Below are 144,179 nucleotides of genomic sequence, written 5' to 3' on the forward strand. Positions count from 1 at the left end.
CCCAATGTTCCTAAAAGAGAGGTATCAAATCTTCCAAAGGATGGTATCATTACGCCTTTGTCCTTTCTCTTAATAAAGAAGTTGTTCATCCATAAATTCTTATCCTTACTTAGTACTCCAACTTCTAAATGCCTATCAAAGAAGTACTTGTACAACAGACGTAATTCAAAATTAATCTATGATCGTTTTTGTTTCAACAAAGACAGTAAATGTGATATTGTGTCACTGGAATTTCATGTCCATTAGTTTGTTGTCTGACGCCGCACAGTACACCTGCCTTGCGACGGCAACAGACAACAAACACGTGTTATATGACAGTGTAATTTATTGTTAAATTATTATTGTAACTGTATTACATTGTTTCTGTTAAGATTCAGTAGAAGTTCATTGCATTGTATTTGGACAATGATTAGTTGTTAGGAATGTAGTACTATTTAATGTAGGCAGTGGTGAGGAAGCTATTATCTTTAGATGCTTGAATTGTCTGTAAACTTCCGGAATGGCATTGATGATGTCAAGCGTTAAAGAAACATGTGGAATATTCTGTGATGTTCAAGTGACACTGGACTGGTCTGGCACTGTGTAGAACGTGTAGCTAGTTAGACTGTATATGTGGAGTGGGCGCCTCCCTGTGTCATCTCACATTTCATCTCACATTACATCAAGATCAGCGTTCGTGCGGAGATCATTTTCACCCTGATGTTCAGCCTAGGCATGAAGTTCTCAGAAGTTTGACTACTGTCCACTGTTGCAGAGAGGTGATTAGTTTTTTTGTCGTTGTCATTTCCAATGCTTTCACATTTTATACTGCCATTGAATAGTGGACAATAAAAATAAACGACAAAACCCTTTCCATATCCAGTATAAATCTCTGCATAAAGCAGAGTCGATTGTACAATTCCGACTATATCAAGAGCCTGTGTTTATGTGCTTATAATAAGTCCCTAGCAACCCATGCTTGTCTCCCCACGTGAAGTTCTGGGTTAGAATATGTCCCAGCAACACATGCTTGTCTCCCCACGTGACGTTCTGGGTTAGAATAGGTCCCCAGCAACCCATGCTTGTCTCCCCACGTGACGTTCTGGGTTAGAATAGGTCCCCAGCAACACATGCTTGATTTTCTGCTTATACTCCAATTACGTAGATATGTGCTCATGATGTCAATCACTGTTTGTCTGATCCAGACTTGAGTATTTAGAGGGCGCCATCGTGTAACTGGAATACTGCTGTGTGAGGGTTAATCAACAAAGCTTGGACTCAACCAAGTCATTTCTTGGAAATCAACATGACATTTTCCATCGTCGGGGTGACAGCCGGGTTATATAGAAACAGCGACGTAATTAAGACATTTCATAAATAAGTTATTTAACCACAGCGTTTATTTATTCTGTAGTTATTATGTAGCAGTTGGTTTCAAATAACTCCCCACTAACAGCTATACGTAGTCAGAATGACAATCTCTTCTCCCCTCTTGTCACTCTCCAATGTCCATGGCAGCCAAGTAGTTGTTCACGATGACAGTGTTATTTCCGAATTGCCTTACCCAGACGACAACCCCGATCTGTAATTATGTTCACCATTGCCGTGATGATTTACTGTGGAAATGAGAATGCCTGCATAAGTGAGTGAGTATGGTTTCACGCCGCTTTTAGCAATATTCCAGCAATATCACGGCGGGGGACACCAGAAATGGGCTTCACACATTGTACCCATGTCGGGAATCGAACCCGGGTCTTCAGCGTGACGAGCGAACGCTTTAACCACTAGGCTACCCGACCGCCCCGCATGCAGGCATAACCTCATTGTCAACGGATGTGATGAGTGATGTGTGGCTGAATACCGCCGTTTTTACCTGCAGGCGGATGTACGACAAGGAAGAGCCTGGGACACTGCTAATTTTTGTGACCGATGCTTGTGTAGCCCTGACACATCGGATTGTGTGTGTTGTACTTAAATATATGAATATGTGTGTTGTACTTAAATATATGAATACGTGTGTTGTACTTAAATATATGAATATGTGTGCTGTACTTAAATATATGAATATGTGTGCTGTACTTAAATATATGAATATGTGTGTTGTACTTAACTATATGAATATGTGTGTTGTACTTAAATATATGAATATGTGTGTTGTACTTAAATATATGAATATGAGTGTTGTACTTAAATATGTGTGTTGTACTTAAATATATGAATATGTGTGTTGTACTTAAATATATGAATATGTGTGTTGTACTAAAATATATGAATATGTGTGTTGTACTTAAATATATGAATATGAGTGTTGTACTTAAATATGTGTGTTGTACTTAAATATATGAATATGTGTGTTGTACTTAAATATATGAATATGAGTGTTGTACTTAAATATATGAATATGTGTGTTGTACTTAAATATATGAATATGTGTGTTGTACTTAAATATATGAATATGTGTGCTGTACTTAAATATATGAATACGTGTGTTGTACTTAAATATATGAATATGTGTGCTGTACTTAAATATATGAATATGTGTGTTGTACTTAAATATATGAATACGTGTGTTGTACTTAAATATATGAATATGTGTGTTGTACTTAAATATATGAATATGTGTGCTGTACTTAAATATATGAATATGTGTGTTGTACTTAAATATATGAATACGTGTGTTGTACTTAAATATATGAATATGAGTGTTGTACTTAAATATATGAATATGTGTGTTGTACTTAAATATATGAATATGTGTGTTGTACTTAAATATATGAATATGTGTGTTGTACTTAAATATATGAATATGTGTGCTGTACTTAAATATATGAATACGTGTGTTGTACTTAAATATATGAATATGTGTGCTGTACTTAAATATATGAATATGTGTGTTGTACTTAAATATATGAATACGTGTGTTGTACTTAAATATATGAATATGTGTGTTGTACTTAAATATATGAATATGTGTGCTGTACTTAAATATATGAATATGTGTGTTGTACTTAAATATATGAATATGTGTGTTGTACTTAAATATATGAATACGTGTGTTGTACTTAAATATATGAATATGTGTGTTGTACTTAAATATATGAATATGTGTGTTGTACTTAAATATATGAATACGTGTGTTGTACTTAAATATATGAATATGTGTGTTGTACTTAAATATATGAATATGTGTGCTGTACTTAAATATATGAATATGTGTGTTGTACTTAAATATATGAATACGTGTGTTGTACTTAAATATATGAATATGTGTGTTGTACTAAGATATATGAATATGTGTGTTGTACTTAAATATATGAATATGTGTGTTGTACTTAAATATATGAATATGTGTGTTGTACTTAAATATGTGTGTTTTACTTAAATATATGAATATGTGTGTTTTACTTAAATATATGAATATGTGTGTTGTACTTAAATATATGAATATGTGTGTTGTACTAAGATATATGAATATGTGTGTTGTACTTAAATATATGAATATGTGTGTTTTACTTAAATATATGAATATGTGTGTTGTACTTAAATATATGAATATGTGTGTTGTACTTAAATATATGAATACGTGTGCTGTACTTAAATATATGAATATGTGTGCTGTACTTAAATATATGAATATGTGTGTTGTACTTAAATATATGAATATGTGTGTTGTACTTAAATATATGAATATGTGTGTTGTACTTAAATATATGAATATGTGTGTTGTACTTAAATATATGAATATGTGTGTTGTACTTAAATATATGAATATGTGTGTTGTACTTAAATATATGAATACGTGTGCTGTACTTAAATATATGAATATGTGTGCTGTACTTAAATATATGAATATGTGTGTTGTACTTAAATATATGAATATGTGTGTTGTACTTAAATATATGAATATGTGTGTTGTACTTAAATATATGAATATGTGTGTTGTACTTAAATATATGAATATGTGTGCTGTACTTAAATATATGAATATGTGTGTTGTACTTAAATATATGAATATGTGTGTTGTACTTAAATATATGAATATGTGTGTTGTACTTAAATATATGAATACGTGTGCTGTACTTAAATATATGAATATGTGTGCTGTACTTAAATATATGAATATGTGTGCTGTACTTAAATATATGAATATGTGTGTTGTACTTAAATATATGAATATGTGTGTTGTACTTAAATATATGAATATGTGTGTTGTACTTAAATATATGAATATGTGTGTTGTACTTAAATATATGAATATGTGTGCTGTACTTAAATATATGAATATGTGTGTTGTACTTAAATATATGAATATGTGTGTTGTACTTAAATATATGAATACGTGTGTTGTACTTAAATATATGAATATGTGTGTTGTACTTATATATATGAATACGTGTGTTGTACTTAAATATATGAATATGTGTGTTGTACTTAAATATATGAATATGTGTGTTGTACTTGGGTAATCTTGTAATGGGTCCTCTACCGGTAGGCATTGTTACATGCATCGATGCGTAGGCTATAACTAGGTCAATGCTATCATGCGCATGCTGTTTGTATGTGAAGAGGCGCGTGGAGGTATCGAATGGAAATAGATACTTGATTTTAATCTAATTTTAAATCAAGCATTCGTCAGTGCCATTGCAGAATATCTATCCCCAAAACATGCAATGCACATATAACGTTTTGTCAAAACGCGCATAATGTTACATGTTACATGTGTTTACACGATGACAAACGTATGTCACACTCCAAACCTGATGTTAATTTTAAACCAGGTGGAACACTCATATATTATAGATGATGAATTGAATAATATAACGAATGAAGCCGGTATGCGGTACACGTATATGTATATGCACATTCTAACATTTCTATAGCATTACCACATACGAATGTTCCACTGTTGTTGTTTTTAAATACCACTCCTAGATACAATCAATTGCAAGTGTGGACAGTACCGAAACACACCGATTGTCCCCGAGGGACTTTCGGAGTTGAATTGGTCTCAATTAACTTGTAGTGAGTGAGTATGGTTTTACGCCGCTTTAAGCAACATTCCAGCAATATCAACACGCGGGAGACCAGAAATGGGCTTCACACATTTGACCCATGTGGGGAATCGAACTCGGGTCTTCAGCGCGACGAGCGAACGCTTTAACCACTAGGCTATCCCACCGACCCTCCAGTAACTTATAACTGCTACTTGCCGTAATAGGAGACTACGCAGTTTGGATAGTCAGACTCGAGTACTTGCTTCATTGCGTTACGGGTAGCCATTATACAGCTGGAATATTGCTGGGTGTGGCGTGTGCCAATAAGAATCATGCTGAAAGTAGGTTAATTGCATCCATGTCCTCATGACGTCCGACCTCGTTAAACCCCCGCTTGGATAATTATCGTTAAAAATTTTGAACTGCAAGATGACAATGCTAGATCACATCGTGATCAGGTCGTCACCGATAATCTCCGACGAGAAGGCATACAGACATTGGTTAACCCGCTAAGTCCCCTGACATGTGCCCAACAGAGCACCTGTGGAATGTTCTCGGGTGGAGAGTGTACGCCGGAGACCCTGCACCCGCCAACGTGGCCCAGCTGGGGTAGCTCTTCAGGCGGAATGGCGGGCAATACCAAGGGCAACCACACAAGTGAGTGAGTATGGTTTTACGCCGCTTTTACGCCGCTTTTAGCAATATTCCAGCAATATCACGGCGGGGGACATCAGAAATGGGCTTCAATCATTGTATCCATGTCGGGAATCGAACCCGGATCTTCGGCGTGACGAGCGAACGCTTTAACCACTAGGCTACCCCACCGCCCCAGGCAACCATACACAGTTAATTTAAAGTATGCCGAGCATCTATGTTGGACACACCAGATATTGATCTGCATGCCTGAAATTGATTTCACAGACATTTATCGTCGTTACACCTTCACTATCATTTCATCAGGTCCCCTATTTCTGTCGGTAGTATATATATTTAGGCAACTACAATGAACATGTAGCTCGAAAATTCAGTTCGTTTGTTTGTGTCTTTTATGTTTAACGCCGCACTCACCAATATTCCAGCTATATGACGGCGGTCTGTAAAAAATCGAGTCTGGACCAGACAATCCAGTGATCATGAGCATCGATCCACGCAATTGGAATACAATGACATGCATCAACCAAGTCAGCAAGCCTGACCACCCGATCCCGTTAGTCGCCTCTTACGGCAAGCATGGGTTGCTGAAGACCTATTCTACCCCGGATCTTCACGGGTCTCTCGCCGATTCAGCAAGTGATCAAGTCATGTCCTGCTTGTTCCGTCCATGTTGCAGCCCTTCACTTTCTCTTCAGGGCGACGAGTGGACGCTTTAACCACTAGGCGAACTTCGTTTGAGCAACATGTAGACATTGTATTTATGCTAATAAAATAAAGAAATATCGGTTCAGGTCCTCGCTGTCTCAACAAATATACAAACACAAACGTGAAAACATAAACCGATAACACCAAGGATACCGGGCCCTACCAAACATGTGAGGTGAGGTGAGGTGAAATTGGGTTTAACGTCGCGTCCAAGATTATTGCACTTATATAGCGACGTGCATGTACGTGTGTGTTTGTGTGGCTGCTTGTACTAGTCCGGACTGATGCCGATTTATAGTGCTAGCTCACTGAGATACCATGCCGCAGTTTAACATGAATATCCCACTCAGACACAGTATACTGACTCCGAGCCGACCAGTCCTTGTTTTAGCCCCTTAATGCCGAGCGCCAGACAGGGTAACAACAAGTACCATCTTTTAACTTCTTTTGGTATAACGCGGCCGGGGATCGAACCCCGGACCTTCCGCTCTCCGGGCGGACGCTCTACCACTAGACCACGGAGGCGGTCCCCAAACATGTAGAGAGTCAATGAATAGTGTTGTGTGTTACGTGTATCCTAGCAGAATTCATTTGAACACTGATAAGTAATTAGTTAAAGTACTTATATACAGGGCACCAAAGACATCGGACACATATTTCACCTGTGCGTCCACGCCCGGGTATGTGAAAGGACACAATGTACGCGGAAATGTTATAGGGATTTGCACTCTGTTAGATTAAGCAATGTTCCAGCAATATCACGGCGGAGAAAAACAGAACATATATACTACCTATATTGAATTATAGGTTCGATTCGGGGTGCGGGTGGCCCAGTCGTCTATTGCGCCGTGATTCGCTGTGCGTCCCTTGGGCACGCCAGAAACCTATGATTGTGGGTTCGAATCCCGGTTCGCCCCAATTATTTTTCTAGGTTTGTCAGCACCATACCCGTGGTCGTGGGTTTCATCGAAGTGGTAAACGTCTGTGACTTCGGGCGTCACGCCGTGATATAACTGGAATACTGTTAAAAGCGTCGTTATATGACCGCTCTCCCGTGACATTACTTGAATATAATAGGTACAGTGTGTGGAGCTTATGACCGCTCTCCCGTGACATTACTTGAATATAATAGGTACAGTGTGTGGAGCTTATGACTGCTCTCCCGTGACATTACTTGAATATAATAGGTACAGTGTGGGGAGCTTATGACTGCTCTCCCGAGACATTACTTGAATATAATAGGTGCAGTGTGGGGAGCTTATGACTGCTATCCCTTGACCTTACTTGAATATAATAGGTACAGTGTGTGGAGCTTATGACTGCTCTCCCGTGACATTACTTGAATGTAATGGGTACAGTGTGGGGAGCTTATGACTTCTCTCCCGTGACATTACTGGAATATAATAGGTACAGTGTGTGGAGCTTATGACTGCTCTCCCGTGACATTACTTGAATGTAATGGGTACAGTGTGGGGAGCTTATGACTTCTCTCCCGTGACATTACTGGAATATAATAGGTACAGTGTGGGGAGCTTATGACTGCTTTCCCGTGACATTACTGGAATGTAATAGGTACAGTGCTGGGAGCTTATGACTGCTCTCCCGTGACATTATTTGGATATGTAATAGGTACAGTTAGGGGAGCTTAAAACTGCTCTCCCGTGACATTACTGGAATATAATAGGTGCAGTGTGTGGAGCTTATGACTGCTTTCCCCGTGATATTACTTAAATATAATAGGTGCAGTGTGTGGAGCTTATGACTGCTCTCCCGTGACGTTACTTGAATATAATAGGTACTGTTTGGGGAGCTTATGACTGCTCTCCCGTGACATTACTTGAATATAATAGATGCAGTGTGTGGAGCTTATGACTGCTCTTCCGTGACATTACTTAAATATAATAGGTACAGTGTGGGGAGCTTATGACTGCTCTCCCGTGACGTTACTTGAATGTTGCTAAAATCTCTTTCTCATGTTCCGTTGTAAAATTGTTGTTCTACACCGGTCTTTAACAACAGGACAACACGTACAATGAGCAATGGTTTACTGGGAAACATGATATACATACACATTTTCAGTGCCACAACCGGTATCACTTACCATGCATACACAACCACAGCGTTCACAACACAAAGGCATTTAAACTGTTTTATATCGATATGTAGAAACAGATAAAAATTAATAGTCGACGCTAATGTTGGCGTGTCTTGAAAAAAATACCGCCTTTTCTGAACGATATATTTCATTTTCGAAGTCAAAGAAAACAGTACAAGAGAAAATCGAAACAGCTTGCCGCGAATAAGTACATACGATTCTATAAATAATATCTAACAAATTGACCTTTTAGCAAAAAACACATATAATAGAACAACCCCTGTATTCATTTCGTCTTGTGAACAACCGTATTCTCTTGTAACGTTGTATTGGGTTTATGCATCCATCGACACGAGGCCGTAGTGTACAGTATAAGTGAGTATGGTTTTACGCCGCTATTAACACGACGGGTGACCCCACAAATGGGTTCCACACATTGTACCCATGTGGGGAATCGAACCCGGGTTTTCGGCGTGACGAGCGAACGCTTTAACCACAAGGATACCCGACTGCCCCTGTGTACAGTATGACATACAAGGGGTTTTTTTGTTTTGTTTTTTTGTTGTTTAACGCCGCACTCAGAAATATTCCAGCTATATGACGGAGGTCTGTAAATAATCGAGTCTGAACCAGACAATCCAGTGATTGAGATCAAGAGCATCGATCCACGCAAATGGAATACCATGACATGCATCAACCTAGTCAGCGAGCTTGACCACCCGATCCCGCTAGTCACCTTTTACGACAAGTATAGTCGCCTTTTACGGCAAGCATGGACATACAGGGACAAAAGCAAATGGACTGATCATTAGATACTCATGTTTGAGGCAGGATACAAAACGTTAAGTTATTTTCTCTAACAGGAGCCGAATTATTTATATTTTGTACAACACATTCGGCAGGTCGGACAAAGCAAATATATATTTGTCAGTATTAACTGGAACATAACTGTCGCTAACGCTACCGTATACACTGAGCTTACCCGACAACGCCTAACGCTTCATTAACAACCAACATTCCTATGACTATGAATGTTGCTTTGGCTCTACCGACTATATTCCAATGAAAATGTTTGATATCTAATAATATATACACGTATAAACATTGCACAATAACATATTTGAGACAACTTCAGATATGAATGAATATTTGGTCAGTACTACTGAAATACAAAAATAGCAATACGGAAAGCACGAGTCACAGCTCTTGTGTGCGATGTATTGACAGCAAATAGCTTCGACATGTAACAGTTATAAGCAAAACATTTCTACGTTATCTTTTTCTTGATCAGGAGCTCAGATTTGTAGAGCCATCTCCTTTCAAACAGAACACCCAGAATAAATGAGAGAAGACGGGTGTATCTGTGGGCGAGCTGTCAAACAGCCAAAACGTCATCCTGACATGTGTTGTCTCACTCTCTGTTTCTTGTTAAAAGCCGCACCTGCCAACGTGGCCCAGCTTGTGGTAGATCTTCAGGCGGAATGGCGGGCAATGCCAAGGGCAACCATACAAAGTTAATCTGTATTACAGCTTTAATGGACAGAATTATCATTAAACCGCCCGCATGTTATCAGAAATGAGCGGGCCACTGAACTTGATAATGCCCTCATATTGTTTGACGACAGGCCCGTTGTCAGTTGACGTCATATTGATGTTCAATAGTGACGTCATCTAGTTTGTTCTATGACGTTTCCATTTTTGTAAAAGTGGGTCTGTGACATTCGTTGTGTGTTGATTGCAGTAAATGTTTCAAAAACCGATATTGTTGTTTCTTTTATTTGATAACAAATTCTATCCACTATAGATATATTAACGGTAACGCTATTTTTCAGGGCATTATAATTTGCCGAAGCCCTCGGTCTTTTCAACTGCCCTCGGGCTTCTGCAAATGATAAATGCCCTGAAAAATAGCGTTACCCCTATAGTGTGCCATCAAGGTGTCGTGCATTTATGGTGGACACACCAGATATTGATCTGCATGCCCGACATTGATTTCAGAGACATTTATCGTCATTACACTGTCATTTCATCAGGTCCCCTATTTCTGTCGGTAGTATATATATTTAGGCAACTAGTAGGAACATGTAGCGTGAAGATTCAGTTCGTTTGTTTCTTTGATGTTTAACGCCGCACTCAGCAATAATCCAGCTATGTGATTGCGGTCTGTAAATCATCGAGTCTGGACCAGGCAATCCAGTGATTGACACCAAGAGCATCTATCCACGCAAATCAAATGCAAGGATACTGTTATATGTGTCACGTGGTTTAGAACAACAAGACTCACAATCTCACTTTGTCCCTTGATCTAAAGCCTACAAGATACATGAGGCAAAAGTTGGCTTCGTAAATGTGTTAAATCTTCATGATTATTATACACTACCGAGCAAAAGAAAGCATGCACCCATGTTTGATGGTGGCTAAAAAATGAAACAAATAAGAAATGGTTATTTGTGGTGATGTATTTGATGCGGGTATCACAGTTGTTTTGGACCTTTAGTTGTGTTAGCTTAGTAACGTTTTGATAACGTTTGTAGTGTTTTGGTCAAATCAACGGTTCAAGTGCATGCTTTCATGCCGTCAGTTTAGTATTGCGTCCGACAAAATGTGTTTGATCACAGTTACTTTTGCCCTTGAGTATATACACAATGTTCAGACAATATTAACTTGTGTATTATTGGTTGGACCATACACATCTCAAAGGTAGCAAATCTTCAGGTCCAGTGGAGGCCTTCCATTCATCATGGAACAGTCCGTGTAAGGAAGCAGTGCAAGAGGCATTACTCCGCTACTCACGAACACCATCAATAATACTCGTCAATAAATGCACATTGTTGACAAACAACCTGTCAATAAATGCACATTGTTGACAAGCAACCCGTCAATAAATGCACATTGTTGACGAACAACCTGTCAATAAATGCACATTGTTGACAAGCAGCCAGTCAATAAATACACATTGTTGACAAGCAACCTGTCAATAAATGCACATTGTTGACAAGCAACCCGTCAATAAATGCACATTGTTGACAAACAACCTGTCAATAAATGCACATCGTTGACAAGCAGCCAGTCAATAAATAGACATTGTTGACAAGCAACCCGACTGTTAATACACATTGTTGACAAGCAACCCCTCTGAAAAAGCACATTGTTGACAAGCAACCCGTTTGTAAATACACAGTGTTGACAAGCAGCCTGTCAATAAATACACATTGTTGACAAGCAACCCGACTGTTAATACACATTGTTGACAAGCAACCCCTCTGAAAAAGCACATTGTTGACAAGCAACCCGTTTTTTAAATACACAGTGTTGACAAGCAGCCTGTCAATAAATACACATTGTTGACAAGCAACCCGACTGTTAATACACATTGTTGACAAGCAACCCCTCTGAAAAAGCACATTGTTGACAAGCAACCCGTCAATAAATGCACATTGTTGACAAACAACCCGTCTGTAAATGCACATTGTTGACGAACAAGTATCAGAAGATGCTGAGAGGCAGCAGGTAGAGGGTTCACTCTGACAAGCAATTCTTTTCTTGATCGGCAGGCTCTTAATGTATGTGTGTCCCGCCACATCAACAAGTCCAGGTTATCGCGATGTTAATATAGCCTTAAACTCTGAAATGGAAAACAACACTTCTGTGAATGATTGTGCTGTGGTAACTAGTATAGACTAGTATAGTCTGCCCGCCGGACCCTGACTGACGTAACCTAAGGCGAGGTCAAATCGGGTTTGACGACACGTACAACATTTTTGCACTTATATGGTGACATCCATGCACGTGTGTTTGTGTGTGTGTGTGTGTGTACGTGCGTGCGTGCGTGTGTGTGTGTTGGTGTGTGTGTGCGTGTGTGTGTGTGTGTGCGTGCGTGCGTGTGCGTGTGTGTGTGCGTGCGTGCGTGTGTGTGTGAGAGAGAGAGAGAGAGAGAGAGAGTTAGGGGTGTGTGTGTGAACGCTGAGGTGAAGTCAAATATTACAAGATTATTGCACAAGATAATTGTCCTAATATGGCGACATGAATCCACCTGGTGTATGCATGTGTGTTTGTGTGTGCGTGCATGCGTGCGTGTGTGCGTATGTGCGCGTGTGTGGTGAGACACCAAGCCGCAGTTTAACAACGACACGCCACTCAGGCACAGTCTACAGACCCCCAGCCCCTCCATGATCCTTGCCTTGCCCATGATATGACGCGGCCAGGGATCGACCCACCGACCTTCTCCTCTCCGGACACACCCTCTACCCATCAGATCACGGAGGCGGTCACAGGGAGAAGGAAATGGGAGCAAAAACTAATCTGCCTGTATTACCAGTCTATTAGCGGTGTTCTAGTGCGAACGATAATTTGAAACGGATATGGCATTGTAACACGAAGCAGACAGTGAGAAAGTCGAGACTGATTGCGCCGCGGAAATATTCAGGCTGCGCAGCGGTCTGGCTAGAGTCGGGGTGACATCATGAGTGACGACCCATGTTGTCATGACACGGTGATTCATATTCAACAAGGTCACACCTGGTGACAACCCGACCCTCATAAACAGACCCGGGAAGTCGTGCGACGGATATTGGATACTGGGAGAGCATTCATCCCCGGAATGGAAGGAGAGTCATCACCTGGTATATACGCGCTCTCTCTAGGCATGGCAGAACACATTTTAGCCATATTTACCAAACTTCTACTGGGCTGAGCATAAGCGGATCCAGAGGGGTGTGTGTGGGGGTGGGGTGGGGGGTGGGGATGGGGGGTGGGGGTGTCCAGGGGGTCAGGACCCCCACCTCCTTTTGAAAACCAAATATAGTATGAACACACAATGCCACTTAGAAAGTTGGTTGGTTGGTTTGTTGTTTAACGCCGCACTTAGCAATATTCCAGCTATATGAGGGCAGTCTGTACCCGACAATCCAGTGATTAATATCATTAGCATCGATCCACGCAATTGGGATCGATGACCTGCATCAACCAAGTCAGCGAGCCTGACCACCCGATCACGTTAGTCGATTTTTACGACAAGCATGGACGCCTTTTACGGCAAGCATGGGTTGCTGAAGACCAATTCTACCCCGGAATCTTCACGGGTCCACTTAGAAAGTGGTCAAATGTAATGTTATATTTGGGATAACACTTTCTTAGTACAGAAGGGTACACAAAGTACGTGATCTAGACTACCAGTTGTCGGACATTAATTTTTGTGGTAGCCTCGGTGGCTGAGTGGGTTTAGATCGCTGACAATAAGGTGCCTCACTCTGGCAATTATGGGTTCGAATCCCGGTCGGGACTCAACACTAAAAACTACGAGAATCTGAACTTTACTGAGAAAGTGTTATCCAAATGTAATATGTTGTACATAGTAAATTGACTGAGAGAAGGTTTCGATATTTCTGACCCCTTCCTTTAAAAGTCCTGGATCCACCCTTGCTGAAGTGGCCCAGTTGTCTGAGGCGCAGCAAGTGGCTGCGCAGAGGAGGGTGTACCGGGATCCTACGATCGTGTGTTCGAATCTTACCATGACCATTGGCGCGTCGGCTGTATACTCAAAGTGGTAAATGTCTAAGACCTGCATCACTTAGGGCTTCCCTAACATCAAGCTGACACGCCGTGACATAACTGGAATACTGGTTAAACACCCATACTCAGCGTGTCACCTAACACTGTGATGATAAACTCACCAGAGTAGTCTACCTTTCCGTCCTTGTTGAGGTCAGCCTCCCTCACCATCTCCTCCGCTTCTCTCTGGAAGTAATTCAAACTTAAGAGATTAGGAAACTCTTCGCGAGCATCGCTGTTTTGTTGGCTTTTTTTTTAACGCCACACTAGCAATATTCCAGCTGTATGATGGCAATCTGTATAGATATAATAATAATAATAGAGTCTGGACCAGACAATTCAGTGGTTGACATCATGAGCATCGATCTACGCAATAAGGGTACGATAACATGCATCAACCAAGTCAGCGAGCCTGACCACCCGATCCCGTTAGTCGCCTCTTACGACAAGCAAGGGAGCCTGACCAGCCGATCCCGTTAGTCGCCTCTTACGACAAGCAAGGGAGCCTGACCAGCCGATCCCGTTAGTCGCCTCTTACGACAAGCATTGGTTGCTGAAGACCAATTCTAAGTCGGATCTTCACGGGAATTGCAAGCATCGGCGCTTTACTTCAAATCCTGGGCGTCAGTCAGTTTAATTGTCAACAAAAATAGATTTCATGTGAGGCAGACTCTGTTATTCATGTTTGACAAGAGACATTGTATTAAGGGGCTGAGTTCAATGTGTGCCCAGGGGGGGTGTTGGTATAAAGCGTGTCCCTACCTCCTCAGTTATGTTTTCAATAACAAAACAAAAAAGAAAAAAGAAACATTTTTGGTGCAGCCTTATATGTGTTGAATACGTGCTGTCACCACTCGTCCCTTTCCGTTACGTGCAATAATATTCTTCCCCCTATCGACCAACGTTTGCTGATGCGGCGTTAAGTAAAGGTATACTCACTCGCTCACTCACTCACTCACTCACTCGATAGCTCGCACGCTCGCACCCACTCACCTACTCACTCGACAAAGCAATCTGAATACGCGTATGTCTCTATAATTGGTCACAATTATAGCTTTTGTTTAGGGTGATATTCTGTATCTTAAAACATTCCAACATGCATGACAGTCACAATTAAGGTCTTTTACTGAATATGATCAAAAGGTATGACAACTGTGATATTTAGAAAATATGTATGAACGCACACAACGATGCATGTGGTACACTATGTATAATTTTAATTTTCTTTCATGTGTTTAAGTTAAGACGGAACCCAGTTGTTAAATCGCAATTCCATAAGGCGCTACTCGGTTTATCCCGGAAACACACGAATTGTCACGGTCAATTTGTGACAACATTAATTGAATCGTCCATAAAATCAAAGACACGTTTACTGTTATGGGACAGAGAGGTAGCAAAGCCTCTAGAGTTATTTCCCTTGCATTGAAAATCGAAACGTGATTTTATGGCTCGGCAAGCACATGCCAATTAAGTGAGTGAGTGAGTGAGTGAGTATGGTTTTACGCCGCTTTTAGCAATATCCCGGCAATATCACGATGGGGGGAACCACAAATGGGCTTCACACATTGTACCCATGTCGGGAATCGAACCGGGTCTTCGACGTGGCGAGCGAACGCTTTAACCACTAGGCAACCCGACCGCCCCTACATGCCAATTAAAACTATAAACTGGTTATTATAACCATACTGCTTGTAACTACCAAGAACTACACGAAGTACTTTTAATTTAAAAATAAACCCAACACGTTTATGTTCAATATTTGTTCAACAATTTAAGCTCAGTGCCAGGACATCGTACAAGTCCCGCCTCATTGGAATGTAACAGTCAGTGCATCAGACAGAGGGACGATGAAGACGTATCAGTGTTTATGCTAACGTTGAAATACGGGGTTTAGTTTAGACATCATCATTCAATACTTATGGACATGTCTTATGTTTAATTTTCTTTCAATAGAAAATATACAAATATGACAAGAATGATATTGCAAACTATCTATACAAAAGTCATTTGAAATACATCTTATTTGTTGCGACTTCTTCTGTGGTAATTACAGTTAAATCACTTGCGAATTTCTATAAATCGTTATTTTACTTATTCTTTCTTTATTCGCATCCACATTTCACTATCTAAATTCATCAATCCATCTTCCCGAGGCAAGTTTCCACCCTTGCCGAACTAGACTGAATTTCTGGGCTCGATCGTAGCGCGATCAGTGGCTATTGTCCCTTCTATGCCCTTCTTTTTGACCAATCAGATTCCATCTCTTATATCATTTGCATTTGCTTTAGACAAAATGGCGGCGCCAAGTCAAGACGATCTGAACGATGATCAAGATATACATTGTTATAAAACGGGTCTTACCACGCAAAGTGCATCAAATCACGTGAGCACCTTGATTAAAAACGTGAAAAGATTTGGAAAATATATATCATCGCACAGTTGACGGTACACATCAACTGCAAACCCTGCAGTCGACCGAAATCCTCACGTTGAAATCGATGTTGTTCACGAACCGGATGTTGATTTCGTTACTCGATTTTGATTGGACTATGCATAGACTCGTTAGTCCGGCCAAAATGTAACTCCATAATTGCAGCCTAATTGGGCTGGGGTGGAAACTGGAATTTTACAATCAGTTAACTCACATGCCTCGGGAATATGCATCAAATCCAAATCCAAACACAAAAGGGGGCACGGGTGGCCCAGTCGTCTAAAGCGCCGCGATTCGCTGTGCAGAGTTGAGTCCCCTGGACACGCCAGAAACCTATGAATGTGGGTTCGAATCCCGGTTCACCCTGATTATGTTTCTAGGTTTGTCAGCACCATACCCGTGCTCGTAGGTTTCACCGAAGTGGTAAATGTCTGAGACCTGCATCACTTCGGGCTTTCCTCCCACATTAAGCTGACACGCCGTGATATAACTGGAATACTGTTAAAAGCGGCGTTAAACCCAACTCACTCACTCACTCACCCAAACACAAAAAAGGGCAAGCTGTGATGTAGGTTGTTGGGTGAGAGGGATAATGTTATGGCTATCAACAAACGGGTAGTCAGGCTCAGGTACACGTTGTTCACAATATCAACCACTGGTCTGCCCGGTCTAGGCGCTATTAGTGAGTGAGTATGGTTTTACACCGCTTTTAGCAATATTTCAGCTTCACACATTGTACCCAAGTGGGGAATCCAACCTGGGTATTCGGCGTGACGAGCGAACTCTTTAACCACTAGGCTACCCCACAGCCCCTAGGCGCATTCGTGACCAACTCGTGTTATTCCGGGACAAGCCGAATAGCGACTTGTGCCCCTCTCGTGGCCATTTTTGAAACCGGGTTCCGTCTTAGCGCAAACGGGCATACCTAAAACAATTGTCAAGTCGTTGCGTAATGGTTCACACATTTTCCAAAGATTTCCCACATTATTTCAGATGCAGTTTAAAGCACATCGGGACGTGCGGCATTATATAGTATGATTGAACACATTTAACTGTGTCTTTGGTATATTTTTAGATGCAAGACATATGTAAATTCAAAAATTATTTCTGAGGGATTCTTTGACGAAGAACTTGAAATCATACGCGCATTCTGATTGGTTTGTCGTATTTTCGCATATAACATTCATCGATAGGGGGACGAGTCTTCTTGCAGGTTACGGAAAGGGGCGAGTGGTGCCGAATGCCCCTAGGCGGTATCATCTATAGGCCCCCGTGATGCAGCTGGAATACCGGCGAGTGCCGAGCGCTGAACACCAACAGTATTCCCTTCAATGAACAATAGAGATATAACGTTGGACATGCACCACTTGATGGTTGTCACGGGGATCCAACCTGCTACCGTCCATTTCTACCTGCTTTTGCCTCAGCGGTTGCAATGTCAAGGTCACTTACCCGACTGATCTTCTCTCCTAATTTAGAGAGTATCTCGAACAGGTCGGTAGGGGAGATAAATCCATCTTTATCCTTGTCAAAAACGCGGAATACTTCACGGAGTTCTTTCTCGGGGTCCATCGTCACTTTCCGGGCAAAGATGTCGAGAAACTCATCAAAATCTATAGACCCGCTTTCTGCAAAACGTTATAGAAATATAATTATTCATGAAACACGTTCAGCCATCAAAGAAGTTATTTTTAACGCATTTGATTGAATGTGTAATACGATCTGCTTGATGTGGGAGAGCAATCTGACATCAATGTAATTTTCTAAGGAAATCTGAGAAAAAAGTCCTGGTAATAATCTCGAAAATTTTAAAATCCTGAACGAAAATTAAGTATTGAGCACTAAGTGTCCTCGTCATTGACTTGATGCATGTTCAAGTGTTAAATTGATGTCAACACAGATGGGCCATTACGTGTTTCTGTATCTAATGGACCAAATCTTCAGTTTCATGATATCCTATACCTACGTCTGGAGCTGCAGATCGTGTAGTAACGAACATAGCCGTAATAGCGAACTGCACCGTGCTCATTTTTTCAAAAGTAAAATTCAAATTCGATTGGCTCATCTGACCTTCAGTTTGGAGTTACGTGTCTTCAGATGGTTTCTCCCTCTGGACATGTAGGTTTATGCGAGAAGGGAGTCATGTTTCACAGATACTATTTTAACGTCTTATAACTAAGAGGATGGAAACAGTCTTCTTAATGACAGAGATATCCATTTGTCTTATCAATACACGTTTTGATATTCATTCATACATGTGAACAAAGGTTTAATCGGCATTACACCAGATAGGAGGAAGTTGTCACACGGGCTGGTGTTGACGTACATGCATTGTGTCATTCACTGCGAGAAGGCAAAGACACATTAGGTGTGTGTGGTTTCTGGACAACCAATCCCAAAAATATGTTTTCATATGTTGTTTCAAGCCGAGTCCTACTCATTTCAATAATAAGATAAAACCTTCACAATAGCTCCAAATGGGAATAAATGTAATCAAGTATATCAAGTTTCAAACTTATATCTTTTACTGAAATTATTTCATCAGAAAACTTTGATGTTGTATATAACACATGTTTATATATATATAAAGTCCAACGGCTAAGGGAAACTTAAATCGACTACTTCCTTGGCATGCGTAGTTCATGCAATCAACCATTGTCTGAATTATGGGCCTATGGCCTTCTTACTGAACAAACTGTCTGTCTGTCTGTAATATAGTTTAGTTTCCTTGATTCCACATATATCAAAACTACAGAAGAGGAAAGGTTCTATTGAATAAAAAAAATATTATTATTTTACAGAAATGTTTTCATTGACTTAGTGTTAGTCTAATAATCATATTAGGTTAATGGAAACATTCATCTTAGTTTAAATGGACAGTCCTCATGTCTGAAGGTACTAATATTTAATTTAAAGTTCATTTCGACCACCACTCTATGTTTTATTTAAACATTAAACACGGCATTGGTTCTCTTCAACCAGTGCAAGTCCATTAATCAAGTTATTGTTGCCCGGCATGTGTTGGTCGTAAGAGGCTGCTAAATGGCCCCTGGAATGTACTAGAGTTCTGTGTTAAACATCCAACAGACAAAGGAAGGAGAAGAGATGTGTGTCCTTACTGTCGGTGTCCACGGCCCTGATGAAGCCACGGATCTCCTGTATAGTGGGTCTCTGCCCCAGGGAGATCATCACGCTGCCGAGCTCGTCTGTCGTGATCATGCCGTCTCCATTCTTGTCGAACATCTTGAATGTGTCATTCAACTCTGAAAACAGAAGTCGCGTACAGGTACACCAGGGTACGTATTCGTGTTTTATTCTCCCCAAAGTTTATCTGACAAAATAAAAATCCGTAAAAACAAAAGAAAATTCATATCACGCATGATATTCACATTTACTAACACTTTCATGATTACCCATTTTGACCTGAAATTGCACGTGTATAAAATCCCATGATTAAGAAATAGCTACACATTCCCAGTGCACGAGGGACCGAGTCAATTCAAACAGTTAATGAAGTGTTTTAAACTGTGTAAAGCAACATTGTTGACGCCAAACCTCTCAAATGTTTTGCCACACGCGGTTGCATGCTGTTGGAATGCTCCAACCAGGAATTGCACCAAACATTGTTGCTAGGCACCATACAGTCACGCTGTGGTGGGTACCGACAGAATGGCAACACCGGGAACCGACCACGTCCTGGACGTCAGCGAATAAGATAATCATACCCGCCTGGTTCCTCTGCGAGAGCGGTTTCAGATTGCAACTTTGACATGCGCAGTGTAACTGGCTTGACAATAATAATGTCCGATGCAATTCCCTATTTTGACTTGTACCATTTTTTTCAGGTACACAATTGACTTGCCTTTGTCTGTGTTTGTGGCGAGAGCCACCCATGTGGCAGGATAACTCACCTTTTCGCGAACATCTGGTATCATTACTAATTGATAGTGAGTCATAAACACATGCTCATGATATAGTCGGAATCGTACAATCGACTCTGCTTTTGGCAGAGATTTGTATTGAATATGGAAAGGATTTTGTCGCTTTCATTTACGTCCGATAAGTGCAAGGAAGAGATTACGACAGCATAACATCCGACCACGACGTCAAGCTGTACGTCCACGTGTTCTGCCATGTCATCGAACTGATTAAGAGGCGCCTGAGGTTCAGATGCTGGAGGTTAATCCTCTTAGCAGATGAGCCCAGGTTTCATCTTGAGAGTAGAGATGGACGTCAGCGTGTTTGTTGACGTCGGGTGGAACGTTACACTGACGCGTGTGTTGTTCAACGTTCTGTAATCGGTGGTGGCAGCGTAATGATGTGGGGTGTCATCACTGTTCATCACAGGACCCCTCTAGTGGTCATCGGTGGCATTGTGACAGGTGTACGGTACCGTGACCAAGTTATCCGTCCTCACATCACTTTACAGCAGGACAATGTCACCTGACGTTACACGTGAGGGTCACAAACTTCATTGAACAACAGAACATTCCAACACATTGGCCTGCTGTATCGCCAGATCTGGCGCTCATCGAACGTATGTGGGATGGCATAAGACGTCGCTTTTGCCGACTTCCAAACCAACAGTTGACTTTGGACCAGCTCCCACAGGCCTTCCTCAACCATCTTGTGTCGTCAATACACACATACAAACATACATAGAAACATACACACACACACGCACACACACGCACGCACGCACGCACACACACACACATACACACGCATACACGCAAACATACACACATACAAACACACACGCACACGCACACGCACACGCAAACGCACACACAAACACATAACGTTGCACTCTGCTGTCGTTTGTTTTGAAACAATCTTGTTATATAGCTTCCTAGTGTTTAAACTGACGCCAGGATGAATACCATGACAATCTAGCGCGTGCTGTTGCGTGTGCATGTGCGTGTTTATGCTACCGATTGTCTCTCTAATCAATCAGTCTCCTTCGGTGTACTTTATATGCTGGGCAAGTAATCAACATTCACAACGTGTACCGCACGCTATACTACTTCACAGGGAAGAATACCGTCTCGACCTGAGAAAACTTTAGATAAAACTGCAATTCCGTAGGCACTTTAACCAACTGCACTTGGCGAAGAGCGTGTCAGCAATTATTTATACACAGCCCGAGAGATATTTTGGTTCGTTTATCCGACTTCACCAAACACAGAATAGAAAATAGATATGTTTACATTTGAGTTAATTTAATTCTGTCAGGCCTCTCACTATTTCGGACAGCTGTAAGTGGTTCGTGACGCTGCTGCTCGTCTGGCTTGTTTACAAGGTTTATAAGGGAACATGTATCTAAACACCAAGTTAGTGAGGAGGGTGTGCTGCTGCGTTCAAGAGCATTTCAGTTACATCAGCGACTGACAACCTTGTATTGGAGGAAAGCCACAAAAAAGTAAAGTGCGAAATCGGGTCCCCCGGAAGCGCTCGTCAAATCATCATCATCATCATCATCATCATCATCATCATCAACATCATCATCATCATCATCATCATCATCATCATCATCGTTCGCTCGTCACGCCGAAGACCCGGGTTCGAATCCCGACATGGGTGCAATGTGTGAAGCCCATTTCTGATGTCCCCCGCCGTGATATTGCTGGAATATTGCTAAAAGCGGCGTAAAACCAAACTCACTCACTCACTCACTCATCATCATCATCATCTTGACGGAAGTTATAGAATCTGCCACTTTCGGTAAACTCACGAGCGCCGGTATGATTCTGACAAACAAAGGATCACAACCTGCGCGAACCTGGGCTTGAACCTACGGTCATTGGATCCTGCGTAGTCTAAGGGGCGCAACTTCTCACAACGAATTGCCGCGTTTAAGACAACTAGCTGATTGCGTGACCAGTGCCGCGATCACATATGTGTTGTGTGCCCTAGGCTGATTATTGACAGTGCTCTTTTTATTATATATATAAACATAATTTAACAACTGTATTTTATGTAAAATATGCTCATTTCAGAGACTAGATGTTAGTCTTGGGAAAACCTACTGACAATGGTTACTAGGACATAACAACTTCTCATAAACAATTGAAGATCTTATGAATGTGACATGTAGAGAATACCCAGGGCTAATTTCCATATTTCCTAATGTCCAAATGTTGATATGTACCTCCCCGAGAGTCCATGATCTGTCCGAAATCGCCACACAGATAATGGCCTGAGGAACGTAACTTGCAAGATATGGTAATTGTTTGGTATAGTCTATTTATCCCTGATTTCAATGCTGACTTGCAAAACAACTATTGATTATATATTTCGAACTTAAACCGTCTACATCAAGCGATGGACATACAACTGTGTACATCACGGGCAGATATGGCGATATAATTGAATGTCTTGAAGCTCTGGAGCGGCATTCAGCGCAGATGTCCAATGCTGCATCCCACTCCTTCAAAGCAGCATGGAAATAGTTCTCATATCAGAGGTGAGGTGAGGTGAGGTGAGGTGAGGTGAGGTGAGGTGAGGTGAGGTGAAATTGGGTTCAACGTCGCGTCCAAGATTATTGCACTTATATAGCGACGTGCATGCACGTGTATGCGTGTGTGTGTGTGTGTGTGTGTGTGTGGCTGCTTGTACTAGTCCGGACTGATGCCGATTTATAGTGCTAGCTCACTGAGATACCATGCCGCAGTTTAACATGAATATCCCACTCAGACACAGTATACTGGCTCCGAGCCGACCAGTCCTTGTTTTAGCCCCTTAATGCCGAGCGCCGGACAGGGTAACAACAAGTACAATATTTTAACGTCTTTTTGTATGACGCGGCCTCTCATATCAGAAGGAATGTGGGTCAAACATTATAACCAGAAGGCGAGAACAAGGAAGAAGGAGATTAAAACAACCAAATTATGTGGGATGAAAGCATCCACATGCCATCACGTACAATTTGGCTATTCAAGTTAAAATCCTACAGATTCTCTATCCGCTTCTCACGCTTTGGAGTGAGTTAGTGAGTATTGTTTTACGCCGCTTTTTGCAATATTCCAGCAATATCACGGCGGGGGACACCATAAATTGGCTTCACACATTGTACCCATGTCGGGAATCGAACCCGGGTCTTCGGCGTGACGAGCGATCGCTTTAAGCACTAGGCTACCCGACCGCCCCTCACGCTTTGGAAGCACTGACCCTTGGCCCATGTCAAACTGGGTCCAGCCTGAACTGCCTATCTACAGTGCGTGTTAGACAGGCCAAGTATTACACATCCGCTAATGTAATTATCTAAGTCACTCAAACACTGCACTGCATCAATGAACCAACCCAGCAACGTGGAATGCGAGTCTTCATGCATTACATGTGCGGAATTAGCGGAAGGCCTGCGATTAGCGTATGATAACACACTGTCGATAAGTGCTCCTGTGAAGAAGGATGAGATGCGGGGAGGTGAAATGGGGTTTAACGTCGCGGTCAAGATTATTGCACGAGCGTGTGCGTGCGTGCGCGCGCGCGCGCGTGTGTGTATTAGCCGGGACAAATGTCGGTATCATAGCGCAAGCCCATTGAGATATATGGCGCAGTTTAACATGGAGACCCCATTCAGACACATCTTAACTCTAAGCCTTGTTTTAGCCCCTTAATGCGGAGTGGCAGGCAGGGTAACAACAACTCCCAGCTTTAACGGCTTTCGGTAAAGCGCGGCCTGAGATCGAACCACCGACCTTCCACTCTGCAAACAGACGATCTTGAAATCTTTCACAGAGTTGACGCAATACTGCGACTGGTCACAGAGAAGATCCGGGTTCGATTCCTCACATGGGTCAAATTATGTTCATTTTCTCTTTGAAATGCTTCATTTCATGGGAAATCATTTCCTATGGAACAATCGGTAACGTTTCAAATGCACTGATTGGTTCCGAAGTACATACTTCACGTGTCATATAACGAATACATGACGTCATCGCCCTACCTTGAATCTTCTCATCGGAAAAGATGTGCTTCTTTGTGTACCGCTGCCTCCTCTGAATCTGCCGCTGCGCCTGTGAGAACAAAACGACCATTAGTCCATGTGTCCATTTGCTATTTTGTCCATTAGTGCATTAGCCATGTGTCCATTAATACATTAGTCCATGGGTCCATTTGCCTTTTGGACATTAAACTACACTAGTTTTAGTTCGTTATAACCGTAGTTCGCTATACATAAGTACATGTGTCCATTTGCTCTTTTGTCCATTAGTGCGTTAGTCATGTGTCCATTAATACATTAGTCCATGTGTCCATTTGCTCTTTTGTCCATTAGTGCTTTAGCCATGTGTCCATTAATACATTAGTCCATGCGTCCATTTGTCCATTAGTGCATTAGTCATGTGTCCATTAATACATTAGTCCATGCGTCCATTTGTCCATTAGTGCATTAGCCATGTGTCCATTAATACATAAGTCCATGTGTCCATTAATACATTAGTCCATGCGTCCATTTGTCCATTAGTGCATTAGCCATGTGTCCATTAATACATAAGTCCATGTGTCCATTAATACATTAGTCCATGCGTCCATTTGTCCATTAGTGCATTAGTCATGTGTCCATTAATACATTAGTCCATGCGTCCATTTGTCCATTAGTGCATTAGCCATGTGTCCATTAATACATAAGTCCATGTGTCCATTAATACATTAGTCCATGTGTCCATTTGTCCATTAGTGCATTAGCCATGTGTCCATTAATACATTAGTCCATGCGTCCAATTGTCCATTAGTGCATTAGCCATGTGTCCATTAATACATTAGTCCATGCGTCCATTTGTCCATTAGTGCATTAGTCATGTGTCCATTAATACATTAGTCCATGCGTCCATTTGTCCATTAGTGCATTAGCCATGTGTCCATTAATACATAAGTCCATGTGTCCATTAATACATAAGTCCATGCGTCCATTTGTCCATTAGTGCATTAGTCATGTGTCCATTAATACATTAGTCCATGCGTCCATTTGTCCATTAGTGCATTAGTCATGTGTCAATTAATACATTAGTCCATGCGTTCATTTGTCCATTAGTGCATTAGCCATGTGTCCATTAATACATTAGTCCATGCGTCCATTTGTCCATTAGTGCATTAGCCATGTGTCCATTAATACATTAGTCCATGCGTCCATTTGTCCATTAGTGCATTAGTCATGTGTCCATTAATACATTAGTCCATACGTCCATTTGTCCATTAGTGCATTAGCCATGTGTCCATTAATACATAAGTCCATGTGTCCATTAATACATTAGTCCATGCGTCCATTTGTCCATTAGTGCATTAGCCATGTGTCCATTAATACATAAGTCCATGTGTCCATTAATACATTAGTCCATGCGTCCATTTGTCCATTAGTGCATTAGCCATGTGTCCATTAATACATTAGTCCATGCGTCCATTTGTCCATTAGTGCATTAGCCATGTGTCCATTAATACATAAGTCCATGTGTCCATTAATACATTAGTCCATGCGTCCATTTGTCCATTAGTGCATTAGTCATGTGTCCATTAATACATAAGTCCATGTGTCCATTAATACATTAGTCCATGCGTCCATTTGTCCATTAGTGCATTAGCCATGTGTCCATTAATACATAAGTCCATGTGTCCATTAATACATTAGTACATGCGTCCATTTGTCCATTAGTGCATTAGCCATGTGTCCATTAATACATAAGTCCATGTGTCCATTAATACATTAGTCCATGCGTCCATTTGTCCATTAGTGCATTAGTCATGTGTCCATTAATACATTAGTCCATGCGTCCATTTGTCCATTAGTGCATTAGCCATGTGTCCATTAATACATAAGTCCATGTGTCCATTAATACATAAGTCCATGCGTCCATTTGTCCATTAGTGCATTAGCCATGTGTCCATTAATACATTAGTCCATGCGTCCATTTGTCCATTAGTGCATTAGTCATGTGTCCATTAATACATTAGTCCATGTGTCCATTTGTCCATTAGTGCATTAGCCATGTGTCCATTAATACATTAGTCCATGTGTCCATTAATACATTAGTCCATGTGTCCATTTGTCCATTAGTGCATTAGTCATGTGTCCATTAATACATTAGTCCATGCGTCCATTTGTCCATTAGTGCATTAGCCATGTGTCCATTAATACATAAGTCCATGTGTCCATTAATACATAAGTCCATGCGTCCATTTGTCCATTAGTGCATTAGCCATGTGTCCATTAATACATAAGTCCATGTGTCCATTAATACATAAGTCCATGCGTCCATTTGTCCATTAGTGCATTAGTCATGTGTCCATTAATACATTAGTCCATGCGTCCATTTGTCCATTAGTGCATTAGCCATGTGTCCATTAATACATAAGTCCATGTGTCCATTAGTACATAAGTCCATGCGTCCATTTGTCCATTAGTGCATTAGCCATGTGTCCATTAATACATTAGTCCATGCGTCCATTTGTCCATTAGTGCATTAGCCATGTGTCCATTAATACATAAGTCCATGTGTCCATTAATACATAAGTCCATGTGTCCATTTGTCCATTAGTGCATTAGTCATGTGTCCATTAATACATAAGTCCATGTGTCCATTTGTACTTTTGTCCATTAGTTCATTTCAGAAGTGGTGCGTTATTGGGTATTTAGATTGAACAACTTGTGAACGCACAATATTCAGGCCCCTGTCACAAATTATTCACAACACATAATTATGTAAAGCTGTGTCTCAGGCAAAACCTAAAATTTGCATCTCTGCCAAATGAAAACTGTCAATAAAAGGATCAGATGAAGCGCCACCCCACATGTAGGTCACATGCTCTGTCTGTGTGTCTGTCTGTTTGTGTGTATGTTTGTATGTGTGAGTGTGTGTTTGTGTGTGTATGTTTGTATGCATGTGTATGTGTGTATGTATATATGTGTATGTGTAAATGTATGTGCAGTGTTTATTTTGCTTCCAGAAAAGATTCCACCAAAGGCTGATCATTTCTTACAAGATTGGATCTGCATGTCTATCAAACACAAGTATTGCTTTACCAAGAAGAGAGCGTGCTCACCTACATACATTTACATCCGTACTTTCGCGCATATATATAGGATAACAAAACAAAACATACATTCCTCATATCTATTTCAAATTTATGGCTAATGGGCTACAAGTCAAGTAATAAACTGGGAAGGTAGTCTACAATTTTCGAACCTATGAATGTGACGGCACATTAGGTTGAGATTAAAAGGTACAAAGAACGCGGGCTGGTGTTTTGGCCTGTTCTAAAAAAACGGGTAATAAAAACTTCATTTACATTTGAATGTAAGGGCTTATCAAGTTCAGCACAATGGTATCATGGGGGAGGGGTGTGTGTGCCATACATTAACCGTGGCTGCCTGACAGCGGACGATGAATCAGCCAATCAGAGCAGTGCAAGAGATATATCCATGTTCCTCACCCCTGACGCCCGTGGGGGAAGCTACGTCTCAGATTGGCCACTTTGACGTGAAACACACTGTGTTGGCTCCCTCGTACCTGTGATAGTTGAACACTTAACGGGCGGACACATTGGGATGGCGATGGTCATAGTGATAAACTGCGGTGTTAGTAAGCAAAGAGATTTTTTATATCGATTGTTTAATTTTTTTAAATGTACAATTATGGAAATGAAGGTATCATTTGTAAGAAACAATATTATGTTTCATGAATGAGTTAGTGAGCATGGTTTTACGCCGCTTTTGGCAATTTTCCAGCAATATCACGTTGGGGGACACCAGAAATAGGCTTCACACATTGGAGAATGGGGAATCGAATCCGGGCCTTCGGCGCTACGAGCGAACGCTTTACCACTAGGCTACCCGTCTCCGCGTTCCATGAATGACTAACAGGTCTTCAGCAACCCATGCTTGTCGTAGGAGGCGACTAACGGGATCGGGTGGTCAGGCTCGCTGACTTGGTTGATGCATGTCATTGTATCCCAAATGAGTGGATCGATACTCATGATGTCAATCACTAGATTGTCTGGTCCAGACTCGATTAATTACGGACGTCCGTCATACAGCTGGAATATTGCTGAGTGCGGCGTCAAACAACAAAGGAAACGAAACGAAAACGGCTATCATGACATATCATTATATATCAATATGAACATAAGATATATAAGTATGTTATCGATGTAGTGGGTTCGGCCAATTGGAGGTGAGATAAAATATACAAAACATAATTCTCTACATAGATTGGTTCTATTAAATAGGACAGTACGCCTTTGCAAGCTGGTTTGACTCGTACAGTAACAACTATAGCAATGTTTTCTGATACGCGCTGGACCTATCATTATACATAATTTTGATAGAATCATGCAACTACATTTAAACTGAAAAGGAGCCCTAGGGAGTTTCAGACCTGTGGAAAATCTAGACTTGATTCACCTGAGAAATAGCATCAGAGTAATGGTTGGGTGGAATGGAAAATAATGATTCAGGAACTGTGAGACAGTCTAAGTCGTCCGCTCCTCCTCAGGATATTAGCGTTGTAAAATTCCAGAAAGATAAGAAATCGGTTTTAAAGAAGATGCTTCTTCTGGATCCACGTAACAACCAGACACAAAGCAGACGTGACCGTAACACTCTCCTGTCACGGAATACGCCATTAATAGACGCAGAGATAACGGAATGTTCCGAATGATTTCCGCTGAAGGCCAGGATGTCATGCAGGGCGATTATCTACGACTCCAGCTGGTAGAAGGTTATTTTAAGCTTTACCGTAAATAGATTTCAAGGATGACAGAACGGTTCAGCAAAAACATTGCTACATGTAACTTAGTTTCCAGGAGGAATCTCTCAGTAATCTCGTTACATCATCGGGTGCCTTTGAAAAGGTGCGAGGATGCACAGATGTCGAGAATGTTCGTGTTATGAACCTTGATAAGATTGATATCAAGTATCATATAGAAAGACGATATCGTTATGCTGAACTATAATTCATAATGAGACTAACATATTATCTCCTAATACATCACAGAAAGGAGCCAAGAAAATCTCCACATTTCCTGAAACTGACGGTGTCTGATCTTGCCAAAATAGTTTACACTTGCTCGGGAGTTTCAGGATAGTTTTGTTTCAAGGTCTGTATGAGACAATAATTCAAAATTAGTATCACTCAATTAGGTTTAGTTTATCTCCCAAACCCTCAAAAATATGTTAAGAAGTGATTCCAACTCAAGGAATGATTTGGCGTCATTTCCTGAGCTCTTAAATGAAGAATTGTTCATGGCTCCATTTAGAATTTATTTAAATTTTATAGATATATATTTTTTTTAAAAACTATATTTCTAGGACGAAATGTTAGTCAAAGTTGGATCTCTGTTCTGATGGAGTACAATGGAACGTTGCTGTATTGGTATTATATACACGAGTATGCTGACCCTGTTTATGCATATGTGACCAATTTACCGCGCGCTGCAATGATATCTCGATGTCTGCGGTTGATTATATAGTTTATGTTACACACAGCGAACAGTACAACTCAATTCCAGGGGTACACCGAGGTCCAGAATCGAAAACGCTTGTTACACGAGCTGAGCCTTGTATTGATCGTCTCAGCAACGTGTTACGTCAGCATGATAACGCATGCATATATCAACGTTGTCCAGTGGTAGAGAGTCTGCCTGGAGAAGAACTGTTGGGTGTTTGATCAAGGGACGAGTCATACCAAAATATTAAATTGTGGTACATCTTGTTATCCTGCCTGTCGTTCGGCATTAAGGGAATAAGACAAGGACTGGTCGGCTTGGAGTCAGTATACTGTGTCTGAGTGGGGTATCCATGTTAATCTGCCACATGGTATCTAGTACTATATAAACTGTTTACAAGCCCGTACTAGTTCAAAGTTCAAGCACACACACACACACACACACACACACACACACACACACACACACACACACACACACACACACCAGTGGTAAGACGGTAAAACAAGGACTTGTGTGTATACAGTGTCTGAGTGGGGTATTCATGTAAAACTGCGGCATGGAATTTCAGTGGACTAAAACAATAATAAAACATTAGTCCTGACCAGTACAAGGAGGCACGCACGCACGCACGCACGCACGCACGCACGCACGCACGCATGCACACACACACACACACACACACACACACACACACGACGCGACTTTAAACTCCATTCCACCTCACCTAACTCACGCAGTGAGATTCCGCCTTACTTGTGTCATATCAATACTAGGAGAAACACGACTTATACAAAGATTATAACACGACCAGCTTGATAATATCATTAACATTCATCAAGATCACCAGAAATATATCTTACATAAATTCTTATCGCATATAGTCACTGATTATAGTATTATATATTTATATACTAAATTATATATTTATATACTAAAATAAAGTGTGCTGTTGGTTGTGTTTGTTAATTAGCGCCGTAATATTCCGGCTGTATAACGGCGGTCTGTACATAATCGAGTCAGGGCCAGACATGCCTGTGATTGACACCATGAGCATCGATCTACACCATAAGGATACGATGACATATCAACCAAGCCAGCGAGCCTGACCACCCTATCCCGTTAATCGCCTCTTACGACAAGCATGGTCGCCTTTTACGACAAGCATGGTCGCCTTTTACGACAAGGATGGTCGCCTCTTACGCCAAGCAAAGTCGCCTTTTACGACAAGGATGGTCGCCTCTTACGCCAAGCATGGTCGCCTTTTACGCCAAGCATGGTCGCCTTTTACGCCAAGCATGGTCGCCTCTTACGACAAGGATGGTCGCCTCTTACGCCAAGCATGGTCGCCTTTTACGACAAGGATTGTGGCCACTTACGACAAGGATGGTCGCCTTTTACGCCAAGCATGGTCGCCTTTTACGACAAGGATGGTGGCCTCTTACGACAAGGATGGTCGCCTTTTACGACAAGGATGGTCGCCTTTTACGACAAGGATGGTCGCCTCTTACGACAAGCATGGTCGCCTCTTACGACAAGCATGGTCGCCTTTTACGACAAGCATGGTCGCCTTTTACGACTTTCTAACCCGGATCTCCACGTTGCACTAACATATAGTACACTGTCCACGTTCTAACACATAGAACACATGCGTATTCATACACACTGAATAATGGATATCCCACCTAAATATTATCATGACATACATAATAAACCAACACTGGCAGGGAAATGCTATTCTCTGGCTCCACTCACACAGTTGTCGGCGGAAGCTACACAGTTGGTCAGCACGGATTTTGTATATCGAACTAAGCGTATGCGAGGTTTCCCTGGGGTTATGAAAACAGTGACCAGTCAGGATGACCAGTGAGGCGGTGTAGCTGATGTAAGCCTGGCGTCGGCATGCCCAGACCCTCAGTTATGAGGGCTTGTTTGGAACATGTTTGGAGAACTGATAACGTGGAGGTCAGATTCAGCATTTCGACCCTCCACCCTCCAGTACGACCCAAGCCTGACTGGCATCAACACGTGCCCACATACTAAAAAATGCATAAAAACGTCCACGAAGGAACTTCAAGGAACTGCTGGCGGGGAGGACTGGCGTATATATCATTACCACCGTGAAACAGACAGAACAAATCTGAAAACTAAATCATAAACGATAACACTCTTTATGTTGGGTGTGATCTGATATGAGTGTTGAGGGGTTAATTCAGGTTAACGGTAAAACTGACATGTGTAGCCCCGCCCATAGGTTGACATTAACTACCAGATATAAAGTTATCTTATTTAAAAAGATACATCTACAAAAAATAATAAATCCTAATGGCGACCAAAACAATGCTCAATTTCAGGCTGAGGCAAGCTAGGCTTGCCAAATCATTCTAAACTTGAGTTGGACTCCTTTTTTAATTTATTCTCGTCCAGGGATGACCTATTTAACTACACACCCGTGGGCCCACTTGCACAAAGCGATCTTAGCGCTAAGACTATCGTAAGCTTGTGTTAAAGTATGGGAGTTACGATCATCTTAGCGCTAAGACAGCTTTGTGCAAGTGGACCCTGAACTGAGCTCGGTGCTTGTACATTATTTCTAACCTGCTTCGGAAAACAAAGTGGCAGCACAATGAAGATAAGGTTTGAAGGCTGTGTTTAGTTACTTGTTGGCTGCCGGGTCTATAAACACAGCCATAGATACTGGGGGCGCTCACCACGACTGCTTCTCTGACCCTTATTTCATATACTGGTATTAGTGCCACAGCAGACAGAGCCGTCCTGTTGTAAGATCCCACCACAGTGGGTGGTGGTGATGTCGTGTGTCGTGTCTTGAGTTTAAACGCCGTCTTCAACAATATTTCATTTTTTTCCATGGCGAGTCAGCTTAACGTAAGCCGCTGTCATAGACGTTCATCACTTTGACGAAACAAGTGAACGCCAATACATTCCTGACTGACGAAAGTACATGTTCATGACGAACCTATAGGACTAGCCTCTACAGACCCGTCCTTCTGTTCGTCAGATTTTCGCCGGTCTGGAAGAGGTGCTGTCGTTAACAGCCGCTCAATCAACTAATGTACGATTTCCCCTCCACGGCTTGTGACTAGATTATGGCGGCACTCTATAATATGACAGATGGTCCTGTTGTGAAACTTGCAAACAACAGACGAGACGAGATGGTGGACAGGGATATTACCAGATATGCTGCCAAATGTCATTAAGATATAGGAGAATGTCAATGGAAGTGTTCAGAACACACGTAGATGTCCCTATCCAGCCCACATCGAACACACGTGAGAGGGTGAGTGTAAGTTAACGCCGCGTTCAGCAATATTCCCCCAATATCATAGCAGGGAACACCAGAACGCTCTAACCACCAGACTACCCCACGCCCCTAAAAGTTTAGAAACAAGATGGCCGAACCTGGTGAAGCAGGTTAGTGAGTGAATATATATTTCCGCCGCCTCGGTTCATAAGACCTTGCTTTCACGCATAGAACCCGTGTTGGGATAGTTCGTTCGTTCGTTCGTTCGTTGTTTAACACCGCACTCGGCAATATTCCAGCTTTTCGGCGGTCTGTACATAATCGAGTCTGGACTAGACAATCCAATGATGGACATCATCCACGCAATTGGGATACGATGACATGCATCAACCAAGTCAGCGAGCCTGACCACCCGATCCCGTTAGTCGCCTCTTGGGAGTCAGTCCAAGGGTTCCATCCTGAGTGTCAGTCCAAGGCTTCCGTCCTGAGCGTCAGTCAAAGGGTTCCGTCCTGAGTGTCAGTCCAAGGGTTCCGTCCTGAGAGTCAGTCCAAGGGTTCCGTCCTGAGAGTCAGTCCAAGGGTTGCGTCCTGGGAGTCAGTCCAAGGGTTCCGTCCTGAGTGTCAGTCCAAGGGTTCCGTCTTGAGAGTCAGTCCAAGGGTTCCGTCCTGAGAGTCTGTCAAAGGGTTCCGTCCTGAGTGTCAGTCAAAGGGTTCCGCCCTGACAGTCAGTCAACGGGCTCCATCCTGGGAGTCAGTCAAAGGGTCCGCCCTGAGAGTCATTCCAAGGGTTCCGTCCTGAGTGTCAGTCAAAGGGTTCCGTCCTGAGCGTTAGTCAAAGGGTTCCGTCCTGAGAGTCAGTCCAAGGGTTCCGTCCTGAGAGTCAGTCCAAGGGTTCCGCCCTGAGAGTCAGTCCAAGGGTTCCGTCCTGAGTGTCAGTCCAAGGGTTCCGTCCCGAGAGTCAGTCAAAGGGTTCCGCCCTGAGAGTCAGTCCAAGGGTTCCGTCCTGAGAGTCAGTCCAAGGGTTCCGTCCTGAGAGTCAGTCCAAGGGTTCCGTCCTGAGAGTCAGTCCAAGGTTTCCGCGATGAGAGTCAGTCCAAGGGTTCCGTCCTGAGTGTCAGTCAAAGGGTTCCGCCCTGAGAGTCAGTCCAAGGGTTCCGCCCTGAGAGTCAGTCCAAGGGTTCCATCCTGGGAGTCAGTCAAAGGGTCTGCCCTGGGAGTCATTCCAAGGGTTCCGGCCTGAGTGTCAGTCAAAGGGTTCCGTCCTGAGCGTCAGTCAAAGGGTTCCGTCCTGAGAGTCAGCCCAAGGGTTCCGCCCTGAGAGTCAGTCCAAGGGTTCCGTCCTGAGTGTCAGTCCAAGGGTTCCGTCCCGAGAGTCAGTCAAAGGGTTCCGCCCTGAGAGTCAGTCCAAGGGTTCCGCCCTGAGAGTCAGTCCAAGGGTTCCATCCTGGGAGTCAGTCAAAGGGTCCGCCCTGGGAGTCATTCCAAGGGTTCCGGCCTGAGTGTCAGTCAAAGGGTTCCGTCCTGAGCGTCAGTCAAAGGGTTCCGTCCTGAGAGTCAGTCCAAGGGTTCCGCCCTGAGAGTCAGTCCAAGGGTTCCGCCCTGAGAGTCAGTCCAAGGGTTCCGCGATGAGAGTCAGTCTAAGGGTTCCGTCCTGAGAGTCAGTCCAAGGGTTCCGCCCTGAGTGTCAGTCCAAGGGTTCCGTCCTGAGTGTCAGTCCAAGGGTTCCGTCCTGAGTGTCAGTCCAAGGGTTCCGTCCTGAGAGTCAGTCCAAGGGTTCCGCGATGAGAGTCAGTCTAAGGGTTCCGTCCTGAGAGTCAGTCCAAGGGTTCCGCCCTGAGTGTCAATCCAAGGGTTCCGTCCTGAGTGTCAGTCCAAGGGTTCCGTCCTGAGAGTCAGTCAAAGGGTTCCGTCCTGAGAGTCAGACCAAGAGTTCCGTCCTGAGAGTCAGTCCAAGGGAACCGTCCTGGGAGTCAGTCCAAGAGTTCCGCCCTGAGAGTCAGTCCAAGGGAACCGTCCTGGGAGTCAGTCCAAGGGTTCCGTCCTGAGAGTCAGACCAAGGGTTCCGTCCTGAGAGTCAGTCCAAGGGTTCCGCCCTGAGAGTCAGTCCAATGGACCGTCCTGGGAGTCATTCCAAGGGTTCCTACCTGAGCGTCAGTCAAAGGGTTCCGTCCTGAGAGTCAGACCAAGGGTTCCGTCCTGAGAGTCAGACCAAGGGTTCCGTCCTGAGAGTCAGACCAAGGGTTCCGTCCTGAGAGTCAGTCCAAGGGTTCCGCCCTGAAAATCAGTCAAAGGGTTGCGTTCTGAGAGTCAGACCAAGGGTTCCGTCCTGAGAGTCAGTCCAAGGGTTCCGCCCTGAGAGTCAGTCCAAGGGTCCGTCCTGGGAGTCATTCCAAGGGTTCCGTCCTGAGCGTCAGTCAAATGGTTCCGTCCTGAGAGTCAGACCAAGGGTTCCGTCCTGAGTGTCAGTCAAAGGGTTCCGTCCTGGGAGTCAGTCAAAGGCTTCACAAAGCCAGTTGATTGATATCATGAGCAAAGATGCTAGCCACTGGTATGTAGACAAGATACCCGAGAAGATAAGAATAAGGTGTTCAGCAACCCACGCTTGCTGTAAGAGGCGGTTTTGCTTGTCGTAAGAGGTGGTCAGGATTCCTGAGCAGTTTGACGCACGTCATCATCATATCCCAATTGGATCGATGCTCATGATGTTAATCTCTGGATTGTCTGGTCCAAATTCGATTATTTACATACCTCCGTCATATAGCTGGACCACTGCTGAGTGCGGTGTTAACCAGGCTCCCATACTACCATGTTTTAACGTTGTCACTATGGTCGGGGCGGTCGGGTAGCCTAGTGGTTAAAGCGTTCGCTCGTCACGCCGAAGACCCGGGTTCGATTCCCGACATGGGTAAAATGTGTGAAGCCAATTTCTGGTGTCCCCCGCCGTGATATTGCTGGAATATTGCTAAAAGCGGCGTAAAACCGTACTCACTCACTCACTCACTCACTATTGGCGTGCTATATATATTGACTGTTAGACAATTCATATATATTCTACTACAACCATGACATGTAACAGCAGGAGACACGATCCATTAATCGCCGTGGCCTTCATACCAGTCAACTGACGCCATACAAGCAATATTCTGACAAATTTGTGAGACATAATTTTAAATCAAGGAAGAAGGTTCAGGTAAGAAGAATAATGTGAGGGAGACGCGGGGATGGCATGACATATTAACTAGTAGTACAGTACTACGGTTATAACGAACTCAAAGGGATCAAAGTTCGTTACAAGCATATCTGCAGCATATATACGCGTACATCAAATGGCTGGGGCCAAAAAAAAACAGTTCGTTATATTCGTCTAATACGTTATAAGCGTATTCGTTATAAACGTAGTTTACTGTCTACTAATATGAAAGAATCGGGTGTTCAACAACTTCTTTTGAGGTGTATATCAATTCGTATAGCCTAACCGTCTAGTAGTAGAGCGTCCGCCCGGAACGGAAGGTCCGGGGTTCGATCCCGGCCGCGTCATACCAAAAGACGTTAAAAGATGGTACTTGTTGTTACCCTGTCTGGCGCTCGGCATTAAGAGGCTAAAACAAGGACTGGTCGGCTCGGAGTATACTGTGTCTGAGTGGGGAATTCATGTTGAACTGCAGCATGGTATCTTAGTTAGCTAGCACTATAAATCGGCATATATGCATGCACGTCGTTATATTAGTGCAATAATCTTGTACACGACGTTACACCCCATTTCATCTCACCAACCTTATAGACTATGTCTAATAGTAGGTGAGTGAGTTAACGTTAACGCCGCTGTCACCACACGAACAATCGGCTACAAATATTTAACCCTTGCGAGAATCAAACACGGACGTGAAAGGCAAACACATGATCCACTGGGCTATCCCAATGCTTAATAATGCTGACAGAAACACCACACCCACGACAACCTAGACTGTCTCACAGTCCCCGAACCAGATTATATTCCCTTCACGCATCCCTTACAGTAATGCTATGGCCCTTGAAGCAAGTCTAGATTTTCTTAGGTTCTGAATATCCCATCTCATTGGGCTCCTTTTTAATTTTAATGGAGTTATTTGTTTCAATCAAAATTCTATAGTTTCAGAGGCTAAGCGTAAGTCTAACGGCTAAACACGCTAAAATGAACGCACAAGAGATTTAAGTTCAGAGCACGCACAGCATGAAATGACTCTTGCAACAGATACTGAACTGTCAAGTATCGATGTCAATCATAGGCTGGATACGTATTAAGTGCAATCTAGACTTGCTTTAATTTGACAGATAAGACTATCGAAGCTCGAGGCTTGTTTGGTGTATTTGTATGAGGCTGTGGGGCCTATGATATGCATGTACTTGATCGTTGATAAGGAGGGCTGCCACATGAAATGTTCATTTCAGATCTATTACGGGACATCAGCATTTAACACAGTGACCCCGCGGAGGGTATCACGTTAATAGCCAGTAAATATACCCTGGACGTCAGTGTCTTGGCGTCAGTGGCCCAGCTGATAATCGGAAGCCTGTAAGTCAATTAGGGCGGCCTTTGATGTTCTATGTAGGTGGAGGCTAAACGTGGGGTTGCAGGGATGATAATGACGTTATACCACGGGGGACAATTTCACATGTGCCGTGCCCTCCATCAAGTATAAGAAAGCTTTTTACCATTCCTTAATTTTCAGAAAAATACACGTCACTGTGTCAGCGAGTATGTATTTGAAGAGCACTTATTTTGTATGTACACAGCAGGAAAACAGTTGGTAGCCAGAAACGCCATTACTATTCCGTAATTTTCGCATGACACATTTCAATCTCACTTCCTGCAGTAAATGGGGGCGATAGGGTAGCCTAGTGGGTAAAGCGTTCGCTCGTCACTCCAGAGACCCGGTTCGATTCCCACAAGTCAACAATGTGTGAAGACCATTTATGGTGTCCCCCGTCGTGATATTACTGGAATATTGCTAAACGCGGCGTAAAACCATACTCACTCCAACAGTAACTGACCCAAACCGCTCTGGTGTGAGTCGCGTCATGGACATATTACTGTCACAAGATGGTCGTCACCTTCCCCACGACTTCTTGAGGGCTCAGTGATATAATGTTGACAAACCGCCTGATGACGCCATGAAGTTGAATTCATAGAGTTCTCATTTGGACCAGTAAGTCTTGCAACGCAGGCATTAAGTACCTACAAGATATATGGTCACAATCATTGTCACCTCTGTATCCTTTTATATATACATGCTTTGCAAACCCTGCAGTCGACGGAAATCTGCACGTTGGAATCCATGTTGTTTATGAACCGGATGTCTTGTTCGTTAGGCGACTTTGATTGGACAATGCATAGACTCGTTAATCCAACCAAAAAGTAACTCCGGAATTCCAGCCTAGTTCGGCAAGGGTGGAAACTGGACCTAAATAGTCAGTTAGCATCCTTGCCTTGGGAAGATGACCAGAGATCTGTTTATGGTCTTTGATGGAACCATATGTATCACACTCGACTTTAATTTGCTATCGTTCACTCACTCGACCCCCCACCCACACCCAAACCCACACACACACACACCACACACCCACCCACACACACACACACACACACCCTCCCATGCCGACGACGCTATGCAGCTTATTGACGTTCTCACTGTGCTGCACACTAGGACCATCATGTGGTGCTTTGGCCAATCATTTGACCTGAACCCCCGTGACCTTTTCATCCCGTGATCACCAATGCCGGTAAGGTTAGTCGCGTGACAACCAGCGCCACTCTCCAGCAACCCTGCTACTCATATCACTCCGCTATTTCTGTCCGGGTGATGAGGAAACGAGTATCGGTGTTAGACTAATTTAACATGCGATTGCTTTCACAGCTGTGTTGTGAAATTAGAAACTTTACAAAATTGAAGTAGCTTCGAAATCATGTTAGGTTTACCCTTTACACAGTTGCAATTAGTGAAGTTAATCATTCATGTGATGTCAGGAGATAGAGAGAGAGAGAGAGAGAGAGAGAGAGAGAGAGAGAGAGAGAGAGAGAGAGAGAGAGAGAGAGAGAGAGAGGAGTACTTAACGCTCAGATCAGGATCAGAACTAGAAGCACGGACATAACTAGAAGCACAGACAGACATAACTAGAAGTACAGACAGACATAACTAGGAGCACAGACAAACATAACTAGAAGCACGGACATAACTAGAAGCACGGACATAACTAGAAGCACGGACATAACTAGAAGCACGGACATAACTAGAAGCACGGACATAACTAGAAGCACGGATGTAACTAGAAGCACGGACATAACTAGAAGCACGGACATAACTAGAAGCACGGACATAACTAGGAGCACAGACAAACATAACTAGAAGCACGGACATAACTAGAAGCACGGACATAACTAGAAGCGCGGACATAACTAGAAGCACGGATGTAACTAGAATCATCATTGGGGCATAGGCAAACCACAGTAAAGGATCCTATCGATGGGTCAGTGGAAACAACCCTCCATGTACATCTACTCATATGTCCAATGTCTGTGCCCGGTGGGTTCTCTCTCGCAACCAAGAACATCTTTATCTTAGGCTAGTGACATTTGACGAGTCCCACGCCCATCACTGGGATCCCGAGAGCATCAAGAATCCACGGAGTAGAAACACTTCCGGTCTCCCCAAACCAAGAAGTTCAGATCAAAGAGACCCACTCGGAAAGATCTGACCACCGGGAGAGCCAAGACACAACACAGATGGATGTTTACCGCGGGCAACAACTATGAATGGTGGATATTATACCAACTTATTGAAAAGACTCGCGAGTCTATCAAAGACAAGCGTCGCGGCAAACTTGGCCGTGGTGGTCTCCATCATCAGGATGGTGCTGCTGTTGAAACCAGTCACGTTGCAGTGGCTGCTGCAGGGGAATGTGGTAGACGCGACATTCTACCCCATCCTCTGTATTCACCACGTCTAACCCCTAGTGACTTGACCTGCTTTAAAATTACAAAATAACACTTGCATGCCCATACATCTGACGATGGCCAAGAATTGGTTCCTGCTGTGGTGGGCTGGTTGACAGACCAGGATGTGTTTGTGCAGGGATGACTGACATGGAGTGAGTGAGAGAGTATGGTTTTCGCCACTTTTAGCAATATTCCAGCAATATCACGGCAGGAGACACCAGAAATGGGCTTCACACATTGTACCCGATGATGTCGGGAATCGAACCCGGGTCTTGGCGTGACGAGCGAACGCTTTAACCACTAGGCAACCGGACCGCCCCGACTGACATGGAGAAACCAGTGTATTGCACTGCAAGAGACTACGTTGAACATAATTAAACCTCACCACAATATTTCAGAGCCAGGAAAACCACTGACTGATAGCATTAACCACGCCCCACAGCCCCCCACGACATCGCAATCACAGAGACTGTCCACACGATCCATTAAGTCTCTTTCGACAAGCACAGGCTGTTGGGGCCATCTCTATTCGACCTGTGAAGATCCGGGGTAGAATAGGTCTTTAGTAACCCATGCTTGCCGTAAAAGGCGACTATGCTTGTCGTAAGAGGCGACTAACGGGATCGGGTGGTCAGGCTCGCTGACTTGGTTGATGCATGTCATCGTATCCTAATTGCGTGGGTCGATGCTCATGGTATCAATCACTGGATTATAGACCGCCGTCATATAGCTGTAATAATACTGATTGCGGCGTTAAACAACAACCCAACCAACCAACCATCCCTATTCCTCAATTCCTACGGGATGTTTACACAAACAATCTTCGTGACGACATACATCAATATAGACATTAAAAAGAGTAGACCTGGTTTGGGGTTTTCATTTTCTTCTATTTACATTTTAGTTGAGTTAAACTTTATATCGATGCCATAAAATATAAACAACCGGTATCCTTGTATGTTAAAATATGTTGCATGTAAACAAAATGTTTGCGCAAACCTAAAGCATGAATAAGCAAGGACGTTAGATGTGTGAAGGGACAACGGTCGATGAGGAGGTGAGGTGAGGTGAAATTGGGTTTAACGTCGCGTCCAAGATTATTGCACTTATATAGCGACGTGCATGCACGTGTATGCGTGTGTGTGTGTGGCTGCTTGTACTAGTCCGGACTGATGCCGATTTATAGTGCTAGCTCACTGAGATACCATGCCGCAGTTTAACATGAATACCCCACTCAGACACAGTATACTGATTCCGAGCCGACCAGTCCTTGTTTTAGCCCCTTAATGCCGAGCGCCAGACAGGGTAACAACAAGTACAATCTTTTAACGTCTTTTTGTATGACGCGGCCCGGGATCGAACCCTGGACCTTCCGCTCTCCGGGCGGACGCTCTACCACAAGACCACGGAGGCGGTCTCGGTCGATGAGGAAGTCAAGCTTTGATTTACTGACCCGATAGGACATGACACATCAGACACCACACATCACACACATGTTCACGTACACCAACAAGGAAATAACCCTACTATTGTATTCTGTGCACGTATTAATAACGGAAATGAAGGCAAAGAGAACTTCGGTGACCTATTGTATCTATGTCGATGTTTACGGCTGTGTTTTATATCAATACATCGACACGCAATGTGACACGATGGTCTATGTCGTGCCGTTATCGTCCGTTATCACCTGGCAAATGCCTTCCTTTGCGACCGTCGTTACACAGCAAGACAATCTCAAGTAACCTCCGGATAAACGCGGATGTCAAACACATATTCCTCACTTCGTGTATTCTTATCCTTTGCTTATGTTAACATTTGTTTGTTTGTTTGTTGTTTAACGCCGCACGCACCAGTATTCAAGCTATATGACGGCGGTCTGAAATAATCGAGTCTGGACCAGACAACCCAGTGGTCGATATCATGAGCATCGATATACGCAATTGGGATACGATGGCATGCATCATCGACAACCCAATCCCGTTAGTCGCCATGGTCTAACCCGGATCTTCTCGGGTCTATCATATTAACAGCACGACATGCATATTTTAAAGCATACACAGAAACTATCTCTCAACACGCACTAACCTCGTCTCTCATACAGACCCCTACAGCATTCACCACTGAGTGAGTGAGTGAGTTGGGTTTTAACAGTATTCCAGTTATATCACGGCGGGTCAGCTCAATGTGGGAGGAAAGCCCCAAGTGATGCATGTCTCAGACGTTTACCACTTCGGTGAAACCCACGAGCACGGGTATGGTGCTGACAAACCTAGAAACATAATCGGGGCGAACCGGGATTCGAACCCATAATCATAGGTTTCTGGCGTGCCCAAGGGACGCAATTCTTTACAGCGAATCGCGGCGCCTTAGACGGCTGAGCCACCCGTGCACCCCTTCACCACTTCCCAACTCTCATATTCCGATATTCGAAATACAATTACTGATATCTTAAATGTCAATGTGATATAAATTATATAACTATGTAACTATATATTTCGTAAGATATACAGTAAACTACGGTTATAACGAACTCAAAGGGACCACTAATTTTAGTTCGTTATAACCGTAGCTCGTTATAAGCACATATACAGCATAATTACAGCAAATAGTGGGGACAAAAAAGTAAGTTCGTTATATCCGTCAGTTCGTTATAAGCGTGTTCGTTATAAACGTAGTTTTCTGTATATGCATTTAAGATATCGCAAAAAAGATTATCATCATAATGTATATAATCATATTAGAAATTACTTCTTCAATGCAATTCAAGCTATCTCTAGTTGATTTCAAGATTTCTTCAAAACGATTGGATATATCAGCAATTCAGTAAAAGTGAAAATGCTGTGCCATACTCATCCCATGTTTTACTCCAGCAGCCTGTTCCCATCACCTGTTTAATGGACCTGTTCACTTTCTGATATAATGGACACGAGGGTTCTTTTATAGAATTATTTGTATTTAACCTCAAACGTCAGTATATATCGGGGACTATATGTTGGTCTAACTATAGCCCCCAAAGCGACATAAGAGTTCGAAGGTTACTCGGCTGTATTTTAATGTAAATCTATACACAAGAAACGGATTTGGGTCTCTTAGTAGAGCGTTAATGTCACACAAACCTGGACAAGCTACATCAACTCTACCTCATATAACTTGCAGGTGATGTTACATAAATGTAACCCGTCGCGCTGCGCTTGTAACCACTAACGGCCGACACAGAGAGGCACTCCATTACGGAATATACACGAATCGGTTTTTTAACAAAAGAAGAAGTAATTCAGATTTTTCAGGAACCAATGTTTATGCGTGCAATGTGAATAATCTCCACAAACACATATAACAGAACCCAGCGTACTCTGTCATACAGCCCATGCACGTATATAATGTTGGCAAGTCTAGATTACTGCAGTATAGAAAGTCTCCTGGCTCCTTTTTAATATATGTTATAACTATAATTGAACAACTGTTTTTTCTGTAAAATATGTTCATTTCAGAGACAAGATGTTGGTTTTAACCCAGCGTTGAAACCAAGAACCCATGGCCGCCAAGCACCAAACGACCCCGTATTCCAACGCGGGAACTCTACAACGTTTCCATATCAGTGTTTACACTTGCTCGTGAACCTTGAATCCCAAAGCTGCGTTCTAGTAACATAAAGTACTACAACAGAGATTTATACCAAAACAATCACTTCAGGAACACTTACCATTTTCCCAATGTGTGTTGTCCTCTTTCGCTCAAACTATATGTATCCGGCCACTGCAACTATCAACACCTCCCCCTCGTCGTTGGCACCATGCTTCCTCCTGACGGCTCCAAGACAACTGTTCCACGAGCAGGTACCGACAGGGGGATGCGAGACGAGGTCTGTGGTGGAATCGGAGCGCTGCTACCTAAACCCATGGCGGCCAAGCGGTGACGCCCCTGTAAGCTTTGAATTTGCGATAAACGGTTCCATCTCGGCGATAACGGCTCATAACCGCCTGGTTGGTTGCTAACGTTAGCTTAGGTGTATGACGTATTAGCTGCTCGGAATGGAGAGTGTTCTTCGACTTACCAATATTAAAAGACCAGGAATAAGGTAAACTATCAGAATCGTAGAGTCAGTGAGTGTTTTAGCTGCTCGGAATGGGAAGTGTTCTTCGACAAGAAAATTAAAAGACCAGGAAAAAGGTGAAATAACGGAAATGTACAGTGAGTGAGTTTGGTTAAACGCCGCTTTCAATAGTATTAGTTATATCATGTGGCCCGTGAAGATCCGGAGTAGAATAGGTCTTCAGCAACCCATGATTGCCGTAAAAGGCGACTATGCTTGTCGTGAGAGGCGACTAACAGGATCGGGTGGTCAGGCTCACTGACGTGGTTGATGATGCATGTCATCGATCCCAATTGCGTGGATCGATGCTCATGCTATCACTCACTGGATTGTCTGGTCCAGACTCGATTACTAACAGACCGCCGTCATGCGGCATTAAACAACAAACAAACAAACAAACAAAAGTTATATCATGGCTTGTCAGGTGGAGGCAAGCCGGTTATGTCTACAACATTCAACTAAACCTTTTTCGACAACGTGTGGGCTAGGCATTAATTGTTTGGGCTCGGTTGCCAAAGGCGGGAATAAAAAAAAATTCATGAATACATCCGCCATTTAATCCTACTAGAAGGTTTAGTTCTTGCATCTAGGGATAACCGAATATTCCTAAAAGTGACGTATTATTGACAAATACTCATTCCGGTTGTGTTCATACTGTAACCTTTTCCAAATAGGACTGTAAATATATTTTATGGAGGACAACTTCTTTATTCTATTATGATGCGACGCACCAGCATAGATCCATATACCGTTGACAAGCAAGCGTCTAAGGCTCCCCGTAAACAAACGTAGGAACAAATGTACAAACCGTATGTTCACAAGGAAACGGTTTCTTAAATATAAGTTTTAAATTGATTGCGGTTACAAGTAAAAATACAACGTAATAGTTCATTACCTACAACCTATACTTAAAGAAATATTTCATCTACATTACTGATACCAAAACACACGTCTAATTTTAACTACAAGTTTGGTGTATTACTGTCAGTTATTCAGAAAATTGGTTTCAGCAGTTCAGTCTCTCCAACACAAGTACTTTTTAAAACTGAAACTTGAATTATTGATAGAAATATGTATATTAATTGTTCATAAACGCTTTCGAAAAAATCGAAAAAACATCAGGCAGGCACTTTCTTTAGAAAAAAGATATGTCCGTGTGTTGGTATGATGCTGGGATGCAGGGGATGGGTTACTGACAACAAATGCTTTGTTATATACAGTCAAGCCTCGTTAATCCGACAATCGGCTTTATCCGACACTAATGATGGGAACCGATTAAATCAGTGCTATTTAGTCCCGTTAATCCGACAATCTCGCACTCCGACTCCGACACACCTAATTTGCAACAAATTACAGAAATCACTCATTAATCAGTCTCGTTAATCCGACACAGTGATCAGCGTACTCCTTGGTCATCTGCCCGCGAGTATACAGCCCGTGTTTTGATGCGAGACGAATCGGCTGGTATCTGCATGTTACAACGGCTGCAGAGATAAACTTGCTTAACAATCAACAATTACTGCTTTAAATAAAGAAAACAGGATAATTCGCATGCTTAGATTACCTCAATCTTATTCAAATCAGATACAAGTTCTCGCTCTCGGCGAGGACATCCCATTACAGGTCACGTCAGAACAACCTTTCGTGTACCAGTAGTTAGTGAGGGAGTTTGGTTTAACGCTACCTTGAACGGTATTGAGCCAAACCATATTGAGTCAGCTTGATGTGGGAGGCATGTATGAAGTGATGCATGTGCACTTTGGAAAAAGAATTCTGGGGTATTCTGCTGACAGATCCAGAAACACAATCAGGGCGATCAGGGATTTGAACCCACGATCACAGGATGCTGGCACGACTAAGGGGCGCAGCTCTGCACAAAGATTTATTCTCTTTAGGTTGAGAGAAGTGTGAGGTGATGTGGTCAGTTACTTTCCTTTCTGATTGAATCCAAATACAACTTGTTTGAAGATACAGGGCGGGTGGTTAAATATTCAGAACACGCTCATAGATTTACAGTGAATGTAAGTAACAACCTTGAAGAAAGTCATCGACCACTCATTCCATGCACTGCTCACAATCCCAAACTACTGTTACATCAGCTGCAATTTCTGGCCGGGGATTTTGCTACTCATACGTGCTAACAGGTAGTTATAAAACTTGTGTTTTGTACACAAAGTAATAAAATTGTGACTATCTAGGTCACCTGTTTGTTTGGGTCTTCCAGCCTCTGGGTGTGTCTCGATGTCTTCCTCTTATCTGTTGAAACTAGGAATTGACGCACCTGTGAGGCTGTATTGGTTCGTGGGAAAGTAAAGTTATCCAGTATGCTATGGCAATAATATTGCAAAAGTTGGATATGTTTTGAAATAGAATTACAATGATGTAATTCCCCATTTTCACTTTTACAGAATGTTCCAGTGTTTATCCGATTTACAATTGACTTGCCATTGCATGTGTTTGTAATGGCCATCATGGACAGAGCAGGATACACACCTTTTCAAGAACACCTGGCTTCATCACTATGTCTTATAGTGATTCTGAAACACATGCTGATGACATATTCGGAACAGTCCATTGAACTCTTCGTTTTGAAGAGATTTCTTATGATTACGGAAATGAATTTGTTTCATTTGTTTCAAACAGAAACCTGACCCACCCTCTCCAAACACGTTACCATCATTACACTGACACCTTCCGCGGACAGAAAATACAGAATATTAATAAGTTAGAACATTTTATTCACAAAGCATGAGTACGTCTGACACAAGGCAACTGGACCGTGACAAGCGTTCCCACCTTGACACCTTCAAACAACACAATCCCAGGAATGGACATTGGTGAAAGACTGAAACAGCTGAAACAGCGTCGCTTTGGTCTTTAATTTCTTCAGAGGTCTCCAGGATAATGATGTCAGGCAGAGTGTGAGGTAAAACAGGGCTCGCCCAACCAAATTGAAAGACGGTTGGACATAATTGGCAACTTTAGTACAGTGTCACACACAGGAACTTAAAACCACAACCTCCAACGTATGTTTTGGAGCGTTGTATGTTATATATATATATATATATATTTACCACAGGCAATTTGCAAATATGCACTATCAGCATACAAGATTCAAGCACAATGTGCCTTGGATACAGGCATACACTAGGAACCTGGTTGTCTGATGGCCTTAGAACTACAGTTGCATAGGGACCAGGTGCACAAACAAATCTTAGGTCCAGACAAAGCTGTGCATTATACATGTGGGTCCTGGTCACATAAAAATACATTATCTAAAACAGATTGATATGGAAGCCTTTTAGGACCACTTGGTTTTTTTCTTGAAATTTCAAGATACTTAAAATCTTAATATTTCAACTTAGTACATATCTTGAAATTTCAACTTAGTATCATGAAATTTCAACATAGCATTTTGAAATTTCATTTTAGCATCTTGAAATTTCATTTTAGCATCTTGAAATTTTAACATAATAAGTTGAAATTTCAAGATCATTATCTTGAAATTTCAACTTAGTATGTATCTTGAAATTTCAACAAAAAACTAAAACAACAAATAGCCCTCAAAGGCATCCATAGATTTACCCTAACGCATGGATTTGAAATTGTATGTTTTTGCAGTTTAACCTCAACTGGTTCTGACAATGCTGTTACCTGGTAGAAATAATTTAAACAGACATCGTGGCAACTTTTTTGATGGTACTCTTTACATATTACTGCAAGCTAATTACCTCGGCTTGGTCGAAATACTAAACAGAAACATTCGTTAAGTGGCTCGATATTTTAATATCTTGTTTGGCACAAAACTGTTTGGGTCAGTCAGTGTAGTAGATAAATAAATAAAAGTCAATACTGTCGACAGAGCTGATGTTTAGTATTTGTAATAAATATTTACTTCTTTCAAGCTTTTGTTCTGTTAATAAGACATTTGCATTGGCCGGAGCCTACCGGGTACATGACCTATCAGTATCTGAAGGGTGAAGTAAGTTCTTTGTAGGAGTTGTGAAGAAGGAACTGATTCTCATCCTCCATCAGGTCAAGGTCAAGGTAATAATAACATTTAACTGTCTGTTATGTTATGATTGTGACTTTCATCTCTGGTCACATGCCAACTGGAGCTTATTGGTTTGCTCAGAAGGGTTTAGTTGAGACAGAAAAATATGTCTGTTATGTGCCACCACTTACTTTACCATGACGTGGCCTATACCGCTGTCCAGGTCACGAACACCTGCCTGGCGAATACCATAGGTGATGAACGTCGATTACTCCCACTTAAACCTCCTTTCAACACAAAACCATACAAACCCTTCTGAATAAGATATGGAAAATGGTGGTGAGATTACGAGCAACACCGTAAATATGCCACAACAATCAATACATCACATTTAAACATGCAAACTGAACCGGCAGAAATGTTTTTCATAACGTTATCAAACACTTTTCTTTCATAAAGTTCAAAACTTTTTCCCCTAAAAAAAATTGCAAACATATGATCATCAGACTGGAAATGTCAGCTGGAAAACACAAACCACTACCAATATCACACTACAAGCCCTGCTTCATTAAAAAACATAACAAAATACATTTGATGCTGGTTATGCCAAACTACAGGAAGTCAGTCAGTATGGTTGATCATATGAAATCTCCACAGGAAGAATAGCATTACCACAGCTTTGGCTTCAGCAGGATCACAACTGGTATTAACTTTATGCAAGATCGCAAAATGTCTTATACTGGAAGCTGTATGTTGAAATTGTTCAACTGACAAAGCTCTTCTGACTAGAAAGGCAAGCTTTGTCGCTTAAGGCAAGATATAGTGAAGATGCAAGAATAAGAAATAATACACTTCCATCCCAGGGTCTTATCTAGGATTCCAGACTACGAGCCTGTGGCAAGGAAACTGGGGGATGTCCTACATTTGGGTGTTGTCTCGGTTCCTATTTTGTGAAATTCAGAAGTCTTTTAACATTGAATATTAACATCACATTCAAAGCATCACAGACCCTCCCTCTATTGGGTCTGATATCAGGGAAATCAAGTTGACCTGAGCAAGCACTCACATTAGATGTCACAATGTTACCCATGTTAACACAAATTGGTAACATTTAAATTCCAATTTGGGGTGACATTTACAGACTAGGGGCCCAAAACAGGCAAACGCCTGGGCCCACTTGCACAAAGTGATCTTAGCGCTAAGATGATCTTAACTCCCTTAACTCCCATACATTAACATAGGCTTACGATAGTCTTAGCACTAAGATCGTTTTGTGCAAGTGGGTCCTGCAGTACTCTCTCATACAGGCCTCGACACAGTGATATAAAACAATCCCATACCAGCATCAGGGCTCCTTTCTATTACATCTTTTAAGACAATTTATGAAATGAATAATCTTAAAGTGTTTTAATTTCAGAGACCATAAGTTGTCTACACGCACACAGGTACACAAAGCATGTGTAAAGGTCATGTGTAAAGGTCATGTGAGTAGGTGCTATTCCACAATATCCTGAACATTTTAGCCATTCACAGTGAACGATGTTCCCAGTAGATTACCTTCGAACTGACTGGAATGAATTGAAAAAAATGTTTAAAAAACCTATGTCAAAATGTATGTGAAAAACTAACTATGACAAAATTCACCCCAGATCTCAAACCATGAACACCTTTTATTATTTCAAATTTGAGTATATATCCCAATACTTACACAACATAAACCAAAGAAATAACACAAATACAATTTCCTAACTTAGAGACAAATTTCCCATCTCACAGGAGGACAACTGATAACACCCTTTCAACATGAACAGGTTCAAATCCCATGCAATCAGTCAGCAAATCACCTAAACATACCTCAATGTAAGCTGTACTTTGATACCTCCACTGTAGTGAAGCTCACTAACACTGCATGCATGCTACATGCCCTGGATATTAACTAGTGTTAAGCATGGTAAGTATAGGATAACAGTTGGACTAGTATATGAATTCCATATTGTCGATAGCAGCTAATAATTTATATTAATACTTGAAATGTATTTCAACCCTTGTGGAAAAGATATGTTTACAAACAAAAGGAAAATCATTTACTCCCTGTACAGAAATGTATATAGTTTCATAAAACAACATATTTAAAACAATAATTTAATACTACATCTGACATATGATAATACTTGACTCAGTAAGTACTGGATGTAAGGCTGTTTGGTCTTCAGCGAAATACGCTAAATAACCATACTCATATTGAACTCATAATACAATGTAAGTCAGGTTTTAATTCCCTCCCTTTACAAAATACAAAATATAAAACCGGTCTTGTGAGAGACAGGAGCTTCAAACATTTGAACCATGTTACCATGGTTACATAGTACCATAAAATATGAAAACTGTTCACAAATGATAAAACAGGGAATTTGAGGCCATCGTTGAGTCTGTTGTTTGTGAAGAGGGAATGTTGGATTCCTTGTGCCTGGTTACCATGGTTACAAATAGAGCCGGAATGCAAACACATACATTGAATCACAAATCAACACTAGTACAGTACAAGACAAAAAAAACTTTAACCATGTTAACTTTCAACAAAGATATCACATTTTTTTTCTGCCATGAATGCATTGCACTTCCTATCCATGCTATCAGCATCAGGTAAGCTTCCCATCTCAAATCTTCCAACTTGAAGGGAAACAATGAAACATTTCGGTCAGACTGCTGACATGGCTACAAGCCGAAGGTGTTTTCTCCACTGTAAGCTATGTACAAAAACCCATCCTCATCCTTGTGATCTTCATAAACTTGGCCCATGCTTGCACTGAAATAAAGTCAGTAGATGTGATTAATATGTGTCATTGACTCAATCAGGCTCTTGTTAAGTCAACTGAAATATATGTGAGTGAGTGAGTGAGTGAGTGAGTGAGTGAGTGAGTGAGTGAGTGAGTGAGTGAGTGAGTGAGTGAGTGAGTGAGTGAGTGAGTGAGTGAGTGAGTGAGTGAGTGAGTGAGTGAGTGAGTCAAAAGTGGGCATACCTGGACACCCCTAAATAAATAGGTTATCAACAAGACAAATATTCTTTATATTATCATTGCTTACAACAAATGTGAGTCTAGCTATCGCTTCAAAAAAACTAAACTAACATGTTTATGTTTTAAGACTTTTGATGCAATATTTATAAATGTCCCCAAAGCGTCTCATTTGCAGCAACTGAATAATGTAGACTCGCCGAAGTATTGTAGACTTGCTTCATGTTGCTTCGGAAAAAAAATGTTTCAGGTCAGTATGCGGCTATTGAAATATTGCATACAGTGCTTGATGTGAAGTGCTGTTGAAATGCGGACCTATTGATCAGTGATATAGATTTGCCATCCAGATGATAAAGCAAGTGGGTCTCCACAATACCTTCACAGACTGGAGAGACAGAAGTGTGGGTGATTCACTCTGATCCAGTGGATCAATAAACAATGATACATACTACTGTAGCAGGCCACACAGGCTAATATATACTGCTGACGTCTTGAGGGACACTGATATATTCCATACTTATTACGATATCTATATATACATAATTGATAAAAGTAGGGTTGGACATCATCCATAGGGTGAGTGAGTGAGTTTGGTTTTACGCCGCTTTTAGCAATATTGCAGGAATATCACGGCGGGGGACAATGGGCTTCACACATAGTACCAATGTACATATTGTGGGTGCAATGTGTGAAGCCCATTTCTGGTGTCACCCGCCGTGTTATTCCTGCAATATTGCTAAAAGCGGCGTAAAACCATACTCATTTACTCATGACGTCATCAACATGATGGTAAGTGATTTTATATGATGGGGTTCAAACAATAGCCCAACAGAGCTGATGTGTCAACTTGAGATCAACAAAACCACACTTTGATTCACTTTTGCAGAAAAAAGCCTATAGGTAATAAATGATAACCTAGTGGCAACTTGCCAAGACTTGGAACATCCAAAGTTAATTCACCCAGGACAGATAAATTAGGGCTGATCTTGACTTTCCCTTAAACAGCTGAGCAGCACACTGAAGCAACAAGAAGGAATTAAATATTTGGATATGTCAACCTTGTCATAAACTGTGGCCATCCAATCCTCATTTCGTTTGCACTTCCTACAGCCATGAGAAAATAGAGACCCCACAATTCCCACTGAGAACAGGGGATGGTTCCTGTGCTTATAACTTATATCCCTACATCTAAACAAAGGGGCAAGATTCTAGCTACACATGTTACAATGGCAACACGCCTACTCACCTTGACTGAGGCAATATTTTCCCTACAAACAGAAAGATGGCTTTTTCCGACGGAAGTTGGATGCGTTTGCGTATAATCCACATGAACTGAGCCACTGAGATGTCATTTGGAACTAGGAATTTTCTCTTGTCGATGTTCTGGATCTGACTCTTGGGATCCCGCTCCACTATCACCTGGAACACAAGTTGGGGGGTTACTTGTCAACATTGTGACACTGTCAGTACAATCAGGGAAAGGGCAACATTGTGACACTGTCAGTTACAATCAAGGCAGGGGCAACATTGTGACAAGGTCAGTACAATCAGGGGCAACATTGTGACACTGTCAGTACAATCAGGGGCAACATTGTGACACTGTCAGTTACAATCAGGGGCAACATTGTGACAAGGTCAGTACAATCAGGGGCAACATTGTGACACTATCAGTTACAATCAGGGAAAGGGCAACATTGTGACACTGTCAGTTTAAGTTTGTTACAATCAGGGCAGGGGCAACATTGTGACAAGGTCAGTACAATCAGGGGCAACATTGTGACAAGGTCAGTACAATCAGGGAAAGGGCAACATTGTAACAAGGTCAGTACAATCAGGGGCAAAATTGTGACAAGGTCAGTACAATCAGGGCAGGGTCATTATTGTGACAAGGTCAATACAATCAGGGGCAACATTGTGACAAGGTCAGTACAATCAGGGGCAACATTGTGACAAGGTCAGTACAATCAGGGGCAACATTGTGACAAGGTCAGTACAATCAGGGCAGGGTCATTATTGTGACAAGGTCATTACAATCAGGGGCAACATTGTGACAAGGTCAGTACAATCAGGGCAGGGTCATTATTGTGACAAGGTCAATACAATCAGGGGCAACATTGTGACAAGGTCAGTACAATCAGGGGCAAACATTGTGACAAGGTCAGTACAATTAGGACGAGTAAACATTGAGGTGGTGGGGGTGGGGTAGGGGATTTTGAAAAAATGATTATGCCTCAGTCTTTTGAAAAAATAATACACTGTTGCAAGACGTTTGTGTTCTTAAAATTACATTTTGGCCCATATGTTGAATTCAGAGATTAAAAATATGTCCGGTTTTGAAGCACTAGCTGACAAAATACAAATCCAACCCCCCAAGCTGAGTCACCGGCTGCACCCAGTGTGTAACTTTAACCAGGTAATTTATGTCAGTCAACAGTCCTTAGACTATGTGTCATGCACTTATTGGCGAGCATAATCACGACCATACCATTTTTTGTATTCCTGATTGACATTTATGATATGGGTACACATGAGGGAATAACATCTTGATCATATAATGTTAAACTCAAAATAATAGATGTGTAAGATGTTATTTCATTCATTGAAGAAGTAACTTTAGGAACAGTGTATGAATACATACACCATGTACACCGAGCATGTATTTACAGATCGTGACACATGACATTTTAATATTTTTTACTAAAGAAAAACAGTGACATGTGGGGTATACCCTTTCTAAGCAGCCATGACACCAAGTTTATATATCGGATTGGTATATCACATCAATAACACTATCCATACCTAATAGTGAGTGAGTGAGTTGGGTTTATAGCCGCTTTTAACAGTATTCCAGTTACATCGCGGTGTGTCAGCTTAATGTGGGAGGAAAGCCACAAGTGATGCAGGTCTCAGATGTTTACCACTTCGGTGAAACCCACGAGCACGGGTATGGTGCTGACAAACCTAGAAACATAATCGGGGTGAACCGGGATTCGAACCCACAATCATAGGTTTCTGGCGTGCCCAAGGGACGCAACTCTATACAGCGAATCGCGGCGCCTTAGACGACTGGGCCACCCGTGCCCCCCCCATACCTAATATAAAATGCCATATCTTGAATTATTTGAATCTAAAACTATGATTATTGGTTTCACAGCTTCATACCCGCGAAAGACTGACTTCATTAATGTTGTTATAACACTTCCACAAACGACAGTGAGCGTCGCACATTGATGACAAAATCAAACCAGTAGGCACACTTATGCAGATCACAATAAATAAATAACTGATTTTTCAAAAGCAAGACTAGGTGTAACAGTATTTTCCAAATAGTTTTCTTGAAACGGGTCCATGACAATCAACTCCTTATCAACAGTTTGGGATAATGGCTGGTACCAGAAATATGTTATTAACATCAAACATGCCAACATGGATGACAATCTCAAGATAATTCCATTACACAAGATACCTGATCCTGCACGAGTAGCATTGTTTTCCAATCATTTCACACATGACAAAACTACAACGAGACAAGAGACCAATTACCTATTCTATTGACTACAAGAGTTAAAACATGCTAAAGTTGATGTTGACATGACTAATTTGGAGGCTTCACACAACATGGCCTCCAGCTAGGTTTGAGCAGTAGCCGTCACGCCTCATTGAACACACTGACCACCTAATGCTCCCTGACTAATCCCCAGGCAGGACGACCATGATGGTCACTGAAGCACTGATGTGGGGGTGATGTAACAACCGTGGCCACCTGATTATCACACAAGCATCTGTCACTGTCAAACAACTCGGAATGCTGGGAAATTGTTTCCATTTCACACGAATAAATAATCAAATATATATTGAATAAATAAAAAATGAAGACCTCTTAGCATGCTAAGGTTTGTGAATGTTTTGTTTTATTTTTAACGAGGTTTCTACGTTTCTTCTTGCCCCTGTATCATTCATTTCAATCAAGATGTTTTCCATAAAACAAATTACAAGTCTCATGTTTTCATAGTTAGCATCCCACTGACATTCAATGACCTTGGCAGAATAATGGCCCCTGGATTGACCTTGGTGTGACGACACAGTGACTGTATGCAAGTTTAGAGCTGATCCTAATGTTCTTCATGTTAAGTACAGCGTGGCCCTGTGATCACCATCAAAGGAAAACATGCCCAAAAGCATGACAAGCAATATCAGTAAATGTGCATTTCACCCAAAAGAAACAATTCACATCATTGTCCATATTGCTTTGTTCACATCCTGCTAACATAATCATCGTGACATATTTCTTCCAAACATACTTATCATGATGAATAAGGTATATTTATGCTGCAAATTCCATGTGAGTGTAAGTCTTATCTTGCTTTTGCCATGTTTGCAACATAATGGTTGCATCTAGAGACCTAATTGTGAGAGCCATGGTCAACAGTTCAAATCACATCTGTTAATGACCAGACAACTTCCTAAAATGCAAACACTACATTAGCAATAGCCGTCTGGATCATGGACACTGGGGGGAAGGAGGCATATTCTAAAATGGTTGTCTTACCGGAATTCTTTCTGGATATTTTGTTTTGATCTTTGTTGACTCAGCTTTTCTTTGTTCTGCAAAAAAGACATAGTGAAGAAAGATTGTCAAACAGAGACATCAAAGTGACTGTGGTCATGACAGAACAGACTGTTTTGTGCCTTACCTGGTTTGTCAACTCACTCCATACAAAAAGAACCTTTGTATTAACATTTGTTCCAAAGGCACCAGTAAAGGTCAACATACAGGTAAGATATACATAGACATTCAACACATTCTTACACACAAGGTAACTGGTTCATTATCATGATTATACATTGTCATAACATAAGAAACAAGTCTTGTACAGGTCATAACCACACTTTCTCCCTATACAGATACCTAACCAAGAGCGACACAGACACAACAAAGAAATATGGTCATGACATAACATATTCAAAAGCCTAAAAATCAAATCCTTTCATCACAAATGCGTGAGGATGTGTATATTAAATAAGTAACATTGCTGTTGGTTTTTCTCTCGCTGCTTGCTAGTGTGTAGTCATATTAAAGTTGGGTGTGACCTCTGCTCTAACATGTGATTAATACGTGCTAATAAAGTATGTGATTAATGTGGTTTTGTGTGAAAGAAAGAAAAAGAGAATGGTAAGTAATGGGAGCCCCACAATGTCTGATGATATTGATCAAATTCAGACTATTTAGCAGAGTTCGAAATTAAAGGGGGCTCGGGGGTTCTTGAGAAAGTGGTATTTGAATCCTGGGATCTTTAGCTTATAATGGCAGGGTCATCACAAGGACCCTTGACTTTCACACTTCAGTTCAAACACTGGAATAAGTGTTGACATATTTCCCATTTTACTGACTGCCGAACATATCTGACATATTACCAGGTGCGGCATTTAACGACTGTGATTGTGCAGGACAATAAATCAACACAAATCATCGCTAATGCCGCATCATCCAATGATTCTTCTGTAGTTAAACTTAACTAGATGTTTGGCATAGGCCTTGCCATGGAGTCCTTAGTCTTTGGGACTGTCATTGCTGTCAACTGTTGGTAGCAGACAGGACAATAGACTTTTCCTAGTGCAGTGATTGTGTAGGATAATACATTATCACAAATCATACCTAATTCCGTATCAACCCCTGTTTCTTCTGTAATTAGGATCAGCTCGACATAAGGCTTATTCATTGCCATTACTGTGAACATTTGGTAGAAGACAATAGACATATACATTTTTGTCAGGTTCATAGTGTATGTCTTCACCTGATTTCAGAAATCTTTAATCGACATTGTATGACAGATTCTTAACAACAGGACAACAGCTGGCAACCTTTGTATCTGATAGTTTATCAGCATTGTTATAAACACAAACGTAGGTGTAATCTGGTTTGCATGTGGGATTGTTTACATTTGACAAAACAAAAACAAACCACTATTGTTGATACAATTACACGTCTTCTCGATGATATTTTTAATCGTATCGCTTCTTACCGAATGTGTGCTCTTCCTTAAACTTGAATTTCATCTTGATTCCTGTTGTCGACTAAAAGCGAATAGGAAATTGAACTTGTTTTCGTCTCCTGAGATAGAGCTGACTGCCTTTCTTGTGACTTGTTACTCACTTCGAGGTTGCTGATAGTGACGTCACCGGAAGTATCTATATTTAGGTCATACGAAGGATTCCGGAATATTCCGAAAATATCTATTAGTTTCGTAAAAACTTATTGCAGTTGAAATATTGCGGCAGCTGTTCAGTGACAACTTATCTTGTACCATTTAGTCTGAACCATGTACACACGAATATCATGTCATTAAATGAATAAGAAGAAAACGTGGTTTCTAAATACACAAAACATTAATCTAATCGTCATTGTATTCCTTTTACAACATTCACAACAAATATTATTTCTTTCTTTAGCTGTTAACTAAATTTACTAATCCATTGTTTAACACACAAGTAGAGTTTTAGAGTTAGAGTCAGAGTCAGATTCATTTTGGGGGAACATAGCACATTGATTTCTGTTTGTTTAAAGCGTTTGTATATTCTTCCAGGAAGAAATGGTATTTTCAAATATAACTTTAGCTTCTTCGTATAATCACAACCTAAATATTTCTCAAATTTCGAAGAAAAGAGCTAGTGAATATTCCTATTTACAGATAATAATCTCTTTCGGGGTCTAAGCTAGAATAATGGGTGTATATATCAGATATTATTTTGTTCCCTAATTTCTCATCTGAACCATTATTAATAAAATCACTCACGACTTCCACAATGTTGACATATAAATACACCCACAGTGGCTTAGTAAACTAAACTAAAAAAATACATATATCAAGAAATACTATGTATAGGTTCATGTTTAGGATTTTAAAGAGCAACTTTTCTTCTTGGTGTCTGAACGCACTCTATGTTTCATATACTCTCGTATACTTGGGCCATGGCCAGAAGTACTGACTAAAGTAATTAGGAATAAGAATTAAGAAATGGATAACAACTACTTGTTTATTGCACTTAACGACGCTTCGATGTAGATTCTTAGGGAGAAGGTAGTCAGAAGTGGTACCTTTGTCTTTTTGGACAATAAAATATGTTTACTAAAAAAAAAAAATTCTTACATCGTTATCAAACTGGGATGACAACAACCGCACACACATTAAACATCTGCTCGCTGTTCTGCAACCCCACCCTCTCAGTGACTCTGTGCAAGCAAGGTTGTACATTTATGGTACGCTTCGCTCATTATCTTCAATGACCGCAGAGCGACCGTTTATTATGATGAAATCCAGCCTTAAATAAATTAAACTACAATCAAGGAGTTGCACTTTTTGTATTGGGAAACAAGTTAAACACACCTATATAACATTTACCCTAAATGAGCTGTGTTAAAAATGTATATTATTAGTTATGGTGTCTTTAGTTGCCGTATACGGTGTCATATTGGGTTAGAAGAAACATACTGGGCGAAGATATATACGTCCTCGGCTGAAGGGAAGGCAAAAACAGAAACGTTTGCTAAAAACACTGAATCAATATTCTCTCAAAGCAAAAGGTTTGTATCGAAACCAAATACAACTGTATATATATGAACACATAATGTCATTTAATAAGTGGTCAGATGTAATATATGTTATATTTGGGATATAAACTACTTTTTCGTTTGAGTCCCGTCCGGGATGCGAACCCACTTTGAGTGAGGCGCCTGATCGCAAGCAATCTACCCACGTAGCCACCGAGGCTTCCAACAAAGAGAAGTCCAACAACTGGTAGTCTAGATGACGTACGCACTTTGTGTACCCCTTTGACAAGTGTAAATTGGCACGGCTCCCATGGCCGAAAGCTATAAACGCACAATGTCATTTGGAAAGTGGTCAAATGTAACAAATACTGTATTTTGGATAACACTGTGAGTAAAGTACAGATTCTCGTTCTTTTTTTGGGTTGAATCTCGTCCGCGATATATAGCCCGCATTTACGTGTCAATTAGGCCTCACTTGACAAAACCTCACGTTCTACTTTTGATAAGACCCCCTGAGATGCAATGCAAAGGTGTGACGTAACATGGAGAACAATAGGCAGAGAACCTGGTCACATGAGAAACTGAACTATCATGCCGTACACCAGCGCTGTTATGTACGCTTCCGGTACCAACTTGGGAACCGGTGTTGGTGTTAGGAGATTGAGTTCATGTTTGTGCATTGACTTGGCTCCTGTCTAGCGGTCTCTCTTTGAACGCGTGTACCCTGCCGGCCGACAGCGCAAACAAGATCCAATAGTGGAACCAGTTACACATGACCCCTGTCTTTGACTGCTTGGTTGGGATGAAGGCCCGGGATGAACACGTATACACAATTTCATTAAAATTAGATCTTAGTTCTCGCTACCGCTAAACAAAGATCTGAGGACACCCTGTTACAGGTCACGTCAAACCGACCTTTCGCGAACTTTGACCGACCAATGGAATTACTGACAAGAAGTCGACATTAGCCAATCAGAAGGCAGCTTTCTTGTGCTTTACGGCACTAATGTCAAATTTGACAAATTCTCGATTAAAATTTTTAAACCTGAACAAAAGAACATTCTGGAATGGCTTATAGATGGTCTAGATTGTATGGACTCAGTCGTTAAGCCCGTAACTATCGTTAGGAATACCCCGTGTTAAAGTTTTCGAGGCTGCAAGATTAAGAATCACATTCCGACTGTCACTTTCATAATCTGGTAAGCGACGCTCTGATTGGTCGGATGAAAGGTCGTTCTGACGTGACCCCTAATGGGATGTCCTCAGATCTTTGTTTAGCGGTAGCGAGAACTAAGATCTGATTTTAATGAGATTGACGTACACACATCTTTGTACGTTTTTGATTGAAAGTAGCTGTTTAAGGCTGAAACAAAAACACAATTCGGGTCCGAGAAACAAACGTTCGTTCGTGAGTTTTCCGCTTCTTTGAACAGTTTTTCGGTTATATATCCGAGAATCGGATTATTACGGCTTTACAACTTTGTTAAAAACACACGAGCTCGGGAAGGGTGTTGACATTCTAAGCATAATCTTGGATTCGAACCCACTATCATCGGACTATTGACACAACTAAGGGACGCATCTGCACCACCCAGCATACCACATACAACCGACTGTATGGCCTCCTGAAACCGACACCGAGGCCATACGCAAAAATATAATTTTGTTTCGGCAGTTCCCATAAACAAAATCGAAACAAATCGAGAGTAGTAATATCTATATTACAACTCGCTAACAGTAGCCGCAATAGTTCATGTAAAAGCGAGGACGCGATATTACGAGTACAGTTAGTCAGAGGGACAATAGTATATAGTCGACATCGCGCTGACGATCCTCTAAAATGGCCGATGTTGATGACCCGATTGAAATAAGGTAACGCATTACACTATGACAAGTTATCATACAGACACAATACTTCAAAAGAGTGTACATTAAACAGTTGGGATGGTATTGCGTACTGTTGCCATGCAAAACTGAGAGACGTGTTTGATATCTATCGGCAAACACAGTTGAGGAGCAAGGTCACCTAATTTCGTTATATCAAAGAAGAATATTTTTTCATAGTAAAAGTTAGCATCTTTTAATGAGGACAGTCGCGATGGTATAACATATCGTTATCACGCTGAACTATGTGAACTGTTTGATATCAACCGTTAAACAAGTATGTGAGGGGCAAGGTCACCACACTTCGTTTCATTAAAGTAGGTTATTTCATGATGTCTTTCAGGATAGCCTAATAGATTTAGAATCCAGCCTAACTATCCAGTTTTAGCAGATTACTGATATGTTTTGAACCATTTGTTAGCTCCAGGAACATTTATGCTTTTTAGACATGAGTCCTGCTATTTTCTTGTAGATCATGTAGATTGAAATTGTTGCTTTAGTTGTCAATACCATGAATTTGCCTGACGGAAAATGGCACGTGTTTTATTAATTATATGTTTACTTTGGGGGAGGGGGATAGTGGTTAAACATGATACAAGCCCCAAATTGTTTGGAATGAAACTGTTAAAACATGATAGCTAAATTTGTCCGTGTCCTTTGAATACACATTGCCTTTTTGGGGGGAATAGTACGTTAGAATATGACATACCAACCAAATATTTTATTGGTTTCATGCAAGATTGTAACAAACAAAACAGTGTCCTGGAAATCTGCTCCAATGGTATTTGAATCAAGGGAACCCATTAAATCTATTACCTTTAACTTAGCATATTTGGTTCCACTTTCACAAGGAAAATGTAATGTTTTCCAAGCCAGGTTCCATTCTCGCCAATTCTGTGCCGTCTTGATGCAGTACTGTTTTCTGCTATGACTCATGAACTTTGTCCCACAGAACAAACCCTGGCTTTGGCTGACGGGGTCATTTCATATAGGGAACTACAACTATGTAAAACACCCATCCCCACCCACACACAAACACACACATTACGTGACACACAGCATAAGAACAAGACTGACTCTGTATTGGGTTAATATTACAACATTTAATTATAGAATATCAAGATAAGTCTGTCATAAGGCTCAGACCGCCTCCGTGGTCTAGTGGTAGAGCGTCTGCCTGGAGAGCGGAAGGTCCCGGGTTTCGATGATACTTCGATCCCCAGCCACGTCATACCAAAAGACGTTAAAAGATGGTACTTGTTGTTACTCTGTCTGGCGCTTGCCATAAAGGGGCTAAAACAAGGACTGGCCGGCTCGGAGTCAGTATACTGTGTCTGAGTGGGGTATTCATGTTAAACTGCGGCATGGTATCTCAGTGAGCTAGCACTATTAATCAGCATCAGTCCGGACTAGTACGTTGCTATATAAGTGCAATAATGTTGGATGGACGTTAAACCCAATTTCACCTCATGAGGCTCAGGACTATTTTGTTCTCAAATTTCAATGTTTCTCCTTCCAGTGATGATTCAGCCAGTAGTGATGAAGGCATTGTGAAAGAAAAGAAAAAGAAGCATAAACACAAGAAACATAAGAAGAAACATTCCACCAGCGACAAACATAAACACAAACACAAGCGGAAGCGTCACAAACACGACAAAGGAGACGGAGATGAGAAGGACAAGAAGAAGCCAGGGAAGCTTGAGGAGAGTGATCTGGAAAGGCTGGAAGCAGCACGGGCAGCATTAAGAGCTGAACTAAATGGGGACAGCGGTAATGCTATTGGTCTGGTTGCTCAGGGATATGGTACCGACTCTGAGGAGGAAGGAGAAATAAAAGACTTGAGTTACACAGAGGAGCCAGGGTCGACAGGAAAACGGGCAGCGAAAGAAAGATCTTCTAGCAAAGCAGATGCAAAGGATGATATATTGGATTTGATTCGTGAAGCTAGAGAATCACAAAGGCATCATCAACGTGGGGAGCGAGGTCATGGTCGTGATCAGAAGAATGGGGTCAAGGAACGAGGGTCAAGGTCACCAAGTCTGACTGAGTTTGCTGATACGTTACTCGACTCAGTTGAGGTGGGCTCCAATAAGAGAAGGAGTTCCCCTCACAGGTGAATATTGAAGTCTTTGTTGATTGTGTTTCCAGAGTGAAAACTGGACTCAAGGTATGATTTTAGCATGTTTATATATTTCATTGTGCAAGATTGTGTTTGTTAATGAAGTCTGTTGCGACTAATGAGATCGGGTGGTCAGGCTCGCTGGCTTGGTTGATGCATGACATCGTATCCCAATTACCTGGATCGATGCTCATGATATCAATCACTGGATTGTCTGGTCCAGACACAATCATTTACAGACGCCGTCATATAGCTGGAATATTGCTGAATGCGGCGTTAAACAACAAACAAACAAACAAATGTTAATACAAGGAATGGATAGGAATACATGAAGAATAATATTATTGCAGACGAAGAGATGGTTCTCGAGATCGGGAACGGAGATCTAAACGTTCTACCTCACCCTCACGCCAGCATTCCTCCCGCGATGAGAGACGGGACCGAGAGGGTGACAGACGAAGGGATGAAGAAAAGAGGGCTGAAGACAGAAGAAGAGACGAAGAAAGGCGACGTGAGGAAGATCAGCGGAGGGAAGAAGAGCGGCGGAGGGAGGTGGAGCGAAGACGGGATAGGGAGAAGAGGGAGGAAGAACGACATCGAAGGCTGGAAGATGAGCGGCGTGACAGAAGGCAGGAACTTGACAGACGGAGAGAGGATGACAGAAGGATGAGACATAGAAACGGGTCCAGGAGCCCCTTCAGACGGCGAGACGACCGTCGGGATCGCAGCAGGTCTCGGGACAGGAGACGCCGCCGCGGAGATTATTATTCGAAACCAACTGACAAGTTTAAGGACAGTCTCTCAGAAGGCATGACAGTGCAGCATGAATCGTCTGATGGTGAAGAGTAAGTTTGCTTGGTGTTTGTGTTCGTGTTCATAATTATGAATGACCCAGTTGGGGATCCGGGTTAGAATAGGTCCTTAACTACTTATGATGGTCATAAGAGGTGACCAAATGGATTGGGTGGTCAGACTCAGTGTTTCTTATCATTACGCAGGTGATACACATCTGAGGCTTCCAAGTTGTCACAATTTACTGTGCAGAGTTGTTTCCCTTGAACCTATGATTGTTGGTTTGTTGTCCAAGGTTTTCCCTGATTAAGTTTCTAGGATTGTCTGCATCATATCCCTGCTCTTGGGATTCACCAACTTCTAAGACCTACATCACTTTGGGCTTTCCTCCAGCATCAAACTGACACGCCATGAAACATAGAACTGATATACTTTTAAAGGGGTATTCAGCCGAACTCACTAGCTTTGCTATTGACATGGTAGACAAGAGCAGGGTTTTGAGTTTAAAACTAATTTGTATGTAGATAGCAGGGCTTGCTCATTATAAAAGTCACTGGCTCTTCTCCAAACTAACTGGCTAACAACTAGATGGTGGAGGCCGCAAAGTGGATGAACTTGAGGTCACGTAGACACCTAGAAGGGCTCTGAAAATATTAGTACTCCTCACCCCTGAAACATTTTTTCCTGCACTCTGAGATTAAATCTCAGCTTCCATTGCCTCATTTCATGGCTGTTAATGAGCAAATAAAGAAGTTGTTGAACACAACGTTACAAAATAGCGGGTGGTTGTCATTCTACCGAGATGATCCAAATTAAAAATAAAACATACATGGAGAAGGGGTGAAATTTTGACTAGCCAGACGGGCAATCTTCTTTACGTTTCAGCATGCCCTTGTATTTTTAACTGGCCATGGCCCAATGGGCCAGCAGTTAACTTCAATCAACCCCTGTAACAGACCCTAGTGTGAGATGTACTGGAAGTCGCCTTCATCGCTTCTATGGGGGCCCACTCTTGTTGTCTGGTGATCTATAGCATTTCTGTAGACTTCTATTTTGTGTTGTTTAACATGTTGAAAAGTCTGTCCTTAAATTCTTTTCAAACTAGTTCTAAATAAAAATCTGAGATGTTAATAGTTACTACTGTTCTCAGGACAGGGTTTCAGAAAATAAAAATGCAGTACTTTGTCTTGGCACAATATGGCTGACGCGACTTAACGTTTTGATTCACTCACTCACTTAATGCAAGATGTCGGAACCTGTTTTCCTATGCTGCTTTCCTATGTTGTGTAGACTGGACGTGGATATCCCCCAGGACGAGTCTGACGAGGATGCAGAGATAGCCATGAGGAGGAAGATGAGGAGAGCTCTCGTTATGGTAGGTGTCCACAGACACTTTGTCCCTGTTCTGGGAGGAGATGGTGTAAAATGTGATTGATGGCTAATGGCCTTTGCTACAAACCAAGGTGGCCTTGTCTTGGCTATCACATCATGGACATAGGCATTGTTTAAAACATTAAGCATGACAGTCAAGTGATCCTTGTCATGACCTGAATGTTAACAAGATTTAGTAGGGCCATGGGTGGCCCAGTTACGTAAGGCACTGCAAATCGCTGTGCAGAGTTGCGTCCATTGGGCATGCCACAAACCTATGATTGGGTTCTAATCCTGGGTCGCCCCGAATATGTTTCTAGGTTTGTCAGCACCATACCTGTGCTTGCGGGTTTCACCAAAGTGGTAAATGTTGTGAGACCTGCATCACATCAGACTTACAGTCACATTAAGCTGACGCACCATGATATAACTGGAATACTGATGAAAGTAGCGTTAAACTCACTCACTCACTCACTCACTCACTCACTCACTCACTCCAGATTTTTGGGTCCTGCATTCCTATGCTGTAGAAGCAAATCTCATGGACCAAGGACCCCTTAATTTTGAACACTTCCCATGTTATCATATTTGACCAGATCTAGAAAAGAGATCACACTCCTCTGTTAGTATGCTTGGTGATGGGTGGTTACAATGTGTTACCATGGTTATCTGGCTGTTGGTGTATCTTCATACCCTGACATGAGAATTGCTTATGCTATCGACAATGGTTCCACATCTTCCCGAGGCAAGAGAGTTAACTGACTTTAAAAGTCCAGTTTCCACCCTTGCCGAACTTGGCTGGAATTACTGGGCTCGATTGTAGCGCCACCAGTGGTTATTATGAGTTATGTCCCTTCTGAGCCTCTCCTGTGGACCAATCCGATTCCATCACTTGTATTTGTTTCAAACAAAATGGCGGCCCCCAGGCAAGACGATCTGATCGATAATCAAGATCTATATTGTGATAAAACGGGTCTTACATCACGAAGAGCATCAAATCACGAGAGCACCTTGATTAAAAATATGAAAAGGTTTTGAAAATATCTGTTGACAACGAGTTAGCAGTGCACATGTTTTGCAAATCCTGCAATCGACCGAAATCTGCCTGACAGTTTACGAACCGGATTTCGATTTCGTTGCGAGATTTTGATTTGACTATGTATAGACTTGTTGGTCCAGCCAAAATGTAACTCCATAATACCAGCCTAGTTCGGCAAGGGTGGAAACTGGACTTATAGTCAGTTAACTCTCTTTCCTCGGGAAGATGCTGTTCCAGGCCCCCATTGCAGAAAGTGATTTCAGCGCCTATGTTAAAGTATGTGAGTTACAATCACCTTAGTGCTAAGATAACTATGTGCAACGGGGCCCAGACCTGATTCAGTTTTGTCTGCTGTAAAATAGGTGTACAATGGATGCCTGTTACATGCACTAATTTACAAGTATCTCATCAAGTCCCATCAAATCAGTGGTGTTGCCATTCTGCCAGTGCTTATTTGAGCCATCTTGATTAACCATCTGTCAGCTTGAGATCATGCTATGAGGAACCACAGTTCGTTGTGCAGAGTTGTATCCCTTGGCCGTTTCAGGATCAGATGGTTGTGGATTCAATCCCAGATTCACACTGATTATCATAATAATGTCATTGGTTTGTCAGCACTGCATGTATGCTTGTGTGTTTCACTAGAATTGCTCAGTATTACTTGTTTTTTTTACATCAAAGACCAGTATCACTTTGCATCATGGGGTAGTCTAGTGGTTGAAGCGTTCGCTTGTCATGCCAAAGACACAGGTTCGATGCCCCACATGGGTACAATGTGTAGAAGCCCATTGCCGGTGATCGCTGCTGTGATATTGCTGGAATAGTGCTGAAAGCGGCATAAAACCATACTCACTGACTTTGCATCATTCGCTCACCAGGAAAAAGCATGGGCATTTAATCTTTTATGTTTCTACAACTGTAGCGTTTGGGAGCAGAGTCGGACATCCCTGGGCTAGATGTTGCAGGTGACGAGTCTACTCCACCACCAGAAGACAAGGCTGAGGGGCAACGTGGGCACGGAAGCGACTCCTCCTCCTCGTCTGGCTTGGACAGCGATGACGATGATGAGATGGCCGACCAGGTACTGAGAGACTTGGAGGAAGAGTCGCAGGACTTCGAGAAGTCGATGGATGAGAAGAGGAGTGCGCTACGAGACAGCATTACTAGTGAAAGTGAGTATGTCACGGAACTGTGCTCCAGAGACAGGGGATCATTATATAAGGAAAATGTGATAATAGGTAATGTGGTAAAGGTTCCCAGTTTTATTATGATCAGCTGAGTGTAACTAAAGAAGACAATATCAAGGATGAAGGCCACTGACAGCTATCACTGAATAATATCCCGTGAGCAACTATACATGCTGATTAGGGGCGGTCAGGTAGCCTAGTGGTTCAAGCGTTAGCTCGTCACGCCGAAGACCCAGGTTCGATTCCCGACATGGGTACAATGTGTGAAGCCCATTTCTGGTGTCCCCCTCCGTGATATTGCTGGAATATTGCTAAAAGCGGCTTAAAACCTCACTCACTCACTCACATGCAGATTAGCTGAGCTACTGTATAACAACTATTACAAAAGATAGCTAAATCAACACTCTGACAAGACAATCGACACGACGCATAGACAGCCAATTCAGCTGGCAGTGACCAGTAAACACCTGAGAGGTAATTAACTCAACACTTTAATCAATGAATACCATCGGCTTGGTTTTAGATAGGGAGAAATGAGCACTGAGGACCTATTCCTAAAATATGTCTCTTGGACAATTATGATAAGACGACCATGCCTAAAATAAAAGCTTAATCTTAAAGACTATAGTCACTTGGACTGAACAAGGAAATTCTAGACTTCCCCAAAATACAGGTACTTGACCTACAGAGTTACTTGACTGAGAATTATAAGAAGGTACTTGACCTAATCTAGACAATTGCACACTGTATAAACATTTAGCGTAACCGAATCCTCACACCGCTCCATGGAGCCACTGAAATGTTCACTGACACAGAAACTAACATTTTTAGTTCACAAGTCCTTATAATGATAACATATAGCAAAACCCTTAAAAATGGCAAATTTCTACTCGTCCTTATGATATCTTAACTATTAGGCAGTTTTGCAAGGACTACAGGACTAGTGCCGATTTCTAACGCTGGGTGTGGTTATACGGAATCCATTGCAATCATTGGGGAGCAAGAAAAAGGGCGGAGCAAATGTCAGTCTAGTGAATTAATAGTGAAAAAACGTGAGTCAGAAGCATTTTATGGGGTCGGTCGGTTAATCGGAACCACTAGATTATTTTTGTAAGGCTTAAGTTGGTTGAAGTGCAATTTCCAACAGGGTACAAAATCCCCCAGAACAAGTACACATGCAATATTACATGATTCGACATTATTCGTGGCAGAAACAATTATTGTTGCCAGTAATGTATATTTTTAAGGAGCCAAGTGGCGAACAGTAGATAAATTTAGGTTGCCAATCATAGATCAATCTCATTAAAATCAGATCTTAGTTTTCGCTACCGCTAAACAAAGATCTGAGGACATGCCATTACGGGTCACGTCAGAACGACCTCTCGCGAACTTTGACCGATCTATGAAATGACAGACAAGAAATCGACATTAGCCAATCAGAAGGCAGCTTACTCGAGCTTTACGACACTAGTTTCAAACTGGCGAATACGCTTCAAAACATATATTGACGTATTCTCGGTTAAAACATTTAAAACTGATAAAAAGAACATTCTGTTATGGCTTATAGATGGCCAAGATTGTATGGATAAAATCATAAAGCCCGTAACTGTCGTTCGGATTACTCTCTGTTAAATATTTCGAGGTTGCATGATCAGAAAACACATTCCAACTGTCACTTTCATGATCTGATAAGCGACACTCTGATTGGTTGGATGAAAGGTCGTTCTGACGTGACCCCTAATGGGATGTCCTCAGATCTTTGTTTAGCGATGGTGAGAACTAAGATTTGATTTTAATGAGATTGATCATAGATTGAAGTCACATTGACGACCGAAATGGTCGCTACATAGAGGGCTGCTCAGCTCTTGTGGAACAAATTAAATTCATTCTTATATTTCTAGATGGTGACAAGAAGAAGAAATCCAATGGCACAGCGGACATGTTTGCTGAAGACAATGACATGTTCAGTGAAACCTACTCTGTAAGTGTTAACGCAGGCTCTAGTTGTCAGGCAGCTTGACTGGAAGGAAATGTATTTATTCTAGACAAAACTAGCAAACCTTTAAGGGGTGCAGAGAAGACTATAACTACCATATAGAAGTTGGCCGCCTCTGTGCCCGTGTCATACAATAGACGTTAAAAGATGGTACTTGTTGTTACCCTGCCTGGTGTTCAGCAGTAAGGGGATAAAACAAGGACTGGTTGGTTCGGAGTCAGTATACCTCTCTGGGAGGACCTGTGGACACATCCATAGATGGTCGCGTCAGGTGAACTTTCTAATTGGCCAATCATCGTCAAGGCTTCTAAATTCTTGGCATAAATGAGTGAAGCATTCAGATCAATTATCTTATTTGTGTGCCCCCGGTGTGTCATGGAGACGGATGGAGTAATCAGCTTGTCTGTCCATCTGAAATCAGTTTTTTTTGTCTGGATCATATCTCTAAAACTAATAGGTATACCTTCATGAAACATTGCACACACAATGACAGAGCTGTCAACTGGTGTATTTTGCTATTTAGGGATTTTTAGAAAAAACATTTTCGTTTCTATAGCAACAATTTGATTTTAACTCTGTTTATAGTGGTGTATTCGTCCGGACCGTATCTCTAAAACTAATAGGTATTCTGTCATGAAAGTGTGCACACACAAAGACCAAGTTGTCAATTGGTGCATGATTCTAAATAGGAATTTTAAAAGTTTTTATTTTGTTTATAAAAGTTTGATTTTGACTCTGTTCATAGTGGTCTGTTTGTCCGGACCATATCTCAGAACCTAATAGGTATTCTTTCATGAAACTTTTCACACACAAACACCAGGCTGTCAACTGGTACCTTTTGATATTTAAGGATTTTTAGAATTCATATTTTTTCCATTTCCATGGCAAGAAATTTGACATTGACTCTGTTCATAGTGGTGTGTTTGTCCGGGCAGTGTCTCTTAGACTAGATGCCATGGCACCTACATCAAATTGGAATAACATCGAAGGCATATTTGTGTTCTGTCTGGGCTTTCCTTTGTTACAACTGAAATTTTAAAACGAGGGTGGTATGAAAATGAAGCTGAATGTGTTTAGAAAGTTGGTATATGATTGTTTCAACAACCTACGCATAATTAATATAGATTGGGCTGTCAAATTTAGCTCAGGGTTCACGTAACCTCCTATGGAGGTGTCCTTAGATCTTCATGTAGAAAGGCATTGTACCAGAGTGGAGTTTAGTGACATTAATTCTGAAAAAATACCACTTTAGTGTTTCATTTATCTCAGTTATCAATACACATTGAGAAAACCCGGGATAGAATAGGTCTTCAGCAATGCATGCTTGCCGTAACAGGTGACTATGCTTGTCGTGAGAGGCAACTAACGGGATCGGGTGGTCAGGCTAACTGACTTGGTTGATGCATGTCATCGATCCCGATTGCATGGACCAATGCTCATGATGTCAATCACTGGATTATCTGGTCCAGACTTGATTATTTACAGACCGCCGCCATATAGTTGGAATATTGCTGAGTGTGGCATTAAACAACAAATAAACAAACTATCTATGCTATCAATACTATCGATAATACTGTCGGTACTGTCAATACTATCAATACTATCAATACTGTCAATATTATCAATACTGTTGATACCAATGCTATCAATGCTATCGATAATACTGTCGGTACTGTCAATACTGTCAATACTTTCAATACTTTCATTACGTCAATACTATCAATGCTATCAATAAGAATATTGCTAAAAGCATCATAAAACCATCCCCGATATCATTTTCACTTACATGTATATGAAGTGTCTATTGTGTAATTTCAGAGTCCCGGGTTTGTGCGTCCTGTAGGCGGTGTCCATGACAACCCCAACTTGATGGACAACTGGGACGATGCAGAGGGCTACTATCGTGAGTTGACGCTCCTTATAATATATAATGCTGGACTGGATTGTTGCTGAGCTATACAGAACAATAATTTATTTTTCCCTGATGTCATTTGATGCCAGTAACTGTAAATTCCCAGGTCATGCTAGAATCCTATGTCTGTAGGTTCGAAACCCGGTGCGTCCTGATAATGTTTCTAGGTTTGTCAGCAACATACCCGTGCTCGTGGGTTTCACCAGTGTGGTAAATGTATAAGACCTGCATTACTACAGGCTTTCCTCCCACATTAAGCTGACATGCCGTGATACAACTGGAAAACTGTTAAAATCAGCGTTGAACCCTCCTTAAGCAATGTGAGAGTATTTGTGTTGATTCAAGCATGGGGGCGATGGGGTAGCCTAGTGGTTAAAACATTGGCTCGTCATGCTAAAGAGCCGGGTTTGATTCCCCACATGGGTACAATGTGTGAAGCCCATTTGTAGTGTCCCCTGCCGTGATATTGCTGGAATATTCTTGAAAGTGATGTAAAACCATACTCACTCACTCACTGATTCCAGCGTGTTTGTCTGTGTGCTTGTAGGTGTTCGTATCAGCGAGACCCTGGACAAGCGGTACAATGTGTACGGCTACACTGGCCAGGGGGTGTTCAGTAATGTGGTGAGGGGCCGTGATGCTGCCCGCGGGACCCAGGATGTTGCCATCAAGATCATCCGAAACAATGAGATGATGTGAGTACACCCCAAGTCAGGATACACTCCACTTTAACCATGGGTATTGCCCTGATTTCGTATTGCAACAACGAGTCAATTTGTAACATTCTGATAGGCCACTGCCATTTTCATAACCCGCCAGACTCCAGACTCTGGTTTATTCTTCATGTCTCAACCGGGGCGGTCGGGTAGCCTAGTGGTTACGGCGTTCGCTCGTCACGCCGAGGACCCGGGCTCGATTCCCGACATGAGTACAATGTGTGAACCCATTTCTGGTCCCCCGCTGTGATATTGCTGGAATATTGCTACAAGCAGCGTAAAACCAAATTAACTCACTCACTCATGTCTCAACCAGTGTTCGAAATAATGGCCTGCCCGCTTGCCTGTGGCTGGTAGCATTCCTGTCGGGTTGCATGAAATTATAAGACTACTTACGTATACAGTTTTATTATAACTCCTTGTATATACTCAAGTAATTGTTTGCATTTTTTTAACTGAATCAAGATGCAATTTGTCTCGTGTTTTTCACGATTTTTCAATCTTCATAATGTATGAATGCAGGCAGGTAAGTTTGAAGATTGGCAGGCAACACTGAAGGTCACCTGCCCGACTGTCTTGTTGGGTTTTAAAACTGTTTCAAACACTGGTTTCAACGTGTATGAGTAACTGCTTCCCTCTGGTGATGTAACGATTCGGGGACATCTAGTGTACAACTTTAATGTATTTACTGTCCAGAATTCTGAAATTGCCGGGTCCAAGTTCTATTTTTCCGGTCGTAACCTTGTAATTGCCAGTAACTGGAATCCTTGTACATCGGACTGTTAAATTGATTGAATATTTGATTGTTGGTGAGAGATCGTCAACTGGCCGTTATGTCCAATAGAAACTTATGTTGCTTCACGTTTCAGGCACAAGACCGGCTTGAAAGAGCTTGAGTTTCTGAGGAAACTGAACGATGCCGACCCCGATGACAAATTCCACTGTCTCCGACTGTATCGACACTTCTTCCACAAGAACCATCTTTGTCTTGTGTTTGAATCTCTCAGGTCAGCTGGACTTAAAATATAACGCCACATAAAGTTCAGAGATAGAAACTTAACCGTTTTAGCCCCTAGTCCTTAGAATAACATATAGGAAAACCCTTACAAAGGGCAAATTTCAAGCAGTCCTCAGGACACCTTAACTATTTGGCAAGGACTACAGGACTAGTCCCAACCAGGGAAAGTAAATTACCACTCAGGACTTTGTTCAAAGCTTGCATGTATAGTATGGAAATGGGGGGACATGGGTGATCCAGTCATCTAATTCGCTGTACAGAGTTTCATCCCAGTAGAAGCTGACGGCTGTGAGGTTTGTGTTTCAGCATGAACCTGCGTGAGGTTCTCAAGAAGTATGGCAAGGACATCGGCCTGCACATCAAGGCGGTGCGCTCCTACAGCCAACAACTCTTCCTGGCTCTCAAGTTGCTCAAGAGATGCAGCATTCTGCATGCTGATATTAAGCCCGACAACATCTTGGTAGGTATATTTCTCTCTCTGATAACATATTCCTTCCAGCACTACATGCGTGAAGATCTGGGTAAAAATTGGTCTTCAGCAACCCATGCTGTAAGAGGGGACTAACTGGCCGGATGGTCAGGCTTGCTGACTTGGTTGAAACATGTCATTGTGTCCCAATTGCGTAGATTGATGCTCATGATGTCAATCGGTGAATCACATGGATGAAGTGATGTTTGGTAGTGGATGTGTTTACTACTTTTGCACAAGATCAGTGTATGATTTATGATGTCAACTTCTTGTGGGATTGCCAGAGCACGATAAGTGTCCTATACCTCACATATGAGGTGATAAACGGAGACTAGGTCCTGTGGATTGAACTTCACTTGGTGAAGTGCAGCTCAACTCTCAGTCACCTCATTAGGGATGCCAGTTGTGTCTCATATGTCCAAGGGAGCTTTCAAAGTAATATGAGTGCACTCAGATCCATTGACTAGTAATAAGTATGGAGCATTTACTTGGTGTATGGAATGGAACATTATTAATGCTTGTATTTTAAACTTATCCTATCTCACACCATGCATTTCTCCTTCTTTCTATCTTGGTGTGGAAATGCCATAGAACAAAGTTTCTAGCATTAAAAAAACACTACAACCGAACACAGCCCAACATTACCATGGTCACTGCCTAAACAAAGGGTCATGCATTGTAATAGTGACCATACACAAGCTGACCACATGACTTGACTTCATATGTCATTCTCTTTCTTATCGCCATTGTTTGGAAATGTGTTTGAACCTAAAGAATACATCATTTATTTATTTTAAACTTCCTCTTACAACTACATGTCAATATTGGACAAGGAAAAAAGCCAGCTTGCATAGATTGTTTCTACCCTCCTGGGCCTCTGCCATCAATACCCCTACTTATCTGACAAACCCCTCCATGGTCTAATGGATAATTTTTGCGCAGAGAGCGGAAGCTCATGTGTTCGATCCCAGACCGTGTCATACTAAAAGACGTTAGTAGATGCTACCTTGCCTGGCGTACACCTCTCTATACTATACCGACCTGGGCAACATGTTCGTTCCCTCGGAGAGATGAAACTCAAACAGCCCTTGCCTCTTCGCATATGGCAACAGCTGTTAGGTCTGATAACGTCGGCACAAGCACTCACAGAAGAGGCCAACTCCAACTCTGTCCAAGACGACAACTGTCAGATTCTGATCCGCCTACCATTGTCATTACACCAGCATCCCCAGTGGTTGCTACAAAAGTCAAATGTTTGTGACAGTCTCTTTGTAGCCGTTCACACCTCAACTGTGGGCTGGGGAGCTCATCTCAGTGCGGCAGGGTGTTGGTCCCTAGGACACAGGAAGTTCCACATCAACAACTTGGAATTCAAGGCAGTCATCCTCGCAGTATCCCATTTGCTACGCAACTCATGATCCAATCAGACAACCGTAGTAGGGTACATCAACAAGATGGGCTCCACCAAGTCGGCGTCCATCCTGGCGACGGCTCTGGTGTTCTTCCGGCTGGTCAGATCTCCGTGCGTACAAGTTCGGGCGAGACACATCCCAGAGATTCACGACATCAGAGCAGACTCCCTGTCCCACCAGACCAAGCATCACCGACGGAATGGCGCTTCCACCCCTTGCTTTTTCAGTGGATTTGCTGCCTTTATGCCAGCCAAAACGTCAACCTTTTCACAACCAGCTTCAACACGTTCAACTCTTCCATCCCAGACCCAAAGTCTTGGTTGGTTTGGTTGGTTGGTTTGTTGTTTAACGCCTCACTCAGCAATGTTCCAGCTATGTGATGGCGGTCTGTAAATAATCGAGTCTGGACCAGACAATCCAGTGATTGATATCATGAGCATCGATCCACGCAATTGGGATCGATTACATGCATCAACCAAGTCAGCGAGCCTGACCACCCGATCCTGTTAGTTGCCTTTTACGACAAGCATGGTCACCTTTTACGGCAAGCGTGGGTTGCTGAAGACCTATTCTACCCCGGAATCTTCACGGGTCCCCAAAGTGGTAGGCATTGAGATTCTACGACGAGATGTCTAGAACACAACACTCTAGACATCTCGTCGTAGAATCTCAATGCCTACGCCATTCCCCCAACCTGCCTTCGACTTCAGGTTCTTCAAAAGGCAGCAACAGGAAAAAAAAAAGAGAATGATATATCAGGTCAAGTAATGTGGTCAGCTTCTGTATGGTCACAGTGCAAGGGATTACAATATGTGACTCTTTGTTTAGGTAGTGACCATGGTGATGTTGGGATGTGTTCAGGTGTAGTGTTTTTTTTAAGCTGTAAACTTTGTTCTCGAGCGTTTCGGCACCAAGATCGAGGAAGGAGAAATGCATAGTGTGAGATGGGATAAGTATATAAATATACAAATATGTTCAGCGTTAGAAATTGGCACTAGTCCTGTAGTCCTTGCCAAACTGCCCAATGGGAAAGGTACCATAAGGACTAGTAGAAATTTGCCCTTTTTAAAGGTTTTGTTGTATGTTATCATTATCAGGACTAGTTAACGAAAACTGTGAGTTTCTGACACTGATGTTCAGCATGCTAGCAGTTACCAAGCCTAGTTAGGCAACTGACATGGAATCTTGCCCCACCACCACCACAACCACCACCACAACCACTACCACAACCACCACAGCATGCACAGCAGACTGGTTGTAAACTAAAGGGGAATAACTCTGCTGGGAATACTTTTCTGTAGATTTTTCCTTGTTTTCTTTCAAGTTATTTCATGTATTTGTTTCGACTATTCTTTCAGGTAAATGAATCCAAACTAGTGCTGAAATTGTGTGACTTCGGCTCAGCTTCTCACGTGTCCGAGAATGACATCACGCCATACCTCGTCAGTCGGTTCTACAGAGCTCCAGAGATCAGTAAGTGATAGACATATGTCAGGTTTTGTCTTCGCAGTAATCCTGTATGTCTATGCATAAGTAATTGCAATCTTTGGCAGTCCTGGAAACTGAAGTGGATCTTTGGGTTCTTGGGGTTTGCTGCAATCAACTTTAAATCGAGGGACCCCTCAGTCTTAGATTGTCTCGTCAGTGTTGTTACCTTGACAGAGATGCATCATATAATTCATATGATTTTGAACACTGTTCAGAATAATCCTATGCTAACAATAATGATGATAATGATGTAAATACCCGTCGTGTCCCTTGAAATACCACCTTGTGGAACATATCATTGCAAGTGTTTGTCATCTTCCCGAGGCAAGTGAGTTAACTGACTATAAAAGTCCAGTTTCCACCCTTGCCGAACTAGGCTGGTATTATGGAGTTAGATTTTGACTGGACTAACGAGTCTATACATAGTCCAATCAAAATCGCGCACCGAAATCGAAATCTGGTTCGTAAAGTGTGATGCAGATTTCGGTCGACTGCAGGATTTGCAAAACATGTGCACCGCTCGTTGTCAACAGAAATTTTCTAAATCCTTTCATGCTTTTAATCAAGGTACTCGAGTGATTTGATGCACTTCGCAATGTAAGACTCGTTTTATCACAATATAGATCTTGATTATCAATCAGATCGTCTTGACTTGGCGCCACCGTTTTATTTGAAGCAAATGCAAGTGATACGAGAGGTTGAATCTGATTGGTCAATAGGAGAGGCATAGAAAGGACATAACTCGTAATAGCCTTGAGGCTTTCTTCCCACATCAAGATGACACGCCTTGATACAACTAAAATGATTTTCTAAACAGCCTTAAGCCCAACCCAGTCCAAACAACAAAGTAAGCACAATTTATGGATTACAACTTCTTTAATACTGTAAAGGCTACGTTTCGGTATAGATCCTTACACCGTTGTCAAGATCCTTATACCGTTGTCAAGATCCTTATACCACTTGACTGTTTGTTATCCATAAATTGTGGCTCTTGTCATCCATCAACTTCTGTGTAATTCCTATCAAACAATTCAGTCCAAACAAGTTTGATTGAGTTGTTCCAACCTGTCTGATGCATCATATTTGGTGATGCGTATATTCATCTGTTGGTCTACAGTTGCCCGAATTACAAAATACTAACCCATGAACATCACATGTGTTTTCCCCCACAAGATCTTGGATGCAAAGTTTCTTTCCTCACCCATATACTGTTTTGTCACTGCCCCTAGTGTACAGTAGATACACCCTGTGCACTCAAAAGAACCCACCAGATGGCGGAAATACGAATACATTCATACACCCGAAGCACAAGTCTCAAAACTCGTGGTGTCATCCTGCGCAAGTGACTTAGCTCAAAGGTTCCTTTGGTCGCCCAGCAGGGAATAAGTACCCGATATGTGAGGTGGATGTAATAACCCTCTACGACCTGCAGGCGGCTTGGGTTGTATACTCCCCAGGGAGTTGAGAATGATAACCGGAAGACAAACAGGTCCACTGGTCAGGGGAACAAATAAAACCACATTAAAGCAGATACTTGTACCTGGATACCTGTGTTATATAAATGTATGATGATGATGATGATGATGATGATGATGATGATGATGATGTAGCTGCATCCATACCCGGTGGCATGTGTGGCCCAGTGGTCTAAGGCACTGCAGAGTTTATATAGCCAAGTATATGTAGCCAAGAACGTACAATGTCTCCATATTTGTCAGGAAGAGTAAGACGTGGGTTTACTATTATTCATTTACAGTCATCGGCATGGGTTACGACCACGCCATCGACATGTGGTCAGTAGGCTGCACCATCTACGAGCTGTACACAGGCAAGATCTTATTCCCGGGCAACTCCAACAATGAGATGCTCAAGTTTGTCATGGACGTGAAAGGTAAAATGCCCAATAAGATGATTCGCAAGGGCATGTTTAAGGAACAGCACTTCGACGGCAACTACAACTTCCTGTACCACGAGGTGGATAAAGTCACACAGAGGGTAAGTTACCTGCTCCAAGATAAAGATTGGATAGACATTCTCAGTTGAACATATCTCAAGCACCATGCCCCCGGCAGCAAATTTTGCTTTACAGAGTTGCAACCCTTAAGCATGCCAGGATCCTACGAAGGTGGTTTCGAATACCAGATTTTCTCTGGTTATGATTCTGGGTTTGCTTGGAAAGCATGTGGGATCTGTATCCCTTCAGACTTTCATTCCACATTTAGCTGGCATGCTGTGACGTCATTGAAAGCAACATTACAACCCAAACTGCAGTCCCGCTATGTTCCGAGATTCTGCGGTCATGGAATATTTTGCAGAAATGTCCACTCTGTGCAGAAATGTACCTATTTTGCAGAAAATCACTTTTTGTGCAGACCTTGTCCAGAATTTTGCATTTGCCGCAGAATTCAGAATACACTGCAGAATTTTAACATGTGAGTCAGAAGCTGGTTTTAATCATGTAAAAATTGCATAGGTTTACTTATAAAGTGTCAGTTTTTGAATTGTGCATTGTTTTTATTAAATCATTCCAATAATTGTTTGAGGTGTTTGTGTCAAATGAAAAAAAAAACTCTTTACAAACAGACTATTATTCATTTTGTTTTTTGAGAAATGGTTAAATGAAATTAATATCCTGATTTCATTTTGACTGGAAAATAACATTTGTATTATTGCTTACCGAAAGTGTATGTCTGTATGTTTACACTAGTGATCTCCAGATTCAGTTCCATAAGCCATTCTAGCCATGGATATGTTTTTCATAAAAGTGTCTGCCACCAGTCAAACAGGTGCAAAACTACGAATAAACGGAATACAACAGGGACTGAAACTGCTCCCTCAGAATGAACTGCAGCCAATGAGTGTGTTTTGTGCTTGCAGGAGAAGGTCACCGTGCTGAGCAATATCAACCCTAACAAGGACCTATTGGCGGAGATGGTTGGATACCAGAGGCTACCGGACGACCAGCTGCGCAAAGTTGCTCAACTCAAAGACTTGTTGGAACGGACAATAATGCTTGATCCCTCCAAGAGGTTATCAATAAACCAAGCGCTCACCCATCACTTCATTCAGGAAAAGCTGTAGATTTCCTGTGACAACGCAAACCAAAAACATAGACTGATTTTTTACAGGAACTTTATCATTGAACCAGCTTTTGTTTTTGTATGTACATATATTGTAGGATTGTATTGGCTTTGATTTTGTTGCTAAAAGTTGGTTAATTTTATAACACTTTGAGTTAAGTAATGTTTAACTATTGGGATTTAAATGACGTTGTCAAGAAATATCCTGAGTTCTGTAACTTGCAAGAACGTCTGATGTTGACATGCTACATGATGGTACAAAGTTTTGACAAGTGAATCAGATCGACCCCAATGGGCCTCTCAATCTGGTAGATTACGTTTTTCTTTTTATGGGGTAAATGATTTTGAAAAGGCAACAATTAATGTATGTTTTTGCCCAGATGTTGGAACGTGCAGTATTGGTATATATACATTTTGTTTGTCCATATGAACATAGAGCTCTGTTTGAATATGGTGTTCTTATTTAATCCGCCTTTGTTTCAGATGTTTGCAGTGGATGGTTAGGGTTGTGTTATGCCACCATCCCTGTCTGATAAGTGAACAGCCAGATAAGTGGATTTCCTTTATCCAGTCAATCTGTACGGTAGAAATAGGATCTGAAGCTTCTCTACGTTTACATGTTATTGTCATATGCACTGGTTTGTAACAGGGCTGTATTTTCCTCCCTTGTGTTTTTATAGTTTTGACATATTTTTAAAGAACACCATTTTGACATACAATCATAGAGCAGCTCTTGGCAGGGTATGTTGAAACACGTCCAAGTTAGAATATAGAATAATTCTGAAAGGGAAACTTTTGTTGAACAGGTTGAAAGCTGTAATTAAAATTCAGTCCAGCTGTTTGTAATGTCGAGCAAATATTTCTGTTTTCTCAAAGTTATCTTAATCATACAACACATAAGACTGAGAAAGCTATTTGGGGATTTTGGGACATCTGCGTATCAATTACCAATTTGAAACCACATGGAATTACAGCGAATAAGTTAGAATGGGTTTTGATTATTTATTTAATGATCAAGCAGATATTGGAATATGTAACTACATTAAAAGTAGTTTGTGCTTGGTGACCTCATTTCCGTATTTATTGGATGTTGACACCAAGTTTATCAGATTAGGTCGATAACACTTTCCATAATGATGATAGGCAGTAAGCATCTGTGGACAATGTTTTAATACTCACCTACAAAAGAAACACGAATACCATACATGTTGGTTAATATATGATGAATTACTCATATTCAAGAGATATTAGATTTGTTCAACGTACAAATGAATATACTGTTATGTTGTGTGAACCGATGCTCATGAAAGCATCATGTGACGTCATAGATCCATAACTTGAGATGCACTATTTCTCTCGTGCAGGATTAGCGTGTAAATTTTGGAAATCACTTGTGGCACATCGTGATAAGAATAAAGACACTCTGTGGTAACAGAGTTGTTAGTTTGGTCATCAAGTGGTACACACTGGAAACATCTATTCATAACGTACAAACTTCTCTATATGTTTCTATGGTTCGTGTTTCTTTTGGTGGTGAGTATAGAAAGGTAGAACATACTTTTGGTGGAAACATGACTTATCGCATATCATGCATTATTGGACCACTTATTTCAATGGTTCGTAGGTTATCCTTTCAGAGATGACTTCTGGTAGGATTTCAGTTTTTGAGTTTTACAGTATTTTATTTGTTTTTGACTGCAGAAGCAGTAAGAGCAGCCATACATAGGAGACGGTTTGTGGGAACTGTTGTTCAGCCGGTTCCTTTTTAAAGCATGAATGTCTGACACAGAGGTTCACACTGATATATCATGTATTTTTTGTTATATTTGCAAGGAAAATGGGTCCATATTTTGCTGATTATGAAGTTAAATTTTTTTTTTTTTATAAAATGAACCCCCAATATAAACAATTGATCAGCCCTAAAATGAAACGGCCCGGACTAATTCATACTTGCTTTATTGATTTTACTTGCCTTAACCGATATTCCATGATCAGAATTCCAATCTCACTTTCAGAAAAAAATATCTGTCATTTGAATCATTACGTAAGATGAGCAACCAGTTTTTCAAAGCCTTGAAAATACAATTTTTTAAAATAAAAATAAACTATTAAGAAGCTGAGGTTTGAAAAGAGCATGCACTATTTTAACTTTTGTACTTTTTGAAACATTTGCAGGATTATCCGTGAAAGGAGGGGGGAAATAGTTTGGCTTTTGTACATATTTTCCATGGACATTGTGATACATCATCAATAGAAACACAAATGTATCCTTAAAAGATTGTGTATTCCCTTCTGTGACACACATGTAACTATGGATACCATAGTGATGTTCTGCATGTAATCATGGTTACCATGGTGACTGTATGAATGTTTGTTTCTTTATACAGGACCTACCATCTCTGGATGATTTGTCAATTAAAGACTTAAGCTGCTTTCATAAAGTGGTAATAATTTTGTTTTTATGTTTTTTCTTGCCTTGTGACACTTCCTCTGATATTCATGTTGACTTTAGGAGGAAATGGTACCTTTGTTTAACACTAAGATGCTCTGCATCCAAACAGTTCAATAAGTGGTGCAAGGCAAGTCATTCTTGTTGCTGTCTGTGACAAAATGACAAATCTCACATTTGCAGAGACATCGTTAAATATGTGTTCTGACTTTGTAAATGTGAATGAATATAAGTTTTTGAAAGGTTTGAATTTGTAATGTATAATAAATACAGTGGAATCATGGGATTTACCTTCATTCCTATTTTGTAGTCCATATATCATTAGGCCTTATGTTATTGTCAGTTGGTTTACAAGGCCTGTCAATAAGAAAAACCGGACATTGGAAGGAAAATAAAATGACTTCTGACAAACAAATTTTAGGCCAACTGTTTTACAAGTAGGTGAAATGAAAAAACCCACCAGATTTCATCACCTCATTTTGTAAGAAATGGTGAATATGTATAAAAATCTTTATTCTAACAAAAAAAACACTATTGTCTTTTGGTATCGTTTTGTAACTGTAGTTTTAATGGTGTGACCTGTTAGTCTGGGTCTTTTTTACTAATAGCAATGCTTATCTGGAAGTTTGAATTAAAAAAAACATATTCGACCACATGTACATTGAAGTTTCGGCCAAAATAATTGTAAACCAACTAGTAAATGATGAAAGGCCTAACAGACTTACCTGGAAGTTCTTAGAACTAAATTCTAATTGTTTTGATTTCCTTTCGTTACCACTGCATTGGCGGAGATTGACCCCTGACAGGATGAGTGTCAAGGTCATCAGTCAACCAATCACAGAACTCGATACAGTTGGGGAGCTGAGGAAGTCTTCAGTTTTGAGTAATGATAAGTAGTGCCCGATATTTACTACCGTGAGTGACGTTTGAGATGCCTGTTGTCACAATAGGTGATAAATGTACCACTGTGTGTATTGCATAGAATGAAGCGTTCACTGCCCTAGTTATGGGGTTAAACTGTACTTATCAAGTGTCAATAATTCTTGTAATATATTTAAAACATATTTAATTAATTTGACAAATATTCAAAAATAGTTTTCAAAGTGACTTTTTTATATTCACACATCTAATAATCAGCTGGTAACCAAAAACTGAAAACTGTATTTTGTGTTCAAAAGAATGTTGATCTTTACTATCAAATCTGACTTGCCAAATGTTAAACATTTGAGGAAATTGTAAAATATTGTGAACGCTCTTGTAACCTTGTTCATCTTCACACAGGGGCGGTCGGGTAGCATAGTGGTTAAAGCGTTCGCTCGTCACGCCGAAGACCCGGGTTCGATTCCCGACATGGGTACAATGTGTGAAGCCCATTTCTGGTGTCCCCCGCCGTGATATTGCTGGAATATTGCTAAAAGCGGCGTAAAACCATACTCACTCACTCATCTTCACACATTTATTTGTCTGCACCACAGGGCGGTACTCACATGTATTTATTGGACAAGTAACAAAACACTAGATGAGTCCTTGGTTTCTGAAAGATATCCCGACTCAATTCTGACACCTACTGAGGTTTGCTACAGTATTCAAGATAGATGTAGCATTTACTAGTTGCTCTTGACTACTCCATGGGAAGATCAGCTATATTATTCGGGATAGATGCAGCATTTACTAGTTATTCTTGACTAGTCCATGGATAGATGTAGCATTTACTAGTTATTCTTGACTAGTCCATGGATAGGTGCAGCATTTACTAGTTATTCTTGACTAGTCCATGGATAGATGCAGCATTTACTAGTTATTCTTGACTAGTCCATGGATAGGTGCAGCATTTACTAGTTATTCTTGACTAGTCCATGGATAGATGCAGCATTTACTAGTTATTCTTGACTAGTCCATGGATAGATGCAGCATTTACTAGTAATTCTTGACTAGTCTATGGTAAAGCTTGCTACCATATTTCTGATATAGCCATTACCTGTTAATGTTGACTAGTCTATGGGAGGATCAGCTACAGGGATTTGAACCAAATAGTGTCTTGCTAAGTGACCAATCTGGCCCAATGTGAAGACACAGTACAGTCAATGAGGAACGTTTGTAAAAGGCAGACTTTGGATCGACTACTTATGACAAAGGTTTTGACAAGCTCTTAAGTCCTTATTGCAGATTATACTACAGCCCGGGGACCTGCTTTTCACTCATTGTATTCCACCGAAAATGTACTAAACAAATTATTTTCATTTCTAGGTACAGTCTTGGAGGAGGCAGCGGTGGAGCTCTTTATAAGGTTAACACAAAAAGAAATGAGATTAAGTACTGGTAACGATAGGGAGCATGAAATGCATGAATATGCAGTGCCCAGCATCAGTAGGGTTCCAAGATGTTTCCTTTCTGTATACATTGGAGATATTCAACTTTTATGTGTTTCTATTTTTGTAAATGTAGTTCAAATTTGCTATTGGTTCAATTTATATGTTTTGTTTGTCGTCCGAGGGACAGGAATTGTTTAAGAATGTTCATCCCTCAGTGTGTGGAGGACACTCCAGGTTGATATGAATAGTTGGTTGTGGTGCACCGAGGGTATAGGTTCTACAGCCTTCTCTTGTAGACAAGATGAAACAGCAGTCCCCCAAAATACACCTTTACGATTATTAATATAGATTTTGGCATAGGTAAGGTGAAATGGGGTTTAATGTCACATTCAGGTTTTTTGCTCTTTTGCAAGGGGTGCGCTTATACTAGTTCAGACTTATGCCAGTTTTATAGTGCTAGCCCACAGAGAACCTGCCTCAGTTTAACATGTATATCCAAATCAGACACTCTGTACAAACGAGCCGAACATTCCTTGTTTTATTCCCTTAATGCTGCGCACCAGGCAGAGTAACAACAAGTATCAACTTTTAACATCTTTTGGTTTGACACAGCCAGGGATCAAACAACCAATCTTTCTGTACCGGGCAGATGCTCTATCCACGAGACCATGGCTAAGATTGACATATTGTATTTTGTGCTCTTGAGAGTGAGACTATTCACATCCTTGTCCAGATTGTCCCTACCTATAATATTCCTAAAACAATAAATAGGGAATATGTTTGTGAAAATTAAAATAATTTACACTGGATAAATCTTCAAGAATTCTAGAATTGATAAGATATGTTTCTTTAATCAGGGCATACCCAGTTATATGAAATGTTAGGAAGGTTTTTGTTTTTATTCTTATTTGAAACCCACAATGTTCGCAGCCCTGGTGCATCACTATGGTAATACGATCACATCCGAAAATATTGTTTACCTCAAAACAGTGAAAATACCTTAGTTGTATGTTGTCAATGGATGGTCAATCCACTTTCAATCAGTTCTTTAACCAACTTAATCAGGTCATCTCTGTTTTAATTTCACAGGTAGGCCACTTTTCTTTCTTCATTACATACAATGATTCTTCAATCAAGTTCCATCACTGTTGGCCATGTTGGGCATCATGTGATCCTATAATCAGCCAATGAGCATATGGGTGTCTGTCATGTGACCAGGAAGTGTCAGGTGTCATGTGATTTCAACATCAACAAGTAAGGATGAGATGCTTCTTCATTGTGTCAGCTTCCACCAGCCTGGTGGGAGGAGTCAGCTGTCATGTGACCAGCCAGCCAACCAATGAGTCCAAAGAAGACAATGAAACTGTTCAAGTTGTATATCATTTGAGGTTCTGGTTACTATATTACGTTAGCTGCCGTTTGTAACATTTTGTACATTGAATTGTTTATGGCCTGCCAATAATTAGGTCATATCAACACCATATCAGTTTGTTTGTAGCCAGGCTACCTTTCTGTAAGTTTCAAAATGAATGTTGATATTAATTTCAATGACTTGTATTTTTGCTGTGTAGAAAAATGTATGAAATAAATTTGCTGGTATGGTAGCTTTTGTTTTTGTCTTGTTCTTCTGGTTTGTCCAGGTAGTCAGTTGGTCAAGCTGAAGACCAGGGTTCATTACCAAAGTGTTAATCGCATTCTTGGTGTCCCTCGGTGAATCGCATTCTTGGTGTCCCTCGCTGAATCGCATTCTTGGTGTCCCACGCTGATGTTGTTTAGGCAGGTCGAACTCTCTCACCTATTTTGTAGCTCAAGGAAACCTCTGCATTAATTCTTGGGAAAATCCCAGGTTATAGTTGGTCCCCAGCAGCCAGTGCTTGTGGAGTGAGGGGACCTGATGGATTGGGTGGTCAAGGTCAGGGAGGTAGTGGATTGCGTGTCAACTTTTTGTTTGTTTTGTTTGCCGCACTCAGAAGTATTCCAGCTATATTACAGTGGTCTGTAAATATTTGAGTCAGTAGCAGACAATTCAGAGATTGACTTCTTGAGCATTGATGACGTGTGTCAAACAGATCGGCAATCCTGACCACCTTGTCCTGTTAGTCACCTCTTACAACAAGCATAGTCGCCTTTTACGGCAAGCATGGGTTGCTGAACACCTTATTCTTATCTTCACAGGTAGCGTGTCAACATACCCCAGTGGCTAGCATCTTTGCTCATGATATCAATCAACTGGCTTTGTCTGTTCCAGACTGCCTAACACAGTCGGAATATCGCTTGGTGCTGCATAAAATGACAACACCAAACCTTCACAAGATGTTGTGAAGGAATTATGTGACTTTGATCTAGGTCACAGAGAGCCCCACACAGGTTGACTAAGTCCTATTATTGGTCAATCAAGTCAGCTCCTCCTTGGGGATTAAGGGTTAGAATTAGGTCCCCAGCAACATTTTCTGGTCATAGGAAGCGACTAAATGGATCAAATGGTCAAGCTTTGAGACTTGATTGATTGCGCCTCATCACACCGACAACCTGTGAAGATCCGGGGAAGAATAGGTGTTCAGCAACCCATGCTTGCAGTAAAAGGTGACTGTGCTTGTCGTAAGAGGCGATCGATGCTCATGATATGAATAACTGGATTGTCAGGTCCAGACTCGATTATATATACAGACCACCATCATATAGCTGAAATATTGCTGAGTGTAGTGTTAAACAACAAACCAACCAACAAAATCATCACACTGACAATATTGATCACTGGATTGTCTGGTCCAGGTTGGATTATTGAATATTGCTAAAAGCGGCCCCAAACCATTCTCACTCCTAACTTCTGTAAAGAAGTGTAACATTATTCAATCAAAGTTTATTCAAATGTGAAGGCCATCCAGCCTATGGTTCACATAATACATTGTGTTGTTACATAACAGTTCAAGAATTGCTCACAATGTCCCCCAATTAATATGAAAAGTACATATCAAGACAGTCCATACCACCTCTATCATGTACTGGTATGAATACAACACATACAATGTGGAGAGAAATCGGGTCATGACTAGTTAGAAAAGAATCATCTGAAGATGACAAATCCCCCCCACCCCCACCCCGGATCCCACTAATTCGAAAGGACAAATCGCCTAACTGTTACTCTAAGTTCAACTTGATGAAAGAGTTGCTATCTAATACAAGAGTAGTTTCTGAGTTTTCAAAACAATACCATGTCATTGGGATTTGGAACTTTGTATTTCAATGTCAGATATAAACCAATATGAAGAGAGTCCAAGTCAAACCTGTTGACATGGAAAAGATATAAATTCTAAAAATCCCTAAACAGCAAAAGGCACTACCTGACAACCTGGTCTTTGTGTGTGCCCAGTTTAAAAAAAAAGAGTAGTTCAAAGTTTTAGAGACATGGGGGCGGTCGGGTAGCCTAGTGGTTAGAGAGTTCGCTCGTCACGCCGAAGACCCGGGTTTCGATTCCCGACATGGGTACAATGTGTTAAGCCCATTTCTGGTGTCCCCCGCCGTGATATTGCTGGAATATTGCTAAAAGCGGCGTAAAACCATACCCACTCACTTTAGAGACATGGTGGGGACAAACACACCACTATGAACAATCAAATTAAAGCTTGTTGCCATGGAAAGAGAAAAAATATTTTTTGAATAAAATTCTAAATAGCCAAAGGCACCACTTGACCTTTGATCAATACATGTACCAAGTTTTGATGAAAAAATGTTGAATATCATGTCTCCATGGAAACGGGGAACTTATTTTTTTTAAACATCTTATATTGTAAAAGGCACCCCTTAAGCCTCGGAAATGAAATCACCCTTCAGGTGCTGTTTGATGTATCTGCCAAGTTTTGTTGATGAATGATATTGAACAGCTTATGAGACTAAGTACAAATTGTTTCCTTGGAAATCGAGAAAAATGAGCATTTCTGATTAAATGCAATGTTTTTTATACTTAGCTGACGATACACCTATAGCACTACTTAGCATCAGGTAAGGTAAAATGTAAAAATTGTTTCCTTGTGAATTGAAAAAAAATAAAAATGCCGAAAATCCGTAAATAGCAAAAGGCACCACTGCAGGATCTGTTTGATATACCTGCCAAATATTTTGAAAAATTATTGCACACTCAAACATCAAACACACACATGAAATCCCACAACGAGCTAAATTTACGGCATACCGCGTCACAATAAATTTTTTCTGTGTGTTTCTGTTCATTATATCCAATTCTGTAGATTGGACGTCCCAATAATGTCCGCTTAGGCCTGGATTGCGCCCCCAACAGTATTAGGGCCTAGTTGCTCAGTGAGCTTTTCCAGGAAGTTCGTCTCCGCAGTCTCATTACTTATCCACTCAATATATTCATGTCTCTGAATCATCCTCTCCATCAGTTTGGGGATGTTTTGGTGTAATTTGCCAACCTTGATCAAAATTATGTCTGAGATGACCTTCCTGGCTTTGTTTTCCATGAGCATATCGAATTCAAACAAGCACCAGTTGCATGTGACATATTCATCTGTGGCGATTACGAAGGCGCATGTGCTTGCAGTGAGGCTCTCGTCCATGCTGGGAATCTCTGGTCGCCCGTTGACAAAATCCCGGTCTCTAAAACAGAGTTTGTAATGACCTTCACACTGATCGCCTGCACATTCACCACAATCAAACTTCCTAATGATATTTTGTGCCACCCAATCTCTGTCCTCTTCAGCGTACGATACGTACACATCGTAAACCTTGTCATCGCCCGGTAGATGCATGTAGTCTTTACGGTACCTACCTCTTCGGAGTCCTCGTTTGATTCTAAAGCACCTGTACCTGACATACCATCTGTACCTGTAACAAACTCCCATCATCAGGAACGTTAAAATACACCCTACACCAACTGCCCCTATGATATAGTACAACGTGTAATCAGTACAGTCAACTTTAGCATTGCAGTAGGAGGACATGGATTTTCCCTGCCAGGGCGAAGGAAGATTACAGGTGAAGAGAGACCGCTGTGGAAGGACTATGTCAGTTTGATTCATCCAGCCACAAAACCACCTAGCGCTGCAGGTACAGGCGAAAGGGTTGCCAGACAGGTTCAGAGTCTGAAGTGAACGTAGGTTGCTGATGGAAGTCTTGTTGATGAGTGAAATCAAGTTCAAACTGAGATCAAGGGTACGCAGAGACTCGGTTGACACAAAGAAATGTTGTTCCCAGTGAATGAGTCTGTTCTTAGATAAGTCTAAGATGGTTAATGATTTCTGTTCAGCAAGCATTGGTTCAGGAAGAGTGTGGATATCATTGTTCCGGAGGTGGAGCTCTTCAAGCTTAGCCAAGCTTCTGAACAGTTCTCCTGATCTGTCTTCGGCTAGGAGAGATCCAAGCTGGTTGTTATCAAGATGCAAATACACTAGGCTCTGAAGGGGGCGAAGGAGCGTAAGAGGCATATCTGATAATGCATTAGAGTCGAGTTTAAGATAAACCAAGGATGCCAAACTTGAAAAACGACCTTCGCTGGCAGGAATAGATTTGATATTATTACCATTCAATTCAAGGGACACAAGTCTCGTAAATAGGTTGAATAACTTTCCTGGCAGGGTTGAAATCCTATTTTGGCCCAAGTGTAACTTCTGCAACTGCGAGAGCCCCAAGAAAGCATACTCTTGAAGTTCAGAAATGGAATTTCTCCCTATGTTCAACTCTTCAAGAGTTTTAAGATTATCAAAGTCACCGTTTTTCAGTTTATCAATCTGATTCTGGTCTAAGTTCAGTTTAGTAAGTGATGACGGTAAACCACGAGGAACTATTGCTAGACTATTGTCGTACAGAAAAAGTGTCTGCAGTACTGTTAAATTCTCAAATGCTGACTCGGAAATTGTTTGGATCCTGCATCCGGATAAGTCAATCAGAATCAGTTTGGGCAAGTTGGCAAAAGCCCCTGAGGGTATATTTGCAATCTGGTTGCTTTGCATCTTCAAGGAACTGATCGGTGTGTTGCGTAAAAGAAGGAACGTCTCAGAAGGAAGCCTCCCAGCAAGACTAAGGTTCCGGATGTCCAAGGACACTAAGCTTGTGTGGCTCAGGCCACGAATGACATTTTGCAGCTGTAGACTATCCAAAGGGTTGTATCCAATCTTCAGAGACATCAACAACTTCAGTGGCTCAAACGCCCCGCTTTCAACTTTCTGTATATGGCTTCTGGCTATTTCCACTTTCCTGACTTGAGATGGTCTCAGTGATTGAAAGGTTGCGTTTGAGAGGACATCTAACGCGTTGTTGCTCATCACTATGTCGGTGAGGGCCGTGTTTGCTGAATAACTCTCTGGAAAGGTTGCATTGCTGATTTTATTTCCTTCCATGATGAGACTCTGTAGGTTGACAAGGGAAGGAAGGGATGGTACCTGCTTCAGTCGGTTTGCTCCAAGTGACAAGTAGGTAACTTGCTGGGAACCTTCAAAAGCCTTTGTATGGATTGTTTCTATTAGGTTAGCAGTAAGGTATAACTGTTGAAGCTGTGAACAGTTGGAAAATACACCCGAATCAATCTGATGGAGAAAGTTCTGTCGGAGGTCCAAATACAATAGCCGTGTGAAGTTAGAAAATGCGTATGGACTTAGTGTGGTGAACCTGTTATTGTTCAGATATAACTTTTCTACCTCTCGAGGTATATTGGCTGGGAGGTCCGTGAGGTGTTTTCCGCCACAGTTCACAGAGGTCTGTTGAACGTTACAGAAACACTTGGCAGGACACTTTGCAAATACACTCGCCCCTTGGATGACAGCAAGGACCACAAGTACTCTCAGCACTCTCCAAGACATTGTTCTGAAACAGAGAAGGAATCACTTACAGCTAGTGATTGAGATTTTAGTTTGACGCTGCTTCAAACAGTATTTGTGAGCTTCATATGAGACGATGCCACTTCGGTGAAAAACAAGAGAAACCAAGAAACATACCAAAGTCGAAACTAGGATTTGAGTGATTTGGGTTTAACTCCACAAGCACTGGCTGCTGGGGACCAACAATAACCTGGGATTTTCCCAAGAATTAATGCAGAGGTTTCCTTGAGCTACAAAATAGGTGAGAGAGTTCGACCTGCCTAAACAACATCAGCGAGGGACACCAAGAATGCGATTCAGCGAGGGACACCAAGAATGCGATTCAGCGAGGGACACCAAGAATGCGATTCAGCGAGGGACACCAAGAATGCGATTCAGCGAGGGACACCAAGAATGCGATTCAGCGAGGGACACCAAGAATGCGATTCACACATTGGTAATGAACCCTCAGTTTTGTTGTATTGACCGCTTTCATATCATGAAAGAACAATCAAACTACACGACACCTACAAGATCGGGTTTGTATTATTTTTGAGAAATAGTGATTCTTATAAATTAATTTACGAAATTTTGAAAGTAGTATGCATATTTACCGGCATTTGAAAATATTTGCAAAGTTGTTAATAAAACACAAACACACACAATTCATACTTGTGGACAGACATGTAGAAACAAATAAAATCTAAACAAATTCTTCTAGAAATCGCATTGCCCTGATCGCTTTTAATTCCAGGATAAGAGGTTTCCTCCGTGTAAACCCTGACAAACCAGCAGTTATCTCTAACCAATGGTACAACATTAGGGCAGTCAAAGAATTTATTTTTCTCCTGAGAATAATTGACTGGGTAGAGTATAGGGTCTTTTCATAGAGTACACACATATATATGTATGTGTATGGTACATGTATAATAACTTTGCACATAGTTGTAACTAATTATATTCGACACAGCTTCTATGACAGTTGTGCTGTTGAATCCATATGATATTTGTGTTCTGAACTGTCACTGAGAACACATGCTTTAAAAGTATTTAGAAAATATAAAAATAGTTCAACAATATGATAATCGGTTCTCACCTGCTATATGCCATCTACGTTCCAGTAACGACCAGGGGCGGCTGGGTAGCCTAGTGGTTAAAGCGTTCGCCCGTCACGCAGAAGACCCGGGTTCGATTCCCGACATGGGTACAATGTGTGAAGCCCATTTCTGGTGTCCCCCAGCCGTGATATTGATGGAATATTGCTAAAAGCGGCGTAAAACCATACTCACTCACTCACTCACTTACTCCAGCAACGACCTGATACTTCGATCTGTTTTACCGGATAAACCACAGGAATGTCTCTTTTCTAAGAAAACGTACAACTTTATGGATAACAAGTTCTGGTATATTGCAAGTAGCTACATTTCAGTGTAGATTCTTACACCATTATCAAGCTGGATAAACAACAACCAAGTAATGTCTCTCCTGTTTGCACTGACAACTACAAGAATGAAAAGACAGATGTTGTTATTTTTGTGATGGCTACAGATTGAAGTTGTCAGTAGCCGGACATGATATGAAAATGTCAGACAGATATACCTATTTTGGAACTGTCTACCATCAAAGTCTAGATTTAAGCAATACAGTTAAGCCTTTCTGTAAGAGAGGGACAGAGAATGAACCACTTGCCCTTGTTTCACCCTCCTGTGGTAAGATTTGGCTTATGTAACCTGCAACTCTTTTAAGCCAATTATGGATTTATTTATAATTGTTACATATGGGTACATAATCAACTGTCTTGAAGCAAATAGATATGTTTGCACCTTAAAAAATACAGGTAAAATTTAGCAATCATGTTAAGTGGATTTTTTTTCAGAAAACACAAAATTTCGTCTACAGAGCTGAACTGGGATTCCTATTGTTTACAGTCAATAATAGAAATGCGAAATGGTACTGCCATATGATAATAATGGCAACATTGTTTCAAAAAAGCTGCCAATGAAAGTGTTATATGGCCCGATAAGGGTGGTATTATAAATTGTCTTGTCACTTGGACAAGTTTGGAATTAAGCAAAGTGCCTTAACCTCCAACTCAGTAGTAAATATATCTAGACATATTTTACACAAGTTTACAAAAGTTTAAAAAAAAATAAACATGATATATGCAAATTACATCATACCTGCATCACTGCACAGTAGAAAACGAACCCGTCAGCAACGATTGTTATAATGAAAAGGATATATATTAACCAATTACTAAAGGAAAGCATATAAATATAGTCCTAACCTGATTATAACGCTCGTACCAATTTCACTTTCCACGTGCGTCATTCCGTCTTATGAATATATCTTACAACCGCCATGTTTCTGTTTCCTCGCTTTCGTTTCAAGTTGATGACAATCCTAACTCACTGCGCTGCGTTTACCACATCGCGCAATGGCGGGTGACGTGCATGTTGGTGCTCCACGCGATCCAGCTACGCGGCTTGGGTGTGGGTGATCAAAGGGTATCATATTACGTGACTTTGCAAGAAGCTTATAAGTAGATTATGGAAACTTTTATGACACAATAGATTTCGATCTTCTAAATTTAGTTTTTTCCTAATGCTATTTCCCAGACTAAACGTCTTTGGAGCCTTCTATCGGGTCAATATTGGAATGTTAATTTTACACAGTAACTCGATCGATCTGCACATACATTTTCTAAAGTACTATCTCCGACCCCTTATCAACCAAGCTGTCTACCCCACCCCCACCCCGCATGAAATGACTAATGCCTTATCTCGCTCGCTTCAAGGGGTGAGGGGGGAATGAACTGCTACCCCATAACAAGTTCAATATTTTATTTATTATATTAATATGAGATATCTTCTTGTGACTATATCCAAAGAGTTACTCCCCTTATTGTTCAAATGTAAACGTGTGTACAGCGAAACTTCGTTTATGTGGACATCGGTGCTGTTCCCATGATATACCGCATGGGCGGATACAGAGGTGCGCACCCCCCCTTTTTTTCAAAAAAAATCTTTATTTCTGTATAAATTACCACCAAAGATAAATAGATCTTAATTGTGCATCCCCCCCTTTTCAAAAAGCTGTATCCGCCCATGTACCGTAATGCTAGATGTCCGGATTAACGAACCATCAACACGTTCCTTTGGTGGACGTTACCAACGGTTGTTGTCCGGAAGGCGGGGTTTCCGGACTATACTAGATTTGCTTTAGCATTATCCATCAGCCACCCTCCCCTTGCAGCCAATTGTACACGTAACATTGCAGCCACCGCGATCACACCACGCACGGTCTGGGGATCGATAATGTCACCCCGCCCCAACGATGCACACCGAGAGAGGTGTCCCAGCTACAGTGGTGTACGTACACTGTAGTCTGTAGCGACATCCGTCACTTACCTGGCAAGTATCGGCGACAACTGATGAATATTTCTGACTGTTAGATTCACATTTGTTTCTTGTGCCTTCTTTCTGAGCCTGTCGGAGACTGTCAGGTGCTCGTCTGCGAGTTGTGCTGTAACTGCAAGGCAGACGACGTGTCATGCAATCTCGCAGGGGTGTCAGGTCGGGTTGTTTATATGATGAAACTTAAACACACATGTGAACCTGTTCCCACTGCGTGTGTTGATTGGGATTCTTTCTGATAAAACGTTTGTCGACGTGCTTGCTTTGGACTGTGTCGGTCATAAACAGCTGACTGCAATATTAGAAACCTCCTCCACCCCCCCACACCCCCTTCTGTTAAATGGACTCTCCTCTATCAGAACCGTGGGTTAACTTCTTGGAAAAACCCATGAATTTCCTGGAATTTCCAATGGGCTTCCCGGCAGTGTCGAATGGGAAGGATTACGAAAAGAAAAGGTCACACTACAAACACTACGAGACATAGTATACCTAAGCTTCTAAGTAATTAGTGTAATCGCCACTGTTTCCTTCAAGTGTTAACTCATCAACGTTAAAGTTTTGTTATGATGAGTTATAGTGAGTATGGTTTTACGCCACTTTTAGCAATATTCCAGCAATATCAGGGCAGGGGACACCAGCAATGGGCGTCACACATTGTACCAATGTGGAATGTTTGTTGGTATCGGATCCACAATCTGCTGATGACAGATTGAGAAACATGCAGCGTTTAGACAACAATATTCTATTGTGTGTCCACCTGCAACGGTTATACCTATGGCAAGTCAACACTCAGCTCGTTGCAAACGTCGCATGACCAATGTTCAATTCAATTCAATTTCTTTATTCAGTATAAAGGCCACAGGCCCATGTACAAATAAATATTGACATATAGAATATACATATTGGTGCAACATTAAACAAGTATTACAAATGGGATGAACGTAATACAATAGCCTCTTTAATATATTTACAGCATTGAAGTAAATCAGTTAGTTTGCCTGAGCTTATATATGCTTAAATAACTGAGATTTACAATATATATTTGGAATGTGTTTCTGTCTGATATCATCATATAATGGACATGATAGTATAAAATGTAATTTAGTTTCAATGATGTTCTTACAAAAAGGACAACATCTAAAATTAATATCAATATTACTTTTTCTTCCAATATTCACCATGATATTTGATTCTCCAATTCTTAATAGTGTTAACATTCTTCTTAGTTCTTTACAAGTGATTTTTAAAATATACAGTTCAATAACAAATGCTGTTTTGAGTGACGAATAAAATTCTAAATGTTTATAATCATTAACTTGTGAATGCCATGTTTGTATATAACAATCTTTAACTCTTTGTGAAAACTCACATATAAATAAATCAGTGTGACCAACAGATTGATTTTCCCATACAAAACCAAAACCATATAAATACAAAATATTCTTAATGTTAGAAGCTCATGATGTTGCTTTCTAAATGATTAAATGTGTTTAATAAAGTGTCACTGAGCGTTTGGTTCCAAGATAACAATATACGTCTGCTCACAACCGAGTCGGGGCGGTCGGGTAGCCTAGTGGTTTAAGCGTTCGCTCGTCACGCCGAAGACCCGGGTTCGATTCCCGACATGGGTACAATGTGTGAAGCCCATTTCTGGTGTCCCCCGCCGTGATTTTGGTGGAATATTGCTAAAAGCGGCGTAATACCATACTCACTCACTCACTCACAACCGAGTCTCCGTGAATGGTAAATCTGGCATACGACCATTGCACTGCTGTCCGAGGTGACGTCCTTCATGACTGTTACAATGTTGTGTTTGCGAGCTTGATCTCTTTGGAAATGTTTTTGCCACATAAATCACTTACTTTCACTGCCAGACATTGGTGCATGTTCCCGTGGTTTCACCTCAAAACAAAATATCCCCTACCTTTTTTCATCATAGTATATAATGCCTCCTTGTCGCGTGTAGTCTCAAGAACCGAAGCGTTCACACTCACTCCCCATATGCTCTCAAAGACTCCACACGTGAGCGTGCTGTGTGATTATAATACATGCACACCTCGGAATCAAGGAAAACAAGTGTTGCGACAATTCAAAAGTTCTTACAATATAACAGTGTGGTGCTCTTGGGGCCGACTGGCTAACGATCTCCAGCACCCCTTGCTTTGAATATAGGTCACCACCCACCAGGCTCGCTTACTTGGTTGATGCATATCATCGTATCCCAATTGCCTTTTAATCGATGCTCATAATGTCAATCACTGGATTGTTTGGTCCAGACACGATGCTTTTCACAGGCTGCCTTCATATCCCTGGAATATTGCTGAGTGCGGCGTCAAACAACAGACAAACAAAACTGTCTATCTGATGAGTTTAATTCGTTAATTACTGTTGGTGATTTAGAAACACTGCAAGTAAGGGAGAAGCGGTGAACTGCTGTTTACAGCTTCGGAAGTAGTACACACAGTCTTACTGTGGCAGTGGTGACTGCTGGTTAGAACTGGTCCGCAGCAACCTCATGCATGACGTACGATCAGACAACTTGACGTACGAGGCGACAGTTTGACGTACGAGGCGACAGTTTGACGTACGAGGCGACAGTTTGACGTACGATCAGACAGTTTGACGTACAATCAGACAGTATGACGTACGATCAGACAGTATGACGTACGATCAGACAGTCTGACGTACGATTAGACAGTTTGACGTAACAATCAGTCAGTTTGACGTACGATCAGACAGTATGACGTACAATCAGACAGTATGACGTACGATCAGACAGTTTGACGTACGATCAGACAGTTTGATGGACGAGGCGACAGTTTGACGTACGATCAGACAGTTTGACGTACAATCAGTCAGTTTGACGTACGATCAGACAGTATGACGTTCAATCAGACAGTATGACGTACGATCAGACAGTTTGACGTACGATAAGACAGTTTGATGGACGAGGCGACAGTTTGACGTACGATCAGACAGTTTGACGTACAATCAGTCAGTTTGACGTACGATCAGACAGTATGACGTTCAATCAGACAGTATGACATACGATCAGACAGTTTGACGTACGATAAGACAGTTTGATGGACGAGGCGACAGTTTGACGTACGATCAGACAGTTTGACGTACAATCAGTCAGTTTGACGTACGATCAGACAGTTTGACGTGCGATCAGACAGTTTGACGGACGAGGCGACAGTTTGACGGACGAGGCGACAGTTTGACGTACGATCAGACAGTTTGACGTACGAGGCGACAGTTTAACGTACGATCAGACAGTTTGACGTACGATCAGACAATTTGACGTGGTCAATAACCCGTCAACGTACCCGACGGCGTTGATCGTTGCTCTTTATACCAAACGCTGGGTCGTCTCGTCCAGACTGGATTATTAACAAGCCGCCGTCACACACCTGGAATATTGCTGAATTCGGCATTAAACAAACAAACGATTATGATATGGTTTATTCTAAAACCAATCACCATCGGTGGTATGTGGGCATACATGATAATACCGCCAATGTACATAACATACAAGACGGCGTATACACAAATTATATAACATGTATTTATCACATAATACATGTCTGTTACAAAGATAACACCATAAAGTGCTTTAACGAAATACATATTGACGGTAATACAAAAACCTGATACATTTGTAGTGCTACATATGATGGAGGCCCGTGAAGATCCGGGGTAGAATAGGTCTTCAGCAACCCATGCTTGCCGTGAAGATCCGGGGTAGAATAGGTCCTCAGCAACCCATGCTTGCCGTAAAAGGCGACTATGCTTGTCGTAAGAGGCGACTAACGAGATCGGGTGGTCAGGCTCACTGACTTGGTTGATGCATGTCATCGTATCCCAGTTGTGTGGATCGATGCCCAAGATGTCAATCACTGGATTGTCTGGTCCAGACTCGATTATGTACAGACCGCCATCATACAGCTGGAATATTGCTGAGTGCGGCGATGACATGCATCAACCATAAGAGATGACATGGGGTATATGCTAAGTTGTCCTAAGCCCTGCATCTCACTCACTCATTCACTCACTCACTCACTCACTCGTCTACCCACCAACTCATTCACTCACTCACTCACTCACTCACTCACTCACTCACTCACTCACTCACCCACCCACTCACTCACTCACTCACTCACTCACTCACTCACTCACTCACTCACTCGTCCACCCACCCACCCACCCACTCACTCACTCACTCACTCACTCACTCACTCGTCTACCCACCCACTCACTCACTCACTCACTCACTCACTCACTCACTCACTCACCCACCCACCCACTCACTCACTCACTCACTCACTCACTCACTCACTCACTCACCCACTCACTCACTCACTCACTCACCCACTCACTCACTCACTCACTCACTCACTCCCTCACTCACTCACTCACTCGTCCACCCACCCACCCACTCACTCACTCACTCACTCACTCACTGAAGTCAAAATATAGCCGTATATCAGTTTTCAGAATTTCCAATGTACTGTAACCAACTGGTGTAACAGGTTTTCAATTTCAATGCACGTTGACAGGCCTTAAGAAATCTACACAGACGTCACGTGATCATTGTAAGAAGTCAAGTGAGTTATTGCGTATGATCCCGTGGTTCAAGAGGGACAACGAAAAAATATTCTGCCCTGGGATTTTCCACGAGGGCGGATGGAGGGAAGGCCTAGGGGTGACACAATGTGGCATATAGGACAGATAAGAGTAGGGGTATGTTGGGTGGGTGTGTTTTAGAAAGTCGTCATGGCCGTCCACAACTTACAAGACACATAAACAGAACTGACACATTAAAGTTAACGCACGAGTAAAACTGCAACGTTTTATCTTATCGTGCCACTGACTCAATTAATGGACTCCACGCAACCCACAATCTGAAGCACCTCATCCGGTGACCTGCTTGAGTGAAGGTCAGACGCATTACCTCAATGAGGTATGTACCTCATATCTGATCTAAGTGCAACATATGGGACAATATGTATGACTGCATTCACGAGAACTACTGATTCAAGCCACGCGGCACTGTAGTACATAAATGTAATACTCATCGCAATGGCAGATTAACTATAGTAATATGAAAGAATCGCCACGACAGATTAACTATAGAAATGTGAAAGAATCGCCATGACAGATTAACTATAGAAATGTGAAAGAATCGCCATGACAGATTAACTATAGAAATGTGAAAGAATCGCCATGACAGATTAACCATAGAAATGTGAAAGAATCACCACGACAGATTAACTATAGAAATGTGAAAGAATCGCCACGACAGATTAACTATAGAAATGTGAAAGAATCGCCATGACAGATTAACCATAGAAATGTGAAAGAATCACCACGACAGATTAACTATAGAAATGTGAAAGAATCACCACGACATATTAACTATAGAAATGTGAAAGTATCGCCACGACAGATTAACTATAGAAATGTGAAAGAATCACCACGACATATTAACCATAGAAATGTGAAAGAATCGCCATGACATATAAACCATAGAAATGTGAAAGAATCGCCACGACATATTAACCATAGAAATGTGAAAGAATCGCCATGACATATAAACCATAGAAATGTGAAAGAATCGCCATGACATATAAACCATAGAAATGTGAAAGAATCGCCACGACAGATTAACTATAGAAATGTGAAAGAATCGCCACGACATATTAACTGTAGAAATGTGAAAGAATCACCACGACATATAAACCATAGAAATGTGAAAGAATCACCACGACAGATTAACTGTAGAAATGTGAAAGAATCACCACGACAGATTAACTATAGAAATGTGAAAGAATCGCCACGACATATTAACTGTAGAAATGTGAAAGAATCACCACGACAGATTAACTATAGAAATGTGAAAGAATTGTCATGACTGATTAACTTAAGTAATATATATAAAGGATATTTAATGTGTTTTCTCAAATACCACTTTTATCTCATCGAGTGAAGTGGGGAGAGTCTAATATTTTCACGAGTGACGCAGTCACGAGTGGAAATATTAGACTCTACCCAATTCACCAGATGAGAATAATTGATAAAAGTGGTATTTGAGAAAACACATTTTCAATTATTATATACATGTTTTATTTTTATTACTTGCAATTTATATGTTTATTCGAAAACAGTGTCTGATAAATTACTAAGTTCTCCCTGTCGCCCCTTTACCACCGCCGTATAAAGGGGATTTGCGAAAAGAATATAGTTCGTGAAAAAAACTAGCCCTGTTAATATATGTTATGCGAAATATATTATTTCATATCGAGTATTAAGTTTCATGGACATTTTAGTTTGTCATAATTAAACATGCCTGTTTAAAATGGATAACTCTTTAATGTTTTGATTCAGGAGAAAGTAGTTCCGGCACCTTGTTTATGTCAGTCGCTAGTGACTGATAACTTGATCTATCGTCACTGATAAGTTCCAGTATTTCATTCATATGTATATAATAAATAAGAATAGCCATGACAGATTAACTATAGTAATATGAAAGAATCGCCTCGACAGATTAACTAAAGCAATATGAAAGAATCACCATATAAATTGTAGCATAACATATACATTGTAGCATAACATATACATTGTAGCATAATATATTCACTGTAACTTACATACATTGTAGCATGAAATATATATTGTAGTATGACATATACATTTTAGCATGACGTATACACTATAGCATAACATATACACAATAGCATAACATATACACTGTAGCATAACATATACACCGTAGAATAATATATACATTGTAGCATAACGGATACATTGTAGCAAGAGAGAGAAATTAAGCATTTCAACTTCTCTTTGAAATCCACAGGCATTGTCTTCTTGGTTCTTCAGCTTCTAAACGCCAGTTAAAGATCCACACATTCCATTGTGACCAGTTCATCGGTGGCGCAACACAGAAATATTGTAGCATAGCAGATGAATTGCACTATAGCAGATGTATTATAGAATAACAAATACAGTCGGACCCCGGTGTGTGGGACGAATCTGGGCCGTGTTGTAACTTCGAGATATACGGATATTTGGTACTTCGAGATATACGGATATTTCTAACTTCGAGATATACGGATATTTCTAACTTCGAGATATACGGATATTTGTAACTTCGAGATATACGGATATTTGTAACTTCGAGATATCCGGATATTTGAGATAATAAGGCATGTAGAGCCAGACAGATTTTAACACTAAGACGATCGTCACATCCATTCTTTAACGTAGACTAACGACAGTCGTAGCGCTAAGTTCGCTTTGTGAAACGGGCCTCAGGCCTCTGTGAATGAAACTAACAATGAAGCAACATCTTAAACTGTTTATCCCCAGTCGCAGCTGTAAACACCAGGTAGAGATTCATCTGGTCTGTAAGTTCTGTGATTCCTCGGCATCGACAACGAACAATGGCATTATTAATACATTGCAAGTGATTCCATCGCATTTTGCGTTGCTAACCTAGCAATTTGTTTTCCTCGCATGTTTTTAAGGCCACGCCCAGTGACGGACTACTGTTTTCTGATTGGCTGATAATAGGGTGGGCAGGGCTCAGGTTGTGCTGTTGTGCTGAAAGATGTCACCGATTTTCGTATTGTTGTCTACGGTTTTAGTGTTAACCATTAAATAAGCGGTTTGTGAAGTTATTATTATGACGTCTTTATTTATGAGAATTGACTTCAATTTGTGAAGCGGATATACTTAGTGTGCACACCGGTTGTTTTATTTTTTATTTTTTAAGTCAATTAAAAAACAGCATACGTCACCATTAGAGCAAATGGGCTGTATAATAACATACACATCAGTAGCATATGGCAAATACCCTTCCCTTGATCCCGAATACATCTTATGTTCACTCAGAGTCTCATTTGTTCATTCCTGAATCCCGAATACTATGGGTAGGAGAGGTCCCCAGCATCCCATGCTTGTCGTAAGAGGCGACTAACGGGATCGGGTGGTCAGACTCGCTGACTTGGTTGATGCATGTCATCGTAGCCCAATTGCGTGGATCGATGCTGATGATATCGATCACTGGATTGTCTGGTCATATAACTGGAATATTGCTGAGTGCGGAGTTAAACAACAAACACACAACTTAACACAATGTCAAAAGGACAATATCACGACGGGGGACACCAGAAATGGACCTTACACGTTGTACCCAGGTCGGGAATCGAACCCGGGTCTTCGGCGTGACGAGCGACCGCTTTAACCACTAGGCTACCCAACCGCCCCTTCAAAGGCAGAATGAAAACCTATAGGCTAGAACACATTCCTAGGTCATAGAATGGTGTGATTTGAAGTTAGATTAATTAACATAATATGTATAAATGAAACATGTACGGTCACAGATGTTTTTGTCCTCATAAATGTTGAAAATGCTTACTAATTACGATTTTATCTGCAACACTGCTGAGTCCCCAATACCCCCTACATACACCCTGAATCCTGCGTATCATAAGGGCCTGGCAACATCATACAAAGTACATTAGAATCATATGAGAGACATCGCATATCAAACATATATAAATACCCGGACCGTGGTGTTTCCTAGCAACTCACACATGTGTTTCAACAGAAATCTAAACATGAAGACTCCGGCCCCGTCAGTCTTGGTACCAGTAAGCCATATCGTAGACGGAGAAACCCTCTTGAGCTGTCATAGACGGCTTGCATGCTCTGGCCAACACACACGTGCCATCTACTGCATGCGCGAAGGACATGCAGGATGGGTTTCCTGTGCACGTCACGCTGCAGTCATGCAATGACAGACCAGTGACAGTGCTGATGACGTCACTGGCCACGGTCGACTGATTCCCAATGATCTGGAACTGGTAGATGACGTCATCCATCACAGGGCGGATGTCCTGAGTTGATGTATCCAGTTGAATAACAGAGGAAGGCATCTTCACCAGAGGACATACTTGATGGAGAACAAGTTTTGGTCCACTTTTAGGTCCGCTAAGGCAACGGTAGATTTTCTGTATGCGAGGGACGTCCGTTCTCAATACGTAGGTTTCACAGTCAATCTCTTGGCCGTGGACATTATCTGAAAAGAGTGAGTGAGTGAGTATGGTTTCACACTGCTTTTAGCAATATTCCAGTAATATCACGGCGGAGGACACCAGAAATGGGCTTCAGACATTGTACCTATGTCGGGAGCGAACACTGTAACTACTAGGCTACCCGACCGTCCCTCATCTGAAAAAAAACAAAACATTTTTTCCAGTGGAATGAGAATAGTTAAATTAGTTTTGCATTTGCTAGCAATATAAAACCGGACTAGCACAGGCAGACACAGACACAGACACAGACACACACAGACACACACAGACAGACAGACAGACACACACACACACACACACACACACACACACACACACACACACACACACACACACACACACACACGTACGTCGCTGTATAAATGCAACAATCTCGAACGCGACGTTGAACCCCATTTCACCTCACTTCACCTTTTCTAGATAATGCTCACAATGGCTCATCGATTTGATTGGCTGGTCCTCGATATTGGTCTCGCCCTATAGCGCTGTGTGATCCTTTATCAACATGACTGTAACACCGAGTGATCCTTTATCAATATGAATAACACCGAGTGATCCTCTATCAATATGTCTGTAACACCGAGTGATCCTTTATCAATATGAATAACACCGAGTGATCTTCTATCAATATGTCTGTAACACCGAGTGATCCTTTTTCAATATGAATAACACCGAGTGATCCTCTATCAATATGCCTGTAACACCGAGTGATCCTTTATCAATATAACTGTAACACTGAGTGATCCTCTATCAATATGACTGTAACACTGAGTGATCCTCTACCAATATGTCTGTAACACCGAGTGATCCTTTATCAATATGAGTAACACCGAGTGATCCTTTATCGATATGTCGATATGAAATTTTTGGATAGGACATTTGGGCCAAACGTGGGCATCCACATGGGCAAAAACTGCGCCACCGTCCTTGCCGATCTTTCTGCGTTAGAATCGGGATTTCGGCTCGTATTGGATACGACAAGGGAATTTCACCAAGAAGTTTAACTTAAGCTTCAGGTAAATCGATGATCTGTTATCGTTCCATAATTATCAAATAGCCAATCCTCTTCCACGGACCCCCCCCCCCCCCCCCCCCCCCCGAACTTGAAATAAAAGAGACCAGTAAAACTGCTTAATCTGCTTCATATTTAGATCCATGCATAAAGTTTCAGAGAGACAAAGAACTCTCCACAAGACTGTATGACAAGAAGGATGACTTCAACTTTCCAATTGTCAACTTGCCCTTTTTGCAATATTCCAGCAGCTCAGCCTTTGGCGTTAACATTTCACAACAATTTGGTGTGTCGGCTACTACTAATGGAGCAGGATATGATCACCTTTTGGAACCTGGAACTATTTGATAGTGAATCATTAACACATGCCTATGACGTAACCGAAACCGTACAACCGACTCATTTTTTAGTTTTTAGATTTCTCATAATTATGGACATAATTTTTTAGCTTATATTTCTTAAGATCGACTGTCTTGTTGTACGAATTATATGCTGAGGGATCGGTTGGTACACGGTTGCAGTGAAATCATACAATACCTCTACTCAATTATTTTCCGTGGAAACTGTGATGTATTTAGAAAATACCCATGTAAACTCACTAAGCAAAGCCGGGTGTGACACAAGTTGACCTTTTCCTGCCACGTCAGTCAGCGCGAAGATAAATATCGAGTTGTTATACAAGTATAAGGGGCGGTCGGGTAGCCTAGTGGTTAAAGCGTTCGCTCGTCACGCCAAAGACCCGGGTTCGATTCCCGACATGGATACAATGTGTGAAGCCCATTTCTGGTGTCCCCCGCCGTGATATTGCTTGAATATTGCTAAAAGCGGCGTAAAACCATACTCACTCACTATACAAGTATACGGCGCCCCGAATGAGCATGGAAGAGCGAAACAAACAAACTTTGAACCAAGATTATACTTCAGTTATATACCCTTTGTTCACGACAAATAGAGTAAAGACCAAAAGACCAAAGTCCTATTATCCTGTGTAGCCTTGTTTAATGTGATTTAATCACAAAACGAAATAGGTCAAACTTCATAAATACATTCATTTAATCCATTATCCTTGAATAGTTCGCGGTCACCTCGATCGCGTTTCGCCCTCGTGTTGACAAGCTTACGTCATGCTTACTGATGATATATGTGGGTGGAATACTGTGGACCACGGCGAGTGAGTGAGTTGGGTTTAACACCGCTTTTAACAGTATTCCAGTTATATCGCGGCGTGTCAGCTTAATGTGGGAGGAAAGCCCGAAGTGATGCAGGTCCCAGACGTTTACCACTTCTGTGAAACCCACGAGCACGGGTATGGTGCTGACAAACCTAGAAACATAATCGGGGCGAACCGGGATACGAACCCACAATCATAGGTTTCTGGCTTGCCCAAGGGACGCAACTCTGCATAGCGAATCGCGGCGCCTCAGACGACTGGGCCACCCGTGCCCCCCTAGACCACGGCGATCATGTCGCTACAAGACCTCACACGTCTGTACACAACACATCATGGGAATGGCCACAATGGGAAGTTACAATATTGCCACATGAACTTTGATTTTTTCTTTTCAATTATTCATAATTCAATCTTCGGGCATTGAGATACCTAATTGTTCTCTACGAATGGTCGTTTTCAGTGCTTGTAGTCGTCATCTAATGGTCTTGTGCCTTTACGATGTGGTTAGTGAATGCGTTGTATCGTATAGATCCCTCGGGCACCAAAGAAAACAAACACGTCTAACTGATATAAAGAATGATACAGTGATTGTTTGCCAACAGAAAGTGTAGACACATAAGCATTCAGTCTCTGTGTTTCATATAGAAACAATAAAGTCGACCTTTGTTTCACTAAATTAGGTCTTATCAAATGGTCAGTCAACTGTCTAGGAAACAGTCGGTCTATGGGCTGTTCAAATGGTCAGTCAGCGGTCTGTTCAGAAACTTGGCCACTGGTCTTTTCAAATAGTCAATCAGTTATCTGTTCAAAATTATATCACATCTGTTCAAACGATCAGTCAAGTGGCTGTTCAGATGGTCAGTAAAGGGGCTGTTCAGGTGATCAGTCAATGGGCTGTTCAGATGGTCGTTTAATGGGCTATTAAGATGACCAGTCAATGGACTGTTCTGATGGACAGCCAGTGGTCTGCTCAGTTAGTCAGTCAATTGTCTGTTCGGATGGCCAGTTAGTGATCTGTTCCGGTGATGTGTATCAGTTCTGTTCAAACGGACAGTCATTTTGTTTGTTTTTTCCAAAAGTGTTTGTTCTGTCTGTTAAAATACACAACTTCGATCAACATACTCCACATAATACACGCCTGGCTTAACCGTTTCGTAAAATAATCAGTCTCGATTATCTGCTGAAACAGATTCCATTACGCGTAAAAGACAGCAGTGGTGAAAATTGCATGAAAAAAATAAGTGATGACCAAGTGTTCGCGGAAAGGGTAGGTATTGTCCTTCTGGTAACACCCACCGCTCACACAAACTGCATAAACAAGGAAGTGTTTGTGTGTTGCCTAACGCAGCACATCAATACTCCCGCCAAAGAAACCAAAGAAATAACACAAATGCTTCATATAAGTGGACTTTGTCAATGTCCCGTATCAATCTTTATTTGTCAATTTTCAGGATGTCCTTGTAATATCCTGTCTCATTATGAATATCTTATATAAACCGAGAAACGAAAGGCGTTCAAGATACTGATGTGGCCATATTGCTTCATATCACACACTTCAGTAAACATCCTTGACATATGGTATGAGATTAATTTGTAAAACGAGATTCCACATGCAAAGAAGGAAGCAAAACTCTTTTGTCATTCATCAGATAATCGTTTTCTATGTCGTGTATATAAAGGGTTAGTGGAGTATCGACCAACTTATATCTTAGAGCACCAACCCTTATATGACCGGTATCATGTAAATTGCATTATATTATTTGGTGTCTTCCAGAAGATTATGTTCTTCATTCACGATTTGAAAATCACACAATATACTAATAACTGTATCTATTTTCCAGAATTTGACAGGAGCTATAGAAAGTGAGGAAATGGAGAAAACTGAGGAACGAGCTGTGTGATAAAGTATTTGTCACTATGGAAATACTTGAAACGTACGCGTGGGGATGACTGCTATTGCACAATTCCGAATATATGTATGTGTTTATGAATCACTTTCAAACAGTGATGATACCAGGTGTTCGAGAAAAAGTGAGCGTATCCTGCCCCACCGGTGGCATCCGTCACAAACACATATAAAGGCAAGTCAATTGTTCACCTGACAAAGTACGAGAACATGGTGCACCTCAAAATAGTGAATCGCATCTGATATAATTTTGTCACTGATTTGAAAATGTCCTTCACAAGTCCACCATAACGACTTCTGAGCAAGAGTCAGAAAGAACATGGTCGACTGTACCTCAAAGTGAAATGTAGACACCAAAGGCTGGAGCTGCGGAAATATTGCCCGACATAAAGTGAAGGTTGAAGTCATCCCTCTTGTCATACAGTCTTGTGAAGACCGTTTTAACACTCTGAATGTTTATGTATGTATCTAAATATGAAACAGATGAGGCGGTCTCACTGGTCTTCTTTATTTCTAGAATGGGCAACCATTCCGCAAGGTTTCATCCGCAGGTTACCTGGTTCTATGGTCATGAGGTGTCGTGCAGTCATTGACACCACTGGACGACACACACGGTACTAACCGCCTCCGTGGTCTAGTGGTAGAGCGTCCGCCCGGAGAGTGGAAGGTCCGGGGTTCGATCCCCGACCGCGTCATACCAAGAGACGTTAAAATATGGTACTTGTTGTTACCCTGTCTGGCGCTCGGCATTAAGGGGCTAAAACAAGGACTGGTCGGCTCGGAGTCAGTATACTGTGTCTGAGTGGGGTATTCATGTTACACTGCGGCATGGTATATCAGTGAGCTAGCACTATGAATCGGCATCAGTCCGGACTAGTACAAGCAGCCACACACATACATACACGTGCATGCACGTCGCTATAGAAATGCAATAATCTTGGACGCGACGTTAAACCCAATTTCACCTCGACTCACGACACACGGTACTAAGTTTTATGACTGCCGTGTTTGAAATAGTGACAGGAAGAACAAAGACTTCTCATTTGACTGTGTTTCACTTTGTAATCGCTTCTATAGCCTTGTAGAAGACACAAGATGAACTTTTTAAAACCAACATATGCGTTTCTTTTTTTGGAATATTTTTTCAATATATGAACCAACATATCTATCGTTCTTCTACAAACAAATAAAAAGTATATTAATAAATGACACATTTTACCTGGAATTGTAAATCCACCAAGAACTAGAGCGTGAATAAATATCTCCCAAAGCATATTCGATGTTTGATGCCAAGCAGGATTTCCTTCTAATGCATTGGACCTCGTCGTAATGATGTATCAGACAGAGTGAGGAGCCCTGGTTGAGCGATAGATTAATCGATGGCAGGATATGACTGCTGCGCGTGTCCGAGTGTGTTGCTGATCGCCGGAGTGTTGAGTTTCTTGTAGGGTGGTGGTATGAATGTTAATAGAAACAATTCAGCCAATTACAGAGGTAATCTGGCACACCCGGAACGTCAGTCGGGATGGTGTATCGTTACAGTCATAGGGTACGGCGTGTGCTTGAGACAAAGGTGCTTAATATGTGTGATACAAAAAGGTTCATGCAAAGACATAAATACAAAGACATACTTGTATGAAGAAAAATTGAAACATACACACCAAAAGACGTCAAGTATCAATTCTGTCCAATGAAATCTTACGTAAGTAAACCTTCAAGCATTAGGCATAAACCAACATATACTCAATTCAGGTTTCATTTCCTTTTACAGTTTCAAATGTTTCTCTCCTTTGTTAATGAATGTAATGTACCAAATGTTACCGTGGTTCGTTTCAGGCAAACTAATGACTTGCCTTTGCATGTGTTTGTGATGTACCACCGGTAGGACAGGAAACGCTAACCTTTTCGCGAATAAATTTGATCTTAACTATTTGATAGTGATTCATAAACACATGCTTATGATATAGTCGGGAGCGTAAAATAGACTCTGCTCTTAGTAGATATTTCGTATGTTTGTGGAAAGGGTTTTGTCGCTTGTATATGGATATGGCTGTAACCCATTGCAACAACACTGTAATAGACCATCGTATTGAACCCGTGACACCTTGGTGTCGGGCCCAAAGCTTCATCCCTGATCATCATTTGTTGGTGTTGTAAATATCTGTGTCTTTGTATTCATAGCTATTGGACCATGCCCAACCTACTCGCTGCTCACTAGCTTCTTTATTGATACGTCGCATTGAAAGAACAAAGAAACGCCATACTAGTCATACCTTGTAGTGAAACTACAGCTTCGAAATGCCGCACTCATATGTTAAAATCAACATACAGTATTATCTGTACAGAAAAAAATGTTGTTGCAATGAAGGACCACTGGAAAGAAAACCCGTTCGTACACCTGCATACCTGTACACCTGCATACCTGAATTTGTTTACCTCTGCACACCTGTACCCCTGTACACCTGCACACCTGTACACCTGCATACCTGTATTTGTTTACCTCTGTACACTTTCACACCTGCATACCTGTACACTTTCACACCTGCATACCTGTAAATGTTTACCTCTGTACACTTTCACACCCGCACACCTGTATATTCTTACCTCTGTACACATCCACACCTGCATACCTGTACACTTCCACACCTGCATACCTGTATATCTTTACCTCTGTACACTTCCACACCTGCATACCTGTATACTTTCACACCTGCATACCTGAATATCTTTACCTCTGTACACTTCCACACCTGCATACCTGTACACTTTCACACCTGCATACCTGTATATCTTTACCTCTGTACACTTTCAAACCTGCATACCTGTATACTTTCACACCTGCATACCTGTATACTTTCACACCTGCATACCTGAATATATTTACCTCTGTACACTTTCACACCTGCATACCTGTATACTTTCACACCTGCATACCTGTACACTTTCACACCTGCATACCTGTATATCCTTACCTCTGTACACACCCACACCTGCATACCTGTACACTTTCACACCTGCACACCTGTATATCTTTACCTCTGTACACTTCCACACCTACATACCTGTACACTTTCACACCTGCATACCTGTATATCCTTACCTCTGTACACATCCACACCTGCATACCTGTACACTTTCCCACCTGCACACCTTTATATCTTTACCTCTGTACACTTTCACACCTGCATACCTGTACACTTTCACACCTGCATACCTGAATATCTTTACCTCTGTACACTTCCACACCTACATACCTGTACACTTTCACACCTGCATACCTGTATATCTTTACCTCTGTACACTTTCAAACCTGCATACCTGTATACTTTCACACCTGCATACCTGTATACTTTCACACCTGCATACCTGAATATATTTACCTCTGTACACTTTCACACCTGCATACCTGTATACTTTCACACCTGCATACCTGTACACTTTCACACCTGCATACCTGTATATCCTTACCTCTGTACACATCCACACCTGCATACCTGTACACTTTCACACCTGCACACCTGTATATCTTTACCTCTGTACACTTCCACACCTACATACCTGTACACTTTCACACCTGCATACCTGTATATCCTTACCTCTGTACACATCCACACCTGCATACCTGTACACTTTCACATCTGCACACCTGTATATCTTTACCTCTGTACACTTTCACACCTGCATACCTGTACACTTTCACACCTGCATACCTGTATATCTTTAACTCTGTACACACTCACACCTGCATACCTGTACTTTTTCACACCTGCATATATGTATACCCGCACACCTGTACACCTGCATACCTGTATACCTTCAATCTATGCACTTGCACACCTGCATAAGTGTACAACTGCACCTCAGTATACCCGCACACCCGGACACCGGCACCCAATATAAACTGCAGGGCAGAAGAAAGTATACACTTGAAAATTGGATTTGACATTTTCACCAAAGAAAATGGTAAAAGTTAAAACAAAATTACTATCCGCAGTATGTTCCAAGCTCAATCAGTTCGTGCAGCACATACAACTGTTTTATAAGCTCCTGTCTCTCCATCGATTCGACACTACCGTGGGGCACTAGTTCAAGCCTGGAGGAAACACTTGTCGCTTTGTTTCCATCGATTATCAGATAAGTGTCATTACAGGAGCCATTAGTCGTAGAATGTACCGTGTTATCCACAAATGAGTTCCGGAATATACTTTGTTTCATCGATATCTGCCTATTCAAACTTGCCTACAAGTCTGTCTTGTAAGCCGAGATGTGCTCCATATCACAATGGAACCTCATTAGAGAATGAAGAACCCTCCAGGAACCATTGTATAGACATCTCTTGTAGCCGCCTGGAAATAAGCAACATTTCCTGAAAGGTTCAGCCAAGTTCCGTGTACACTATAGCTAGTATCATTTGCTTTCTCTTTCCTTTTGTTGTATTTGACATATCAATCTATGAGACTCAGCGCATCGAAACTTTCCATATTTCTCTTTTCAGTATGTATGTGTTATAAGTAAGGATGTAAGTCTGTGGTTTAATTAGGAATGTAAGTAAGTATGTGTATAGGTACGTATGTAAATAAGTGTAAGTATGCGTACTAAGTATGTTATTAAGTGTGTAAGTATGCGTTTTAAGCATGTAAGTAAATGTGTGTATGCGTTTTAGGTTTGTAAGTAAATGTGTAAGTATGCGTTTTAAGCGTGTAAGTAAGTAATTGTTTTTAGTAAGGATGTAAGTATGTGTTTTAGTTACTGTGTAAGTAAGTATGTGTTTTAATTAAGAATGTAAGTAAGTTCATGGTATGTGTATAGGTACGTATGTAAGTAAGTGTGCGTTTTTAGTGAGTGTGTTAGTATGTGTTTTACGTATGTAAGTATGTGTTTTCAGTAAGTCTGTAAGGAAGTGTGTGTTTTAAGTAAGTAAGTATGTGTTTACAGTATGTATGTAGGTAAGTGTGTATTTTAAGTAAGTATCTGTTTTAAGTATGTAAATAAGTGTATGTCTTTGTTAAGTAAGGAAGTATGTGTTTTAAACAGGAATATGTTCTTATTATGTATGTATGTATGTATGTATGTATGTATGTATGTATGTATGTATGTATGTGTGTGTGTGTGTGTGTGTGTGTGTGTATGTATGTATGTATGTATGTATGTATGTATGTATGTATGTATGTATGTATGTATGTATGTATGTATGTAAGTAAGTGTGTGTTTTAAGTTAGTTTGTAAGATGGTTGGTTGGTTTGTTGTTTTCAGCAATATTCCAGCTATATGACGGCGGTCTGTTAATAATCGAGTCTGGACCAGATAATCCTGTGACTGATATCATGAGCATCGATCCATGCAATTGGGATCGATGACATGTTTCAACCAAGTCAGCGAGTCTGACCACACGATCCCGTTAGTCGGTAAGTATGTGTATTAAGTAGGTATTTTAAATATGTAAGGAAGTATGTGTTTTGATTATGTATGTAAGCATGTGTTTTAAGTAATTATGTATGTAAGCATGTGTTTTAAGTAATTATGTATGTAAGCATGTGTGTTAAGTAATTATGTATGTAAGTATGTGTTTTAAGTAATTATGTATGTAAGCATGTGTTTTAAGTAATTATGTATGTAAGCATGTGTTTTAAGTAATTATGTATGTAAGCATGTGTTTTAAGTAATTATGTATGTAAGCATGTGTTTTAAGTAATTATGTATGTAAGCATGTGTTTTAAGTAATTATGTATGTAAGCATGTGTTTTAAGTAATTATGTATGTAAGCATGTGTTTTAAGTAATTATGTATGTAAGCATGTGTTTTAAGTAATTATGTATGTAAGCATGTGTTTTAAGTAATTATGTATGTAAGCATGTGTTTTAAGTAATTATGTATGTAAGCATGTGTTTTAAGTAATTATGTATGTAAGCATGTGTTTTAAGTAATTATGTATGTAAGTATGTGTTTTAAGTAATTATGTATGTAAGCATGTGTTTTAAGTAATTATGTATGTAAGCATGTGTTTTAAGTAATTATGTATGTAAGTATGTGTTTTAAGTAATTATGTTTGTAAGCATGTGTTTTAAGTAATTATGTATGTAAGCATGTGTTTTAAGTAATTATGTATGTAAGTATGTTTGAAGAAAGTGTGTGTTTTAAGTATGTATGTAAGTAAGTGTGTGTTTTATGTAAGTATGTTAGTAAGTGTGTGTGTTTTAAGTAAATAGTAAGTATATGTTTGAAGTATGTAAGCAAGTATGTGTTTTAAGTAAGTATGTAAGTAAGTGTGTGTGTTTTGAGTAAGTGTGTAAGTAAGAATATCGTTTAAGTAGTTAAGTAAATATGTTTTTCAAGTAAGTAAGTGAATGTGTGTTTTAGAATGTAAGTTTTATGTTTTAAGTAGATAAGTAAGTATGTGTTTGAAGTAAGTATTAGAGTAATTATGTCTTTTTCAAAGAGCGCCATGCAACTCAGAAGTTGTTTGATCAAGGTTGCAACATTCATGGCTTCAGTAAAGTTTTCAAAAAGTTTATGGTAGATATGTGGAAGACATTCCAAATTTGACGCCTCAGTGAAAAGAATGAAGTCCCATGCAGTTCTCTATTTTGACATGTACAATATGTTTCCGTGTTTTTTTTCAGGTGAACAGTTGACTTGCCTTTACGTGTGTTTGTCGGGCACGATACGCTCATGATATAGTCGGATTTGTACAGTAGACTATTTTTAGCAGAGATTTCTTATGAATATGGAAAGGGTTTTGTCGACTTTTATTAAGTGTGTAAATATGTGTTTTAAGTAAGTATGTAAATAAGTAAGAGGTTCAAATAATGAGAGTTCGTTACGTATCTATCACTCAATCCACAATGGTTTCAACCGGACGATTTCCCAGTGAATATCGCTGTCCGGATTGACAAGGTTTCATTGTGAACGTCATTGTCCGGAATGACAAGGTTTCACTGTGAGTGTCACTGTCGGTATTGACAAGGTATCATTGTGAACGTCACTGTCCGGATTGACACGGTTTCACTGTGAATGTCACTGTCCGGATTGACAAGGTTTCCCTGTGAATGTCACTGTCCGGATTGACAAGGTTTCCCTGTGAATGTCACTGTCCGGATCGACAAGGTTTCACTGTACATATTTGAACTCAATTGAAGATTTGAAGACGTCTCGCCGATATTTCTGGAAAAACTGATATTGCTAGAATATTGCTAAAAGTGGCGTGTTTCGTTTGTAAATGAAACGAAGTTCCTGAGAAAAGCATTTACTGTAGGTAGTGTCGGATTAACGGGGTTTCGCTATGAGCTCACTGAAAACCACTTAAAAGATGTAAAATGATGACAAGATTTTGTGGAGAGCAGGGTCTTTATTGAGAGTCACGGTCTGTTTTGGTCGAGTGTGTTACAATACATACATGGCGGCCAAAGTAATGCTGAGTAGGTAAACAAATATATTTATGCATTTACAAAATACAATACTAAGGAATTGTGAGATTTCCCCTCCAAAATAATACAATAGCGGGGAATACAGAACATCCTCATCCCTCCATATACAGAGAATCTCACCCTTGTGTCTTTTGATATCAAATGTATATAGTCTATAAAGGTTTTAATTCCGAGGCTTGCCGAGTGTTGATATATTTGTTATCAAAAGGCTGCGGGTGAAGTTCTATTTATCACCAAAATAACTCTTCCAGCTTTATCAGTCTGTAAAACGTATTATTGATGTCAGTGTAAGAAACACAGCTAACCAGCTTCAGCAGCATAGGGTAGTGATGTCATTTGTGTGTGACGTCATGGTAACCGATGACGTCACAATAGCCTCAAAACATTGTCATGCAATTTCATTCTGGCGATATCTCCTGTGGAAGCCAGGTTGGGATGATAAATCTTTTTATGATCCAGAACTGGCTACCACAGGAGACGTCGCTTGAGTGATGCAATTTCATTGCAGCGATATCTACAATGGAGATATCGCTTGATCTCACTCAAGCGATATCTACATTGTAGACATCGCTGCAATGAAATTGCATCACAATGCTTTGTTACCATGACGTCACAATCAAATGACATCACTAATGGCTCTGCTGCTGAAGCTGTTAGCAGTACTTTTTACACATAAGACACTGCTCATTACTGTCTACAAAGTGAAAAAGTTGGAAGAATGATGTTGGATGATAAATAGAATCTCACCCAAAGGTCTTTTGATATCAAATATGTTAACACTCGTTCATAAAATTGGATTATCTCTATAAACTGTCAGTCCTGAGAACCGGTAGCTCCTTATCACAAGCCGAAACAGTGCTACGTGTGAAGTGAATAGAGTGTTCAGATGTCGTCGAGCAGGCTTCCGGGTTGTATAGCAGTGAATGAGATTACCCATGAACACGGGAAGTCAATAACAAAGCAGCCCCACTGAAAACAGATCTTTTATACCTGTACGATGGCATCTACACCAACCTGGAGCACCATCAAAGGAGTATCTGTGTTGTGTGAGAGATTTCGTTAATTAAAATCGAAATGTCCGAATCGAGGTGGTTAAAAATATGTACCGAATCGTTTTAGAAAACTGCCATCTGATTGGCTCCAGAACCCACGCATCCTTCCTTTATATCGAGCGGTCAAAGTTCGCTCAGAGCTACCATAACGCGACCTTGTATGCTGTCGACAGATCATCAGCAGAATGGTATCGTGTCGGAGTAAAATATGTATTTTAATTAGATTGAAAAAAATATCCAATAGATGTCATGACCGCCAGTCTTCCTCACCCCACGTCTGTCATTTAAATGAACGTTATGCAAGTACATGAATTCAACACATTAGAACTGATATACAGAAAGCGAACACATTCATATATACAATCAACATCGTACAATATGTTTTCCAGGTATAACAACGATGCACATGCGTCAGTTGCATATACTTTGACATACATCCGTCACCATGGCATTACCTGTCAGGTTACTGCTACACAATAACATAAATCAATAAAGTTCATTGAAAGTAATTTTATGATGGAACACTTGTGCTTAAAGGACCCTCAAGTGTCTTAATTTATGGCTTAAAAGGGGCTGCTGAGACTTGTGAATGGGACGTGCATGGATTGGGGTAATTGTTTTATTTAATACTTTTTATATGCTCTGAGTTCTGCCACGGCGCATCCCTTCTTTAAACACTCATCAAGTTGGTATCTCCCGCTGTTTTCCACTCCATCACACACCTTACAACACAGGACAGGGTTGACTGCACGGATCCCCACCTTCTTCAAACCTGACTGTTAGAACAGAACCAAGTCCATAACCCAACAATAGGTTTGTCTTAAAGGAACGTCATATCCTCTGTGTGACAAAATCGGAGGGTGAGAAGTGGCGTGTGACTAATACGAGGGGACTACCAAGTCATATTCAGTTCAATGCTTGAGTGAGTGAGTGAGTATGGTTTTACGCCGCTTTTAGCAATATTCCAGCAATATCACGGCGGGGGACATCAGAATTCAATGCTTGAACTGGACGCAATAAATATACATTAATAAGACTAAGCTATACATCTAAACAGCATCAGTTAACAATGGCATGTGCACCGGATCGACGCAGCATTTATTGTATTTCTCTTGACCAAGCCTCGAACGACCCACCGACCTGGAGCAAGGTTGGAACCATCTCCCAGTGTCTTTGGAAGGGATTGTGTGCACACATACGGATTAAAAAGGCGTGTGACAAGACGTTTGACTATAATCTGGATCACCAGACATGCAGCATATGTTAATGCATATGTTATTGCACTGTCTGACCAGGGTTTTTTCAAACAAAATTGAAATGTCATTCGTACATAGCATGAAAATCTGGAAATTCTCTATTGTCATCAACATATTCCGCTATGTCTTGACCATAGACAATCTTACACTTTAACAAAGAACAAAGATGAACACATTACATAGACAAAAAATCAAGCAAAGGCATGTAATAAAGATAAAGTATTAAAAGTAGCCATCTACATTTATATAACACAATGGTTTCAGGCAAAATGCATGAAAAAAGAAGATCAACTGATCTTAATAACAAAGAGCATTCATTAGCGTGAGAGCTAGCTTAAACAGTTGCCCGTAGAGCCACACCAGCAGGGGGATTCGTATTCCCCAGTCGCTACATCACCAAAGCATCTGACTAAACGGATGAGAGGGTGTGGTGTCCTGGGCGGGTAGGATCCACCTGGACGACGCTAATACCAGTAGGACATCATGAACACCTGGGAGTCTGCCGCCGGCGACAGAGAGGGTTTACAGGTCTTGGCCAGTTTGCATCCCTTGCCATTGTCTTCATACGCATAGGCCAGGCAGCCTTTGTTGTCGGAGCATTTGCCAACGCACTCGTTGAGGGTCTTAACGGTGGTAGACTCCAGCAGTTCAGATTTGTTTCGGAAGGTGTGGTTGTCCTTGACCTTGGTGAACTCAAAGCTTTTGTCTTCTGGACCGACTCTGGACCCGACTGTCATGTCGGTGACGACAATCTCGTCACTACTTTCCGGTGTCTTGGGTCTGCAGACGGTGTTGAAAATGGTCTTCTTGAGGACCTGCTTTCTGGTGATCTCTAGGGAGCGGTACTTCGTGTATGGGTGGATTTTGGTGTCCCCGTCGCACTTGATAACTGCTGTGGGAAAGATTATCATAAAATACTATGTCATATACCTGACATGTATGAAATCAGCTTGTAGGTATTCTTTATTTTCAAAATTAGTACCTGTTTCATATAAACTCTGGGCGGTGGAGTAGCCTAGTGGTTAAAGCGTTCACTCGTCACGCCAAAGATCTGAGTTCGATTCCCCTCGTGGATACAATGGGTGAAGCCAATTTCTGGTGACCCCGCGGGGATATTGCTGGAATATTGCTAAAATCTGCTTAAAAGGATACTCTATAACTCATGTCATGCCATTCAAAATTATGTGCCTTAATACCTGCTACGTCAAATTATACACACATCTTTCATTATGATGGCGGTGAGGTTGCCTAGTGATTATATCGTTTTCAAAATGGCCGACACGAATGTTGTAATCATCATATAATCCGTATGAAACAAAAAAGTTATGTAGTGAAACGATTGCTGATGCGACGAAAGGTATTAACTGTTGCGTTGTGGGACCTGTCTTCTACATCTTGTAATTATTCTGGCTACCGCAGACAACAAGACGCCGTTCTTTTGCCGCCACATTTTTATCTCTCCAACCTTCACCTCTGCTCAAGGGCAGATAATCCCAAACGTCATTTCATTTCAAACCGCCAGAAAATAAAGATAACATGCTTATCCTTATGTGAAATTTACTACAAAATATACTCCGTTTTGCTACGCTACATTACCTCCAGGTAAAATATGAGTACCACTCGAATATGACATAAAATGATGGCTTGGCAAAATGGTATAATATGAACATGAAACATTAACAAAGATTCCTTCAGTGAATACAAATATATAACAATAACTGTTAATACTGTAAAGGGCCAATTTAGAAAAGAGATTGGCTGCAGCCATGCCAGTCTCCGTTAACAGCCGGCTGGAACCTGATATGGCCAGTATCAAATTCCAGTAGCATGAATGTGAGGGAGGGAAACTATGACGAGATTTGGGATAGGAGATAGTTCAGTGAAGAGTGAGTGAGTGAGTTGGGTTTAACGCTGCTTTTAACAGTATTCCAGTTATATCACGGCGTGTCAGCTTAATGTGGGAAGAAAGCCCGAAGTGATGCAGGTCTCAGACCTTTACCACTTCGGTGAAACCCACGAGCACGGGTATGGTGCTGACAAACCTAGAAACATAATCGGGGCGAACCGGGATTCGGACCCACAATCATAGGTTTCTGGCGTCCCCAAGGGACGCATCTCTGCACAGCGAATCGCGGCGCCTTAGACGACAGGGGCACCCGTGCCCCCAGTTCAGTGAAGAAACCTTGATCGACATAAGTTTCTACCACTTAATATACATGGATACAAATGTGAAATTTACTACAAAATGTACTCCGTTTTGCTACGCTACATAACTTACGAACACACTATATTGAATATATGACACAATGTCCTGTAGGTGTTAGTGACTCGCCAGAGTTTAACATTATCCCCACCAATCAAACCAGAATAACTCATCCTCTTACATGCCTTTTATATATGTATTATTCTAATAATGTATATCATATATTCTATTTATGCTGTTTTGATATTTTCCACATTCCGGATGACTGTATCGGATGTTTCGCCCATCATTGTACGTGTCAATAATTCTGGACATATTTGGGATGTCATGACCATCCAGCTGATTATGTTTCTTTACCGTTTCGTGGCTGTTCAAAATGTTTCGATCTACTGTAACACGTGATGGCCAATTGGGCTTTACAAAAATAATTAAAAATCATTTCCCGAAAATTGGCATGAAAAGTATCTACCACATCGATGAAAAAGTTCCAAAGTGACGTGATATGCATCACACGGTTCGGTTAGTCATGCTGTTTGATTACAGACAGACAGACAGGCAGGCAGACAGACAGACAGGTTTATTTAAATGCAAGAAGTACAATATACATAATCCCTATTTTTTTCAGGTATTATACATATTCCCTTATTTAACATCAAGTTTCTTAGACATATTCCCTGAAATTACTTTTGAGGCTCTCATATGGTCAAACTTGATAAAAGAAATCGAGAAGACAAATTTATTTGACATGATAACAAATACCTTTCACTTAACTTAACAATAAATCTTAACTGTAATCCAAACATAGGATAGATATGAGATTAAAATGCTGTAAATCGTGAAATTAATGCGTCTCCAAAAGAATGCGCCCGCTGGCCCGCTGAAAAACTTCAGTGTGGTGATGTTCAAAAACTAATTAGATAACGCCAACAAGAACAGGAAACTAAAATTTACTTTGTGACCATTGAGGAGACCTTTGACTTTCCCAAGAGGGTACAGGTTGCTAGTGACCATGGTGGTAGAGACAAGATGGTCAAGGAAGTCAACCAAAAATATGCAAACGTCACACACAATTCCCTATCTCTCTACAAGTCTTAGTGTATTGGGTGCCAGCGACAGCGGAAGAGGCCAACAACAAAAGGGACTGTAGTTAAACCCAGTGTTACCAAAGACTGCAGCTGCCGAATCCAGGTAGATCTAATAGATATGCAGTCAATGAGACAAGGGAATTTAAAATTGATTATGGTGTACCTGGATCACCTTACTAAGTTCTGTGTGCTGAGACCGCTTACCTCCAAACGTGCTTCTGAAGTCGCATGTCAGTTACTGGACATTGTCCTATTACTTGGGGCTCCTAGCATTCTCCAGAGTGACAACGGTTCTGAGTTTACTGCTAAAGTTATCAATGAACTGAATCAGCTGTGGCCTGATTTTGTGATTGTGACATTATTCAAAAAAGAAAGATATGTAGTTCTTTAAAAAAGCTCTTAGCTTCTGATTGGTTAAGGAGCGGCAATTATTTTCGATGTAGCCCCCTTACATAGCCCGCTCATATACCCCGCTGAGAAATCAATCGTAACACACCTTAAGTAACTTGTTTATCTCGCGTAAGTATTTTTGAATGAAATGAACCGATGTTTATCCTAATGCATTGGATAAAGGGAAGTAATTCATTTTGCGTCTTCTGATGTACCCCTTGAGATCGGTTGTCAACTTATAACATCTTGGTAAAGCCTTCAACATTTTTGTGGTAGACGTGTGGAGGATATTTCTACCTTTGACGCATCAGTGACAAGAACAATGTCCTGTGCAACTCCTTATCTTGACTTGTATTGCATGTGTTTGTAACACCGGAAAGGGCAGGACAGTCTAACCTTTCCGCGAACATCTGGTATCACCACTGTCTGATAGTGATATATTGATATAGTCGGAATCGTACAAAGAACACTGCATTTGTGAGTGAGTGAGTGAGTATGGTTTTACGCCGCTTTTAGAATATTCCAGCAATATCACGGCGGGGGACACCAGAAATGGGCTTCACACTTTGTACCCATGTCGGGAATCAAACCCGGGTCTTCGGCGTCGACGGCGTGACGAGCGAACGCTTTAACCACTGGATTACCCGACCGCCCCAACACAGCATTTGGCAACAATGTGTTATAATTAGGTAAAAGACTTTGTCGCCTCTATTTCTGTGGGCCATACTGCAGTAAACGCATTTATATGCAATATATATCGATGGCGACCCGTAAAGAATAGGTCTTCAGCATCCCATGCGTGCCGGGAAAGGCGACAATGCTTGTCGCAAGACGCGAATAACAAGATCGGGTGGTCAGACTCGCTGACTTGGTTGATGCATGTCATCGTATCCCAGTATTGTGAATCGATACTCAAAGTGTCAACCACAGGATTTTCTTGTCCAGACTGGATTATTTTCAGACGGCCGTCATATAGCTGGAATATTGTTGAGTGCGGCGTTAAACAAAAATAAAAAACAGAACAAAACAAAAATACAACATTGATGGCAATTAACAATGTTGAACCAAGCACGTATATTTCACAACTGTACTTATCACAGTCGATACCTGGTAACGGTTACCAAGAACAAAAATTGCAACAACTAGGATGTCAACCCTATTGGAATATCTTCCAACAATTTCAGTGTGTTACTATTATTTACAGCAAAGTCCCTGAAATGTCAGTGCAAACGATTTGTATCAGCAGAGAACTCTAGCCTTCATATATGGACATCTTAACATTTACCTGCATTCTGTGTCAAAAGTGCAACATATATACTTAAAATGTGAAAACGTACACCACAATATAAATGCATTTATCGCATTTAAATGACCGGACATGAACGAAGGTTTTACCTGAGATACACAGAATGCCGAGGCAGACAGAAAAGACAACGTGAGGCTCCATCCTGAACAAAATGGCGCTTGGGTTGGAATGTCTTTGAGTGAAATTTGATACAAGGCCACGTAGGATATAACAGAGAGGCTTTCTATGGGTAGGTATAGGGACATGCCTACATTTTTATTATTGATTTGAAAGCGCTGGTAAAAGTTTCAAACAATTCTTGGCTTTGTGTTTGTTGTGGAGGAGATTTAGAGATTATAGTCGGTCAACGTGTGCCTTGATTAGTGTTCATATGATAAGGGGGCACGGGTGACCCAGTTGACTAAGGCGCCGCAATTCGCTGTGCAGAGTTGCGTCTCTTGGTCACATCAGAAACCTATGCTTGTGGGTTCGAATCCCGGTTCGCCCCGGTTATGTTTCTAGGTTTGTCAGCACCATACCCGTGCTCGTGGGTTTCACCAAAGTGCACCTGCATCACTTCAGTCTTTCCTCCCCCATTAAGCTAACACGCCGTGATATAACTGGAATACCGTTAAAAACGGCGTTAAACCCAACTCACTCACTCACTCATATGATAAGATGTAGAGAGAACCTGTACATACTTCTAACCATTGCTAACCGTTAAGGTATGCTGGGTCATGCATTGATCTCTGCGGTGGTCACTGCTTCAAGTGAGGTAATTATTTAGCCGGACTTCTGGTCGAAAGGGATGAGACCATGACCTATTGTTTATATTTCATGCTTCATGGCTTCTTTTAACGAACAATTGTGTCGCTAATGAACGACATGACACCCCTATGTGGCAAATGACGAATCTGTAAATAGCTCAAAATAAAACTGAAAATACGACTAAGATAGAGGCCGAGTTTTGTATTGGGTGTGGGAATTGGGACTAAGTTTGAAACTTAGACTGGGACTGAAACAGAGACTGGCTAAGGGACAGGGCTTGGGACTAAGGTTGAGACTGAGACTGAGACTGGGACTGAAACAGAGACTGGCACAGGGACAGGGCTTGGGACTAAGGTTGAGACTGGAACTGGGCCTGAAACAGAGACTGGCTAAGGGACAGGGTTTGGGACTAAGGTTGAGACTAAGATTGGGACTGAAACAGAGACTGGCTAAGGGACAGGGCTTGGGACTAAGGTTGAGACTAAGACTGGGACTGAAACAGAGACTGGCTAAGGGACAGGGCTTGGGACTAAGGTTGAGACTAAGACTGGGCCTGAAACAGAGACTGGCTCAGAGGTAGGGCTTGGGACTAAGGGTGAGACTGGGACTGAAACAGAGACTGGCTCAGGGACAGGGTTTGGGATTAAGGTTGAGACTAAGACTGGGACTGAAACAGAGACTGGCTAAGGGACAGGGCTTGGGACTAAGGTTGAGACTAAGACTGGGCCTGAAACAGAGACTGGCTCAGAGGTAGGGCTTAGGACTAAGGGTGAGACTGAGACTGGGACTGAAACAGAGACTAGCTAAGGGACAGGGCTTGGGACTCAGGTTGAGACTGAGACTGGGACTGAAACAGAGACTGGCTAAGGGACAGGGCTTGGGACTAAGGCTGAGACTAAGACTGGGACTGAAAGAGAGACCGGCCCAGGGACAGGGCTTGGGACTAAGGTTGAGACTGAGACTGGGCCTGAAACAGAGACTGGCTTAGGGACAGGGTTTGGGACTAAGGTTGAGACTAAGATTGGGACTGAAACAGAGACTGGTTAAGGGACAGGGCTTGGGACTAAGGTTGAGACTAAGACTGGGACTGAAACAGAGACTGGCTAAGGGACAGGGCTTGGGACTAAGGTTGAGACTAAGACTGGGCCTGAAACAGAGACTGGCTCAGAGGTAGGGCTTGGCACTAAGGGTGAGACTGGAACTGAAACAGAGACTGGCTAAAGGACAGGGCTTGGGACTCAGGTTGAGACTGAGACTGGGACTGAAACAGAGACTAGCTAAGGGACAGGGCTTGGGACTAAGGTTGAGACTAAGACTGGGACTGAAACAGAGACTGGCTTAGGGACAGGGCTTGGGACTAAGGTTGAGACTGAGACTGGGACTGAAACAGAGACTGGCACAGGGACAGGGCTTGGGACTAAGGTTGAGACTGGAACTGGGCCTGAAACAGAGACTGGCTAAGGGACAGGGTTTGGGACTAAGGTTGAGACTAAGATTGGGACTGAAACAGAGACTGGCTAAGGGACAGGGCTTGGGACTAAGGTTGAGACTAAGACTGGGACTGAAACAGAGACTGGCTAAGGGACAGGGCTTGGGACTAAGGTTGAGACTAAGACTGGGCCTGAAACAGAGACTAGCTCAGAGGTAGGGCTTGGGACTAAGGGTGAGACTGGGACTGAAACAGAGACTGGCTCAGGGACAGGGTTTGGGACTAAGGTTGAGACTAAGATTGGGACTGAAACAGATACTGGCTAAGGGACAGGGTTTGGGACTAAGGTTGAGACTAAGATTGGGACTGAAACAGAGACTGGTTAAGGGACAGGGCTTGGGACTAAGGTTGAGACTAAGACTGGGCCTGAAACAGAGACTGGCTCAGAGGTAGGGCTTAGGACTAAGGGTGAGACTGAGACTGGGACTGAAACAGAGACTAGCTAAGGGACAGGGCTTGGGACTAAGGTTGAGACTGAGACTGGGACTGAAACAGAGACTGGCTAAGGGACAGGGCTTGGGACTAAGGCTGAGACTAAGACTGGGACTGAAAGAGAGACCGGCCCAGGGACAGGGCTTGGGACTAAGGTTGAGACTGAGACTGGGACTGAAACAGAGACTGGCTAAGGGACAGGGTTTGGGACTAAGGTTGAGACTAAGACTGGGACTGAAACAGAGACTGGCTAAGGGACAGGGCTTGGGACTAAGGTTGAGACTAAGACTGGGCCTGAAACAGAGACTGGCTCAGAGGTAGGGCTTGGCACTAAGGGTGAGACTGGGACTGAAACAGAGACTGGCTAAAGGACAGGGCTTGGGACTAAGGTTGAGACTGAGACTGGGACTGAAACAGAGACTGGCTTAGGGACAGGGCTTGGGACTCAGGTTGAGACTGAGACTGGGACTGAAACAGAGACCGGCCCAGGGGCAGGGTTTGGGACTAAGGTTGAGACTAAGACTGGGACTGAAACAGAGACTGGCTTAGGGACAGGGCTTGGGACTCAGGTTGAGACTGAGACTGGGACTGAAACAGAGACTGGCTAAGGGACAGGGCTTGGGACTAAGGCTGAGACTAAGACTGGGACTGAAAGAGAGACTGGCTAAGGGACAGGGCTTGGGACTAAGGTTGAGACTGGGACTGGGACTGAAACAGAGACTGGCACAGGGACAGGGCTTGGGACTAAGGTTGAGACTGAGACTGGGCCTGAAACAGAGACTGGCTAAGGGACAGGGTTTGGGACTAAGGTTGAGACTAAGATTGGGACTGAAACAGAGACTGGTTAAGGGACAGGGCTTGGGACTAAGGTTGAGACTAAGACTGGGACTGAAACAGAGACTAGCTAAGGGACAGGGCTTGGGACTAAGGTTGAGACTAAGACTGGGCCTGAAACAGAGACTGGTTAAGGGGCAGGGTTTGGGACTAAGGTTGAGACTGAGACTGGGACTGAAACAGAGACTGGCCCGGGGGCGGGGCTTGGGACTAAGGTTGAGACTAAGATTGGGACTGAAACAGAGACCGGCCCAGGGGCAGGGTTTGGGACTAAGGGTGAGACTGGGACTGGGACTGAAACAGAGACTGGCCCAGGGGCAGGGATTGAGACCAAAAATACCACGAAGGTGAAGTGAGTGAGTGAGTGAGTGAGTTTTTACGCCGCTTTTAGCAATATTCCAGCAATATCACGTCGGGGGACACCAGAAATGGGCTTAACACATTATACCCATTGTCTTCGCTGTGAAGAGCGAACGCTTTAACCACTAGGCTATCCCACTGCCCCACAAAGATGAAGATAAAGACTAAACTTAATAATGATTTCGGAGGATGTTATCCGACTGTACCAAGTACCAAATCCCCTAGTCATCCCTTAATACCACCATGATTCGTATCCTTTGACGCTGTTCACCACGCCATAACAATTGGGACAGCTTAAAGAACAACGCCCACAAACTTCATCTGTAAATTATCTGAAATGCGAGACGTTACGGCGCGTGACTGGTGACAATATAATACGGCACAGATGGCCTACAAACGTCCTTGTCTTCAGTTTATGCATGAAGATGGGATGAGACATGTAAATATTGATTTCAGTATCAATATTATCGTTTATATCGAAAAAAACCGAAAGACGATCAGGTAAATGGATGTAAATGGATGTAAACGGATGTAAATGAATGTAAGCGGATGTAAACTGATATAACGGGTGTAAATTGATGTAAACGGATGTAAATGGATGTAAACGGATATAAATGGATGTAAACTGATGTGAATGGATGTTTTGATATTTAATTGCGATAAGACCAGATACAGTGCCAAGCATGGAGTCCGCCCTGTAAAACATTGCACATGACTGCGCACTGAAAGACCGAAATTGGTCTTCTTCAAACTAAATGGTTATTAATCAAATATATATTGTCTTTGTGCATTGCATTGATCAGACGTAGCACTTAACAGCTTGAAGATGTCATGTCATCTATGCCAATTCATGGCAGTGCATTTCAATTACAAAACATTTGTATATATCCTTATCTCCAGGTGTTCGTTACACCGTTACAGGTGCGACGGTGGGGACGCCTTGATATTGCTGGAATATTGCTAAAAGCGGCGTAAAACCATATTCACTCAGTCGTGCTGCAGGCTGTGTGAATTCACGCATATATGGGCAGATATACTAAATCCTAGGAGTTATCACGTACAATGCCATCAGGTGAAGACGATCGGAAAAATAGCACTTGTCAGTTTAGCCAGCCAGCCATGACACTTCGTTCCACAGAAATCCTGAGAATAGCACAAAAACGGTGTCCACTCACAGGATAAATAGTTTCAAATGAATGTTCAACTGGTGATTTTAATCCAATTATTCTTTTTTTTCAACCTATAATCTGATAAGTTTCATTTGTGATCAATGTGTATAGTTTAGTATTTCATCCATCATTGTAAATGGCTATAAACCCACATACGTTGAAGAAAAAATGAGGCAATTCACCTTCCACGTCTCTAGATGACCCATTTTGTTATCTACACAAGTAGGGTATCGAGGCTGTACAGAGTATATATCATCAGAGCCCCTTCACCCAGAAAACAAGTCAAACAATGCCACGTCTCTGACAGACATCCCAGACGTCTGGGCCACCTGCACACCACCACCCCCCCCCCCCCCCCCCCCCCCCCCCCCCCCTCCCTTTTGATGTGCACACAAGTACATATATATAAAGCAACAGTACCCTTTCTGCGTTAAGCACAGTCGACTGTGCGATTCCGACTATATCATGAGCACGTGTTTATAAATCACTATCAAATGGTAATGATCCCAGGTGTTTGCAAAAAGGTGAGGGTATCCTGCCCCACCCATTACAAACACATGCAAAGGCAAGTCAATTGTTCACATAAAAAATCTCTGCACAAGTATACTGCCTATGAAACAAAGACCTGGTGTTCTCACTATTTGATAGTGATTCATAAACACCTGGGGTCATTACTATTTAATAGTGATTCATAAACACATGGTGTCATCACTATTTGATAGTGATTCATAAACACCTGGTGTCATCACTATTTGATAGTAATTCATATTCATAAACACCTGGTGTCATCACTTTTTGATAGTGATTCATAAACACCTGGTGTCCTCACTATTGGATAGTAATTCATAAACACCTGGTGTCATCACTATTTAATAGTGATTCATAAACACCCGGTGTCATCACTATTTGCTAGTGACTCATATACACCTGGTGTCATCACTATTTGATAGTGATTCATAAACATCTGGTGTCATCACTATTTGATAGTGATTCATAAACACCTGGGGTCATTACTATTTAATAGTGATTCATAAACACATGGTGTCATCACTATTTGATAGTGATTCATAAACACCTGGTGTCATCACTATTTGATAGTAATTCATATTCATAAACACCTGGTGTCATCACTTTTTGATAGTGATTCATAAACACCTGGTGTCCTCACTATTGGATAGTAATTCATAAACACCTGGTGTCATCACTATTTAATAGTGATTCATAAACACCCGGTGTCATCACTATTTGCTAGTGACTCATATACACCTGGTGTCATCACTATTTGATAGTGATTCATAAACATCTGGTGTCATCACTATTTGATAGTGATTCATAAACACCCGGTGTCATCACTATTTGATAGTAATTCATAAACACCTGGTGTCATCACTATTTGATAGTGATTCATAAACACCTGGTGTCATCACTATTTGATAGTAATTAAAAAACACCTGGTGTCCTCACTATTTGATAGTGATTCATAAACACCTGGTGTCCTCACTATTTGATAGTAATTCATAAACACCTGGTGTCATCACTATTTGATAGTGATTCATAAACACCTGGTGTCCTCACTATTTGATAGTAATTCATAAACACCTGGTGTCATCACTATTTGATAGTGATTCATATACACCTGGTGTCATCACTATTTGATAGTGATTCATATACAACCGGTGTCATCACTATTTGATAGTGATTGATAAACACCTGGTGTCCTCACTATTGGATAGTAATTCATAAACACCTGGTGTCATCACTATTTGATAGTGATTCATAAACACCTGGTGTCCTCACTATTTGATAGTGATTCATAAACACCTGGTGTCATCACTATTTGATAGTGATTCATAAACACCTGGTATCATCAATATTTGATAGTGATTCATGAACACATGCTCGTGATCGTATAATCGACTCGGCTTTTAGCAGATATTTCTTATCATATGGAAATGCCTTTGTCGCTTTTATGATATATAACGTACAATCGACTCTGCTTTTATAGAGATTTCTTCTGATTATAGAACTGGTTTTGATCGCATCATATTTAGTCGGCCAACAACGTGAACAGCTATATCTAGAGGGGCTAATGACAGCAACATTCTGTTGATTTGTTCCTCTACGGTCGACTTCATCACGTCTCCTAATACTTCCTCGATATTTGTTACAAGAAGAAACCTATTCTATATACACCATGTAGTACAGGGCCTCATTGATAGTCTCCATGGCAATGGACAAACATGTTTATAAACACAATTATGTACGTGAAAAGATGCTAACTCCGACGATCGTATAATAGATTGAAATTGCTCATTTTATGTGTTTGTATAGAACCAAAGAAAATACTTGAAGCCATAAGCAATACATGTGAAAGTTGTCATACGCTCGGTGAGTGGGTGATGGTTTAACGCTGCTTTGTAAGGTATTCCAGTTATATCACGATTTGTCAGCTTAATGTGGGAGGAAAGCCCGAAGTGTTGCAGATCTCGGACGTTTACCACTTCAGTGAAACGCACGAGAACGGGTACGGTGCTGACAAACCTAGAAACATAATCGAGGTAAACCGGGATTCGAACACAGGATCATAGGTTCCTGGTACGCCGATGGGACGCAACTCTGGACAGCGAATTTCGGCGCCATAGACCACAGGACCATCGGTGTCCTTCTGTCAAATAGATGAATGAAATACTACACATGACATCATCCAAGTAGCATTGTGTGTGTCGTGACCTCAAGGTCGTACTGACATATGTTTTCAACAATTCGGATGACCGACGTCCGTGACGTTGTTGTAGCGTCGTATCCTGGCAGCGTCACGGCGTCAGCCATAGATGTCACGTCCAGGCTTAATGACTAGCACATGCATGTGTTTGTGACGGGTGTCACCGGTGATGCAGGATACGCTGTGCACCTGGTATCGTCACTGTTTCATAGTGATTAATTAACACATGCTTATGACATAGTCGCAATACTACAATGGACTCCGGTTTTAGAGATTTCTTACGATAATGGAAATAGTTTTGTTGCTTATTTTACTTAACATTGTGACAGACACGTAACTGTTCCTTGGTAGACAATATAAACCAGGAAATAATATATTAGACAATACATTTCTCTTTTTCATTAATTAATTATTTTTTTTACAAAACATCTGTGTTTTATGAAATATATATGTAAATATGTGTGTGGAAACATATGTGTGTATATATTCGTGTGTGTGTGTGTGTGTGTGTGCGTGTGTGTGTGTGTGCATGCGTGCGTGTGTGTGTGCGTGTGTGTGTGTGTGTGTGTGTGTGTTTGTGTGTGTGTGTGTGTTTGTGTGTGTGTGTGTATGTTTGTGTGTGTTTGTGTGTGTGTGCCTGAACAATTAATATTGGGAGCAACGATCCATGTCGTAGGGATACCTTGACACGCAATTAACGAAGTCACCGAGCCTGACGACCCGATCCATTTAGTCGCCCTACAATAGGACAGATCTGGACAGCGGTTCAAGCAACGGCAACTGCAAGTCACGTCAGACAACCCAAGACTCAGATCCAGAAATCTTCTTGAATATATTACATTTTGTTTATAAATGAGCAAATATTTTTTTTATCAATCACTTACGTGAAATATTGAATCAAATAAAATTTAAGTAAGGGAACAGAACCCCCGGTTGTGGAGCCTCACTGCGAGCAGCTCAATCCGGGTCCTCGGTTCCTCCAGGCTCAAGACTTGTCACCGCCGGGTGGAAGGATTTTAAACGTGGCTCTCGCCCGCTGCACTGACATTTGCTTTTATGAATAATTTAGAAAACCTTTCTGAGAATATCTCATGTATCTTGTACAGTATTGATTTCCTGGTTTTCTAGGAGCCTTGTGGCTGGTGTTTTGTGTGTCATCGAGCATAACATTAAGCATAACATTAGGATGCGATGTAATACCACACTTGCCCACCTCTGTGAGACCCCACAAAGGTGGATGATACGTAACAAGGCAACAGGATTGTTTATCAGATTACACATGTATATCCTGAAGTCTTCCTTGAACAGGACCAACTCCGTGGCCTAGAGGTAGAGCGTGCGCCTGGATTGCGGAAGGTCCGAGGCTCGAACTCCGGTCGCGTCATCCCAAAAGAAGTTGAACGATGGTACTTGTTGTTACCCTGCCTGGTGCACGGCATTAAGATGAGTATATGAGTCAGTATACTGTGTCTGAGTGGGGTATTCATGTTAAACTTCGCCATGGTATCTCAGTGGGCCAGGCCCGTGAAGATACGGGGTATAATATGTCTTCAGCAACCCATACTTGTCGTAAAAGGTGACTATGCTTGTCGTAAGAGGCGACTAACGGGATCGGGTGGTCAGGTTCGTTGACTTGGTTGATGCATGTCATCTATCCCAATTGTGTGGATCGATGCTCATGATGTCAATCACTGGATTGTCTGGTCCAGATTCGATAACTTACAGACCGGAATATTTCTGAGTATAAATAAACAAATAAACACACAATTGGTCTTCAGCAAGCCGTGTTGGCGACTACCGGGATCGGGTATTCAGACTGGCTTACTTGTTTGATGCATGTCATCGTATTCCAATTGCCTAGAGTGATGCTCATGATGACAGTCACTAGATTGTCTGGTCCAGACTCAATTATACACAGACCGCCGTCATATAGCTGGAATATTGATGAGAGCGGCGTTACAAAGCAAACAAATTCCAATAACGGACATGGCACAAACACTCCTTTCTATCATGCAAATACGTTCTTCGGATTAACAATTATAACCTTAATACATAAACCTCACGCAAAGGGTGTTGGCATGTATATCCAAGGCAAATGACCGCGTTCTTGGATCTATCCTCGTCGCCGCAAGCACTTCACATTCCTCACACTGTGGGGTCTCCCAAGCAGAGGAGGGTGAAATGAAGCACTCGTAAAAGACAAAAGCCTCGCCATTTACTGAAGGCGAGACCACAACAAGTTGGTCATTGCAAAATAGGTGAGGTGAAATTGGGTTTAACGTCGCGTCAAAGATTATTGCACTTATATAGCGACGTGCATGCACGTGTGTGTGTGTGTGTGGCTGCTTGTACTAGTCCGGACTGAAGCCGATTTATAGTGCTAGCTCACTGAGATACCATGTCGCAGTTTAACATAAATACCCCACTCAGACACAGTATACCGACTCCGAGCCGACCAGTCCTTGTTTTAGCCCCTTAATGTCGAACGCCAGACAGGGTAACAAGAAGTACCATCCTTTAACGTCGTTTGGTATGACGCGGCCGGGGATCGAACCCCGGTCCTTCCGCTCTCCGGGCGGACGCTCTACCACTGGACCACGGAGGCGGCACCCATTCCAAAATAAGAGGTTGGCGCCGTGTCACGTTCGCTGATGCGGAATGGGTTATACTAGTTCTCAACGTTAGCATCAATTATGTGTTTTTATATACCAAGGTGATTGTGTCTATATGATAAGGTAGCCAAGGTGATTGTGTCTATATGATAAGGTAGCCAAGGTGATTGTGTCTATATGATAAGGTAGCCAAGGTGATTGTGTCTATGAAAAGGTAGCCAAGGTGATTGTGTCTCTATGATAAGGTAGCCAAGGTGATTGTGTCTATATGATAAGGTAGCCAAGGTGACTGTGTCTCTATGATAAGGTAACCAAGGTGACTGTGTCTCTATGATAAGGTAGCCAGGATGATTGTGTCTATATGATGAGGTAGCCAAGGTGACTGTGTCTATATGATAAGGTAGCCAAGGTGATTGTGTCTCTATGATAAGGTAACCAAGGTGACTGTGTCTCTATGATAAGGTAGCCAGGATGATTGTGTCTATATGATAAGGTAGCCAAGGTGATTGTGTCTATGATAAGGTAGCCAAGGTGATTGTGTCTCTATGATAAGGTAGCCAAGGTGACTGTGTCTCTATGATAAGGTAGCCAAGGTGACTGTGTCTCTATGATAAGGTAGCCAAGGTGATTGTGTCTATGATAAGGTAGCCAAGGTGATTGTGTCTCTATGATAAGGTAGCCAGGGTGATTGTGTCTCTATGATAAGGTAGCAAAGGTGATTGTGTCTATGATAAGGTAGCCAAGGTGATTGTGTCTATGATAAGGTAGCCAAGGTGATTGTGTCTATATGATAAGGTAGCCAAGGTGATTGTCTCTATGATAAGGTAGCCAAGGTGATTGTGTCTCTATGAAAAGGTGGCCAAGGCGATTGTGTCTCTATGATAAGGTAGCCAAGGTGATTGTGTCTATGATAAGGTAGCCAAGGTGATTGTGTCTCTATGATAAGGTAGCCAAGGCGATTGTGTCTCTATGATAATGTAGCCAAGGTGATTGTGACTCTATGATAAGGTAGCCAAGGCGATTGTGTCTATATGATAAGGTAGCCAAGGTGATTGTGTCTATGATAAGGTAGCCAAGGTGATTGTGTCTATATGATAAGGTAGCCCAGGTGATTGTGTCTCTATGATAAGGTAGCCAAGGTGACTGTGTCTCTATGATAAGGTAGCCATGATGATTGTGTCGGTTATTATGTAGCCAGGATGATTATGACGAAATGAATACGATATTAGTAGTTTCAGTGTGATTAAATTGTTTCCGTGATATTGTAGTTAAACGCCTATCGGGTCACATGAACCGAATGAAATTTTAGATAAATAAAATTAATAAAAGCGACAAAGACCATTTCCACAGTCACACGAAAACCCCGCTCAAATCAAGGCAGCAGAAACTAACACTGATAACCATGTACAGATATATGCCAGTCGAGCTCGAATCGGAATAGAAATTTTGTTCTGAAACACAAATCAGAAAAAGAGCGTTTGATGATACAGAGGTGGCAGCTCACACTGGCAAATTTGCCAAGGTTAAAATCTTGAAGGCTAATGACGGTATAAATCTTTGTTTCATAGGCAATATACATGTGCATGGTTTTTTTTTTTCAGGTGAACAATTGACTTGCCTTTGCATGTGTTTGTGATGGATGCTACCGGTGGAGCAGGATACGCTCACCTTTTCGCGAACTGGTAGCATTACTATTTGATAGTGATCCATAAAGACATGCTCGTGATATAGTCGGAATCGTACAATCGACTCTGCTTTATGAAGATTTCTATTGGATATGGAAAGGGTTTTGTCGCTTTTTTCAGGCTACATGGTTAGGTTTAAAAAATACCACCTTGGTGGTAGCTCAAAAAATAATTTCAATGCTCTTATTAAACACAATACAGGAAGGTTTGAGAAAACAGTTCTAATTATTCGGTTTAAAACTCCCTTTACTCCCTCTCATCTCTTGATAGTTGTAGATAGGAATAAATATTCCAGTACTGTCAATGTAAACATTCCTCATCTAAACTCACATATTTTACAATTTATCTTACTTCAGTAAACTTTTTCACTTTAGAGAATAATCGGCGACGATTATCTACCAAAACCAAATCCACATGGTGTAAAACGTAGCTGTGAAAATTAAATGATTGTTCACTGCAAATCATTGACGACACAAGATGGTCGCGAAAACGGTAAGCATGTCCTGCCGTACTTGAAACAGCTGTATACATCATTTAAAAATCGTTATATATAATTATATTCTAAGAAATGATGGTTGGGATGGTTTGGTTTCTATATCAATTGTACACATTGTATACACTCATCATGGCCACAAGAGACTGCTCTCTGAGATATAAGTTTATACACAATGTGTATATATTGATCGCCACAACCAATAGACAGACAGACAGATAAATTACTTGAGTCACACCTCGTGACATAAATAATACATTGGAAATGAACACTTTGAAAATATCTCGGTAAAAGCGGCACATAAAGTGACGAGCCTCTCCCTAAGGAGTTATGGGAGACTATGACATAGGGCCACAAGAGACAGCTCTCTAAGATATTGTTTAAGTTTATACACAATGTATATACATTGTGTATAAACTTAAACAATATCTCCGCGTCTCATATATATATTTATTGATCGGCACAATCAATATGTACATTGTACTAAGACAATAATCAATAGTCAATCCTCAAGGTCGAGTACTGTCAATAAATAAATAAATAAATAAATAAAAGCAGTGACGGACATTCATACTGCTTCCGTTGTAACTCAGTCTTGTAACAAGTTATAACAAATGTGAAACACGTAACTAATTTCCCAAACTGTTTCTAAAACTGCAAGAATCAATGTACAACAGATATATTAACTTTATGTATTTATGTCAAGTTTTAACTCTGAGGATGATATACGTTCTAAGGAGAATTTTTTTCCCAGTCCTAGTGCATGATATGGCTACCGTGGCAGATTCGATCGTATGAACACATGCAGGCGGGAACGCGCATGTGAAGTTTCAGCTACTTTGGTCGAATGTTTCTGACGGCGTTCTTTGCATTTTGGAAGAATATAGGAGCACGACCAATAGCAAAAGATAAAAAATGTCTAAATTTAAAAGAACGCGAAAAACGAAACAGAAGTGTGAACACCTACTGCTAACTTGTCAAGCTTTGTTATGCATCTTCTATACTGCGGGTGATCAAGATCAATATTGATTTGTTAGAGAACGCCCGGTTAGATTTATATTGTTCTTTAATACATAATATATAACTGGAAGCGTTGATAAGTGACCTACTTTTCTATTCATGAAACCAACAAAAGGCTTCAGGTGACTGATATGATAATACATTGTGAACAGGAAAAAAACACTTTTGAAGCCAGTTAAACAAATTAAGTAGGATATACACTATGACAATAACGTCCAACAGAACCGTCGAGAAAAAAGGCCCGGAACAAAGGTCGAGCACAACGCCCGGGACGAGGGTCGAGCACAACGACCGGAACAACAGTCGAGGACAACGCCCGGAACAACAGTCGAGGACAACGCCCGGATTAAAGGTCGAGGACAACGCCTTGAGCCAGGGTCTAGAACGACGCCCGGAAAAATGGTGGAGGACACCGCCCGGGACAAGGGTCGAGGACAACGCCCGGAACAACGGTCGAGGACAACGCCCGGAACGAGGGTCGAGGACAACGCCCGGAACAAAGGTCGAGGTCAACGCCCGGAACGAGGGTCGAGGACAACGCATGGAACAAAGGTCGAGGACAACGCCCAGAAACGGGCGAGGACAACGCCTGGAAAAAGGGTCGAAGACAACGCCCGGAACAACGGTCGAGGACAACGCCTAGAACAAGGGTCGAGGACAACGCTCGGAACAAGGGTCGAGGACAACGCCCGGAACAAGGGTCGAGGACAACGCCCGGGACGAGGGTCGAGGACAACGCCCGGAAAAAGGGTCGAGGACAACGCCTGGAACAAGGGTCGAGGACAACGCCCGGAACGAGGGTCGAGGACAACTCCTGGAACAAGGGTCGAGGACAACGCCCGGAACAACGGTCGAGGACAACGCCCGGAACAACAGTCGAGGACAACGTCCGGAATGAGGGTCGAGCACAACGCCCGGAACAACAGCCGAAGACAACGCCTGGAACAACGGTCCAGGACAACGCCTGGAACAACAGTCGAGGACAACGCCCGGAATGAGGGTCGAGGACAACGCCCGGAACAACGGTCGAGCACAACGTCCGGAATGAGGGTCGAGGACAACGCGCGGAATAAAGGTCGAGGACACCGCCCGGGACGAGGGTCGAGGACAACCCCCGGAACGAGGGTCGAGGACAACGCCCGGAACAAAGGTCGAGGACAACGCCCGGAACGAGGGTCGAGGACAACGCCTGGAACAATGGTCGAGGACAACGCCCGGAATAAAGGTCGAGGACAACGCCCGGAATGAGGGTCCAGATTAACGCCCCGAATGAGGGTCGAGAACAACGCCCGGAACAACAATCGAGGACAACGCCCAAACAAATGTCGAGGACAACGCCCGGAACGAGGGTCGAGGACGACGCCCGGAATAAGGGAAGAGAACAACGACCGGAACAACAGTCGAGAACAACGTCCGGAATGAGGGTCGAGAACAACGCCCGGAACAACAGTCGAGAACAACGCTTGGGGCGAGGGGCGAGAACAACGCCTGGAACAACAATCAAGGACAACGCCCGGAACAAAGGTCGAGGACAACGCCCGGAACGAGGGTCGAGGACAACGCCCGGAGCGAGGGTCGAGGACAACGCCCGGAACGAGGGTCGAGGACAACGCCCGGGACGAGGGTCGAGCAAAACGTCCGGAATGAGGGTCGAGCACAACGTCCGGAATAAAGGTCGAGGACACCGCCCGGGACGATGGTCGAGGACACCGCCAGGGACGAGGGTCGAGGACAACGCCCGGGACGAGGGTCGAGGACAACGCCCGGAACGAGGGGCGAGGACAACGCCCGGAACAAAGGTCGAGGACAACATCCGGAATGAGGGTAGAGAACAACGCCCGGAACAACAGTCGAGAACAACGCTTGGGGCGAGGGGCGAGAACAACGCCTGGAACAACAATCAAGGACAACGCCCGGAACAAGGGTCGAGGACAACGCCCGGAACAACGGTCGAGAACAACGCCTGGAACAACAGTCGAAGACAACGCCCGGGACGAGGGTCGAGGACAACGCCCGGAACAACGGTCGAGAACAACGCCCGGGACGAGGGTCGAGGACAACGCCCGGAACAACGGTCGAGAACAACGCCTGGAACAACAGTCGAAGACAACGCCCGGAACAAGGGTTATCTGCACTTGGAATTCAAAATTAATGTATCGGATTTAGTTCAACAAAATAAGTCAATACGCAACAGTGTGACTGGATTTCTGGTCCACCACTTGATTGTTGGTTTGTTTATATGGCGCCGTCGCATGGCAGGCGTACTGACAAATCAGCACCACCACTCACACATTGTTATGGGGGTTGTGTGAGTGGTGGTGCTACCTGTAGGTAGCTTACCCTTTTCGCGAACGCCTGGTATCAGCACTGATTTTCAGTGATCCTTTCATAGTATTTTCACGCCTATTTTGTCTTTTACGCCCAATGAATGTTTTTCGCCGGATAATCGAGCCTAGTTTTTCTCTGGTGTTGATGTTGGATTGCATAGATCGATGCTACTGGTGTCAATCACTGGATTAACTGGTCAAGATTCGATTATTTACAGACTGCCGTCATGTAGCTGGGATATTGCTGACTGCGGTGTTAAACAACAAAAAAACAAATCATTCTTCATTCTCACATAGAGACAATAGAGCCCCCCTTTTCCTCGGACGCCCTATCATCGAGCTACTTAAACAGCCTCATCATATTACATGTTATCTCTGTTAACAAAGGGGATATTACATATCCTACACTGAGGCTTCACATATCCGGAGGTAAGTCACCATTTCCCTTGGCTAACCTACATAGCCACTAGTTCGTGTCTAAACTATACCGTATATATTCGATGAGGCAGTGCGATCGAGATGTCACTCCAACATACGATATCAAATAAATGATTCAGAATTCAGTGATTATATGAATTCAATAATATTGACACTAGCCCAGTTAGAACAATTAGAGTGTAAGAAGTCAGCAAGTCATAGGTTTCCGGCACGCCTAAGTGACACGACTCTGTAGCTGAGGCGACTTGGCCACCATTGCCCCTGAAGAAGATGACGACGGTGGCAGTGATGGTGATTGTGATTCTGATGGTGGTGAACGTAATGATGAATTGTTTGATATGTATTTCCTAGAAGTTGACGGATTACAAAGTGGATACAATTTGTGGATAACAACTTCTTTAACATACTATTATAGCGACGTTTTGGGGCCGATAATTATACCGTTGTCAAGCAGGACTACTTTGCTTCGCAACAGCATTAGGATCTATGTCTAAAACGCCGCTATAATAGTATGTTAAAGAAGTTGTTATCCATAATTGCATCTAGTTTGTCAGGGAAAGATGACGACGATGAAGCTGATTGTGCTTAATACGAAAGCTTAATTGATTAATGTGGTAAATATGGAGCCAGATGCGACCGACTGAACAAGAATCACCAAACTCTTCCTGTGGTTGGTTTAACGCACTTCATACGGTAGTGGACAGTATATATACACACACAGGACACGGTATGTCCCATACTCACTGGCTCAGTGCTAAACCCACGCAGACGTGACAACCATCTGTGACAACATGACAAGCTGGACAATCTGTTTGTTTCTATTTTCAGTGTGGATGTTTCTTGTTGCTGGACACAGGAACCAACAAAGAAGTTTTACCAGGCGTCTGGTTGGGATTGAAAGGGGGCTAAATGGCAGGATTAGCGAGATGGAGACGAAAGTGAATGATCTACAGAAGAACCTCGATGGTGATTCAAGCGGCGCTAGGGAGACTCTTCTGCAGGAGATGATGGCGGAGTTCAATCTCCGTTACAGGCAGGAGATTATGCAGGATCTTCTTCAGGAGATGAAGACAACGATAGCGACGAAGGTCGTCCGAGAAATTGTTAGCGAAGTGTCCGACGGTAACAAGAAGACGGGGGAAGTCAGATCGACAGTCGATCTCACACGTGTGACGGCGATGCTGCGGGTTCAGAAAGTAAGCATCATGCATTTGGAGTCGAGAATTGGGGAAATATTTACACAACATCAAGTTTGGAACCGAGAATGTGAAAAGGCAAAAGTAACTGGGAGGACGGGAAAGGATTTGTGCTTTGACAAGGATGAAGATGCCGGATGTGGGTTAAAACCGTTTGTGGAATCGGGTACTGATGAGCGTGTGGGCGCTTCTTCAACCCTGGCGCCGTTAGCGGGTGGAGACCATGGTGAAGTTATTGGTGGGGACAATGGCGGAGACAGCTCAGAACAATCAGGTGACGGACGAAAACAACTTCTTGTTGCAGATTACTTCTTCTCTTTCAAACCTTTACAGATGGTTGACTTGATGACTTGTAAAATACAGCCGACTAAGAATTACAGACATGTGTCTAGTGTGGCCTTTCATTCAAAACGGAAACGTTTGTTCCACGCCGTGAACCTGCATGGGAAATTGAGTTCATCTTTTCTGAACGGAAGTGATGTGAAACACTACGATATCGGCAATTCCATAGCCTACAAGATTGCACTGGATGTGGATAAAGATCTACTATTCTATGTAACGAACATCCCGTGGAGTCTGAAAATGTATGACCTTGAGAGCGAACACAACCTTCAGATGACATCGTTTACCCATGGCGACAAACCAATTGGAATAGCCGTGGATACTGTTGGGGAGACTGTGTTTGTTCTGCTAAGATTACATAACGGATCAAGAGAGATACGGCGTGTTTACCATGAAAAGCAGTCATTAAGGCTTAGCTTCCGGATGCGCACGGTTATTGTAGATCCACATATCGCGGCAATAGGATTCGGAGATGACAGGCTGTGGTACAACAGAGGCTACCGTCTCTATACCATGTCCAGAGCTGATGGATTCACGAGTGAGAACTTCGTCATTCGTTTAAAAGGTTTCGCAAGTGATTTTGAAATTAAGAACGGCCGTGTGTATATCGCGTATCAGGAGAGGCAACGGATAGACGTCCTTGAGAAGGCCTTCCGTTATGGCCACTTGACTCGACTTAAGAACGTTGTGGTACGCGGTGGGCATGGTAGATCAATCTGTTTAATTGAATGGTAATTTTCTCTACAGGTTATGACTTATTCTGTTTTCAGTTTTAAACATTGGTCGTTATTCTCACTTATTCACAGCATCTTTACTTCCTGTCTGAGGTCATAATTAAATGTGTTATAATTCAAATTCCAGTTTGATGATGTTTATATCAATGTTTGTTCGTTATCAAAATAAGATTTTTTCAGATGTTTAGTCATCCGGTCTGATTTTATTAAGAATTGACTTCAATGTTTAACGTTTATGGAGGTAGAAACGTAGATACCGGTGTGCAAACTGTGTACATGCTCGTAACACATGGGGCTTTACGTTTATAACTCCATAAAAAACAAACATATTAAAGTTAATTCTTATGAATCAATACGTCAACAATAATACCTTCACAATTATTTGATGATTAACAAACACAAAGCTGAAGACAAAAGTACGAAGTCAGTGACATCGTTCACTGCAACAGTGCAACTCAAGCCCCGCCCACTCCATCAGCCAGTCAGGAAACACCAGTTTGTTAGGGGTCGTGGGCTAAATCGTTATCAGTTTCGGTTCCTTGGGCACCTTTGTTTGTTTGTTTGTTTGTTGTTTAAGGCCGCACTCGGCAATATTCCAGCTATATATGACGGCGGTCTGTAGATAATCGAGTATGGAACAGACAACCCAGTGATTGACATCATGAGCATCGATCTTCTCAGTTGGTATCCCGATCCCTTTAGTCGCCTCTTATGACAAGCATAGTCGCCTTTCACGGATCACGGATATATAATAAAATCAGCACATGGAGAATGAAAGTCAATGCTAAATCTGCTTCGAAATGTTTAATTATGCTGTAGTTTTGGTTGCTGAAGACATATTCCAGCACGTATCTTCACAGATCCCTTGTGCACATCAAAGACCTATGTACTATGACAGTACGGACAAGCTGATTAAAAGCCAAATGAAGGATTGATATACATATGTATACGGACAAGTAAAATATATATAATAATATTTGTTAAACGTGTCTTTATCAATCACTGTGTTATTTTACCCAATCATCCTATATATTTTTGTATATACATCAATAAGGCTTTATACTTCAGCCTTATATGTTGTGTATCTGCATCGATTTACACAATTTGGATACGATGACATGCATCAACCAAGTCAGCGAGCCTGACCACCCGATCCCGTTTGTCTCCTCTTACGACAAGCATACTTACCTCTAACGGCAAGAATTGGGCTCCTGAAGACCTTCTACCCCAGATCTTCTCGAGTTCATGAAACAGAGCATACAAGTGACTATGAACATTTAATACCCACGCGGTGAAGACGCAGGTGGTAAGATACTTTATCATATAATGGGTAGGTTTCTCGGCAGGATAAAGCCAACGGATAAAAACGATATCCGTTGGGGTCATATGCGGATAGAGATGCAAATATCAAAGGTCAAGTAGGGACTACTTTCACTGTTTATAAACAAACATGGCGTCGCCCTTGTCATTCGGGGATCGAGTCAGAATTAACCATCGGGAATCTGGATAAACTACAGGGATAATTGCTATCATTATCAAAAGAACAGTCTAATATACTGAAAATATGTGTCTAACTGTGACGTAGCTAAGGCATTTTATAAGTTTTGTCAACTTTGGAGATATAAATTTCGAAACAATTTGGCGAGGGCACGAGGCCTAGCCAAGCGGGATCAGAAGCCATATCTGTGCTTGTAGACCACTGCGGCTTGAAACCTCCTCCACAAATTAAAATAGTTGGATTTGGCGGAAATATGTTTGAAATGTTACCTTGTTTCGTTTTGTCGCTGTGTGTACATCTGACTACACTTCTTATTGTAATGACAGGACAGACCGACTGTCAACAACGTCTGACCGTGGCCGTGACGTCTCATAGACTAGGGTTAGAGTAGCTTCCCTTTGACAAAGGGCAGTTACTCTAGCGGACAGACCGATGGATTGTCGCGAAAGGCAATTAAAAACAATTGTTGTTTTGCGTATATGTTGCTTCGCCACTGTATAAGAAACAGATTTCAGTTGGAACTATATTGGCTACTGTCACTGTCCGACTGACACATCACTTACCCTGTGACGTAATAAATATTAATGCGCGCATTCCAGGAAAACTCGCAATGTTTCGGTAATGTTTGTGAGAGAGGGAAAGCGATTTTGAAGCACAGAATTAAAGAATGACATTATATGATAAAGAGGTTATCACGCTTGTGTGTTTGGGGATGGTAAATATCCTGTATTAGGAATAAACACTATGTATTTAGCTCGCCAAGGCTCGCTAAATACAATGTTTATTCCTAATGCAGGATATTTACCATCCCCAAACACACTCGCGTGATAACCTCTATATATCCGTACGTGACACTTGTGTCGTAAAAGGTTGACCTTGTTTTAATAGTTTTGATTGGATAACTGTGACCTGTGTCACACAGGGACTACGTTTTTCATTTTTCATTCATATAAACATCGTCATTCATTTTGCAACTACTGTTTTACTTAAGGCAAAACTGAAGCAATCTCATGAGAACGAGATATATTAACAAACACTTTATAAAACCAAACAAGATAGTCACACGCAACAAATTCGGGTTGCATCCTATATAAGTTATGCATAGAGCTTCTAAAGACATTATATAATCGAGCAATATCCATTTACAATGTACGACTACCGTTCAATAGATCGAGGGTCCCAATGAGCGTGACGCACCCAACCACTTTCGATTTGATTTAACGTTAATGGATAAGCGTTGTGAAATGAAGTCTGTTTAAACTATCTGGACAGATATCGAGACTTACTTGGGATAATCCGGTTGTACGTGCCATCAATGTTGCCCTCTGCGTAGCGTATTCTGTGGCACTGTTTCTTGAGTTGTTTGTTCATGAGTGCACGACCAGATCACTCAAAGTGAACATTTCCGATACAAATCATTCGGAAAGTAGTGTGCCTGATTTCTGATTATGTGGCCCAAAATATCACAAATGTGAACAATACAATTCCCTGTCACTGTCACTGTCACTGTTTAAACTACAAGTCACTAATGTTCACAGTTCTTTCTGACTACTACGCCCATTCCTACTGACTTTTATATGTTTGAATAAAAATATAACTTCAGTCATCTTCTATGTATGCATGACCAGAAGGTTTTATACGTGTATCTAAATGCATTTTGTCCAAGGGTCGGTCAGATTTTTCCCAATCGGACAGTTTGTGGCTATTTCTTGAGACCTACAGCGGGTACACAGGTGGGGTCGGGTAATATGGGGGTGGGTACCCGAGTAGTAAATTTGGACATATACTGAACCAAATTAAAAACTTCACAATCCTAAATTGTTAACATTTTGACCAGTTATCATTGTGGGCCCGTATTGTGTATTTAAACAGTAATGGCCACGTATTGTCTTCAGATAACATCCGTTTTTGTGAAGGTAAATCGATCAAAATCATGTGCACAGCACTATAGTGGCAAAAGTGGTTTTTCACGT

General features: G+C 41.7%; 6 protein-coding genes across 10 annotated transcripts; 1 reads left to right on the forward strand and 5 right to left on the reverse strand.

Annotated features, from left to right (window-relative positions):
• Positions 1-10,227: 10,227 nt before the first annotated feature.
• Positions 10,228-44,017, reverse strand: LOC124147272 (calmodulin-beta-like). Of its 2 annotated transcripts, XR_007217751.1 has the most exons (7): positions 43,787-44,017; positions 24,357-24,426; positions 19,528-19,671; positions 17,861-18,036; positions 14,100-14,163; positions 11,399-12,052; positions 10,228-11,270 (listed from the first exon to the last, which is right to left on the reverse strand). XR_007217751.1 is itself a non-coding variant. In XM_046517941.2 (6 exons), the coding sequence occupies exons 1-6, from the start codon at positions 43,787-43,789 to the stop codon at positions 12,024-12,026; spliced, it is 486 nt and encodes a 161-aa protein (XP_046373897.1). In that variant the 5' UTR covers positions 43,790-44,017; the 3' UTR covers positions 10,228-12,023. The 2 variants fall into 2 exon arrangements, 1 of the variants encoding a protein (XP_046373897.1); XM_046517941.2 differs by having other exon boundaries at positions 10,228-12,052.
• Positions 44,018-46,897: 2,880 nt separating this feature from the next.
• On the reverse strand, positions 46,898-57,355 carry LOC124147270 (gamma-aminobutyric acid receptor-associated protein-like 2). Its single transcript, XM_046517940.2, has 4 exons — positions 57,208-57,355; positions 55,734-55,789; positions 52,431-52,603; positions 46,898-50,976 (listed from the first exon to the last, which is right to left on the reverse strand). Exons 1-4 carry the CDS (start codon positions 57,239-57,241, stop codon positions 50,886-50,888), a joined length of 354 nt encoding a protein of 117 aa, XP_046373896.1. The 5' UTR covers positions 57,242-57,355; the 3' UTR covers positions 46,898-50,885.
• Positions 57,356-60,511: 3,156 nt separating this feature from the next.
• On the forward strand, positions 60,512-85,581 carry LOC124147268 (serine/threonine-protein kinase PRP4 homolog). Of its 2 annotated transcripts, XR_006862775.2 has the most exons (14): positions 60,512-60,605; positions 62,137-62,730; positions 63,087-63,581; positions 64,819-64,903; positions 66,861-67,110; positions 69,027-69,106; positions 70,940-71,024; positions 71,581-71,728; positions 72,619-72,756; positions 73,074-73,227; positions 76,007-76,121; positions 77,893-78,131; positions 79,014-83,952; positions 85,067-85,581. XR_006862775.2 is itself a non-coding variant. In XM_046517937.2 (13 exons), the coding sequence occupies exons 1-13, from the start codon at positions 60,574-60,576 to the stop codon at positions 79,215-79,217; spliced, it is 2,619 nt and encodes an 872-aa protein (XP_046373893.2). In that variant the 5' UTR covers positions 60,512-60,573; the 3' UTR covers positions 79,218-85,581. The 2 variants fall into 2 exon arrangements, 1 of the variants encoding a protein (XP_046373893.2); XM_046517937.2 differs by having other exon boundaries at positions 79,014-85,581.
• A 1,245-nt stretch (positions 85,582-86,826) lies between these two features.
• Positions 86,827-94,364, reverse strand: LOC124147269 (insulin-like growth factor-binding protein complex acid labile subunit). 2 transcript variants are annotated; one of them, XM_046517939.2, is made up of 2 exons: positions 94,197-94,364; positions 86,827-90,793 (listed from the first exon to the last, which is right to left on the reverse strand). In XM_046517939.2, the coding sequence occupies exon 2, from the start codon at positions 90,787-90,789 to the stop codon at positions 88,246-88,248; it is 2,544 nt and encodes an 847-aa protein (XP_046373895.2). In that variant the 5' UTR covers positions 90,790-90,793; positions 94,197-94,364; the 3' UTR covers positions 86,827-88,245. The 2 variants fall into 2 exon arrangements, with proteins under 2 accessions (XP_046373895.2, XP_046373894.2); XM_046517938.2 differs by lacking the exon at positions 94,197-94,364 and adding an exon at positions 93,074-93,541.
• A 7,932-nt stretch (positions 94,365-102,296) lies between these two features.
• LOC125371740 lies at positions 102,297-108,704 on the reverse strand. The gene is made up of 2 exons (XM_048380468.1): positions 108,612-108,704; positions 102,297-103,287 (listed from the first exon to the last, which is right to left on the reverse strand). Exons 1-2 carry the CDS (start codon positions 108,664-108,666, stop codon positions 102,845-102,847), a joined length of 498 nt encoding a protein of 165 aa, XP_048236425.1. The 5' UTR covers positions 108,667-108,704; the 3' UTR covers positions 102,297-102,844.
• A 6,022-nt stretch (positions 108,705-114,726) lies between these two features.
• Positions 114,727-122,269, reverse strand: LOC124147267. Of its 2 annotated transcripts, none has more exons than XM_046517936.2 (2): positions 122,198-122,269; positions 114,727-118,013 (listed from the first exon to the last, which is right to left on the reverse strand). In XM_046517936.2, the coding sequence occupies exons 1-2, from the start codon at positions 122,247-122,249 to the stop codon at positions 117,589-117,591; spliced, it is 477 nt and encodes a 158-aa protein (XP_046373892.1). In that variant the 5' UTR covers positions 122,250-122,269; the 3' UTR covers positions 114,727-117,588. The 2 variants fall into 2 exon arrangements, with proteins under 2 accessions (XP_046373892.1, XP_046373891.1); XM_046517935.2 differs by having other exon boundaries at positions 114,727-118,016; positions 122,198-122,260.
• Positions 122,270-144,179: the final 21,910 nt, after the last annotated feature.

The sequence above is a fragment of the Haliotis rufescens genome, unplaced genomic scaffold (assembly GCF_023055435.1).
Source record: "Haliotis rufescens isolate VD_foot unplaced genomic scaffold, xgHalRufe1.0.p SCAF_30, whole genome shotgun sequence".
NCBI lineage: Eukaryota > Metazoa > Mollusca > Gastropoda > Lepetellida > Haliotidae > Haliotis > Haliotis rufescens.

What these genes read in the sequence shown, in the direction of transcription:
- LOC124147272 (XM_046517941.2), bottom strand. An exon ending in CAGGGCCGTGGACACCGACA is followed by an intron (nt 18,037 to 19,527) that starts GTAAGGACACAC and finishes AACGTTTTGCAG; the next exon opens with AAAGCGGGTCTATAGATTTT. An exon ending in CGGAAAGGTAGACTACTCTG is followed by an intron (nt 12,053 to 14,099) that starts GTGAGTTTATCA and finishes TTTCCATTTCAG; the next exon opens with AGTTTAAGGCTATATTAACA.
- LOC124147270 (XM_046517940.2), bottom strand. Translation starts at nt 57,241, where the DNA reads ATGAAATTCAAGTTTAAGGAAGAGCACACATTCG. An exon ending in TAAGGAAGAGCACACATTCG is followed by an intron (nt 55,790 to 57,207) that starts GTAAGAAGCGAT and finishes TCTTTTTTGCAG; the next exon opens with AACAAAGAAAAGCTGAGTCA. An exon ending in AATATCCAGAAAGAATTCCG is followed by an intron (nt 52,604 to 55,733) that starts GTAAGACAACCA and finishes CTTGTGTTCCAG; the next exon opens with GTGATAGTGGAGCGGGATCC.
- LOC124147268 (XM_046517937.2), top strand. Translation starts at nt 60,574, where the DNA reads ATGGCCGATGTTGATGACCCGATTGAAATAAG. An exon ending in GATGACCCGATTGAAATAAG is followed by an intron (nt 60,606 to 62,136) that starts GTAACGCATTAC and finishes TTCTCCTTCCAG; the next exon opens with TGATGATTCAGCCAGTAGTG. An exon ending in CGATGCAGAGGGCTACTATC is followed by an intron (nt 71,025 to 71,580) that starts GTGAGTTGACGC and finishes GTGTGCTTGTAG; the next exon opens with GTGTTCGTATCAGCGAGACC.
- LOC124147269 (XM_046517938.2), bottom strand. Translation starts at nt 93,117, where the DNA reads ATGACGCACGTGGAAAGTGAAATTGGTACGAGCGTTATAATCAG. An exon ending in GGTACGAGCGTTATAATCAG is followed by an intron (nt 90,794 to 93,073) that starts GTTAGGACTATA and finishes TCTCTGTTTCAG; the next exon opens with AACAATGTCTTGGAGAGTGC.
- LOC125371740 (XM_048380468.1), bottom strand. Translation starts at nt 108,666, where the DNA reads ATGCTTTGGGAGATATTTATTCACGCTCTAGTTCTTGGTGGATTTACA. An exon ending in TGGTGGATTTACAATTCCAG is followed by an intron (nt 103,288 to 108,611) that starts GTAAAATGTGTC and finishes CACTCTTTTCAG; the next exon opens with ATAATGTCCACGGCCAAGAG.
- LOC124147267 (XM_046517935.2), bottom strand. Translation starts at nt 122,249, where the DNA reads ATGGAGCCTCACGTTGTCTTTTCTGTCTGCCTCGGCATTCTGTGTATC. An exon ending in CGGCATTCTGTGTATCTCAG is followed by an intron (nt 118,017 to 122,197) that starts GTAAAACCTTCG and finishes TCTTTCCCACAG; the next exon opens with CAGTTATCAAGTGCGACGGG.